At 38.6% G+C, this 144179-nt stretch overlaps 1 protein-coding gene across 1 annotated transcript; it reads left to right on the top strand.

The window, feature by feature from the left end:
- Positions 1-47817: 47817 nt before the first annotated feature.
- MYBPC1 (myosin binding protein C1) lies at positions 47818-127932 on the top strand. The gene is made up of 32 exons (XM_061206635.1): positions 47818-47928; positions 50792-50852; positions 52955-52996; positions 57761-57802; positions 66187-66225; positions 67087-67122; positions 68801-68911; positions 78366-78514; positions 78852-78969; positions 80470-80521; positions 82563-82619; positions 87856-88022; positions 88979-89111; positions 90644-90768; positions 91748-91853; positions 93123-93289; positions 95045-95207; positions 96306-96412; positions 96737-96870; positions 102405-102564; positions 103812-103916; positions 104678-104866; positions 106109-106243; positions 109320-109373; positions 110306-110473; positions 113753-113841; positions 116592-116787; positions 119517-119656; positions 122963-123122; positions 124016-124152; positions 125801-125987; positions 127865-127932. The coding sequence occupies exons 1-32, from the start codon at positions 47818-47820 to the stop codon at positions 127930-127932; spliced, it is 3708 nt and encodes a 1235-aa protein (XP_061062618.1).
- Positions 127933-144179: the final 16247 nt, after the last annotated feature.

The raw sequence follows: 144179 nt of genomic DNA, 5'->3' as shown, positions 1-144179 counted from the left end.
TCTCTTGGGATGATATCAGAAAGAGAATGAAGTGATACTTGAGGGGTCTTGATCTGTCCAGGATGGATGAATGTGTTACAGTGTCTTTCTGTACCCACCTGAGACTCATGTGGACCTTAAACTTTGCCCTTGAAATTTTCTAGGGTACCTAGAGTTGCCAAGCAGGCAGAAGATTCCTTGAGATTCTAACCACTTGTTATTTAAACCTATAGATCCAGAAGATAATACCCTTCACCCTTATGAGGAGCCCAAAGGAGACAGGATTTTTTATCTACCCCAGAACCATAACACAAACTAAAGCAAAGGTGCCGTGACTGTGATATGGTTGGTGTGGCAAAGTACTGTCTCACGAAACAGGCCCTGCTTAGCTTTTTATTTAAAGAGAGTTGGGCAATTCTATTCCTAGGGCTGATCTATTTGCACAGCAACCCCTGCCCCTTGCTGCTCACACAGGGTGTGATTTATGCCTGGCTGAAAGCACACCAGCTAATTCTCTTTGAGCCTGACTCTTTCCCCAGCTTGCCATTTGAAGATGGTTTATGGGCACAGAGCTCTTGTCTGGAATGCTGAAAGAGCTAAAGGTTTGCCCAGTGGGCTCTGCACCAAAGGCGGCCCCAGCTTTATAGCCATGATGGTTGATTCAAGGCAGGATTTTGCAAGTCTATCTTGCAGCCCCCTTAACCAGAGAGATAGACTTCTCGCCTTTAGGAAGGCATGCAAATTCACAATTCCTTTTACCTAAACTGAATCAATTCTCCACTCCTGTCCCAGGTTCCTGATTCCAAGGGCAAATCTTTCATATTATTTCTGTAAATTGACTATGACTAGAGAAGGGTCAAAGAGCTTCAGATAAAATTCAGATTAATTTTGAAGTGCGAGATTATCGCAACTGAATTTGAGGAGGTCCATTCTTTTCAGCAGCTGGTGTTATATTTTCATATGTTGTATAAAAGTATTCTGTACAAATGTCAATCCTACAGATCTGGGGGCAGGACATAAGGTAGATTTAACCAATCGGGAGATATTTTTCATGCCATCTCAAAGTAACTCACAGATGCCTGACAGCTGCAGCTGTCCTGGCCCCTCTCGATGGCATTGCTCTATGACTCAGAGGGATGTTTATGCCAGAGAATGCTGCCACTGCAACACTACCCCAGAGATGCCCCAGGAGAAAATAATTTGGAGCAATGAGTGAGAGAGGAAGGTCCCTAAGCAGATTTAGTCAAACCCAGCGTCATATCTGAGTGCAAACAGTGGTCTATGGAGAGGTGGAAAATGCATGAACTTTGGGGTCAGATAGACCCAGCCACCATTCTTAGCTCTGGGCACTTTATATTCAGTCAGTCAGTCATCCAACTGACAGTTATTGAGGCTCTACTATGTGCCAGAAACTGTGCTATATGCTGGGATATAATGATAAGCAGGACTGACTACATAATTTGTGGGGTCTGTTCAAATTTAAAAAATGCAGGGACCCTTGTTCAAAAATTATTAAGATTCAGCATGGCAACATCAGAGTGTTAAAGCAAGCATGGGGCCCTTCTGTGCATGGGGCCCTGTGCAACTGCTCTACATGAAGCTGGTTCTCATGAAAAGCCTTAGGAAACAAGAGACTTTGTGCTCATGGAGCTGAATTTCTGGGGAGAAATTCTTTAATCACACCAATTAATCTAAAATTATGGCTCTATAAGGACTGTTGAAGAACAAGAGCATGGTTCTATGAATGCCTGTCAGAACAAGTATCTTAGCTCAGACTGCTACAGTAAAACTCTGTAGAAGGAGTGGCTTAAACAACACATTTATTTCCTCACAGTTTGGAGGTTAGAAGGCCAAGATCAGGGTGTCAGCATGGTCAGGTCCTGGCGAGAGCTCTCTTCCTGGTTTGCAGATGACCTCCTTCTTCATGTCCTCACATGGCAGACAGAGAGAGCTCTGGTCTCTCTTCCTCTTCTTATAAGGGCACTAATCCCATCATGCGGGCCCCACCCTCATGACCTCACCTAAACCTAATTGTCTCCCAAAGGTCCCATCTCCAAATACCATCGCATTGGAGGGGAGGGCTTCAAGATATGAATTCTGGGGGGACACAAACATTTGTACCTGTCAAGGGGGTTTGATTAGTCAAGGAGACCAGGAAAGACTTCCCCAAGGAAGTGATGCTTAAGATAAGATTTGAAGGATGACTAAGCATTAACTAGCAAAAATGAGACCTGATCTTTGAGGGACTCCATCATTCCAAAGCCCGGTGGACAGTTATGAGCCTGCAAAGGAGAAAGAGGAGACCATGTAAACGTAGGAGGAAAATGGAAGAGGCTTGAGTCATGGGAGCCAAAGGAGGGAATTGTTTCAGGAAGCACAGAAAATCTACGTGGGTGACCCTGGCAAGTGACGTCTTGTATCAACACAGGGAAACACTCCCCGAGGTTTAATGGGATTCCTGAAATACACATCATTTTTATTCCTTCCTGGTAATTAATTGTCTCTACCCAAAAGTTGGTGCATCTTTACCCAAACAGGTGATTCAGTTCTGAATCTTGGTGCATAGTTCAGAGAGGGAAGTTGAGGCATAGAGAAGCCAAGTTGAAGAGACTCTTCTTCTAGGAGTGAGATAGTAACCTTCTAGGGACAGACCTGTTAATACATGGGGTGTGAAGCCACCAGGCACCACTTCTAGTTCCACCCCCATCACCCCGCTCTCACTGTGCTTTCAGTACTGGGAGGTAGCACAGTCTCTCCCACGCCACGACCTTTGCAGTGCTGTTGGTCTGCCTGGAACACTCCGTTTCCACACTCAGGCATGGCTCAGACTCTTACTCATTCTTCTGACCTCAGTTTACTAATACTTCCTTAAAGAGCCTCCTGCCCCCAAAACAAAGTAGGTGCTCCCTGTTTTCCCCTTTTATGTTATCACAAATATAATATGTAAATAAATAACAAATACAAAATATAATTCTTCTCATAGCCCCTGTTCTTTTCTTGATACCATTTTTCTACTTATGTGTTTACTTTCTAGTGAAGGTACATTGTTTCACCATCAACTCCTGGCAGGCAGATTCTGTGTCTGTGTTCCCCACTGTATGTACACCAATCACCTGGCACATTGAAGCTACTCAATGAATGAGCATAGAAACGTGTTTGCCACAAGCCAAGGGAGCCCAGCAATGCTCTTGTCCAAAACTGACTTCAAGAGGAAAATGTTCTCGCATATTATTTAAGCGTCACTTACAGTCATTTCTGTAAGTGCCTCTCAATTCCATGGCTCTCTCATCACCATAGCAACCCACATATCCAAAGGGAAGTTTTCTGAAGCTTGCACTCTGTCTCTTCATTGAGGTAGTGTGTGTGTGTTTAGAGGAGAGGTCTTACAATCCATCAAACAGGATGTGACATCAAGATCAACATTGTACTCTGAGATCTCCTGTGACTCAGAATTATACATCAGTAGGGTTGGGTTCCTAACTGGGAGAAGGGAATGGGGTAGGGCTGGGGTAGGGAATGTAAACACTTGGGATTGATTATGGAAATGTCAGTTTAGACACATTCATGCCAGACTCCTAACAAAGAAAAGGAAAAGGAGCAGCTTCCAAATTTTTTGTTCCTCTGAGCTCATTCCAACATCGTCTGAATATCAGACCTCCTTATAGATGATGTTGGGCTCTGCAGTATTTGTTTTCTGCAAGCTGCACTTGCTGACACTCGTCAACCAATACAGAAGCAAAGAAATGGAAAACCATATGACTAAGCTCACATGGGGAGGGACTCTAGGTGTCTTGTTCACCAGAGTATATCCAGCAGTTCAGAGCATACCTGGCTTAAAGTAGATATTCCTAAAGGAAGCACTAATAAAGAGGTAAAGGCCAGAACTAAGTATCTGTTGGGCCTGTGTTTGAGTTCTGGCTCTATTGCTTGCTGGTTGTATGACTTCAAGCATGTCACTTAACATCCTTGAGCTTTAGTTCCTTCATCTTGAAATGGGGATAACAATAGTATCTAATTCAGGTTTGCTCTGAAGATTAGATGAGATATGCATAACATATGATTACTAATACTACTTAATGACTTCTTTTTTTTTTTTAAACATCTTTATTGAAGTATAATTGCTTTACAATGGTGTGTTAGTTTCTGCTTTATAACAAAGTGAATCAGTTATACATATACATATGTTCCCATATCTCTTCCCTCTTGCATCTCCCTCCCTCCCACCCTCCCTATCCCACCCCTCTAGGCGGTCACAAAGCACCGAGCTGATCTCCCTGTGCTATGCGGCTGCTTCCCACTAGCTATCTATTTTACATTTGGTAGTGTATATATGTCCATGACACTCTCTCACCCTGTCACATCTCACCCCTCCCCCTCCCCATATCCTCAAGTCCATTCTCTAGTAGGTCTGTGTCTTTATTCCCGTCTTGCCACTAGGTTCTTCATGACCTTTTTTTTTTTTTTTCCTTAGATTCCATATATATGTGTTAGCATACTGTATTTCTTTTTCTCTTTCTGACTTACTTCACTCTCTATGACAGACTCTAACTCCATCCACCTCATTACAAATACCTCCATTTCATTTCTTTTTATGGCTGAGTAATATTCCATTGTATATATGTGCCACATCTTCTTTATCCATTCATCCAATGATGGACACCTAGGTTGCTTCCATGTCCTGGCTATTGTAAACAGAGCTGCAATGAATATTTTGGTACATGACTCTTTCTGAATTATGGTTTTCTCAGGGTATATGCCCAGTAGTGGGATTGCTGGGTCGTATGGTAGTTCTATTTTTAGTTTTTTAAGGAAACTGCATACTGTTCTCCATAGTGGCTGTATCAATTTACATTCCCACCAACAGTGCAAGAGTGTTCCCTTTTCTCCACACCCTCTCCAGCATTTATTGTTTCTAGATTTTTTGATGATGGCCATTCTGACTGGTGTGAGATGATACCTCATTGTAGTTTTGATTTGCATTTCTCTAATGATTAATGATGTTGAGCATTCTTTCATGTGTCTGTTGGCAATCTGTATATCTTCTTTGGAGAAATGCCTATTTAGGTCTTCTGCCCATTTTTGGATTGGGTTGTTTGTTTTTTTGTTATTGAGCTGCATGAGCTGCTTGTAAATCTTGGAGATTAATCCTTTGTCAGTTGCTTCATTTGCAAATGTTTTCTCCCATTCTGAGGGTTGTCTTTTGGTCTTGTTTATAGTTTCCTTTGCTGTGCAAAAGCTTTTAAGTTTCATTAGGTCCCATTTGTTTATTTGTGTTTTTCTTTCCATTTCTCTAGGACCTGGGTCAAAAAGGATCTTGCTGTGATTTATGTCATAGAGTGTTCTGCCTATGTTTTCCTCTAAGAGTTTGATAGTGTCTGGCCTTACACTTAGGTCTTTAATCCATTTTGAGTTTATTTTTGTGTATGGTGTCAGGGAGTGTTCTAATTTCATACTTTTACATGTACCTGTCCAATTTTCCCAGCACCACTTATTGAAGAGGCTGTCTTTTCTCCACTGTATATGCTTGCTTCCTTTATCAAAGTTAAGGTGACCATATGTGCGTGGGCTTATCTCTGGGCTTTCTATCCTGTTCCATTGATCTATATTTCTGTTTTTGCGCCAGTACCAAACTGTCTTGATTACTGTAGCTTTGTAATATAGTCTGAAGTCAGGGAGCCTGATTCCTCCAGCTCCATTTTTCGTTCTCAAGATTGCTTTGGTTATTCGGGGTCTTTTGTGTTTCCATACAAATTGTGAAATTTTTTGTTCTAGTTCTGTGAAAAATGCCAGTGGTAGTTTGATAGGGATTGCATTGAATCTGTAGATTGCTTTGGGAAGCAGAGTCATTTTCACAATGTTGATTCTTCCAATCCAAGAACATGGTATATCTCTCCATCTATTTGTATCATCTTTAATTTCTTTCATCAGTGTCCTATAATTTTCTGCATACAGGTCTTTTGTCTCCTTAGGTAGGTTTATTCCTAGATATTTTATTCTTTTTGTTGCAATGGTAAACGGGAGTGTTTTCTTAATTTCACTTTCAGATTTTTCATCAGTATATAGGAATGCAGGAGATTTCTGTGCATTAATTTTGTATCCTGCTACTTTACCAAATTCATTGATTAGCTCTAGTAGTTTACTGGTAGCATCTTTAGGATTCTCTATGTATAGTATCATGTCATCTGCAAACAGTGACAGCTTTACTTCTTCTTTTCCGATTTGGATTCCTTTTATTTCTTTTTCTTCTCTGATTGCTGTGGCTAACACTTCCAAAACTATGTTGAATAATAGTGGTGAGAGTGGGCAACCTTGTCTTGTTCCTGATCTTAGTGGAAATGGTTTCAGTTTTTCACCATTGAGGACAATGTTGGCTGTGGGTTTGTCATATATGGCCTTTATCATGTTGAGGAAAGTTCCCTCTATGCCTACTTTCTGCAGGGCTTTTATCATAAATGGGTGTTGCTTAATGACTTCTAAAGTGAATGAGTGAATAAATAGATGAATGAAGAACTCTATATGAGACACTGCTAAGTGAAGAAGTAGAACGGGACATGTGTGCTTTATGTTAATTATGTAAAAATTATTTACACAGTGATTAAAATCAAAACATCAAAAAATTTGTAAATGTTAGTAGTTGGTATTTTAATGTGGAATTATTTGCCTCTTTAATTTTATTGACCTCTAACTTTAAAGTTGGTTAATTATGTAGTAGCTTAAATACATATATAATATTGAAAGCAAATCTGAGACACAAAATTACTTAGCAGGCTATTGTTTGACAATAAGAATAATGTGCTTGGGACAAATGTTTATTATGTCTCTCCCCACACTACTTCACACACACACATTCCAGAATATCCCATAGTCCCTGGGCTGCTCATCGAACTTGTGGCTGGCAGTTGCTGTCTTACCAAAATATGGAGTCTTCTAGGATGTCTTACCAGAAAGACCAAGGTCCAGGCTGGCAGAGACATTTGGAGCAGATTCACTCAGATGGAGATTGGAGAGCAAGGAACACACAGATTTTGTGTACTTAGTCAGGAAAACTATATAAGCCTGGTTTAAAATAATAGAAGAAGAGGGATTTTCCTAGCTGTCCAGTGGTGAAGAATCTGCCCTTCTACTGCAGGGGGCGCGGGTTTGATCCCTGGTAGGGGAACTAAGATCCCGCACGCCATGTGGTGCCACCAAAAAAAAATAATAATAATAAAATAAAATAGAAGAAGCAGCCCAAGTTCCTTAGCAGGGCAGATGAGGCCCCTCTGAATCTGGCTTAGCCTCCTTGTTAGTCTCCACTCCTGGCACTGGGCAGGGCCCTTGCTCCAGTACCACCAGCCGTCTGGCCAGTCCCTGAGCATGGCATGATGTGCATGCCTCCATGCCCTTGTCCGAGCTATTTCTTCTGTTGGGAATGTCCTTCACACCCTCCAAGTTCCCTCTGTAAAAATTTCCTGATCATCCTCTTCACCTTTTCTGCAAAAGATGGAATCACTGTCTACTGTCCCCAGCAATGGATACATTTCTCCACCAGAGCACCTACCATCCTGTACTGTTAACTATTTGCTTCTATAATGTGACACCCTCAACTAGAGTGGCATCCCTACCCATTTCTTGTTTCTCTTTCACCCTGCACCGTCACTCGTAAATAACAGGCATCCAAGCCTGTTGGCTGACAAAATACATGGGGAATGAAAACACAGGAAGAAAATTGCTTATTCACTGATATCCAAGGACAATTTAATTCAGCACCTTACTATTACACAACGAACTCTAACACAGCATTAAGTATAAACCTAGGTCATGTTCAGATATCACCCAGAGGGTCCTAGTTACAGGAAGCGTGAAAAGAACTATGAAAATAATTTCACCTAATTTTATCTCTGCCTTCCATGAACTCAAACATAGTAATATACACCACTAGATGTTAATTTCCTTTCTTTCTCTCTTTTCCTTTTTTCCTTCCTATTCATTTCATTCATACAACAAATTTTGACCAAGCACCTAGTATTTGCTTAGCATCATGATATGGGTGTACGAGCATTAATAAGATGTAATTCCTGCAGTATTTAGACTTAGAATCTTGGCACTATCACTTAAGAGTAGAATAAACTTTGGGGAAAACAATCTCTCTGACCCACAGTTTCCTCATCTTTGAATTGACCTAGCTTTTCTTCTACAAAGCAAGAATTCTCTTGCTTTGGGAAGAGGGAGAATTCTCTTTGGCAGGGGAGGGAGGAAGGGAAAATTTTGGATACTCTTACATGTGGTTTTTTTTTTTTTTTGGTCTCATCACAAGGATGTTTGGCAACCTGCAGGAAAGAATGTGTCAGAGTCAAATGTCAGAGGAGAGTGGAAAGGCACATGACAGGAGTAACAACAAGTGGGTTTGCCAGGATGGACAGATGGAGTGACCCAACCATCTGATTGTAACTTAAAATATCTTTTTGACTCTATTGATATTGGATGTTACTAATGTGGTAGAATTTGAACTGTTGATGAATGGATTCTATCCATGGATATAAGGTAATCTGATGTCTTTGGAGAAAATGTTATTCCTTAAATTTTAAGTGCCATGTGTGAAAGAGAATTATTGAAGAGTCAAATCAAGAACAAACACATCATTGGACTGTGCTCAAAACATATGAACAAGCTTATTTTTAAGTGGGGAAGATAAAATGAGAGACTGAGGGTGTCATTTAGCTTGTGTTTTCAGAATATGGGCTGGGAGCCTGAAAATCTAGAGTCAGATCTCATCTCCACCACTTCCTAGCTGTGTAACGTTGGGCAAAATACTGAAACCTTTATTCATGAGTTTCTTCACCTGTAAGATGAGGATAATAATACTACCTACCACATACAATTGTTGCATGTGATGAATAGTAACCAGTAATATGACACTAGCCTGCTTGAGATGGAGAGTTGTGAATGGTTTTCTTCATCTTTTTTTTTTTTTAATTTATTTATTTTTGGCTGTGTTGGGTCTTTGTTTCTGTGAGGGCTTTCTCTAGTTGCGGCAAGCGGGGGCCACTCTTCATCGCGGTGCGCGGGCCTCTCACTATCGCGGCCTCTCTTGTTGCGGAGCACAGGTTCCAGACGCGCAGGCTCAGTAGTTGTGGCTCACGGGCCTAGTTGCTCCATTGCATGTGGGATCTTCCCAGACCAGGGCTCGAACCCGTGTCCCCTGCATTAGCAGGCAGACTCTCAACCACTGCGCCACCAGGGAAGCCCCCTTTTTTTTTTTTATAAATTTATTGATTGATTGATTTTAGTTTTGGCTGCATTGGGTCTTCATTGCTGCGCACAGGCTTTCTCTAGTTGCGGCGAGCGGAGGCTACTCTTTGTTGCGGTGCTCGGGCTTCTCATTGTGGTGGCTTCTCTTGTTGCGGAGCACGGGCTCTAGGTACACGGGCTTCAGTAGTTGTGGCATGCAGGCTCAGTAGTTGTGGCTCGCAGGCTCTAGAGCACAGGCTCAGTAGTTGTGGTGCACAGGCTTAGTTGCTCCGTGGCATGTGGGATCTTCCTGGACCAGGGCACAAACCTGTGTCTCCTGCATTTATAGGTGGATTCTCAACCACTGCGCCACCAGGGAAGTCTGGTTTTCTTCTTATATCAAACCTTTTGATGAACCAGAACTTGAGCATTATAATTAAATCTAAATGGGATGAGGAAAGAAAGCAAATAGGCTAGGAGAAATTTTCTTTTGGCTGAGTAGTTATTAGCTTGGATAATACAGTCGTAATATATCACAAGCAAATAGAGTACTGCAGAGTTTTGGCCAGGTATGCATGGAAACCATTAACACTTAGTATATCAGAAGTTAAAACCTGACCCCATGAGTGAGGCAGTTTGAGCCTATATTTATGACTGTCCTGGAAGCCTGTTGCTGAGATGAAAGATCCTGACTCATTTGGGATCTTTGTCAAGTTCAGGCTAATGGAAGGAAGGGGTGAACGACTTCAGTTAGCTGGTGCTAATCTAACACACGGCTTGGGATCGATGTCTTCACTTGTCACAGAGCTGTTTTCCAGAGCAGATACTGAGTGATGCTGAACTTGGAGGGAAGTTAATATTATGGTTAATAATATGGTTATCCAACTAACCATAGTGTGACTTGTTTATTCTTTTTAAAGTGTTTTTGTCTGTATTATTATTTAAAACTTATTCTCCTGTATCTGTCATAGGAGAGGCTTAAAGGCTTGAATATTCCTGAACTGCTTATCTGCAAGGAAAACTGACTTTGAACATACATTCTTGGTTTTGCTATTTTTCCTTTTCTAATTCAACTTCCACCAGCACCCAGTGCAGTGCTATGAGGACAAAGTTGGCTAAAACCAAGTGTAACTAGAGTTACTAAGATTTTTTTTACTGTACCTGTCACTAGCTATATCAGATGCCCACTCTGTGTTTCATCAGTCCTATCAAATGTTCCTTTAAGCAGACTATTATAAATGCTATGGGGAAAACAGGGCTAAACATAGGTGTGGGAATGCTATGGCTTTTTAGGAGAAAGGCAGACCAAGAGAATGGAAAAGACTCCCATTCACTAGCCTTTTGATTGGGGTTTCACAGTTGCTTCAGATTCTGGGCACTTAAAACACTTTACTCCTGTCTGCAATAGGATAAGGCAAGGAGAAGTTCTTTGTTCAGGATTCAAGTACTCTTGCGACCATCTCAAAATAACTTGAGTGTAATACAGTAGGGCCTCACGTAACTAAACTCTCAAGCCTTTGACCTGTCATGATTGTTACCCCAATCGTTCTTTGCTCCTTTCTTAGGCAAGCCAAGCACTTGAATAAAATTTTCCGTCAACACTCAGAGTTGCATAAACCCCCTCTTTTTGCTTTTCCAAATCCACTAGGAGTCTCCCTGTCAGTTAAAGAGAAGAGTACGTAAGCTGGACTTATCAAGCACTTCTCTTCTAATAAGTTTTCCTAGTGGCTTATACTGTTCTTCGCTCAGATTTGAATCAGGTTAAGTCCATCTTCCCAGTTGCTTTCATTTCACCAAAGGATCTTACTTTCTTAATTTGTCAGATTTTGCAAGGATTGTGACATTTTCAACCAGCCCTTTATTCATGGGGCCGTGTTTGTCACTGTTCAGCATGTATTTATTCCATCAGGCAAGTTGTTGTGCTGAGTTGGACATTAAAGAAATCTGATCATTTCCTTGCTCTCTGTTTTGGAAGATGCTGGAGTTTTAGCCTTGGTGACAGCATGAAAACAATACGTAACTAGATTGACAAAGAGAAGGGGTTGAGATGGGAGGGTAAAGCTACGAATATTTTGTTTTAAATTACCTCAAGTTGCAGCTGGGAAATGAAAAAAAGAGTGTCTTTAAAACTAGGAGTTTCTAGAGTTTTTGTAATGTGACACAGAAAAGCAGTGCATAAAATAAACATGTGAATAGAACAGTGTGAAATTGACACCAGAAGGAAGGAAATATACCAGTAACATCAGATACTTGGAAAATGGAATTGCAGGTGATTTATTTTTTTCTTTTGTATATAGTATGGGATCTTTCCCCTCTTCATTTCTAAAGCTTTTCTTTTTATTTATTTATTTATTTATTTTTGTCTGTGTTGGGTCTTCGTTTCTGTGCGAGGGCTTTCTCCAGTGGCGGCAAGCGGGGGCCACTCTTCATCACGGTGCGCGGGCCTCTCACTATCGCCGCCTCTCTTGTTGTGGAGCACAGGTTCCAGACGCGCAGGCTCAGTAGTTGTGGCTCACGGGCCTAGTTGCTCCGCGGCATGTGGGATCTTCCCAGACCAGGGCTCGAACCCGTGTCCCCTGCATTAGCAGGCAGATTCTCAACCACTGCGCCACCAGGGAAGCCCTCTATAGCTTTTCTATATCTTCTCTATATCTACATGATTTTACACAATCTTTGCTATTTTGTGCAGGTGTTTTTTGTAGAATAAATTCCTAGGAAAGGAAGTGTATATATAAACCAAAATTTTTAAAATAGGGTATAAACCATTTTTATTTTATAAATGTATAAAATCTAAATAATAAAACATTACATAAGCTGAAACCTTACAAATTTTTCATTTTCCTTTAAAAATCATTTGTGTTGGTTTCCTTTTATCCTGGTTGCAAATGGTATGTGTTACTACATTACGATAACAGTAACAGTAACAGTAATTGAAAACTGTTACTATTTTAGTGAACAATCCTCCATATTATTATTATTTACAAAACAGGATCATATTATAATACTGTTCTGCAACTTGCTTATTTCTCCTGACATCTGTAACGTGTCAGTCCATGTCAATATATATATAACTCAACTTCTTTCTTTTTGATGGCTGTAAGCTCCTTTGTATGTACCTTTTCATTGTGTAGCAGATACATATATATATATTCATAATATATTTAATCAGACTCCAATTACTGGGCACTTGGCTCATTTTCTTAGTAATTGCAAACAGTGACACAATAAACATCCTTTTACGTCATCTTTACCATCCTGTACACAAAGTTTTGTAGACTAAATTTATAGAAATGGAAGTTTCTAAATCAGGCGGGGGAATGGGTTAGACAGTCAGCTTATCATGACCACGGGATGATGACTTGTGTATCCTGCACACTGCATTGTCTGAAAAGACACTCAGTTTTGTTGGAAAAATGGAAAAGTTTTCAGTTTCTTCACCAGTAGATGGCACCTAGTCTTCTTTTATCTTGACTAAAATCCCCCCTAAATTTAGCGCATTCCCGGCGTGTCACTACACCTGCACTAACAAAGCGATGATCGCATCACATACAAATGCCCCGGTCTCATTCCACTTATCCCATGTTTGTATTGTTCTGGTTCCAGGACGCTGAGACTTTAAGCCGGAGGCTCTGACTTGAGCAGGAAGTGTTTATTTTGGGATGAAGAATCTTCCCCCATAGGAGGGCCTCTCAACCAGTGTCTATTTCTTCGTCTTTAGAAACTGGGAAATGCTGGAGGAGAAAATGTTTTGTAAATCTGCAGCATTGCGTCTTTCTCTCAGAAAATATCAGATTCATGTGTTGGTCTGATTTTCTCAGTCTATAGAGGGGAACACAGAGTTGCAGAGAGGTGAGGGGTCATGCTGAGAGCGATTTCAGTCCATTATGCTTAGGAAAATGACCCTATAAATCTCCTTAAGTACATAGAGTTGATGGTTCAAATATACACAAAGTATCCATTTCATCAAACCTATAAATATACATGTTTAAAATGGCCAGGGAGGAAGGAAGAGCAAACTGTAATTTTTAAAAATGTGATGACACATCATTTTGTTTTGTGTGTCAGTTTTCTTTAAAATAAATATATCTGAAAAGCTCAGGCTAAAAGTTTAAAATTTTACTTCTTAAACATTTTCAACAGAGTGACTGTAAATTTTCTCCCACCCAGAATACATTAGTATGACCTTGAATAAACGTTTAAGAGAAATACAGGAGAGAACTGGAAATTCATGATTTGCCTTTTCTATAAATATGGAAATGTCTCGACAGAGTTCCTGTCTCTCCTAAAACAATGATTCAAACACCTGGGTTTTTCTCAGAATAGATAAGAAGGATGAGCTTTGGGTTTGGTAGGAGAAGACAAAGAACAATTATGATACATTTGGCTAATTGTGCCATGAGCACTGTGAAAATTCCACTTTGGGCCCTCTGGGGACCATTTTACACTATCATGTACAGAATTTGCTTATCGTCACCATAACTTGCAAAAGTATAGTCCTTAAAAAATACCGAGATCTTCTTCCTCCCTTCCTCCCTTTTCCCTTTCAAATCCAGATAGAGAATGTAAGGCTAGGGTCTTTTCTAACAGAATATTTCATAAATGATTAGGCAACATGGCCCAGTAAAATACGAAAACATGTTTTGTTCTAAGTTAGCTGAACACATTATTAGGTTGATCCCCCTCCCCCCAGAATATCATGATATCGACATTGAGGAAAAAAATAAGTGGGGAATTTTCAACGTAAAAAGTTATAAAATGTAAAATTATTGGCTCCCATATTTATGCAACATTCTTTTTTGGCTATAACATTGTGTTTTTAAATCTTCTTGTGCAGCTTAAGTCTGATACATCAAAATCCCATCTTAGCCTAACTTGAGATTTTATATTTTTTAATTTTTAATTAATTAATTAATTAATTTATGGCTGCATTGGGTCTTCAGTGCTGCGCATGGGCTTTCTCTAGTTGCGGCGAGCAGGAGCCACTCTTCGTTGTGGTGCGCAGGCTTCTCACTGTGGTGGCTTCTCTTGTTGCGGAGCACGGGCTCTAGGCGCAGGGGCTTCAGTAGTTGTGGCCCGTGGGCTTCAGTAGTTGTGGCCTGAGGGCTTCAGTAGTTGTGGTTCGCGGGTTCTAGAGTGCAGGCTCAGTAGTTGTGGCACTTGGGCTTAGTTGCTCCGTGGCATGTGGGATCTTCCCGGACCAGAGCTCGAACCCATGTCCCCTGCATTGGCAGGCAGATTCTTAACCACTGCACTACCAGGGAAGCCCCTAACTTGAGATTTTAAAGGAAAGGTAAGTGATAACTTTGGTAGGAAATGGGGAAGAAAACTGTTTTTTTTTTTTAATGTGACTTATGAACAGAATATAACCTTTTATACTCAGCTCAGTATTAAGCTTTCTAAAAATAATCACAAACCTGTTCACTACAAGATTCCTTTTATATCCTCTTTCTTGGTGGACTTAGTGATAGTTATTAGGTCATTAGCTACTTGACAAAGAAGCTGAAGTGTCAATGAACAACCACAAATGAAAAAATAGGCCTTTTGAAATTATAAAGTTAGTGAGTAAGGGGTGCTCTAATACAGTGACCTTTCGAAAATACTTCCATTGCATAAAGTCAGCTATGCCTGTAGGAATACTTCCTCTGGACCAATCAACTACACCATTTGGTCCTTAAAACTGTTGAGACCTGTGGTTAGAAACCTGGCTGCACATTTTAATCACCTGGGTGGGGGGGGACATTCATAAAAAAAAATCCTGATGCGAGCCCTGTCCCACCCATCCCAATTAAATCTGAATGTGGGTCTGGATAAGGCAGTGAAAGCCCTAGTATGGGTACTTTTTCAAAGTCCCCCAGGAGAATTTGACCTGTATAAGGGTTGCAAACTACCGATCTAAACCTAAAAGAAATTCTCCATTTCAAATTCCCTGAGCAACTTACAAGCATCTGGTTAGAATTTGAAGTTTCTTCCTCTCTTCCTTAGAAGGGGGCAACTGGACTGTGCTAATGATGTAACCAAGACAGTTGGGGAGAGAACAGAATGTGACTTATGGAAAGGTCCAAAGATACCCACAGAAATTGTTTAAAGAAAGTAAGCTTTTCTTGCTCAGGGTGCCTCATGGCTACTATTTATGATATCGTGCTTGCCGAGATCTTTTTCTCCTTTCGGAGACAGTTTCCTAAGAAAGGATGAAGCTGGACAGTTTAGTTGGCTTCCTCCAGTATCTTGTCCTAGCTCCCATTTAGTAAGCCCTAAAGATGACTTGAGCCTGTGAAACTTTCAAGTGGAGAACGTTTCTGGTCAAATGGAGTCCTCCTAGTTTAGGTAATGGGAAAGCGTCTTATCATTTCTTCCTAGCTTTTCGTGTGCATGAGAAGCAGTGCACCATGGGAGTTAAGGTGGGCATTGGAGACAGACCACGCAGGTTCAAATTCTGACTTTTTTTAAAAAATAAATTTATTTATTTTATTTATTTATTATTTTTGGCTGCATTGGGTCTTCGTTGCTGTGTGCGGGCTTTCTCTAGTTGCGGCGAGCGGGGGCTACTCTTTGTTGCGGTGCGCAGGCTTCTCATTGCAGTGGCTTCTCTTGTTGCAGAGCACGGGCTCTAGGTGCGCGGGCTTCAGTAGTTGTGGCTCGCGGGCTTCAGTAGTTGTGGCTTGCGGGCTCTAGAGCGCAGGCTCAGTAGCTGTGGCACACTGGCTTAGTTGCTCCGTGGCATGTGGGATCTTCCCAGACCAGGGCTCAAACCTGTGTCCCCTGCATTGGCAGACGGATTCTTAACCACTGCGCCACCAGGGAAGCCCTCAAATTCTGACTCTTGTACTTGCTAAATATTTATATATTTGAACAAATTACTCAATTTCTCTGAAGTTTGTTTTCCTCATCTGTGAGATGGTGATATTAATTTTCAGGGATATTGTAAGAATTAAATGGAATAATGAATGCAGAATGTAAGGATTAAATGAAAACATGGATGCAAAATATTCAACATAGCGTTTGACTCAGAGTTAGTAGTCAAGAAATAATAGATATTATTATCTTAATTGTCTTTATCCACCTCCACTTAGCTGACTGGCAAAATTAACCACCTCTCTTTACTCCCTCTAAAAAAACATACTGACCGATGCCTCTAGCACCCTGGAGTACTCTTAAGCACGTAGGCTTACTTCTCCTACCAGTTGAATTATAGCCTTATCAAGAGTATTATTTGTTCCCAAACTTGTGAATGCCAGTTATTCTTGTTATTGGAATTTAATTAAATATTAAGTAAACCGATGAAATACATATGTGGAGAGTTGTTTCTATGAAAACTAGGTTGAATGCATAAATAAATGCAAATTACCAAAAAAAAAAAGTAGGTGTGGTAAAATAACTAACTGTAACAGACTTAGAAAAAGGTAAAAATCTAGAAGAGTTTAAGGCATAGTTTGATTTTTAAACGACCTTAACTTTTGTCTCTGTTTTTGAAAAACAAATATTGGCAGTCATATGAATGTTTTATGTAATAATGATAAGAATCTCTAATCAGCGTATCTAATAAGGAGAAAAACTTCGTCTTACATCAAAAGGTTGATGATTGAATGCACACTTATAGAATTTACATTAAAATATTGGTACATATCATTTTTAAAATTATCAGATCTTTTTTGATTAACCCACCATCTTGTCATATCAGATAAAGGGGCTTTTATTGAATAATTTTCCAAAGATTTCACAATAGGAGAAAGGTGGGAAAGGTGATTTTGTTCCTTCAGGGCAGCCTCTTTCCAGTTAAAATTAGCATGAGATAGATGAGAAGCTTTTTTTCTCCTGTTTTTGTGTTTTTACTACCCAAATTTTTAAACATAAGAATATTATAATGTACGCCCATTCTATAGCTATAATGATCCATCATCCAGATTCAATAGCAACTAGATTGTGTAGGCAGCATCTAGACTGAAAAGCAGAATATTACGGCTTTTAACTGCATAGATTATTAGCTTTACCTATTTTGTTCTTCATAAGATGGAAATGTATAGTGTGTTATCTTCTGTGTCCAGTAGCTTTTGTTTAGCATTAGTTTGTAAGATTCATCTATATCATTTATTCTCATTCCTATCTAATATTCCTTTGTGTGAATAGATCACAATTTATCCATTATAGTGTTGATGAACAATTGGATTATTTCCAGTTTTTTGATATTGTGAATATTACTGTTATCTTGTGTGCATAAGAATATATTCCTATTGGTTGGCTAGCAGTGGAATTACCAGGTCATGTTCAGCTTTTGTAAATGGTGCCAAGCAGTTTTTCCAAGTTGGTTGTCCTAGTTTCAGTTTTTAAATATTTGCTTCGTGGTGTTAGCCTGGGGGATTCAGACAGCACATGAGGATCAGAAGAAATTCTGTGGTGAAGTTCTTAATCTAAGAGGCTCTTGGATAGCATAACTGAACCTCCTCCTTCTTTAAGACCTTTCTGGAGAAAATTTTAAATTTCCTAATTGGGATTATAGAATAGATCCAAACTTCATGGGAGATGGCCAAGGTCCTGTGTGGAGGGCCCAGGATGACATGCAAACTGTAGGATTTTAAAAGTGCTACTGGATAGAGTCTGTCATACAGAGTGAAGTAAGTCAGAAAGAGAAAAACAAATACCGTATGCTAACACATATATATGGAATCTAAGGGAAAAAAAAAAAGGTCATGAAGAACCTAGGGGTAAGACGGGAATAAAGACACAGACCTACTAGAGAATGGACTTGAGGATATGGGAAGGGGGAAGGGTAAGCTGTGACAAAGTGAGAGAGTGGCATGGACATATATACACTACCAAACGTAAAATAGATAGCTAGTGGGAAGCAGCCGCATAGCACAGGGAGATCAGCTCGGTGGTTTGTGACCACCTAGAGGGGTGGGATAGGGAAGGCGGGAGGGAGGGAGACGCAAGAGGGAAGAGATATGGGAACATATGTATATGTATAACTGATTCACTTTGTTATAAAGCAGAAACTAACACACCATTGTAAAGCAATTATACTCCAATAAAGATGTAAAAAAAAAAAAAAGTGCTACTGGAGTTTTAGGTCATTTATGTAAAATAAGTTTGGGATGTGACTCTGTTGATCTTCTACTTGGGAGTATGTCCCAGGAGGCAAGTTATACAGAAGCAAAGACACTTGAATGTAACAGGTGACTTGATCTATGTGTGCAATTATGATAATCTCTCTTTGTCCCTGAGAAGGGAAATGACCATGGTGTTACGGTGGAAATAGACTTAGTAGATCTTGGAGAATGGTGGGGTCAATGAGGAGTCAAATTTTCTGGCTCAGATGATTGGGTTAATGGTGGAGTTATTAACCCTGATAAAGAATATGGGAGAAGCAAGTCATGCTGTGTGTCTAATGCAACTCTGACTCCAGGAAGTCTTTATGTTGGGAACGTATTCTTTAACCAGTGAAAGAAGTCATATCTGGCTTCTTAGATAGTTTCTTGGTTTCACCAGCAAACCATACTTAACCAACAGTGGCAAGATGGCACCAGCAACAGTGAGCTCTAGTCTACTGGGTGGTACTGAAAAGATGTTCAACCCATGCACTACTTTGAGGGTGATAATGTGGTGAACTGCAAGGTGTCTGTCTCCCCAGCAAACTATAGGCTCTTTGAGGGCAGACGCTAGGTCTTTTCATTGTTGAATACCCAGTGCTAACACTGTGCTAGGCCCAGAGGACATGCTCCATAAATGGGTGTTGAGCTAAATTGAACTGAGGTCTCTTTTAAGGATTGGGCATAGGAGTCTTGTTTATTTCGAGACTGTAATTGAATTAAATGACAGGTGAAAGATGCTTCCTGTGCATGGAAGGTTTAGGGTGGAGCTGGAAGCTTTTGTATGCAGAAAAGATTATTCAGAGTTTACTTTGGAATAAAAAATCAGCCTGAAATTGATTATAATCACACATTCATAAACCTAGGGGTCTTTTTTTTTTTAAGCTTTTAAATTGAGCTTACAAATCTAGTGATTATGTTTTTACCTCTGGCAAAATTTAGCCATCACGTTTAAGGAGATAGCATAACCAGATTGTTGCACTTACAAATCTGGTTAGCTAAATTATCTCTCTAAACAGCACATTACTCTAATAGGCTAGATTTTATAAAGTTAATATATTTGGTTTTATTTTTAAATATTTTTCTTTTATGAATTTAATAAAACTTTAAATACTTAAGTAACCCTGTGTGTATGTGTAAAATAAAATTCTCTGAGATCTGCTTATGTTGCCCATGAACTCAATGAGATTTCAACTTAAAACCACAAATCTAAATCATTTATTCAATTACATATTTAAATTGGAATTACAAGACTGTCTCCTAAATAGCACAGTACAAATGCCAAATGCTAAATAAAGATATTATTACCATGGTTTAAAAATTTTTTTATTGGATAAATTTGATATGTAATATTGTGTAAATTTAAGGTGTACAGCATGTTACTTTGGTACATTTATTTTTTCAATATGGTTGCCATTGTTATGATATTTATCACACTACATACTTATAGTGCAATATTATTGTCTATGTTCAGTAAACTGTACATTAAATCCCTATCACTGTTTTAGTACTTGTTACAAGTTTGTACCCTTAAACACTATTAATCTTATCCCGCCACCGCCTATCCCCTGGTAACCATCATTTTGCTCTCTGTTGTTGTTGTTTTAATATGTTTTATTTTTTTAGATTCCACATATAAGTGATATCATACAGTACTTGTCTTTGTCTGGCTTATCTCACTTAACATAAAGTGCTCAAGGTCCATCCATGTTGTTGAAAATGGCAGGATATCCTCCTTTCTCATGTCTGAATAGTATTTTATTGTGTATATAGTCTTTTCCACATCTTTTTTATTCATTCATCCACTGATGGGCATTTGGGTTGTTTTCATTTCTTGGCTATTGTGAATAGTGCTGCAATAAGTGTATTTACAATAATGAGTATATATGTCTCATCAAATTCCTGTTTACTTGCCTTGGGGTATATTCCCAGAAGCAGAATTGCTGGATGGTATGGTAGGTCTATTTTTAATTTTTTGAGGAACCTCCATATTTTCCATAGCGGTTGGACTAATTTACATCCCACCAATAGTGTATAAGGATTCCCTTTTCACCAATAAGTGCTGGCACTTGTTGTCTCTTTCCTCCCCCCCCCCCTTCCCACTTGTTGTCTCTTGATAGCCATCCTAACAGAATACCATGGTTTTGATTCTCTCAACCTTTGCTACACTTAGTTCTAAATCTTCCTGGAGTTTTAAAAAAAATTCATTATTCTCACTTAATGAAGAAGCTTACTGTGATAGTTAACTGAGGTTGCCCTTTCACAATAAAGATAGATACCTTCCAGTTAGTGGTGGTCTTTTAGGACTGGAGATTTGGTCCAGACTTGAGACTTGGAACTCCAGAGATAGTTAGCGATTCTTCTCCTGACTCCACTGTCAACCTGAGCTTCTTCTTACAGTCACTGTGTTTTGGGTCTTGAAACTTGAAAGGAGGTTGCCCTCTAACCTGCATTACCCAATTCTCTGTCCATTGTCAAGTATCTGAAACTCTGGACCAACTCAACACCCAGCTGATCACTTCCTTTCATTTTGTGTTTCTTCAGCTTTTAAGATATGCTCCTGGGTTTCTTAGTTATATCTAAAGATTTTGGGACTTAACAGGATTTGAAGATACATAAATGTTTTTTCCCTTTAACTTAAAAGACTTCGAACTTGACTAAATGCTAAGATATGAAAATGTTTCTCTATTTTTCTTGATGGAAACTAAGGCCAATCTAACTTTCAGGAATATTTTATATGATGCTTATGACTTTGTCTGACTTGTGGTCCTAAGTCATGAAATCATTCTATTGATACATCCCTCAAAATTAAGACTGAAACTCTTATTTCTGGAACTTGCCCCTTCATAATCAATAGATAGACATTCTGAAGGTCCTTTGCAGACTTTGCTAGTTGATCACTGCATTTTCCTCATTTTCCCAGAGCCCTTAAAAAGTAGCACTGCAGGTGGCACTACGGAGATCTATGGACTGAGCCTAGACAGGACACATCTTTGCCACCTTCTTTGTCATGCTAAGGGATCAATGAACATCTTAGGATTGGGAGACACGTGTTTTCAAAGGAAAGATATTCACCTAAATTTATTTGAGGAAATATAGTTTAATGGTTAAGACCTTGGATTCTGGTAAACATACCTTCTTTCAAATACTGGCTCCACCTCTTCCTAACTGTGAGCTATGGAAAATTATCTAACCTCCTTGTACCTCAATTTCCTCATCTTAAAATGAAGATAGAAATGCAGCATTTTATCAGTATGAAAGGAGATAATGCATGTAAAATGCTTAGCAGAATGCCTGGGACACTGGAAATGTTTACTAAATGATGATGGTCACTTCCCTGAATTTTCTGGGAGTGAGATGAGGGAAGAAGCACACCTTCAACCAGGGAGGAAAATGAGGGCACTGTGTGACAGCAGCAATAGTCCGGGCAGCTGAGCAGGACCAGAGTCTTTTCAAACAAAGGCACCGGGCAGAAAATAAATCTGAGCTGCAGAATCCCATCTCAGAGGCCCCAGTGCTGCAAATAGCAGCTGCAGCTGCAGACCAAGGGCTGGTCTTTACACGTCCACAGTGTGAAAAGACTCACGGTGACAAACTGATCTTTTCCATCACACCCACACAAAGCCAGCCATCGCACATAGGAGTAAATTCTGAATATTTAGCAGCCATATTTTAGTAGAGTATAGTAGACTAACTGATAATACAGATTACGTATATGGGAAATAGGGCTTGGTGAATTTTGCATACTGATTAGATGTTCTTATATGTTCTATAGATGATTCTGGACCGTTTAGCTGCCAGTAGTAACTCCTTCCATCTGTAGGACATTTACCAGGTCCAGACACTGTGCCAAGGACCTCACACGTGTTAGCTCATTTAACCCTCCTGCATCTCTACGGGGCAGATGTGATTGTTGTCCCAGTCTAAATCTTGAAATGGGACCAGCAACAGATGAGGAAACTAATGCTCGGAAAGTTAAATACTTTACCATACATTGCAGGATTCTAAGTACAGAGGCGAGATATAAACCCAACTCTGTCTGACTCCACTGTCTCATCTGTTAAAACTTTGCTGTGCTGCCTTGAAATGACAATGATATCTTGCTCACATTATTTCATGTGCTTATTTCTTGTTGTCTCAAATAGTACCCCCATGAGGCAGGGCAAGGTGCCACACTTGCTTGTTTTGTATCTACAAGCTTTCAATGCCTAGTAGAAGGTGAATAAATACTTATTGATAGATAAGATGTTATGATGAAATAGGGGAATGGGAGAAATTGGTCGGATTCCATTGACATTACCTCAAAGTTACAAAAAATAAAAATAAAAAAGAAGCAAGACTTACCTGTCAATCCATAGGCATTTATTTTTTTCAACTACAAATTACTACATGCCTGTTGCAAGCTATAAAGACAATTAAGACAAGATGCTGCCTCAAGAATACCAAAGTTTTGACTAAGTATTGCAAATTCAAATGCCCACGTGGGCTCCATACTTAACACAAATGAGTGAAGTGGCCCAAGAAGCAAACTGGGGTGACCCCTCCTCAGCTCTAGCCTATTGTTTCTTCCTGGACCCAGTATTTCCAAGAGAAGCCAAAAATTCATGATTTAAATGATTTTTATATTTTTTACATGAAACAAGTGTGCCAGCCAGGCAAAATTCACTTGCAGACTGGGTGTAGCTCACAGGCTACCAGGTCAAGCTCTCTGGTTTAAACAATAAGACACATAAGTAAGAACGATAGGAGTTAGACTGTAATTACCATACAAGGAATATATGTAAAGTATTCAGTGAAGTCAGAGATAATTTCCAGCTGGGGCATTAGAGAAGACTGTGTGGAGGAAGTCACCTTTGAGTTTATCCTTCCAAAATGCATCAGCTTTGGAACCACTATGGTGGGAAGGAGTGCTGTTTCAGCTGTAGGAAATAGTAGGAGCCAAGACCTGCAGATGGGAAATTATAGGTCAGAGTCAGGGACCCCTAAGTTACACTGTACTTTGGTTTTTTTAATTTGTTTCATTTTGGTTTGTTTTTTCGTTTCCTACTAAAAATAAATTTATTGCACATGTAACCTATAGTCATCAGAATTAGGAAAATGTGTTTTTCCTATAAACACTATAAGCATGGAGAAGACATGGAGGCTGAAAATTGTTAGGGTCCATAAATTAAATGAAATTTTAAGGCAATGGAACTCTCAGTGATTGTAAACTACTGTATGGTGTGTGACAGGACACGAAGCTTAAAAGAATATCTGAATCTTGGAAAGGATCCAGCAAAGGCACCAGGACTAATTTGGGAGATGAAGGGTATGTCTTATGAGGAGAGGCTTAAAGGGCTTAACATGCTTCAGCTTTAAAATAAGGCGGGTGAGCAGAGTTCTATTGATAGCCTGCAAAGCTTCCAGTATGAACTTGTACTTGGTGTGAGATAAAATTCAAAGTCACACTAAGGAATGTCAAGAAGGCGGGTTTCTTTCTTTTTCATTTTAAGAATGGTGAGTCCAGGAACATTTTGTGCAAGAAATTTTTTAAAAATGGAATGGATTTCCATAAGTATTTGGGGGAACAGCTTCAATTTTATCACCACCCATTCACTGAAGTGCTAAATTTAAATGTCAGTTATTCATGATATCAATTTATAATGTTGTGAGTAGAAACATCAGTGTCCTGGTATCTGCAAGTGCACATAGAATAAACTTGAGACACACACAGAGATAGAGGCAGAGATAGAGAAATGAGAGAGAAAGAGAGAGAGGGAATTTACTTAGCAATCACTTAGTAAAACTCTGCTAAAATTTTACAGATTCACAAAACCTGCACCACCCTCGCCACTTGTTCCGTCTTGTTTCACATATAATGAGGCAGTTTATGGCAGGGGGAACTGGTAGACCTAAGAATGTCAGTAACAATTCTGTGGGATCAGGCTTCAAATTTTAAATCACTTGATAACCTGCTTTCTTTTGTATTTTGACTAATTTCATTTTGGATCCTGGACTTCTGCTCTTCATGACTTAGTTAAAGCTCAGAAATCTTCACAAAATATGCATAGGAAAAAACTGGGAGAAAATACTACAATTTTAACAATTTTTTATCTCTGTTTAAATTTTTAATATTTACTATACATTGTAGGTTCAGAAGTAGAGCTCAGGATCAAGGTCAGAGGTGGATTCTGAAAGTTGTTCACACAGTAATAGCTGAGGATGTGAGAGGGGACTAGCTCACCCAGGGAGAGAATGTACACAGAGAGGGAGAGGTCAAGGAGCAGAATCTTGGGCAAAGTTCTCCCACCACCACCTCTGGCCAAGGGCCCAGGCAAAGGAAAAGAGGGAAAGCAGGGGGAGAGGCAGGGTCTATCTACTGCCATTTAGATCCATAAGCCCCTTCCTCCTGATCACTTATTGGTCATCTAAACAGAGCCCGTTAGCTATTCACATATCTTTTGCTATGGCCTGAATTGTGACCCCTTCCCCCCAATACATGTGTGAGCCCTACCCCACAATGTGATGGTATTTGGAGATGAGGCCTTTTGGATGTAATTAGGTTTGATGAGGTCATGAGGGTGGGAAGCTCACAATGAGATTGGTGCCCTTATAAGAAGAGTCACCAGAGAGCTTTCTCTCTGTCTCTGTCTGTCATGTGAGGACATAATGAGAAAGCAGCCATCTACAAACCAGGAAAGGAGCTCTCACCAGAACCTGACCATGCTGGCAGTCTGATCTCAGACTTCCAGCCTCAGAACTGTGAGAAATAAATTACTGTTAAGACACCCAGTCTATGGCATTTTGTTACGGCAGCCTGAGCTGACTAATGCACCTTCAAAATTTTTTTTTGAATAATCTTTACACATTTTCAAATTGAAATTTTAAATTTTCTATCATAAGTTTAAATCATTTCAAAGAATGTAATTTCCAGCCTTCTGTAAAAGATGACATTAAAAATAAAACTGTAACCTCATTATTTTAAATATCTCCCATAGAATAAAAATGTCGTAGTAATAGGATACCCACCATAATATATTAAAGACATATAAATAAGATTATATCAGACAGAATAGATTTTAATTCAAAAATTGTCACAAGAGACAAAGTCCATTATATATTGATAAAAGGGTCAATTCATTAAGAAGAGGCAACAAGTATAAACATATGCACACCAAACAACAGAGGCCCAAAACATATGAAGCAAACATTGACAGATTGAAGGGAGAAATAGACAGTTCTACAACAATAGTTGGGGACTTCAATATCTCATTTTTAATAATGGATAGAACATCTGGACAGATGATCAGTAAAGAAATAGAGGACTTTAACAACACTATAAACCAATGAGACCTAATAAACATCTATAGAACACTCCACTAAACAATAGCAGAATGCACATTCTTTTTAAGTACACATGGAGCACTCTCCAGGGTACACCAAACGTGAGGGCACAAAATAAGTCTTAATAATTTTTAAAAAATTTAGATCATACATATATTTTTCTATGACTACAGTGGAATGAAGCTGTAAATCAATAACAAGGAACACTGGGAAATTCACAAATATGTGGAAATTAAACAACACATTCTTAAATAACCACTGGATCAAAGAAGAAATCACAAGGGAAATCAGAAATCACTAAGAGATGAATGAAAGTGAAAACATATCAAGATTTATCAGATGCAGTGAAATCAATGCTAAGAGCGAAATTTATAGCAATAAACACCTACACTACAAAATAAGAAAGATCTCAAATTAATAACCCACTGTGCACATTAAGGAACTAGTAAAAGAAGACAAACTAGATCCAAAGCTAGCAGAAGGAAAGAAATAATAAAGATTAGGGCAGAGATAAATTGAGAATAGAAAGAATCAATAAAACCAAAAGTTGGTTCTTTGAAAAGATCAACAAAACTGACAAAGCTAGACTGACAGAGGAAAAAAAGAGAGAAATGTAAGTAGCTAAAATTATAAATGAAAGTGGAGACATTACTACCAACATTACTGAAATTAAAAGGACTATAAGAGAATACTATTAACAAGTATATGCCAACAAATTACATACCCTAGATGAAATGGGAAAAGTTCCTAGAAGACACAAATTACCAAAACAGACTCAGGAAGAAATAGAAAATCTGAACAGATTTATAACAAGTAAAGGCATTGAATCAATAATAAATACATCTCAACAAAGAAAAGCCTAGAACCAGAACCTGATGGCTTCTCTGGTAAATTCTACAAAACATCCAGTGAAAAATGAACACTAATCCTTCTCAAACTCTTACAAAAAATAGAAGAGGAAACATTTCTTAACTAGTTTTTTGAGGCCTGTATTATCCTGAAACCAAAGCCAAACAAAGATACCACAAGAAAACTACATAACAGTATCCCTCATGAATATAGGTGCAAAATCCCCACAGAATAGTTGCAAACTGAATCCAACAGCATATTAAAAGGACTGTACACCATGACCAAGTGGGATTTGTCCCAGGAATGCAAGGGTGGCTCAACATAAGAAAATTAATCAATGTTATACCACATTAATAGAATGAAGGGAAAAAACTCACAAGATCATCTTAATTGATGTAGATAAAGCATTTGGCAAAATCCAACACCCTTTCATGATAAAAACTCTCAGAAAACTAAGAATAGAAGGGAACTTCCTCAACATGATAAAGGGCATTCATGAAAAACCCACAGCTACATCATACTCAGTGGAAAAGCTTTTCCCTTAAAATCAGGAATAAGACAAGAACACCCACTCAGTACTGCTATTTAACATTATACTGTGAGTTCTAGCCAGAGCAATTAGGCAAGAAAAGATAATAAAAGGCATCCAAGTTGGAAAGTAGGAAGTAAAAACATCTCTTGGGAATTCCCTGGCAGTCCAGTGGTTAAGACTCTGCACTTTCACTGCTGAGGGCCTGGATTCGACCCCTGGTCGGGGAACTAAGATCCCACAAGCAGTGTGGCAAAACAAAACAAAACAAAACAAAAAAACCCAATAAAACGAGGCTTTCCTTGTGGCGCAGTGGTTGGGAGTCCGCCTGCCAATGCACAGGACATGGGTTTGAGCCCTGGTCCGGGAAGATCCCACATGCCGCGGAGCAGCTAAGCCTGTGTGCCACAACTACTGAGCCTGCTCTCTAGAGCCCACAAGCCACATTTACTGAAGCCCGTGGGCCTAGAGCCTGTGCTCCGCAACAAGAGAAGCCGCTGCAATGACAAGCCCATGCACCGCAACGAAGAGTAACCCCTGCTCACTGCAACTAGAGAAAGCCCGCATGCAGCAACGAAGACCCAACACAGCCAAAAGTCAATAAATAAAATAAATAAATAAATTTAAAAACAAAAACCCATCTCTCTTTGCAGCTGACATAATCATGTATATAGAAAATTCCAAAGAAAACACACACACACACACTATAGCTAATAAATGAATCCAGACAAGTAATGGGGTACAAGATTAACACACAAAAATCAGTTGCATTTCTATATACTAGCAAGGAGCAAATCAAAAAGGAAATTAAGAAAACAATTCTACTTACAGTAGCATCCAGAAAAATAAAATACCTAGGAATATATTTAACCAAGGAGATGAAAGACTTGGACACTGACACTATAAAACATTGTTGAAAGAAATTAATGAAGACCTAGATAAATGGAAAGACATCTCATGTTCATGAATTACAAGGCTTAATATTGTTAAGATGGCAATATTACCCAAAGCCTTCTATAATTTCAATGCAATCCTTATCAAAATTCCAATGACCCTTCTGAAGAAATGGAAAAGCTGATTCTTTTTTTAAATTATTTATTTTTTAATTGAAGTATAGTTGATTTACAACATTGTGTTAATTTCTGCTGTACAGCAAAGTGACTCAGTTATACATATATATATATATACATTCTTTTCTATATTTTTTTAAACCTCTAATTTTTTACATTCTTCTTTTTATACATTCTTTTCTATATTTTTATTTTTATTTTTATTTAAAAAAAATTTTTTTTTGGCTGTGTTGGGTCTTCGTTTCTGTGCGAGGGCTTTCTATAGTTGCGGCAAATGGGGGCCACTCTTCATCACGATGTGCGGGCCTCTCACTATCGCGGCGTCTCTTGTTGCGGAGCACAGGCTCCAGACGTGCAGGCTCAGTAGTTGTGGCTCACGGGCCCAGTTGCTCCGCGGCATGTGGGATCCTCCCAGACCAGGGCCCGAACCCATGTCCCCTGCATTGGCAGGCAGATTCTCAACCACTGTGCCACCAGGGAAGCCCTATATTGGTTTTTTTTTTATATCTCTAATTTTTTTTTTGTTGGCTGTGCTGCACAGCTTGTGGGATCTTAGTTCCCTGACCAGGGATTGAACCCTGGCCTTCAGCAGTGAAAGCACCAAGTCCTAACCACTGGACTGCTGAGGAATTCCCTTTTATATTCTTTTCCATTATGGTTTATCACAGGATATTGAATATAGTTCCTTGTGCTATACAGCAGGACCTTGTTGTTTATCCATTCTATATATAATAGTTTGCATCTGCTAAACCCAAACTCCCACTCCATCCATCCCCCAACCCCCTCCACCTTGGCAACCACAAATCTGTTCTCTATGTCTGTGAGTCTGTTTCTGTTTCATAGATAAGTTCTTTTGTGTCATATTTTAGATTCCACATCTAAGTGATATCATATGGTATTTGTCTTTGACTTACTTCACTTAGTATGATAATCTCTAGTTCTAGCCATGTTGCTGCAAATGGCATTATTTCATTCTTTTTTTATGGCTGAGTAGTATTCCATTGCATATATGTACCACATCTTCTTTATCCATTTATCTGTTGATGGACATTTAAGTTGTTTCCATGTCTTGGCTATTGTGAATAGTGCTGCTATGAACATAGGGGTGCAGGTATCTTTTCTAATTATAGCTTTGTCTGGATATATGCCCAGGAGTGGGATTGCTGGATCATATGGTAATTCTATTTTTAATTTTTTGAGGAAACTCCATACCATTTTCCATAGTGGCTGCACCAACTTACATTCCCACCAATAGTGTAGGAGGATTCCCTTTTCTCCATACCCTCTCCAGCATTTGTTATTTGTAGACTTTTAAATGATGGCCATTATGACTGGTATAAGGTAGTACCTCATTGTAATTTTGATTTGCATTTCTCTAATAATTAGCGATGTTTTCTTTTCATGCACCTCTTGGCCATCTGTATGTCTTCTTTGGAGAAATGTCTGTTTAGGTCTTCTGCCCATTTTTCGATTGGGTTGTTTGGTTTTTTGTTGCTGAGTTGTATAAGCTGTTTGTATATTTTGGAAATTAAGTCCTTGTCAGTCACATCATTTGCAAATATTTTCTCCCAGTCCATAGGTTGTCTTTGCTGTGGTTTCCTTTGCTGTGCAAAAGCGTGTAAGCTTGATTAGGTCCTGAAAAGCTGATTCTTAAATGAAATGTCAAGGGACCCTGAATAGCCAAAACAATACTGAAAGATAAGAACAAAGTTGGAGGACCCAACACTTCCCAATTCCAAAACGTACTATAAAGCTATAGTAATAAAAATAAGGTGGTACTAGCATAAGGATAGACATATAGACCAACAGAATAGAATTGAGAGCCTAGAAATAAACCCTCACATCTATGGCCAATTGATTTTCAACTAGAGTGCCTCCATTCAATGAGAAAAGAATAGTCTGTTCAACAAACAGTGCTGGGACAACAGGATATCCCCATGCAAAAGAATGAATTTAGACCCCTACCTCACACCTATAAAAAGTTAACTCAAAATGCATTAACAAAAGGAAGGAAGGGAAGGGGGGAGAGAGGGAGGGAGGGAGGGTGGGAGGGAAGGAGGGAAGGAGGGAGGAAAGCATTAACAACCTAAATATAAGAGTTAAAGCCATAAAATTTTTAGAAGAAAATAGCGTGAAATCTTCATGACCTTGGAGTCGGCAATAGATTCTAAGATATGACACCAACAGCATAAGCATCAAAAGAAAAATCAGACTTCATCAAAATTAAAAACTTTTGTGCATCAAAGGACATAATAAAGAAAGTGAAAGCGCAACCTACAGAATAGGAGAAAATATTTGCAAATCATCTATTTGATTTGTTTAGTATTCAAAATGCATAGGACTCTTATTACTCAACAACAAAAAGCCCAATTTAAAAACAGGCAAAGGACTTGAATAGACATTCCTCCAGAGAAAATATACAAATAGCCAACAAGTACATAAAAAAATACTGAACACCATTAGTCATCAGAGAAATGCAAATCAGAAAAACAGTGAGATATAACTCCACACCTTCCAGGACAGCTATAATTTTTAAAAAGGAAAATAATAAGTGTTGACAAGGATATGGAGAAATTGTGACCTTCATACATTGCCAGTGAGAATGTACATAGTGCAGCTACTAAGGAAAACAGTTCGGTGGTTCCTCAAAAAGTTAAATACGGAATCACCACATGATCCAACAATTAATCCTAAGTATATATCCAGAAGAATTGAAATCAAGTATCCAAAGAAGTACATGTACACACATGTTCATAGCAGCATTATTCACAAAAGGTGGAAATAACCTAAATATCCATTAAAGATGAATGGATAAGTAAATTGTGGTATATCCATATGATAGTATATTATTCAGCCATAAAAGGAGTGAAGTACTCCTTTTTACATACCACAATGTGAATGAACCTTAAAAACATTATGTTATGTGAAAAAAGCCAGACCCAAAAGGTCATATATTGTATGATTCCATTTATATAAAATACCTAGAATAAATAAATCCATAGAGACAGAAAACATATCATTGGTTGCCAGAGAATAAGCAAAGAGGTGAATGGGAAGTAACTGCTTAATGGATAACAGGTTTCCTTTTAGGATGGTGAATATGTTTTGGAACTAGATAGAGGTGGTGGTTACACAACATTCTGAATGTACTAAATGCAACTGAACTGTTCACTTTACAGTAAATGGTTAATTTATGTGATGTGAATTTCACCTCACTAAAAAATTAGTTTAAAAAATAACCAAAAAAACTTAATTCCTTAGAAATTAAGAAATGCCCTTTTAGGGGCTTCCCTGGTGGCACAGTGGTTAAGAATCTGCCTGCCAGTGCAGGGGACACGGGTTTGAGCCCTGATCTGGGAAGATCCCACATGCCGCGGAGCAACTAAGCCTGTGCACCACAACTGCTGAGCCTGCGCTCTAGAGCCCATGAGCCACAACTACTGAGCCCGAGTGCCACAGCTACTGAAGCCTGCGCGCCTAGAGCCCGTGCTCCACAACAAGAGAAGCCACTGCAATGAGAAGCCTGCTCACTGCAATGAAGAATAGCCCCCACTCATCGCAACTAGAGAAAGGCCACATGCAGCAATGAAGACCCAACACAGCCAAAAATAAAATAAATAAATTTAAAAAAGAAAGAAATGCCCTTTTAAATAACTCCTGGATCAATGAGAAAATAAAAACCTAAATCTAAGATTATTCATAAATTAATGAAAAAGTAAGAACTCTAAATCAAAATGTATGTGATACAACTAAAGACCTAGGCTGTAAATAAAGTCTAAATTAAATTCTCAACATAGAAAACAACAACAACAACAAACTTGACCAAAAGAAGTTAGGAGAAGAAAAGATAATAAAATCATAAACTGGTTCTTTCTTTCTTTTTTTTACATTTCACGGAAAACCTCTTGTTGGTCTTTTGGATAGAAACGGGAATATATTTGCCAGGAAGGATGATCTCATCATACTTCTGCTGGAACCAGCTCATGGCCTCCTTTTTGCTGATTCTGTTTAGCAAAGGAATGCAGAATTGTATTAATAGAATAATATACCATAATGAAATAGGATTATTCCCAGGAAGGCAAGGATTGTCCAACATTTGTCAATTTTTCAAAATATGTAACTCATTATATAAACAAATTAAAGAAGAAAAACGTGATTACAATGATGTATACAAAAATACATTTGATAAAATTCAGTAGTTGTTACTAATAGTTAAGTAGGAAAAAAAGGAAACTACCTAAAAATGATAGACTATTTACTACAAATAGCAAATATCATATTAAAGTTTAAATACTAGGTCCATTTCTAGTAAAATCAAGAACAAGAGAGGAAGACCCACCCTCTGCACTATTATAACATATTTGGGCTTCTAACTAATGTAATAAGAAAATAAAATAAAATTGAAAATTAAAAAACCAAAATTATTATTTGTGCATATTATATTATTATCATAAATTATAGTAAATAAATCCAAGTGACTTTCCTAAAAATCCTATTTGAACTAAAAAATTATTTGATTAGGTGTCTGGGTACAAAATAATTATACAAATACCTTCATAGCTTTTCTTTATACTCTCAGTAACCAGTTACAAATGGAAATGGAAAAATGAGATTCCATTTGAAATAGTAACAAAACTATAAAATGTCTAGGCACAAATTTAACATGAATGGTATAGGATTAAAAACAATTTTTTTTTAATTAAGGTATAGTTGATATACAATATCATATAAGTTTCAGGTGTAAAACAGAGTGATTCACAATTTTTAAAGGTTATACTCCATTGATAGTTGTTATAAAATATTGGCTATATTTCCTCTGCTGTACAGTATACCCTTGTAACTTATTTATACTTCTCTGCCCTCTTTGGTTGTTGCACGGAACATTACTGCTTTTATTTTGAAAGGTGTGGCAGAGATTGATATTTACCTGTTTAACATTCATTCTCATTCTCTTTAGTAAAAGAAGGCCATTGCCACTGACAATGAAAGACTATATTTCCCAGCTTCTTTTGTAGCCAGATATGACCATGTAATCAAAGTATGGCCCATGGGAGGTATCAGATGTTTTATGTGAGACTTCAAAGAAGTCCCAAAGATATTAAGAACGTGAGTCCTTTTTTCTGCTGCCTGGAATGTGGATGTAATGGCTAAAGCACTAGCAACCATTTTAGACCATAAAGTTACCTTGGATGATAGAGCAGGACGAAGGAGTCTAGATTCCTGATGACAGTGTGGAGTCACTACAATGACTCTAAACTAATTACTTTTGAACTTGCTTTATGTGAACGAGAAATACTACTATCTTGGTTTAACTGTCATTATTTTGTGGTTCTGTGTTATATTTAGCCTAATCTCATCCTAAATAACACAAAAGGAAAAACCCAGTATTTAGTAAAGGAAAAAAAAAAAAGAGCCCTATTGACCATTTTCCCCCTTCCTGAGAGTGAGGTTGGAGATAAGGAGTCTGCAACCTTCTAGATGAACGTATGACATCTGAAATAGAGGTCATGTGTTCTTAAAACGATACATTCCTGGGAAAATTACACATGTCTACTTATTATTCTAATTTGAAATCTTACTTTAACCATCTAATACACTCTACAACTATTTATCTTGAAATTTGTCCATACTTCCAATTCCTCTAATAATGTTTTATCTTTTTATAATCAAGTCCTTAATTACCAAAAAGTTCCCTGGGTCATAAAATATTTTCTCCATGGGTTGCAATATTTCCTGGCACATGTTCACTTCAGTAAAATGATCAGTGTGTTAAAAACCCAGTGCAGTGTCTGCAGAAGCCAAAGATGGCATGGCACCTCTTTTGTGGCATGTGTGAAATCTGCCTATCACTATAAACATTCTTTGCAACATGACACTTTGCCCTTATGTCCATTTCATATGTGGTATTCAGTGTGCTGGGAATGCTGAAAAAAATGATTTTTTTTTTTTTAGGATATAGAATCACAATGTTAAACCTAGAAGAGGCTTCAGAGGTCATTTTTTAAAACCCCTCATCTTACACAAAAGGAAACTGAGGCCCAGAAAGGCCACTTGACTTTCTTAAACTCTGCTGGTTAATGGCAGGTCCAGAAATAGAAACCAAGAGTCTGACTTCAAATTCTAGGTTCTTTAATTTGTTTCATCTATTAATTGGTACTCTTATGATAGACTCTGTAAAAAAAAGTTACTGTTTTTTTCTTTCAATGTATCTGACTTCGTATTACAGAATATGCTGTATTCTGGCTGACATTCAGCTGTTTGGCATCTAAGATAAAGGAATATTTTAAAAAGCAAAACAATGTGCTCAGTAGCACGATGTGGTTGAGAAAAGGCTTTCTTTGTAGAAGATGTTCATTGACCTTCTTGACTGGCTTTCCTCCCCCCTCCCCCCTACAAGTAGCTAAAGAATGATGCTATTGAGTTCTAAGTTGAGTTTCCATCCTTATATGAAAAGTTAAGAGTTTGGTAGAGCTAAGTCTGACCAGCTGTGCTCTCAGCCACAAGGGAAATTAAATGAGACAGTGTGGCTGGTTCAGCACAGATCAATCAAAGTCTCTTGAAAATGGTCTTGAAAACGCATAGCAATAAAAACACACAAGTAGTTGTCTTTTCATATAAACTAATTTTAGTCCTGGTCTCTAAGGTGCCATGCAGCCATGCATGTGGACAAAGAAAGTAAGATGTCTTTTTTAGGTTGACCACTTGGTAGCTCATATTTCTCCATCAGTTCCATGAGAGTTTGGGGAGAAAGTGGCCAAATCTGATAGTCTACCAATACCTTAAGTTAGATTTGTGTGTATGTTTGCCACCTTAAAGCAAAACAATAGCTACTGGTCTATCTGAATTTCTTTGCCCATGCCCCATATATTTTTAAATGTATAATTCAGTGGGTTTTTTTTTTAATATATTCACAAAGTTGTACATCCATCATCACTACCTAATTCCAGAACATTTGCATCATTCCCTAAAGGAACTTCATGTCTACTAGCAGTCACTCCCAATCCCACCTCCCCTCAACCCCTGGCAACCACTAATTGAGTTTCTGACACAATGGATTTGCCTATCCTGGATATTTCATATAAATGGAATCATACAATATATGGTCTTTTGTGTCTGGCATCTTTCACTTATAATGTTCTCAAGCTTCATGCATGTTGTAGTGTGTATCAGTACTTCATTCTTTTATATGCACTGTAATTTTTTTAAAGGATGTTTTTTGAAAAAAAGTAAATGCTAAGCATTCCTTAATAGAAAACCTTGCTATTCTTGGAGGAGAAAATGAGACAAGATATTCAACGTAGAAATTTGGCATGACAAATTAATGTTAATATGTTGATAAAAAGAAGAAAAAATTTAAACCCAATAATTAAGAATAGACAAAAACAAAATCTAATGGGAGCATAACATTATCATCAATATAGAGATTCTTCTTTATAATGTTAGTGAAAATTAAAGTATATATTGAATTAACATGTTATGATTTTTAATTTGATTTAATTTTTTATTATCAGGCAAACTTTTTGCATTTCTGAGTTGACACATGTCTCTGTCAGACGGAAAGTGAAGAGCAAGAAGGATCACACGGCTGCAGCTGAATTTAGAAAGTTAGAGGTGTTCTCATAGCCACATGAGATGGACAGAAGATTCCTTCCAGTAGGCGAGAGAGCAGAATACAGACAACAGATGTGAGAAAGGTCCTCATAGCTGTCAAGTTCCAGCATCCTTGTGCTGCAGAAGGGGCGGTGCCAACATGATTGATATTCACAGGGAATATAAAAGCACCAGACTTCTACCCAACTGCTTGTCACACTGACCTGTACCATCTCTCTACTGCTCGTGGGGTTTCTGTCAACTAGTACTGGAAGGGAGCAAACTCGTTGGAGAATAACATTTTATTGTGGCCATGCCAGAACCCACTAAGAAAGAGGGTAAGATTCAACCATAGATCTTTTTCTTGTACTTTTTAATAAAGCATGTTTCTTTTGGTATTTTCAAACAAATATCCAATGTCTTAAATAGACTGTAAAATAATAGAATCACTGTGATTTAAGGAAAAGATCCTTTAGAGTAAACAGACCAGAGGGAAAATAAAGGAAGAGTATAACCAATTGAAAAATATCTGATAATTATTGTTTATGAAGGAATATTAACTAAAATGATCAAATTATAATTTTATCATATTTTTCAAAGAATCTTTAAAGTTTAACGTAAGGGTGTTAATTGGTCATGATGAGCAGATTTCATCTCCAAGTGTATTTTCTTAGGTTCAATCACAGATTTTTCACCATGTATTTGCAGTTTGTGGGGGGGCGAGAGGGGCTTGGAATGCTTTCTTAAATAGTTAATAAATTTGATCAAGGTTTCAAAAAAGAATTTGTAACAATATTTCCAGACTTGCTGTATTTTTCTCCTGGAAAGACATTTAAAATATGCAGATGGATGTATTTTTTGCTTTTATCATTTTGGAGCTTTATTAGTTATGACATTCTTACGTTCTTGCATGGAAAGAAAATCTAACACCAGTGATATCTTTGAATATCACTGATAGATTGTGTTCTTTATGAGCTTTATTGAAGATAATTTCACAAGATGTAGACGTTTAAAAATAATTAAGCTGAAAATAGTCTCCGTTAGAAGAAATGTTTCCTCCAATAAACAGTTTCTCCTATACATAAAAAATCAATATCTAAAAACTACTAATTAATTACATAAATAAGCTGGAATTAGAAATTACTAAAATAACTAATGAAAAGCACAAATTAACAGCACAAGTATATTGAATTTAATTTTAAAGGGAGACATCTTTCAGAAATATTTTTTCATTCATATTAGTCTTCATTAGTGCTTAGTAAATCTTTACTTTTCACTTCTGTAAATAAAAGCAACAAACAAACAAACATTAGCAGGGAGCCAGGGAGCATAAAAATGGTATTTCGTTTTTTTCATTTTTTAATTCTAAAAACTCCTTTTAACCATTATTTCAAAGAACCCTGAAAAAGATGCTAGACTTGAATCTAAAGTTGAAATACTAACCAAATTATCAAAAGTCTTTGAAATATATTTTCTTTATGTAATTAAGTAACCAGTGTTGACAGGCTGTGGTGATCAGTTTACAGGTTGGCTTTACTTTGTGGCGGAGGGCATTGATGGATGAAGTCTTCCACCCGAAATAACCACACCAAATGCATGCATTAATATGGGAACTTAATCCTATCAGGCAGTGAGTCCAACCCCTGCTAAAGTGTCTTATTTGTCATGCAAATGATTTACATGTGTATTAAGTGTCCTTTTCATTTGATCTGTCACTTGACTAGCCTCTTCAAGGCTTATTTGGATGAAATGCATTCTCTGTTTCCTGACTGAGGACGGAATATTGTTTTAATTATCCTGCATTTAGTGGATCAATTTGCATGTGTTATTTTAAAGCCCATTGGAAAATGATAAAAAAGCTGAGAAACTAATAAATAAGATGACAAGCTGTAGAGCCTATAAAGCTAATTCAATTATTTGGATTGCAGATATGATAAAGTTTTACTTTTTGTCTGACAACTCAATCTGATCCATTCTACTTTTAAAGACAATGAAATTTTAGAGTGACAAAGAGGAAAGTATATCTTCAACTTCAGCTCCCCCCGAAAAACCACATATATATTTTGGTTATAAATCAACATACATACCAAAGTGCCCATGATCTTTTGCTATAAAAGCACTGTTGATATTCTGTGTAGGAGTTCCCCTCACCCAGCACAGTAATTTTATACTGATTCTTTGGTTAGTTTAAATTTGGATGGTGGGGAGTGGGGACAAAAAGAAGGTTTTTTTTAAATTTAAAATCCTTGGAGGAAGTACAGGGATTTTTTGGTTTCCTTACCAGCAGAACTGATTTTCAAAAGATCTACACCTTGAAGAGTTTTTTTAGTGAAATCATTGCATTTTTATTGTTTACATCAGAAGAGTAAGGAGTATAGCAATTCAGGAACTATTCTGGTCCTTGTACCTTCTCCTAACTGACTTCACTTTTACTGGGGTTGGTTTTGTCACATATGAGCATCCCTCTGAAAGACAGCCTCAAGAATAAAACATGCCACCAAACCAATTCTTCAGAGTCATTTCAAACTATCTGCAGAAACATTCCCCCAACCAGGTTTCTCCAGCCCCTACGGGTCTTCTTACATCTCTTCCTTAGCTGGGAGAACCATGCTCAGGAATAGCATGAGCACTTGCTGTAAATCTTGATAAGACACATGAGCTGGTTTGGCCCTCCTAGGATCCAGGAGTACCTGACAACTCTTAAAAAGAGATTGAGTTTTCAGCATCTGAAGGTGCAAAAGATGTCTCTCTCAACTGCCTCCCAACCTGCAGTGGTCTAATTCTGGGAGATTCATGTTGGGTCCTGGGAGAGCTGGTCCTTCTAAGGAGACGGGGGAAGGACAGGTGTACCTTTAGACCTCAAGGAGGAACTCTAATGGAAGTAATTGGTCAACGGTCCTTACTTAGACCCTTCAAAATATTCTGGATGGCTCTGTAAGCCCTTTCTGAGAAAGAAAGCATTATTTTTAAGGAGTAACCACTTCCCATTGTCCTCCTCTGCACCTTTATCATTTGTACATCTGTTCACTGGAGAACTATACTCTTGGTACTGTCAGTTCCAAAGTTAAGGTCTGTCTTACACTTTAGATTGATGCAGAACCTGAGACCCAGTAAAATTAAATTGTTCTAATCAAATAGCAAGAGAAGATGTGGTAGGAAGTTTCAGATTTGTGGGAATCTCCCAGGATGTCTCATTTACATACCATCTATTAATTGAGCACTTACTATGAACTAGTCGCTGGGATTTCAGAGATGTACACAACATGGTCTATGTTCTAAAAACCCTTACAGTTAATTGCCCCTGGGTCCTACTGAGTAAAGGAATCAACTTTCACTAGAATTTTCTCTTTTCCTGTCAAAAAGTTATTTTATCAAACTAGAAATTAGATAAGTAATTTTATGAAATTAGAAATTTGCAATAGCCTTTCTTCTTTGTTTGAATCTCTAATAGTTTAAAAATACTATTAATATTATTTTTGCCTATAAATCATTTCTTCAGAATTTTATCTCTGTAGTACGTGATGATTAAAACCATAAAGCCTGGTTCTTTAATCTACTTAGACAATTGTTAACTATCAGATTCTATAGAACCTAGAAAAATTCTTTTCTAAAACACCAAGTTCGGGCCTTAACATGAATTTTACTTTTTGTTATGTGATATATCAGGCCCTATTATATTTTATGTACTTAACTTGTAGGAAAAAGGCAAGAGTTCCTCCTTGGTGCTTGTGTGTCATTCAAAAAACCTTGGGAGAGTCACTGTAACTTTCCTATCTTCCATGTAAGATTTCTTCTTGAAAACTCAATCATATGGCAAAACATAGCTCCATTGATGACCATCATTTTAAGGGGCCATTCTGATAACTCCAGGAATCAAAGTATGGCATTGTTGTTACCGATTCTTTTGCTATATCAACATGAATGGCCTATTTCAGTAGGATTAGGTGGGAACATGGGCATGGAGAATAATGTTTTCAGTCCACAGGAGTTTTTCCTTTGCTATGTCTTTTCCTTGGTCCCTAGAGATTTCATTACATTTTAATGTTTGGCTAAGCCCGAAACCTATCTGAATGCAGAGCAGCATTCATCACCTCTTACTATTTCGCAGCATAACTCAAGGCTTAGTCATCATCAGAAAAGGAGGCCTGGTGATGGGAAACCTTCCTCTGATATTTACTCCTTGACCTTCAGTTTCCACCTGCATCTATTTCAAACACCAAAATAAATTTGTCTTTGGAGAAGTCATCTTACATGTAGACTATTACCTTTCCCTCAAATTGGGGAAAAGTACATTTGTTGGAAGTAAGCAAAAGAAAGGGAGAAGAGGGAGGAGGTATTTGATCGAGGGCAGCTATTTTCCTCCAAACTTCAAATGGTTAATTTAGGCCACATTGAAGATTTGGATGAAGAATAAAGAAGTTGCATGAATGAATGCCAATGTTTTTCCCCCTGAAGAAACTTTGCCAGGCTGTACTGGAGAGGCACAGTGTAGGTTTGAGCTATCTGCTGTAAGGAGGAACACACTAGAGGGGCTTAATACTTGGCAAAATCATTCTTTTTCAGTAGCCTGCTTTTATGACTGTCCGACTGCACCTGTTAGGAAGATAAATAAAGGACTGGCCAATTCTTTCCTCTCAAGCGCCCTAAATATATCGCTTAAAAAAAACTTTGAAAAACAGGTCATATCCTTGCTTCTCATCCAGTAAGTCCGAAGCAGTCTCCCCCAGGCCTTGCAAAGAGCAGGGGTAAGGGAGTTCCTGAAATGAACAAAGGTCAAGGTTAGGCTCTCTGGCTGGTCTGAGAGACCCAAGAGAAAGGAAAAAGAGAAAAACGTATAATCCTTCGTTCTCTCAATGCCTCACTTTATTTTGGCCCAAGATATGGCCTTGAAACATTTTATTTTAGGTTCCTCCTGGACACACAATTCACAGAGTTTCCTTATTTATAGCAATTTCAAAGTATCCCTTAATTTGACATGAATGTTAGAATAAACTGCCCAAGCTGAAGTTGCTTTAAAGAAATGCTTGGACACAAAAATAAATAAATAAACCATCTTTTAAAAAGCTTGAGCGAATACGAAACAATGTTTTTGAATCTTTTTGTAAACCCATATATGCTTTTTTTTTGTTTAGAGAGAGTTGTGAGAAGAGGCTGTCACGAAAGGAAATAGTGCTGTTGTTTTTACAGCCCTAGAAAGCAGTTTTGTTGTTTTTGCTTAAATTTCTTGTGATTGTTTGATTTAAAATTTATTTTTCAACTCTTTATGGTCAAACAGAAGAATTTTTATTGTTGTTAATAATTACTATTTTTATCTGCACTGCTCCTTAATTAGTTTATGAAACCTATATTAAGAGACACAAGATACTCTTGGCAGTCCATGACTGTGGTAATTCTAGACCTCATCTCTAGACATACTTGTGTGTGTTAGATAATAAAGAAGAAGATGAAAGCTCTAGCAATCAAAAATAAGCAGAAAACTATTAATTTCATGTGTGTACCTGCATAGATATGGCCATGTCTTTTCCTTTCTTTTTTCTTTTTTTTCCCATTTCACTTCTTGATGGGAACAGATGTCTTTTCTGGAGTCCTTAGTTTGTTCGGAATATTGCACCCTGGGGAAGCCCAATAAATACACAGAAAGGTAGTTATTGAAATACAGTGTTTTGAGTTAGGTTAATCATGAAGTAGCTATTGCTTATTCAAGAGCAGTTTTCTAAAATTTGAAAGCCTAGTGATTAAGGAAAATGAAACTGTGAAAAAGAAGAAAAGGCTTTATCACTTAATTTCCTACATGCATGCAAATTGTCTTGTAACTGGAGAGAACAGGGCATCTGTCCCCACAGCTTTTTACAAAAACAGCCCCAAAATATCAAAGTGATGATATTGTTGCACCCAGATCTCTTCTTCATGGATAGGCCCAGTTATTATTCACAAAGAGTATATTTGTTTTGGACAGCCACACAGATAGACAACAAGCCAAATTTCAGGATGTTCCCATGCAAGGGGCAGATTATTTATGCACTTTTACATGCACTTCCAGAGTAAAGTTTTAGATTCCATCAGATCGGGTCATGAAGTGGTTGATTTGGCAAAGAAAAAGACAAGGATCATTTAATCCCATGCCTATTTTTCTCTCTAAAATGAGTTCCCAAGAAGCTAACCATAATCTGACTTTCATTATGACTTTCAAGTCTGAAATCCACTTTGATAAGACTAGGAATCTTTTTATGGGCCAGTTTGGCACATCCATACAATACCTAAAATTATGTTTATTAATATGTCAGATGTTAGATCTTATCATTTTGTTTTCGTTTTTTGAATTGCACTTTAGATATTTACAAGAACTTAGGGCTCAAATTTTTCTTTTTCTCCAAAATCATCCAGTTCTTCCTCTAAATCACATCAAATCTCTTTCTAAGTTCCTCAGGAATTCTTTGCTTGTAGCAGGTAATAGCTTCTTCCTTCTATAAAATTTTACGTTTTGGAGCGAATGTTCTGCTTATAACTAAGAATCACCTAAAATTATGCAATTCTACAATTTAATTTCTCATTTTTTTAGTTACATGTCTTTAGACTTGTTCTGCATAGAGTATGTGTTTTTGGTTTTTCCTCACGTATATTGAGTAATAGTCATCATTAAACATAGTGACATAAACAAAGTATACTATTCACAGAATGTTCTAGACTGTTCAAATTCCAGCTGCACATGTATTGAATTAGTTATACTTCATATGCCTCAGATTCTTCATCTGTTAAATGTGAATAGTAATAGTACCTAACTCACTTTTTTTTTTTAATAAGAATTAAATGAGATAAATCTGGTAAAAAGCTCAGAATAAATCCTAGCATGTAATTAGAACTCAAGTCTTTTCCTTCTAAAGCAGCAAACTCAGAAATCTTGTTGGGCTTAAGGCGTTAAATGTCTCACATTTAATATAAAATTTGAGGGCATTTCCGCCCTCTTATCAGTCACTGTAAGGTATGTAACAACCACTGTTCACCTCCTTACCTGCTGTTAATATTTATCAGACAGTCCCAGACAGCTGTGGTTATTATCATAACCATCATTGCCACCACGACGAGTATTTCCTCTTTTTAAACTTGTGGTGAAATATCTTCCCTTTCACCCATGGAGGCTCAGATCAAATTAGAGGCCTACACTTCAGAGCCTCTGTTGTGTTCCCAGTGAAATGTGTTATGTCCAGCTGGGGGTCCCCAGTTGTTAGCCAGATGGTGATAACCATTGTGGGAGCATGGCATTTCCCACTTAGATGAAAGAGTCACCCAGCACAGTTGAACATATAACTATATCCTCCACCAAAGGTTATAAGTCTTGGGTGTTGGGGATATTAAGATTTTTCTTCCCCCCTGGGGTGCTGTTGGCAGGTGGGGTCTTCCTCTGGTCTGAACATTTCTGAGATAACCACATAAAGAACTCTGCATGACCACATATGGATATAGTGGGTGATTGATTGAGTGGCTGTATTTACTGCTGTGGAATTTTATTTTTATGACCCCACCTGGCATCAGGCCTGTCTTTCCTCTATTTTTAAAAAGTCACCCAATGTGAGACCTAGCAATGGCTTGGGGCAAGGCCTGTAAGGGATTTATTCTGATAAGCCTATAACCACAGAAGAGTGATATGATTGTAGGAATGGCCTGCTCAGGAGCAGACCCCCAGGAAAGGCATACAAAGGGACTAAAGGGAGAAATCGTTAACGATTCAAATCACTTTTGCAATAATTTCCTTTTGACCTGTGCTAATTTTTTAAGCTTCAATTTGAGTAAAGCTTCTTCTACACTATTGTTCACATCTATGTCACTCCCAACCCTCATTTGATTCTTACTTTAAGACATGGCAAGAATAATGATAAACAGACTAGTCATCAGATCTTAGCAAAAGATCTCATTTTCATCCAGCTCCATGTTAAGAGTAAGAAGCTATTTGTTGCTGTGTAATAACCAGATTTTAATCTTCCTGTGTGGAATGACATCTTAAGTTAAAAACATGTATAATTAGAACGATGGAAGAACAAATTGACTAGGGAAGGGAAAAAACCCTGTGGATTCAGGGAATTTCCATCAAGCTAAATAATGAGTCATTGAAAATTTACATACTTGATGCACGATTAGACTCCACCTATTCAGAGCCTTAGAATATAGTCTTTGGTGATATTTGGCCACGGTAAATAAATATGGATTAAACTGATTGAATCAAATTCTGAATAGCTGGATTCGATGGATAGCTAATAGTTCATTTTGTTCTTGAACCTTATTATTTCAACCAATTTGGTTATCAACGTGCCTAAAATGTAATATATTACTTCTTATTTTGAAAAACAAAGTACAGTGGATATAATTTAACTTTGTCATCAATTATAGATATCTGTTATCTTACCACATGATATCCCGAGAGCTCAGATTATTTGCCTTTTTGTTAATGGGCCCACATTGATTTGTATTTTGAATTTGTGTCCAACTTTTGACAGCTTTCCTGTTTCATCCCTTGCCAGGAGGCTGCTGTCTTCTTTAATTACTCTTACCAGTCAGTATGTGAAGCTGCCCCCTTCTCTTCCCTCTGCTGTTTGCTTTGGATCCCAGCCAGGTCAATAATCTGGCTGAGTAGGGCTGCCCTGAAGAGCACTGTATTTAAGGAGGCACTCATTCTCAGCGTCGTGCAAATGCAAGGTCCGCACCTGAGTGTCAGTGCCTCCTTAAGTGTTGCTCCCTGGGCACCTGGCTCGCCTCACCCTAGTTCCAGTTCCAGGGCTGGGGACCTGGGGTCGGGGGGGGGGCTTCTCTTGGGAGTAAAGCATTTGAGCTCTTAGTGTACCAAGTAGGAGGAGCTTGAGACAACTCATTTTGCTCTTCAGAAACCCTTATAATTTGCTGGTCAGCAGCTGTTATGTGGATAAGTGAGGTTGCTAGATAGCTGAATTCTAAATAAGGGACGTGGTACTAGACAATATTACCCTTTTGTTCCTATTATTATGCACATCGGAAAATAAGTTACTGCCCTCCAAATCAGCTTATGGCTTTTATTTTGATTGCTTCACTCGTTTTATTAAGCAAGGCTACAGATTTTTCCTAAATGACGCATATGACGTGAGTTTTTTTTTTTTAAGTGTACACACACAAAATAATTTTTTAAGAAGATTTACCATAAATTCTCAATGATTCTCAAATTTTTGGTCTCAGAGCCATTGGCATTCAATAATTACTGAGGAAACTAAAAAGCATTTGTTTCTGTGCATTCTGTCCTTCAATATTTACTGCATTTGAAATTAAAATTGATAAACTTTTAAAACTTAAGAGTACAAAGCACATGTTCTATTCGCTGTCAGAGTGTTGGTGTCATCACACATTATATATCCTCTGGAAAACTCCATGGCCTATTTGTGAGAGAATGTGAGTGAAAAAGGCATATAATGTCTTAGCATTATTATGAAAATAGTTTTGACCTGATCATGGACTCCCCAAAAGGGCCTCAGGGGCTCTTGGGGATCCCAGACCATACTTTGAGAATCTCTGTGTATAATTTCCCCTTAAATCCCAAGGTGTAAAATATCCAGACCTGTAGGCTATAATGAATAGAACAAAATAAGTATATAACGGTGAAAACATTAAATTACACATTAATTTATGTCCAAAAATCTTTACCTCTAATGCATAAACAATGTAAACAATATGGCCAGTATAAATGTGCTGCCATTTGTGTTTGCTAATTTTTTTGGTGAAACTTATGATTCATATAATCAAAACTTCTGTAAATGTTATGAATGTCCCCATGCAGACAATATTTTACATTAAAGCAGCTTCCATTGTGCTGTTATCTAGGCATATGAGAGATAGGCTGTGACATGTACACAGTGCCAGACCTCACTATCAACAGGGGATACACCTGACAGTGTTTATTGCATATTTAATCTAAAAGGGAGGATAACTTGCTATATTACCAAGAGTAACAAAACAAGCGTTGGCCAGATAAAACCTTATTCACCATGATTTCACAATACATAAAGCATTCACATATTTTATTTCAAACCAAGAACTTGAGAATAAGAAATAATAATTAGTAATAACATAAAATTTTCTCCTGTATCCCAGATTACTAAAGGATAGTTATAGTATTTGTTTTATCCCCAAAAAAGTGACAAAAAGAAAGCCACACACACATATACACAAAGACGTATAATCCTACCACTCAATGATAACAACTGTTATTATGTTTTTATCTTTTCTATGCCTATATAACATATTCATATGATGTAATTATGCTCTCCATGCTATTAAATGGCTAAACTGAATTGCACATGAGGGCCCGTAAAATAATTTTAAGTAAGTCAAGCAACGTATTATTTGAGCAAGTGAGCCCATGGGAAGGAGAGAACTGGGTTGATCATATCATTTCGGTGTACAGACACAGAGGGAGAGGCAGGTTCATGCCTCCTAAAATTAAAAATTTTTTTCCCTTTGGGACTTCCCTGGTGGTGCACTGGTTAAGAATCCACCTGCCAATGCAGGGGACACAGCTTCCAGCCCTGGTCCAGGAAGATCCCACATGCCGCGGAGCAACTAAGCCCGTGCGCCACAACTACTGAGCCTGTGCTCTAGAGCCCGTGAGCCACAACTACTGAGCCCGCGTGCCACAACTATTGAAGCCCGCGTGCCTAGAGCCCGTGCTCCACAACAAGAGAAGCCACCGCCATGAGAAGCCCGTGCACCGCAAGGAAGAGTAGCCCCCGCTCGCTGCAACTAGAGAAAGCCCGCATGCAGCAACGAAGACCCAATGCAGCCAAAAATAAATAAATTAATTAATTTTAAAAAAATCGTTAATTATAAAAAACAATAAAATAAAAAAATAAAAAATTTTCCCCTTTAATTTATTGACGATGGAACACTTGATTATGGAAAATAGCAATGGACGGCATTGGAGGGAGCCAACCATTTATGGAGTGACCGGGTTCCTGGTCTTTCAGCAAAGCACGAAGTCCACTTATGGGCTGTCTATTTAATAGCGGCCACCAGTGCCCGTCAATTAGAATGCCCTGGCACTCACTGTGCAGGCCTGCCATTGGTGGCATACCTGCGCTTTTTACAGTAGGTGGTCATAGGAAAAATCCACCATAAATAGATCAAGCCCTTTGAAAGCACGTCAGCGTTGCAGAGGGAAAGAAAGTCTATATCTGCGAATTAGAAAGGATCAAAGCACAGCCGCCCTTGCTGAAGTAGGAAGGAGTTAGCTTTAGTTGCTGGTTCAGACTCTGGTTAATTTTTATGTTGTCCATGAAAATATTTCCTTGGGCTTAATTTTTCAAAGTATCCTGGTTTCTTTTTTTAATTATTATCATTCATAAAAAGTTTAAAAACAACAACCTACATAACCCTGCTTCTTGAGTCCATCCTGTTGGTCTGTTTTCCAATAGTGACGATGGGTGAGGACGGATGAGGGGGACGAGAAGCTAACTTTATTCACCTGGCAGAAAAGTCCCATGGAATTTGCCCTGTGGTTTTTGAATAAGCAGGAGTATAGCAGGACCTCACCTCAATAGATACCTGTTGGCTCAAAATCTCAAGCTTTAGAGAGCTTCCCGAGGCCTTGTGCTTCCTGACAGCTACAACATGGCGAAACTAGGTGACAGTGGAGTTGGCGTGGTTGGCTGAGGGTTTTTGCTAAGACGTCAAGCCCAGATTTTGAAAAAGGAGAATCCTTAGAAAAGCAAGTGGTGTTTTGTTTTGTTTTTTAACTTTTTTTTGGTTTATTTTATTTATTTATTTATTTATGGCTGTGTTGGGTCTTCGTTTCTGTGCGAGGGCTTTCTCTAGTTGTGGCAAGTGGGGGCCACTCTTCATCGCGGTGCGCGGGCCTCTCACTATCGCGGCCTCTCTTGTTGCGGAGCACAGGCTCCAGACGCGCAGGCTCAGTAATCGTGGCTCATGGGCCTAGTTGTTCCGCGGCATGTGGGATCTTCCCAGACCAGGGCTCGAACCCGTGTGCCCTGCATTGGCAGGCAGATTCTCAACCACTGCGCCACCAGGGAAGCCCCCGAAGTGGTGTTTTGAGGGCCAAAACTCTAGTCCTAATTGCTCTCCCAAAATGGAAGGCGTGCTGACAATAAGAAGAAATCTAAATGATGGGGTTGGGTGAGTGCCTGGGAGCGGTCAGCCAGCAGCAGGGTCAGCAATGGGCGACATAGTGTTCCCTGTGGGTAAGGCAGACGAAGAAAGCTGCCCTCGGAGTGCCAGGGAGCGGTTCTTGATTTCTTGGCAGCGAGCAGAATGGGCTTTTGTGCGGGTAGGAACAGCCTGCCAGTCAACTATATTTACGGAGCACCTGCTGTGCAGAATTTGAAAAGGAGGAGGAGACAGGCCTTGTCCTCAAGAAGCTTGTGATCAAAGAGAGACGAGAAGTTCCCATGTACTGTGAACCCATTACCATTCACAGTCATATTTGGAATGGGAGAGGTTTTGATGACATTGAAGGCACAGTCTGAGCATTCTTATTCAAAGTATGGGTTGTGGGCCAGCAGCATCACCAGGGAGCCTGTTAAAAATGCAGAATCTGGAACCCCGTGCAGACCCCCAGAGCCGGAACCTGCACTGGACCAAATCCCTAGGTGATTCGTATGCCCATAGCAGTTTCAGAAGCACAAGAGGGGCTGTGGAGGTGCTGAGTCTCGAATGTTTTGAGAGAGAAAAGCCACCTGGCTTGGTAACTAAACTGGTAGAAAAAGGCAGTTAATTTACCTGAAATTCTTTTTTTTTTTTTAATTATTTATTTATTTATCTGGCCGCACCGGGTCTTAGTTGTGGCATGCAGGATCTTTGGTGTCGCGTGTGGCCTCTTAGTTGCGGCATGTGGGATCCAGCTCCCTGACCAGGGATCAAACCCCAGCCCTCTTCCTTGGGAGCCCGGAACCTTAGCCACTGGACCACCAGGGAAGTCCCTACCTGTGAGATTCTTAAACACAGGCATCTCATCTTAGCCAACTTTATAAACCCCGCCCTTGTTAAATTCATAATGAGGCTCGATGAATTCTGGTTGCATGGGTGCTTCCTCTACAGTCCCTATTCAGTGGGGTACACTGGAAATTGTTGTGAATGAATTATTGTTATAGAGGCAGCTCATGGATTTGGGGAACATGCAAATGATTCTTAGAGGCGTGGGCAAAGCTGGGCATGACAGAGCCTGTCAGAGACAAACATGAGTAAGAGAGATGCATGAACAGTTATTTTAAGGCAAAAGTGGGGAATAGCTCAAGGCCCTGAGACTTACCCACAGTGGTTCATTTTCAGTCTAAGTCATGTGCTGCTTGGCCTTCACCACTCCTGGTCCCCCGTCTCTCCAGATTTAGAGCAGCTGGAATTCTTTGTCTCAACTGCCTTGAAATCTATTGAGAGTTCATCTTCTTATCCTTTCTGTCCCACCAAGACTGATTGATTGATCAGTTTATTTATATTGCACAAACTCTATAATGCATGTAGAACTCATCAAAATAATAATTATTATCATTTTACAGTAGGAGAGTGAGGGGCCTCCCTCCTCTGTTCATTTTCCAGATGCTTCCTCAGCCCCGACCCTAATTCCAAACATGTTCTAACATGATGCAGCCCACAGACCTAGAAATAAGGCAAATCCCAGCAGGTAGCATGTGAGGAAAGACTTGAGTGTCATTCTCCCAGGTTATGTCACAGTAAAATCATGATCATAATGATGAGAACCATGAAAAGAGAGAGAAAGCATATATGATGTTTACCACATTCCCTGCCCCTGCAGGAACTCCTTCATTCCTGCCAACAAACCTTGAGATAGGTTTTGCTATTATTTCTATTACATAGATGAGGAAATTGAGGCATATTCCACTCCCCAGTCCATAGGGCAACATCCAAATGAGGCTCTGTGGCCATGACAATCAGACCGATCGATTCAGCAGGGAAAAATGCAGGAAAATCTCTGAAAAGCCTATCATCCCACTTCTGCCTCCACAGGGGTGAGCAGCTGATGAGAAGGGAAATGCAGCCCCAACCTGCAGAGGCCAGGTGCTGACTCTAGCCGACCTGGGGCAGAGCCTGGTTCCACCCTTCATGGGCGGTGGGACCCCGCAGGGCCTCAGTTCCCATCTGCAAAGTGGGGATAGTGATAGTACTGACTGCATAGTGTTGTAAGGATTGTAAGAACTAATATATACTAGGTCATGCATGCAGTGGGTGCCCATACGTGGTTGTTATTTATTTATTCCTTCACTGGCTGTCAAATAATGGGGATTCTATGATTTTAAGAAGGAAAAGTTGTGGCTCTGCCTATTCACCAGGCAGGCATGCATTTGCCTACTTCTATTTGTCACGGCTATCCTAAAAATGCACCAGCATTAATATCCTATCATGTTTCTGTAGTTCTGACTATCTGATACAGTTGGCTGTTAATGATGGATGTTCTGTGGATTTGTTGGAAGTGGAACTAAGCCCTTTAAATTCTCATTTTGGTCTGATTTGTTACATAGAACACTGGGGCTATAGACACCATGGAAATGAAGAATTCACATTCAGGGCACTTTTACAGTTTCAGTGTCCAGCAAGGTTCTCTTTTATTTATTTGATTAGAATTCACCCTTGGCCTTTTTTCCAAAACAGGATTTTAAGCAACTTCAGCTTCCCTTACAAAATGAGCCTTCGTTTCCAAAGATGCTGAGGAAGAATAGCCAATTTAATAGCTCACACACAGACACCAAAGAAACCCTTCTTAATTCTTTTTTATCAATTCATTTTGCATTTAATATGGTTTCAGCAATTAGAGGCGATACCAGGGAGACAGGAAAGGAACGAAAGATCTGTGTTTTTGTTTAGTTGGGAGGGACAAGAAACACAAATATATGGAGACAACTGGAAAATACTTTTAAAATAATTAGGAAATAAATAGTGTATCATGAGGTGGTCCAGAATGCCTCCAGAATAAAGGAGGGGAACAGAATGGAATAATCAGCTCTGAGAGTCTTAAGAGAAATGTCAAAAAGACAGACCAAGATTGCCAAAGAATAATAATGGCAATAGTTATTGCTGTAAATTATAGAGCTCTATCTACACGCCAGGAACTGTGCTATGCATTTTACATAGGATTAGCACCCTAAGAGGTCATTTATCTTATCATCCTTATTTCACAGATGAGGACACCAAGATTGACAGAGATTAAGGAATTGTTCCCAATTGCACAACTTGTAAGGCGTAGTGTCAGGATTTGAACCTAGATCTGTCTGACACAGCCACATGTAGAGGCAAAACAGAAGGTCTGTTGGGGAGAAGATCACCACTCTTCTCAGTGGCAGGAAGGTCAGAAGGTGAAAAGAGAAACCAACTCTAGAACAGGGGCCACTGGGGTCACTAAGAAGAGGGAGAGGCAGGAGGTGCCTGCCAGCAATGGCTTTGACCCTTAACCTGGAGAGTGTGGACCTAACCTAGTAGGTAATAGGGACCCTCTTGGGTAGAATAACAGGATGAAACACAGTGGTAGCATAAGTAAACCTGCAGCTGTGGGAAAAGAGACTGGAAGGCAGAGAAACTTGTCTTAAAGGGAGCCAGGAAGATGTCCATGGGCATTGGATGACAATGGCCAAGTCCAAAAGATAGAGTGTCAAAGAAATAGGCTCCTTGCTCTCGGTGTTCTGATACCTGTGTGTAGCCCCAGCTCACCCAAAGCCAAGAGGTCAACGTTAGATTTCCATTGCTGCACTCAAATATCTGAAAATAAAATGCTTCGACAGAGGGTTTCGTCTCCTGGTTGACACTGGCAGGAAAGATCCTTTCATGACGTGGCAAAGAAACGAAAGTGTTTCTGGTGTGCCATCTACGGGACACTTGTGCTATCACCATATCTTCAAACCACATCACATTGACCACATTATCTTCTGCCTGTCTGTAAGGTGATATGTCTTTTCTCCTTTGGTTAGATTCCCCCCCCATTAGTAAATCGTAATATACTTGTTTATGATCATCTGAATGAAAATACAGTAATCATGTATTTTTAAACAATAAATTGGAATTTGTACCCAGCACAAAAAATTAGTGATGAAAGAAGACATTGCTGTTTCCTGGCAGCCCTGCATCACTCCTCTCCTGATGGCTATTGCAGGGCAGACTACTCCTTCTTCTGTCTCCTCCCAGCCTGCCTAGACTAAAACGGGGCACTTGGCCTGCCCAGTGATGACTCTCAGGCCAAACTACTTGTTGTGAGGTATTGTCCTCTTTGCTTGGAAGGAGCCACTTGTGGAAAAAATGTGGAAAATCCTAGATCTGGACAAAGATAAAACTCCTGGGATCCCACAGTGTGTCTATACTACAAAAACTTTTCTTTGATATTTATTTATCAAACAGAAAATAATTTTTAAAAAGGTCACCTTCAACAACTGCCTCTTCCTGCCCTGGAGTAGTAGCAGCTGGCTCACATACCCATCACTAATTCCCTGTTCTGGGCATCCATGGGGATTCAGCAGGGGAAATTCTATGCCCGTTGGTCATAGGATATGCCTTTAGCTACTTGGACATAGTATAGTCTTTAAAAGAAGTTTCATTAACAGACTTTACCACCAGACTGCTCTATAATCCTGGATATCCAAAGCCTAGGATAAAAACCTCAAAACCAGAGCTCTGAAACCTTTGGATAAGGTTGCTCCAGGCATACAAACTTCCAGAAATGACTGTGACGGAGGGGGGTTGATTCTGTTTCCCAGAACAGAATAGTGGTTCTGAACAGTGATTTGCCTTGTAATAAAAGGAAACGCTGCAAAGCCAGAGGACTTTGGTCTCATCATCATTCAGAAAGTATGTCTCATGAGGGCAGGATGGTGTCAGAGATGCTGCAGTGTCCTTGCACTCTGGGGAAAGTGGGGTCTCATTTACAGAGCACCTTAGGCTCTAAGGGACGTGCTGGGTACTCACGGTGTCTCATTTCGTCCTCACAGCAACCCTATGCATATGAGATAGGTGTTGTGTCCATTTTTCCGGAGAAGGGAAACAGGCTCAATGCCATTAAATGCCCCGCCTGCTGCCTGAGGGGATAACTAAGTGGAAGGACGTCTGGATGCCCATTTTACCTGCGCTCTGTCCGTCACTAAACGCTGCCCCTCCTGGAAGTCTACATATCTTCAAACCACATTTAGATCCTCACCTCACACCATACACCAAAAGACAGTGTGTCTTGAGTTGATGCTTTTCTTCTCATCAGTCCAGAGAAGATGGCTGCCTGGAGTTGAGCAGAGCCTGGGGCTGTGGAAAATATCTTTTCTCAGGATAAATGAGACTAACACTTCCATTACTCTTTTCATTTCCAGAAAATGAAGTGCTGGCCCCAGCACCAGCTCCACCCCGGGAAGGTGAGTAAAAACATGGCCTTATATGTTTGGGCTGCAAATACAGAACATCCATCCCAGCATGAGTTGGCCTCCACTGAGGCTGTGAACTTTAACCCAACTCCCATGGAAAAGTTGGATGACCACAGTTCTTATAGGTTTGTAATAATAACCATACCTTGTGTTTATATAACTTTCTTATGTTAATCTGACTTGGATGGCACGTCATATACTTATAAAACCTTTGAAGTTATGCCAAAGTTGTTGTTACGCCCATGCTTTAGCATTGTGGAGACTGAGTCTCCAAGGGGCCGAAGGATTCACAGTGATTTTTCACACATAACTAAAGGCAAACAAAGCCCACATCTTTCTTGTGAGAGTGGGGTGATCCTACCTCAGACCTGGAAGATCAGCGATCCTTTCCTTACTTGAACTATGTCACCATCAAGCACCTCCAGAAACTCCTAGGGGAGTTTCCAGGAAGGTTTGGTGGCCTCCAAGGCTCAATATCAGCGACAACTTCTCCAGTCCTTGTACCCTGTTGTCCAGCAGGGGGCAACAAAAAAGCAAGCAATAAAGAGTTCCAGTGAACTCCTTGGCAGGTAGAGGTAGTGCCCAGCAACACAACAGGTAAAGCCTGCTTTTATATCCACCAACACCTAAGGAAGAGAACAGGATTAGAAGAATGGCAAGCCCAGGACTTCCCTGGTGGTGCAGTGGTTAAGAATCTGCCTGCCAATGCAGGGGACACGGGTAGGAGCCCTGGTCCGGGAAGATCCCACATGCCACGGAACAACTAAGCCCCGTGCGCCACAACTACTGAGCCTGCGCTCTAGAGCCTGCGAACCACAACTACTGAGCCCGCGTGCCACAACTACTGAAGCCCGCGTGATGCAACTACTGAAGCCCGCGTGCCTAGAGCCCGTGCTCTGCAACAAGAGAAGCCACCGCAATGAGAAGCCCACACACCGCAACGAAGAGCAGCCCCTGCTCGCCGCAACTAGAGAAAGCCTGCACGCAGCAAAGAAGACCCAATGCAGCCAAAAATTTAAAAAAAGAATGGCAAGCTCAAGTGGAATCTCCAGAACCATTTGTCTGCTCAGCCCCCCGGGTGGGGGCAACCAAAATTACATGCATTTTCCCATGAGGGCACCAAAGTGCCCTCTCTCATCACTCTGCCTCCTAAACAAGATAAGAAACTGGCATCCATTCAAGTATTATTCACAGGATATTTACCATGTGTACACCTCTACCCTAACCCTTCAGAAGGTTACAGAGCTACCTATCAAATACTTATTGATAGCTAGATGCAAACGTACTCTACCAGATGTAGTCGAGGAATTCTAAGTAGGAAATATTCCCCTGTATTCAGTTTGCTTACAGCCAAGTAGGAAATGAAATACAGCCCAGAGAACAATTAAGTAAGATACAAACACAATATTGAAACATCAGACATTACTGTAAGAACCTCACAAGGCAGTATGTGACTTAATGCAGGTTAGTTGAATTGACAATGTGGTGTGAAGCCAAGGGCTAGGAGGTCACCATAGACCAGTCCAGCCTGGGTGAAAGCAGGAATTGAATAAGGCCTCAGTGGCTGGTATTTTTGCATGGAAATTTATAAGAGGATATGACGCTCTTCTGCTTTAGAGATTATTTTCGGGAGGGCAGTTTGAGAAATCTAAGTGCTCAGAGGAATCCCCTCCGTCCAGCTAAGAATACTAGATTCACACACTCAAAATCCTTACATAGTAAAGAAGAGTACTGCTATGTGTTAAAATAAATGAAACAGGGTCAGTGCCATGTTCGTTCAAACAGGGACAAGTTCAAGTTTAGTTTTCTTTCAAACCCATGTAAGATGTGTGACATTCTTCTTAGGAACTTCTTCTTTGGTGTGTTTTCTCCTTGCACATACAGATTTATTTTTTGCCAGCACTGAAGACACTGAGAACCTGCAGGCCATTACTGACATAACCTTTCCCTTCTGCTCTTCAGATCAGCAGCTGTCACTGGGCCACTATAAAGTTTCCCTTGTTACGCCACGTTTCATATTCATTATACAATACTGACCTCCTGTTCCTAAAACAAGTCTTCTTCCAAAGTCTACTAAAATTATCCATATTAGTTAATTAAGATTCAGATGTCAGGGTTTCCCTGGTAGTGCAGTGGTTAAGAATCTGCCTGCCAATGCAGGGGACACGGGTTCAAGCCCCGGTCCAAGAAGATCCCACATGCCGCGGAGCAACTAAGCCCGTGCGCCACAACTGCTGAGCCTGCACTCTAGAGCTGGTGAGCCACAACTACTGAAGCCCGCGTGCCACAACTACTGAAGCCCGTGCGGCTAGAGCCCACGCACCACAACAAGAGAAGCCACCGCAATGAGAAGCCCGTGCACCCAAAGAAAAGTAGCCCTCGCTCACCGCAACTAGAGAAAAGCCCATGTGCAGCAATGAAGACCCAACGCAGCCAAAAATAAAATAAATAAATTTATATATAAAAAAACTTTAAAAAAAAGATTCAGATGTCAATTCATTGATCAAAAAAAAAAAAGGAGGCATTTATGGTTGAAACAATTCTTTTCTTATATATACCACGAGTCAGACACCATTTGCAGGTATCTAAACTATAATATGATTCTAAATAGAGAGAGATGCAAACCAGAGGGTCTCAACTGATATAATCTGATGTTCCTGCTCTTGTGTTGCATTTATTGCCACTTAAATTCATCAAGAAGATTAATATGTGAATCAAATATTTTCTTTCAAACTACTGTACGATTGCAGATTTTATATGCTGGCTCTTTACTATATTATCTAGAAATCCAAACTATTGGAACCATTAGATGGATCAAAGTTCTTTAAAAAGTCTGTCCCTCGTTGGGGTCTAAAATGAAGTGACCCTCATTTTACACTCATTCCATACCAGCATATTACAATATAACATGGTCCCAGCATAGCTCAGCTATTTTAATAAAATCTGTATTGCATGTTTCTATGTATACTTTTTTTCCAACATGATCAGATTTATTAACTGATTTTATTAGAAGTTTAATGTAACTCTGTATTATCATTCCCAAATTCATAATTCATATATAGCATAATAAATGAGTATGTAGCATCATTTATGCTCTGTTCTGTTGTCATTAATTTCTTCTCTCCCCACCTCCACCCTGTTGCTCATCACACAATAAAATGCTTCCTTTAAGATACTTTTAAAAATGTGTTTGGGGCTTCCCTGGTGGCGCAGTGGTTGAGAATCTGCCTGCCAATGCAGGGGACACGGGTTCGAGTCCTGGTCTGGGAAGATCCCACATGCCGCGGAGCAACTAGGCCCGTGAGCCACAACTACTGAGCCTGCGCGTCTGGAGCCTGTGCTCCGCAACAAAAGAGGCCACGATAGTGAGAGGCCCGCGCACCGCGATGAAGAGTGGCCCCCGCTTGCCACAACTAGAGAAAGCCCTCGCACAGAAACGAAGACCCAACACAGCCAAAAATAAAAATAAATAAATAAATTAATTAATTTTTAAAAAAATGTGTTTGTACTTTCTACACAGCACCAAATAAAGAGAGGGAGACCAGAACTTCAATAGCAAAAGGTGAGTTGGAGGGATGGAGAGTGAGGCCGAATTCAACAAAATTAGAAGCAGAAACAGCTCAGTAATGATTACCATGGAGGCCCCATAGAATTTGTCCTTATTAGTTAACTGAGATTCAGATGTCTATTCATCAATTTTAAAAAAAGAGAGAATTCATGGTTGAAATAATTCTTTTCTTACATACATCACAAGTCAGACACTATTTGCAGGTATCTAAATTAATATGATTCTAAACAGAGAGATTCAAACCAGAGGGTCTCAACTGACAAAATGTGATCTTATTACTCTTGTATTGCATTTATTGCCACTCAACTCAACCGAGAAGACTACTATGTACACCCAAATATTTTCTTTGAAACTACTGTACAATTGCAGATTTTATACCCTGGCTCTTTAATATTATCTAGACGTCCAAACTATTGGACCTCAAATTTCCATAAGAAGTTGTCCCTTGGGCTTCCCTGGTGGTGCAGTGGTTGGGGGTCCGCCTGCCAATGCAGGGGACACGGGTTCAAGCCCTGGTCCAGGAAGATCCCACATGCCGCGGAGCAGCTAAGCCTGTGCACCACAACTACTGAGCCTGCACTCTAGGGCCCATGAGCCACAACTACTGAGCCCACGTGCCACAACTACTGAAGCCCGCGTGCCTAGAGCCCGTGCTCCGCAACAAGAGAAGCCACCACAATGAGAAACCTGCGCACCACAATGAAGAGTAGCCCCCGCTCACTGCAACTAGAGAAAAGCCCGCATGCAGCAACGAAGACCGAACACAGCCAAAAATAAAAAACTAAATGAAAAAAAAAAGAATGAGTTTAAAAAAAAAAAAAAAAAGTTGTGCCTTGTTGGGATCTAAAATGAAGTGATCTATATTTTATACTATTTCCACACCAGCATGTTATAATATGTTCCCAGAATAGCTAAGCTATTTTAACAAAATCTGTTACGTGTTTCCATGTATACTTTTCCCCAAAATGATCAGATTTATTAACTACTTTTATTAAGTTTAACGTGACTCTACATTATAATTCCCCAATTTGTAATTCACGTATAGCATAATAAAGGAGCATATAGCATCATTTGTGCTCTGTTCTGTTATTAATTTCTTCTCTCCCCACCTCCACCCTGTTGCTCATCACACAATAAAATGCTTTCTTTAAGATACTTTTAAAAATGTGTTTGTACTTTCCACACAGAACCAAATAAAGAGAAGGAGGCCAGAACTTCACCAGCAAAAGGTGAGTTGGAGGGAGGGAAAGTGAGTCTGAATTCAGCAAAGTTAGAAGCAGAAAGAGCTCAGTAATGATTGCCATGGAAGCCCCATAGAATTCCTCTGCATTATCTTTCATCAGTGTGTTTTAGAGTTCTTCCTTTGCATCTTATCGGCATAACCCAATCAGCATAATGACGAATGGTGCTTTGATCAGTTTTCATTACATTTTTAAAAGAAAAACAACAATGATAAAAATATCACAAGCAGTTGTTGAGATGCCAGCAAATTTATTTGTAGTTTCAAAGTTCCCATGTGCATGTGGAGGAAAAGAGGTGTCTAGTCTTCTTGGGATTACACCAATTTGGAAAATTATCTTAATTACCCAGATTTTTAAAAATTTAATATTTTCATGTTACTGTGTAAACTGTTCCAGGTTTCACTAGTAATTTTGAAAACTAGCATCTCATTTTGTAACATCTGTGTTCATGGAGATTTATATAATGATTTATATAGAGGGACAATATCTTAAGCAAACATCACGTTATTCCTTATTGAATTGGAAACATTTGTTTCTGTCCTGTTATTCTATTTTCACTTTATATGGAAGTAGTCCAGTTTTAGAAAATGAATAACCTTTATCATATACTTTTTCATGGATCCATGAAATACTAATTCCTTTGTCTCCCCATGGAGGAAGTCATTGTCATTACTGACCATTTGTCTTAAGTAAAGGAGCATTAGTCTTCTACAGAAGAAAGTTTTCACAGAGGTAGACCTGACAATTTTGCTTTGTATGTTTGTATCATCATTTAAAAAATTTATTTTTTATTTGTGCACTGAATAACACGGTTTAGATTCTGGAATAACCCATTATTTCTTGACTACAATAAGACCTTTCTCTTTTTTTTCTGGACACCACTCAAAAGCATGTTAAGTATCTCTTTGTTCTTACTATGTCATATTTCATTAACTAATTCATATGATATTTTTGTCTTCTATATATTAGTAAAATACTTTTTTTCTTTCAGTACATTGGACCACTTTTCTTCAGCTAACTTGAATTTACAGCTCTCATAAATGAACACATAGTGTTAGTATACTTACTTTGTCCTTGACCTTCAGTGGCTCCGTGAATAGTAACATGAATGCTAATCCTGGCCACATGGGCCACAGTCTGAAGGTTATTTGCATATGGAATGCAAACAGTGCAAACTCCTAGAACTCCTTCCATGAGATGGGTTCAAGGAGGTTTGGACATCCTGGCTGAAGTTATTATAACATTCTTCTTTACAAGGCTGATGGCATACGCCTCTGTTTCCAAATTTGGAAAGGTGCTTGGACCAGGCTGTAAGGCTCAACCAACAGAGCAGATGATGTAATCCCAGAAGGCAAACTGTCAAAAGTTTAAACAAAGCCTGTGCCTGACCCTTAGTCTGAAAAGTTATATTATATTTGTACGCTTAAATGTGAAAATGCCTTTCTGTAAGTTAAAATCAACCAACCAACCAACCGACCAACCAGTCAACCAACCAACCAGTCTACCAATCAACAAAAACCCTTTTCCTTACACAGAACACAATATGATGAAAGAGCAAGGCCAGATGACCAAGAAAGGCATCCTGAAATTAGTAGCATTTTTTTCCTGACATTTGCAGAAGTTAAACAAGGTCATGGCCACATGCAGTCATGTGCCCAGGTACATAAACTGCCACATATGTATTTGCTCTACATGCCTAGAAAGCAAATCAATTTAGGATAGAAAGTGACATCCCTAAATAAAGAAGGTAGGTGGTGGAAGTTGTTTCTAAATATACAATCCCCTTCAACCATTACTTACTTTCATCAAGGACGGGGAAATTTCAAAGAAAATACCCAAGTGAAAAGTAGACACAGTAATCATTGCTATTATGTATAGCCCTGGTTGAGAAAGAATTCTTGCATGAACATAAACAAGATTGACAGGTGCAACAGACCTGCTCTCCAGCTTACACTAGAATCCCTGTCCTCTACCCTCCCCCAACCCTCAGTCTATCTAATTGTTTTTTTTTTTGAAAGAAAATTAACGTATTAAAAAAAAAGAAGAAGAAGAAAGAAAGAAAAAAGAAATTTACAGAACCATTCAAGTCAAGTGTCACTCCTTTGTGCATCTTTCCCCTGACCATCCTAACTCACTTTCACTTCCCTTTCTTCCTCCTGCTTTTTCTTGGACTGATTGCTTCTGTCATTAAATCACCCTTTCCTTCACTTAATCCCATATTAATGTTTCACTCCTTTTCCTAACATGTTATAAGCTTTGTGAGGGTCAGGCACTGTGTCTTAACACTTTGGGCTCCTTATCTCATTTCTTCCAGCAGCTGGCAGAGAGCTGCATATGGTGATCTCCTAATAAATACCTGTAGAATGAATGATCAATTGAATTTCCATGCTGGCTTAGCTGCTCATCGTACAGACAATGGTAATCTAGATAGATTTTCATTTCCATTTGCTGGGCAGGAGGATGAACGTCCCATGCATACTCTTAGTCAATAAGGTTTGGAATGGGATGCCAGTGCTGTATATTGTAAGATCAGCTCACTTAATGCTATTGAAAATGGTCATGGCTGGATAGAACATTTTCAGCACTTTAGTTAGTGCCCTATCTAATTAGTTGACATATATTCAATTAATAGCTCCAAGACTCTCACTTTTAAGAACATCATTCATAGCCACGCAGCCTTAATATCTTTCCCAGATTGACTGAATCATTCTGTGACAGGCTGGAAATGTTCTGAAAATTTTTTTGTAGCCACAGAATGTTGTTTGGTTCTGATATCAATCTTACAAGTAGTGTTTGTGGTTAGATTTGCCAACTTTTCACATTTACTGAGAGTCTCTGGTAAACAGCTGATTTCTCAGGAAGGGGTTTATTATTTGTTTATTTGCTTGTTTGCCTCTGGACTTGTCCATCCAGGTATCCTGTTCTCTAATACTGCCCACTTTGTCTTGGAGTTGAAATGATAGAGATGACAATAAAGAAATGGGTTTAACCAAACAGCAACATGAGAATTTAGACATGCAAATCCCTTTCAGAGTGATCATACTGAGAGATAATGTCCTTGAAAAAATAATGCTGCTGTGGCTTAGAATTCTTCCAGAATAATCACAGGTAGCAATTCAGTGGAAAGCTAAGTATAGAGAATTTTCTATACCTTCAATGGGGCCAAAGATCTGCCTTCTATTCTAACGTTCATTTATTCATCTCAAGTATTCACTGAGTGTTGGCTACACGCCAGGGGCAGTTCTGGGTGCTGGGTCCTGCCCTCCTAGAGCCAACTTTAGGGGGCTTTAGAGTGGAGAACAACCATCAGCAGAGGACAGTGCATTTCAGCTTTGGAAGCAGACAATTGTCATGGAGGGCCATGGGTGGAGAATAATGTGGGTGCTCAAGTGGGATCATACTTTTTTTTTTGATCAACCAACACTGTATGTGTGAACATAGGATAATGAGACTGAGTCTCTTCTGTGCCTTAACAATTAGCCCTGTGGGATGTTTCAAAACGGGTCCTACTAGTGGTTCCATGTGTACTAGCGGCATTAGAATCAGAGAATACTTTGAAGATCAGTGCTCATTTTAATGCCTAAATTCTGATACATAAATTTTGATTTTTATTTTATTTTTTACTTATTTTTATTTTTTTTAAAGATGACTTTTTTTTTTAATTAATTAATTTTGTAATTTTTGGCCTCATTGTGTCTTTGTTGCTGCGTGTGGGCTTTCTCTAGTTGCGGCAAGCGGGGGCTTCTCTTGTTGTGGAGCACGGGCTCTAGGCACGCAGGCTCAGTAGTTGTGGCTTGGCGGGCTCTAGAGCACAGGCTCTGTAGTTGTGGTGCGCGGGCTTAGTTGCTCCGTGGCATGTGGGATCTTCCGGGACCAGGGCTGGAACCCGTATCCCCTGCATTGGCAGGCGGATTCTTCACCACTGTGCCACCAGAGAAGTCCCAATTTTTGATTTTTAATTTTGTAACTTATCAGTTTATAGTCGGTATATTTTTTGGTAAACCCAATTGAGATAATTACTGCCTCTTTTTATTTTCCTTCCAGAAAAATTACTGCCCTTGGTAATTGTTGCAATGGAAGTAAAAACTTACTTTCTTTTCCCAGGCATCATCACTAACATTACCACAAACTATCATGAATGAACCCTGTGTGTATTAACGACCTCATAATTTGAGATGAAGATTCTTTTGGCATGAATGTGGTTGTCAGATGAGGAAGTGAATCAGCAGAAGTTCCAGCGAATTTCTCCTACATGCTATGATTTTTTAAAATTAAAAGAATGATTAAGTTTTTTCTTCATTTAGGTCCCTTTACATCTGCAACATCTTTATCTTGGTGCTTCTTACTAGCATGCTAAAATATTTTTGTGCCATTTTACCTTTAGGTATCAGACAATCAACCATCTACTAAAATGTCTCTGCTTTACCTGTGTATTCCAACTACATGATTTCTTTGTAATGAACTTTGTTAAAAATTAATATCACTGTACTTCATGATTTTAAAACACAACAATTATAAAATACAACATTGATTTAATAGATTTGGGGGAGAAAAAAACTCATTAAATAAACGTATTTATGATAAGATGAATCCTGATTTCAGAAGCACCAAAGCATGGAGACATGTGTCTTCTCATTCAGAAAATATGATAAATTAATCAAATGCCTCACAACATGATGAATTAATGTTAGCTGTTTTTGTTATTGCCTTCCATATGTGGTTGTTTTTGTTGCTGTTATTATTTTGGTAACATATGCCAATATTTACTACAACTGATTACTCTGCTTGAGGAATTCATAAATTTGTTTACATCAAACAAGGTATTGTATCAGTATTTAACTGAGGTTTGTTTACAGTACATTTTAATTTTATATGCTTTTATTCTAAAATCTCAACAATTGTCCCAAGTACGTATACTTTAAAAATTGATTTAAAAGGCAATTTAAGTCAACCATAGGTAGAAGTTATTTTATGCCCAAGAGAGCTTGGAGAATTATAGGAATATACACGTTCCACTGTCTCTGGCGTTCTCTCCCTCACATTCCAGGTTTCCTTCTGTGGACCCCCCAAAAAATTCCAGGCTTGTAATATGAGACCAAGTTCTTTCCCTACTTTCCAGGTGTTCTTCATTGGGAAATTCTGTGTTGAAAGAATGATTTTTATGGTTTTATAAATGCGATTTTCCCATGACTTAAAGACACATTTTGGTAAATTTCCTTTCTACATAGCTAGGGAAGATAGGTCTGTCGCTTTCGGTCCGTGGTGTCATGTAGGCCGTATTCTAAAGAGCCAAAAATAGATGTTTAAGTTTTCATCATCACTGTAGTCACTTTTAAATAGAAAACAAGAAAATATGACATATATTTTATTTTTTGTTTAAAAATGTTCTTTGTATGATGCCATGCCTTTCATATATGTGATGTTGGATCAGGCATAACCCAGAAGATTTGGATATTCAGTTTCCCTCCTAGCGGTAGAACCTGTTTTTCTATGGTAAATAAGAACAATTAAACCTTTCATTCTTAACCAACTCAACCAAATTCAACCAGGCAACTTTTCAAGTATTTTGGGTCAGAATCCCAACAACTTAGCTATATTTCCCAATCTAAGGGGATGCCAGGACCAAAACTACTTTTATTTATTTATTTATTTAAATATCAACATTTTGTTTTATTTCTATTTATTTTTAAAATTTGCGTTTATTTATTTATTTTGGGCGTACTGTGCGGCTTGCAGGATCTCAGTTCCCAGACCAGGGACTGAACCCAGGCCACTGCAGTGAAAGCCCAGAATCCTAACCACTAGGCCACCAGGAAACTTCCCCAAACTACATTTAAAAGAAGGGAAACAATAAATGTTGCCCCTCGTCAACTGTATTTTTCTAGCACTTCAGTAAATTTGAAAATGCGTGTACAATGACTCAAATATTGCCCACTGAGAAGTAATTACTGTTTGGAAATAATGTTGGATCATCTAGAGCATCTTTTATGATACTTTGAAGCACTGCTTTCATATGTGTTGTCTTAGTAGTCTAAAATAGTTGTGTATGTCCCCCACATAGTCTTAACATTTAGTGGACTTTGAAACTACTCACCCATCAAATTTTTGCTTAAAATATGGCTTCTCTTTTTATTTCAGTTTTATGAACGTGTGTGAACACTCTTTTCCCAATCATTTTGCATTCTAAACAATTAACTCAAGGGTTTATTAGGCACTGTGCACAAAGCAAACAAACAACCACCAAACCTGTATAAAATGAAGTGTTCATCTGACTAAAAATGCTTCTAGTTTCTAGTTTCTATATAACAAAGGAAGCTCCTTCCTAGGATGTGGTTGAGTTTTTTTTTTTTTTTTTTTTTTTTTTTTTGTGGTTGAGTTTTAAAACTTCATTTTCAAGAATTTTTACAGGACTTTAGATCAAGATTCTTTACATATTTTAGTAAATAAAAGCCTTCAAATAGGTGTCAAGAATAAAATACTACATACTGAGTTAAATGTACGGCAAATAAAATAGAAAAATTGCAAGGTATTTTATTTTTGGTTATGTAAAATTTTAATTATTTAGCAGTCTTCTGAAATACAGAATTCCCCTAAGAGCTCAGAAATACCTGTACTTCCCCAAGGGCAAGATTTTGTGGAAAGTTATTGGATATTCCAGGAGAAAAGGATTCAAATGTGAACTAAGTTTGGGAAATGCTAATAGTGTATCATTTCTTATCTCCATCCCCAGTGCCAACACACATGAGCACACTGATGACTTTGAGATATCCTTTGGTAAAAGCACACAAACAATACAATAAAACACAAGCATTTAACTTTATTTAGCCTAGCGTTTTCCAAGCTTCTTTGACCACAGAAAGCTTCCTCTGAAGAATCCCGAATCCCACAGTATCCAGTGAATCACCTCTTGGGTTCTGAAGATATGACATTAAGGTTTTCTATATATTACATTAGTTATTTTGTTAAAAAGTAACAAAACATATCTCTGGTTGACAGTTTAAGAAATTTCAGACTAGTAAATAATATATGTTGTAAATATACTAATAGGTTATACCTGTGCTCTTTTACCTCTTCTTGTCAGAAATTTTTAAAGCATTTTTTTTTTTTTTTTTAATTTTATTTATTTATTTATTTATTTTTGGCTGTGTTGGGTCTTCGTTCCTGTGTGAGGGCTTTCTCTAGTTGTGGCGAGCGGGGGCCACTCTTCATCGCAGTGCACGGGCCTCTCACTGTTGTGGCCTCTCTTGTTGCGGAGCACAGGCTACAGACACGCAGGCTCAGTAGTTGTGGCTCACGGGCCTAGTCGCTCCGTGGCATGTGGGATCTTCCCAGACCAGGGCTCGAACCCGTGTCCCCTGCATTAGCAGGCAGATTCTCAACCACTGCGCCACCAGGGAAGCCCTAAAGCATTTTTTAATTAACAGTCATGTGCATTTGTTTTCTGTATCCTATTTTATATAGTCATTTAAGTTCATATTTTGAAACCCATAATTAGTCTAATATTTTAAATACAAAGATTATTATTATTTACACTAACACTAGTCTTCATGCTTTGGGAGGGAAGGAGCAGAGGTTCAGATAACACCAAATACCTATTTAAGCATCTAAAATGTAAGACACTATGAAATTTAGACATTTTAGAAAAGGGAATATTCAGTGTCTTTGCACAAACGCTACAAGGCATATTTTGAATTTTACAAATGGGTAAATATTTTACACATATATAAAATATTTGTAAATATTTTACAAATTGGTAAATGTTTTTCAAATTATATCGGCCAACACCAATATAATCTTGGGAAGAAACAGATAAAGTCCCTATAATAATTATTGGTGAACTTAGTAAGTATGACAAATTGATTTATACTAGTTAATGTTGACTTTTGTTACCTAAATATAGAAGGGAAATTAATTATAAGGTTTTCTGGGGGTATTGAGTTTTCAAATTACATAAAAACATATGCTTTTATGTCTGTGTCCAAATGAATGTGGTATATGAATTATGCTGTCAGTGACTTTGGCTACAAAATAAGAACTCGAAAACCACCTCCACTGTTCATGTTATCAAGGTTAGATTTTTAGCATTAATTTTTTTCCTAGCTTACAATTATATAAAACGTTCGCATAGAGTACCATTTTTAAAGCTACTTTCATTGGGATTACCCAACTCTCTCACCCTTTTATTTGTTTATTTTTCTCTTTGGCCTTAAACACTGAAGTTTAATCTTTCAGGTGGAAAGTCTTCTAAGGCTTAGTCATCAGTTGAGTGTTTTGTGTAGTTTCTCTTCTTCTTTTGCAGATTTCTCTTTTCTCAGGATACTCGGGATGAAGTTCTTTTCTCCTTAACTTTTTATTCCTCTTTCTTATTTCAGATGAAGAGGAAGCCTCCCCGCCTAGTGCCCTGCCTCCAGGTTAGGATGATTCCAACCCCTTTCCCCACTTTGTAATTTATTACTAATTGACAGTAAAGATAATGAACCGACAGAGCACCTTGATGAGACAACGCTCAGAGCAGGGGACTCAGATCTTGCCAGTGCCAAAGAGGGAAAATGTTGGCTTTAATGGCAATTTTTTAAAAATTTTTATTTATTTATTTATGGCTGTGTTGGGTATTTGTTTCTGTGCGAGGGCTTTCTCTAGTTGCGGCAAGTGGGGGCCACTCTTCATCGCGGTGCACGGGCCTCTCATTATCGCGGCCTCTCTTGTTGCGGAGCACAGGCTCCAGACGCGCAGGCTCAGTAGCTGTGGCTCACGGGCCCAGTTGCTCCGCAGCATGTGGGATCTTCCCAGACCAGGGCTCGAACCCGTGTGCCCTGCATTGGCAGGCAGATTCTCAACCACTGGGCCACCAGGGAAGCGCCAATGGCAATTTTTTTTTTTTAACATGAGAAACTTCTTAAAAAGAGGCTCTCTTTGTGTCTTTATTCCTGTCCTGCCCCTAGGTTCTTTGTGAAATAAATAAAAGTAGTAACTCTTGGGTATAAATTTTAGGGGCAAAAATGTCTTTTATTTCCAGCTATATACTCTTTTCCCCTGTTCTTTAGATATTTGGATTTTTAAAAATTTTATTATTGTTTTTTAAATAAAACACATACTTTTTATAGACGTTTTCAAAATTAAAGCCCTACTGATTTTCCATCCAAGCCAACTTCTAGCTTTTTGTCTCCCCATCATGAAAAGAGACAGGATTTGGGGGATCCGAGAAGGTTGAAGTCAGCACTCCATTTTCTCCCCCTCCCCCTTGTATCATCCAAATCACGCTTTCCTTTCAGGTTCGGGTAGTCGGGCCCTGGAAAGAAAAGATTCAGGTGAGCACATGCCAGAAGCAAGGCGTCCCGACCCCATCCTAATATAGTAATCACTAATGATCTCATTTCTTGAAGCTGTATTTGATTCTAATCTTGGTTTTATTCAGTTTGTAGCTTTTATAGCAATCTCTTATTACATTCCTCTGACTAGAAAGCTAATGCATTGAGAAACAATTAATTTTGCATGATACACACACACACACACATAAATTCAGGAATCTAGCCACGTATACCACAGGTTCATTTGTTTCATTATCACTATCATTTTTAACATTTGGCAAATACACAGAGATGAAGAGACTTTTAAAATCGCCATTCCTGGGATGTATCGACATTAGATAATAATTCATATTTTTATGGAAATTTACATACAGTTGAAAGAACACCTCCAAATTCTGCATGGGGCCACAATTCTGGATTGTTATTTATTTATTCGTCCATTTATTCATTCAACAAAATTTTTTGAGGGCCTACTATGATCCTGCTATGGGAGTCTTATGGGCCGGACATTTTTGCAGACACAGATATAGAAATGAACAAAACAAAAAAAATCCTTGTCCTCTTATTCCAAACATTAATGGCCACTATTTGCTATTACTATGAATATTACAATTACACACAACATAAAATTTTAACATCAATTTGGGTATTTTTTAAAATTGTGTAATCACGTGACTACATTGCCTAACTTCATTGTGGAAATGATGGCCTATGAATAGAAATACTAAGCATGATTGATACATGGGAACTAAAATAACTAAATCTACATTTCCTCCTTTTCAAGGAACATTAACAGGTTGAGAGTTGGCAACCCACACATTTTTTTTCCAGTTATTAGGTGGCTAAAACGGAACTTCTCTTCATTCAGTTCTCAGAGACAGGGGAACTTTCTACCGTTCTCTCTCCTACCCTCTTCATTGGAGTTGACTGCTGATTAATACCTTCTAAGCACCTGGAGTGCAAACTAGAAAATGCAAAATAAACTTCATTTCTAGCTTGTCTGTCTTCATGGGAAAGCCTCAAAGAGTTTATTTTTCTTTCTGTTTTTCTAGTTTTTTCCTTCCCTTTCAAGACGCTCCTAGAATTCTTGAAATCTGTGCCTGCAGGTCATGATCTGTTACTTGTCAAACTATGGCCACATCTATACAACCCTGATAGAATTATCTAGTCATACAACAGCGAGGCATCTAGAAATTCAAGGTCAGGCTTGTTTGTCTGACCTTTCCCACTTGAGCTGCAAACTGATCCATCCCTTTAGTCTTTTCCAACTCAGATGTTGTATAGACATGGCCTTATAGCCGGTCATCTAGAAAAACAATGAGAGTACTGCTTTCATAGCCTGCCCACCATTATTTATCAGGGGAGAGGCAGGATTGGGAAACAAAGGAAACTTGGCTGCCAGGAAAGAGTAACAACCTTCCTGAAAAGTTTTGCTATTTCTAGGAATTAGAAAATGTTCCTTGATCCCATCGTGGAGGAGATATCCCTGTAAGAATGGGAATCTGTCACTCTCTACTGATGGCTGTCGGGGAGGTGGATAGAAAGAAAGATGTTATATTTATCCAGGTTAATTAGACAAAGAGAAGCTTCAGCGTTGACAAGAACAACAAACCCAGGTAAGTCTGCCCAAGAAGAACCTGGCCCTGAAATGATCCTTTTCCTCCTTTCTGCTCATTAGAATGGTCTGTTGGCGAATCACCAGCAGGGGAGGAGCAGGATAAGCAGAATGCCAACAATCAGCTGTCCACCCTGTTCGTGGAAAAGCCTCAAGGTGGAACAGTGAAAGTTGGTGAGTGCCAAGCATTAAATCCTGGGGTTTTTTCCAAATAAAGATGAAATTCACATAACAAAATTAACCGTTTCAAAGTGAATAATCAGTAGCTATTAGTACACTCAATGTTGTGCAACCAAGTTCCCAAATATGTTCATCACCCCAGAAAGAAACCTTGTATCCCACTGAGAGTTATCCCTCATTCTCCCTCCAACCCCTGGCAACCACTAATCTGCTCTGTCTCTAAGAATTTGCCTATTCTGGATATTTATATATAAATGGAATCACACAATAATATATGACCTTTTATGTCTGGCTTCTTTCACTTAGCATAATGTTTTCACAGTCTATCCAAGTTGTGGCATGAATCAGTACTTCATTCCTTTTTATGGCTGAAAAATATTCTATTGTATTATGTACTAAATCCTGCGTTTTATAACCTGAAAAAGTGAGTGACAGCTTTCATTTCAGTAACCCGTACACATAGTAGTTGAGTGACTGGACTCTGGAGCCAGGGTAGGTTCAAATCAGTTTCCTCATCTGTAAAATGGGGATAATACTACCTGTGAAGTACTTTGAACAGTACCTGGTATATCTTAAGGCTCAGAACCAGTGTTTGCTGCCATTTCAACACACCTCATTCCATAAGATGATTATAAATCTGCAGACCTGCTGGATTGTGACATGTAGTATCTCAGAGAAAGCTGGTCAGACAGATGGCTCAACTTTGGATATATTCATTTGAAACATATCGATTACACACCTCCTGTTTTAGACACTGTGCTGAACACTGAGTAAAATATGTGATCACTCAGAATTTACAGTCTTAATGGGAGGAGCAAACAAGAAGAAATTTAAAAAAAACAGATCATCACAAAAGCCATCACAACTGCCATGAAGGAAATAAACAAGGTGGTAAGCCAGAGAATGACCAGGGGGTCCAGGAATTTTAACTAAATGAATTTTTATAAGGAACATATTGTAATCAGAACTAGTCTTTGACACTAACCAAATATTATGCAAATGAACACGCAGCTGACTACAGTCTGAAAATTACGTCTTTCAGGTCTAGAATGTAGAAGCACACTGCATGTGAATCAAACTGTTTGCTCCCCTCATGTTTCTGCAAGACACCAAAATGCTAGGATGGCCACTGGGCTAGAATTTTGATGTCCTTTGAGTCTAATGAGTCAATACAAACAGGAGTGTTGAAAAAATAAACTCAAAAACATGGCAGAGTAGAAGGACGTGCTCTTACTCCCTCTTGCAAGAACACCAGAATCACAACTAGCTGCTGGACAGTCATCGACAGGAAGACACTGGAACTCACCAAAAAAGATACCCCACATCCAAAGACAAAGGACAAGCCACAGTGAGACGGTAGGAGGGGGTGCAATCACAGTAAAATCAAATCCTATAACTGCTGGGTGGGTGACTCACAGACTGGAGAACACTTATACCACAGAAGTCCACCCACTGGAGTGAAGGTTCTGAGCCCCACGTCAGGCTTCCCAACCTGGGGGTCTGGCAACGGGAGGAGGAATTCCTAGAGAATCAGACTTTGAAGGCTAGTGGGAATTGATTGCAGGACTTCAACAGGACTGGGGGAAACAGAGACTCCACTCTTGGAGGGCACACACAAAGTAGTGTGTGCATTGGGACTCAGGGGAAGGAGCAGTGACCCCAGGGGAGACTGAACCAGACCTACCTGCTAGTGTTGGAGGGTCTCCTGCAGAGGCGGGGGGGGGCTGGCTGTGGCTCACCATGGGGACAAGGACACTGACAGCAGAAGTTCTGGGAAGTACTCCTTGGCATGAGCCCTCCCGAAGTCTGTCATTAGCCCCACCAAAGAGCCCAGGTAGACTCCAGTGTTGGGTTGCCTCAGGCCAAACAACCAACAGGGAGGGAACCCAGCCCCACCCATCAGCAGTCAAGTGGATTAAAGTTTTACTGAGCTCTGCCCACCAGAGCAACAGTCAGCTCTACCCACCACCAGTCCCTCCCATCAAGCCTCTTGATAGCCTCATACACCAGAGGGCAGAGAGCAGAAGCAAGAAGAACTATAATCCTGCAGCCTGTGGAACAAAAACCACATTCACAGTAAGACAGACAAGATGAAAAGTCAGAGGGCTATGTACCAGATGAAGGAACAAGATAAAACCCCAGAAAAACAACTAAATGAAGTGGAGATAGGCAACCTTCCAGAAAAAGAATTCAGAATAATGATAGTGAAGATGATCCAGGACCTCGGAAAAACAATGGAGGCAAAGATCGAGAAGATGCAAGAAATGTTTAACAAAGACCTAGAAGAATTAAAGAACAAACAAACAGAGATGAACAATACAATAACTGAAATGAAAACTACACTAGAAGGAATCAGTAGCAGAATAACTGGGGCAGAAGAACGGATAAGTGATCTAGAAGACAGAAGGGTGGAATTCACTGCTGCAGAACAGAATAAAGAAAAAAGAATGAAAAGGAATGAAGACAGCCTAAGAGACCTCTGGGACAAGATTAAATGCAACAACATTCGCATTATAGGGGTCGCAGAAGGAGAAGAGAGAGAGAAAGGACCGGAGAAAATATTTGAAGAGATTATAGTCAAAAACTTCCCTAACATGGAAAAGGAAACAGCCACCCAAGTCCAGGAAGCGCAGCGAGTCCCATACAGGATAAACCCAAGGAGAAACTCGCCGAGACACATAGTAATCAAATTGACAAAAAGTAAAGACAAAGAAAAATTATTGAAAGCAGTGAGGGAAAAACGACAAATAACATACAAGGGAACTCCCATAAGGTTAACAGCTGATTTCTCAGCAGAAACTCTACAAGCCAGAAGGGAGTGGAATGGTATACTTAAAGTGATGAAAGGGAAGAACCTACAACCAAGATTACTCTACCCGGCAAGGCTCTCATTCAGATTCGATGGAGAAATCAAAAGCTTTACAGACAAGCAAAGGCTAAGAGAATTCAGCACCACCCAACCAGCTGTACAACAAATGCTAAAGGAACTTCTCTAAGTGGGAAACACAAGAGAAGAAAAGGATCTACAAAAACAAACCCAAAACAATTAAGAAAATGGTCATAGGAACATACATATCGATAATTACCTTAAACGTGAATGGATTAAATGCTCCAACCAAAAGACACAGGCTTGCTGAATGGATACAAAAACAAGACCCATATATATGCTGTCTACAAGAGACCCACTTCAGACCTAGGGACACATACAGACTGAAAGTGAGGGGATGGAAAAAGATATTCCATGCAAATGGAAATCAAAAGAAAGCTGGAGTAGCTATACTCATATCAGATAAAACAGACTTTAAAATAAAGAATGTTACAAGAAACAAGGAAGGACACTACATAATGATCAAGGGATCAATCCAAGAAGATATAACAATTATAAATATATATGCACCCAACATAGGAGCACCTCAATACATAAGTCAACTGCTAACAGCTATAAAAGAGGAAATCGACAGTAACACAATAATAGTGGGGGACTTTAACACCTCACACCAGTGGACAGATCATCCAAAGTGAAAATAAATAAGGAACAGAAGCTTTAAATGACACAATAGACCAGATAGATTTAATTGATATTTATAGGACATTCCATCCAAAAACAGCAGATTAGACTTTCTTCTCAAGTGCACACGGAACATTCTCCAGGATAGATCACATCTTGTGTCACACATCAAGCCTCAGTAAGTTTAAGAAAATTGACATCATATCAAGTATCTTTTCTGACCACAACGCTATGAGATTAGAAATGAATTACAGGGAAAAAAATGTAAAAAACACAAATACATGGAAGCTAAACAATACGTTACTAAATAACCAAGAGATCGCTGATGAAATCAAAGAGGAAATCAAAAAATACCTAGAGAGAAATGTCAATGAAAACACGACGATCCAAAACCTATGGGATGCAGCAGAAACAGTTCTAAGAGGGAAGTTTATAGCTATACAAGCCTACCTCAAGAAACATGAAAAATCTCAAGTAAACAATCTAACCTTACACCTAAAGGAACTAGAGAAATAAGAACCAACAAAACCCAAAGTTAGCAGAAGGAAAGGAATCATAAAGATCAGAGCAGAAATAAATGAAATAGAAACAAAGAAAAATATAGCAAAGATCAATAACACTAAAAGCTGGCTCTTTGAGAAGATAAACAAAATTGACAAACCATTAGCCAGACTCATCAAGAAAAAGAGGGAGGGGCTTCCCTGGTGGCGCAGTGGTTGAGAATCTGCCTGCCAATGCAGGGGACACGGGTTCGAGCCCTGGTCTGGGAAGATCCCACATGCCGCGGAGCAACTAGGCCCGTGAGCCACAATTACTGAGCCTGCGCGTCTGGAGCCTGTGCTCCGCAACAAGAGAGGCCGCGATAGTGAGAGGCCCGCGCACCGCGATGATGAGTGGCCCCCGCTTGCCGCAACAAGAGAAAGCCCTCGCACAGAAACGAAGACCCAACGCAGCCATAAATAAATAAATAAATAAATAAAAATTAAAAAAAAAAAAAAAAGAGGGAGAGGACGCAAATCAATAAAATTAGAAATGAAAAAGGAGAAGTTACAACAGACACCACAGAAATAGAAAGCATCCTAAGAGACTACTACAAGGAACTCTATGCCAATAAAATGGACAACCTGGGAGAAATGGACAAATTCTTAGAAAGGTATAACCTTCCAAGACTGAACCAGGAAGAAACAGAAAATATGAACAGACCAATCACAAGTAATGAAATTGAGACTGTGATTAAAAATCTTCCAACAAACAAAAGTCCAGGACCAGATGGCTTCATAGGTGAATTCTATCAAACATTTAGAAAAGAGCTAACACCCATCCTTCTCAAACACTTCCAAAAAATTGCAGAGGAAGGAACACTCCCAAACTCATTCTATGAGGCCACCATCACCCTGATACCAAAACCAGACAAAGATACTACAAAAAAAGAAAATTACAGACCAATATCACTGATGAATATAGATGCAAAAATCCTCAACAAAATACTAGCAAACAGAATCCAACAACACATTAAAAGGATCATACACCATGATCAAGTGGGATTTATCCCAGGGATGCAAGGATTCTTAAATATGTGCAAATCATCAATGTGATACACCATATTAACAAATTGAAGAATAAAAACCATATGATCATCTCAATAGATGCAGAAAAAGCTTTTGACAAAATTCAACACCCATTTATGATAAAAACTCTCCAGAAAGTGGGCATAGAGGGAACCTACCTCAACATAATAAAGGCCATATATGACAAACCCACAGCAAACAGCATTCTCAATGGTGAAAAACTGAAAGCATTTCCTCTAAGAGCAGGAACGAGACAAGGATGTCCACTCTCACCACTATTATTCAACATAGTTTTGGAAGTCCTAGCCACAGCAATCAGAGAAGAAAAAGAAATAAAAGGAATACAAATTGGAAAAGAAGAAGTAAAACTGTCACTGTTTGCAGATGACATGATACTATACATAGAGAATCCTAAAAATGCCACCAGAAAACTACTAGAGCTAATCAATGACTTTGGTAAAGTTGCAGGATACAAAATTAATGCACAGAAATCTCTTGCATTCCTATACACTAATGATGAAAAATCTGAAAGAGAAATTGTGGAAACAGTCCCATTTACCATTGCAGCAAAAAGAATAAAATACCTAGGAATAAACCTACCTAGGGAAACAAAAGACCTGTATGCAGAAAACTATAAGACACTGATGACAGAAATGAAAGAGGATACCAACAGATGGAGAGATATACCATGTTCTTGGATTGGAAGAATCAATATTGTGAAAATGACTATACTACCCAAAGCAATTTACAGATTCAATGCAATTCCTATCAAATTACCAATGACATTTTTTACAGAACTAGAACAAATCGTCTCAAAATTTGTATGGAGATGCAAAAGACCCCGAATAGCCAAAGCAGTCTTGAGGGAAAAAAACGGAGTTGGAGGAATCAGACTCCCTGACTTCAGACTATACTACAAAGCTACAGTAATCAAGACAATATGGTACTGGCACAAAAACAGAAACATAGATCAATGGAACAAGATAGAAAGCCCAGAGAAAACCCACGCACCTATGGTCAACTAATCTATGACAAAGGAGGCAAAGATATATAATGGAGAAAAGACAGTCTCTTCAATAAGTGGTGCTGGGAAAACTGGACAGCTACATGTAAAAGAATGAAATTAGAACACTCCCTAACACCATGCACAAAAATAAATTCAAAATGGATTCGCGACCTAAATGTAAGACCGGACACTATAAAACTCTTAGAGGAAAACATAGGAAGAACACTCTTTGACATAAATCACAACAAGATCTTTTTTGATCCACCTCCTAGAGTAATGGAATTAAAAACAAAAATAAACAAATGGTACCTAATGAAACGTCAAAGCTTTTGCACAGCAAAGGAAACCATAAACAAGACGTAAAGACAACCCTCAGAATGGGAGAAAATATTTGCAAATGAATCAACAGACAAAGGATTAATCTCCAAAATATATAAACAGCTCATGCAGCTCAATATTAAAGAAACAAACAACCCAATCCAAAAATGGGCAGAAGACCTAAATAGACATTTCTCCAAAGAAGACATACAGATGGCCAAGAAGCACATGAAAAGCTGCTCGACATCACTAATTATTAAGGAAATGCAAATCAAAACTACAATGAGGTATCACCTCACACCAGTTAGAATGGGCATCATCAGAAAATCTACAAACAACAAATGCTGGAGAGGGTGTGGAGAAAAGGGAACCCTCTTGCACTGTTGGTGGGAATGTAAAGTGATACAGCCACTATGGAGAACAGTATGGAGGTTCCTTAAAAAACTAAAAATAGAATTACCATATGATCCATCAATCCCACTACTGGGCATATACCCAGAGAAAACCATAATTCAAAAAGACACATGCACCCCAATGTTCATTGCAGCACTATTTACAATAGCCAGGTCATGGAAGCAACCTAAATGCCCATCGACAGACGAATGGATAAAGAAGAGGTGGTACATATATACAATGGAATATTACTCAGCCATAAAAATGAACGAAATTGAGTCATTTGTTGAGACGTGGATGGATCTAGAGACTGTCATACAGAGTGAAGTAAGGCAGAAAGAGAAAAACAAATATCGTATATTAACGCATGTATGTGGAACCTAGAAAAATGGTACAGATGAGCCGGTTTGCAGGGCAGAAGTTGAGACACAGATGTAGAGAACAAACGTATGGACACCAAGGGGGGAAAACTGTGGTGGGGTGGGGATGGTGGTGTGCTGAATTGGGCGATTGAGATTGACATGTATACACTGATGTGTATAAAATTGATGACTAATTAGAACCTGCAGTATAAAAAAACAAACAAACAAAAAAAACAACTAATACTAAACTTTCTTTGGGTTATTTGTATGGAAATATGTTAATATAAATGTTTCTGACATTACATGTAAATTCTAAAAATCTTATATGTTCTGGTATAACGTTATAAGTCATAATTCTAGTTATTACTTTAAAATGTGTATCTCAGAAATAACAAAACAAAACAAAAAAACCAGGAGTGTTTCCGTCAAAAAGATCAGTTTCATTTAGTCATATTCTTATGATTCCAGACTTGTCATTATCTTGCCTAATAAGAAGGATGGAAAAAATCTATGTGTGTATATATACATTATGTATATATAATATATATACATACATATATATGTATACATATATATGTATATTGTGTGTGTTTTCCAATTTTTTTATTTCATTTTTTTCATATTTATGCATACCTTGAAGATACTGTGGATTTGGTTCCAGACCATCACAATAAAGCAAATATCATACTAAAACGAGTCCCAAGAATTTTTTGGTCTCCTAGTGCATACAAAAGTTATGCTTACACTATACTATAGTCTATTCAGTATGCAATAGTGTTGTGTCTAAAAAATAATGTACATACCTTAATTAAAGATACTTTATTGCTAAAAAATTCTAACCATTATCTGAGGCCTTCAGTGAGTTGTAATCTTTTTGTAATAGTAACATCAAAGATCACTGATCACAGATCACCATAACAAATACAATAATAATGCAAAAGTTTGAAATATTGTAATAATCACCAAAATGTGACACAGAAACATGAAGTGAACAAATACTGTTGGAAAAAATGACACCAGTAGACTTGCCTGATGCAAGGTTGCCACAGACCTTCAATTTATAGGCAAATGAAGTGACTGACAAGGGATTAATCTCCAAAATATGTAAACAGCTCATGCAGCTCAATATTAAAAAAACAAACAACCCAATAAAAAAAATGGGCAGAAGGCCTAAATAGACATTTCTCCAAAGAAGACATACAGATGGCCAAGAAACACATGAAAAGCTGCTCAACATCACCTCACACCGGTTAGAATGGGCATCATCAGAAAATCTACAAAGAAATGCTGGAGAGGGTGTGGAGAAAAGGGAACCCTCTTGCACTGTTGGTGGGAATGTAAATTGATACAGCCACTATGGAGAACAGTATGGAGGTTCCTTAGAAAACTAAAAATAGAATTAGCATATGACCCAGCAATCCCACTACTGGACATATACCCAGAGAAAACCATGATTCAAAAAGACACATGCACCCCAATGTTCATTGTAGCACTATGTACAGTAGCCAGGTCATGGAAGCAACCTAAATGCCCATCGACAGATGAATGGATAAAGAAGATCTGGTACATATATACAATGGAATATTACTCAGCCATAAAAAGGAATGAAATTGGGTTATTTGTAGAGACGTGGATGGGCATAGAGACTCATACAGAGTGAAGTAAATCAGAAAGAGAAAAACAAATATCGTATATTAATGCATATATGTGGAATCTAGAAAAATGGTACAGATGAACTGGTTTGCAAGGCAGAAATAGAGACACAGATGTAGAGAACAAACGTATGGACACCAAAGGGGGAAAGTGGAGGGGTGGTGGTGAGATGAATTGGGAGATGGGGATTGACATATATACACTAATATGTATAAAATAGATAAGTAATAAGAATCTGCTGTATAAAAAATAAATAAAATAAAATTCAGAAATTAAAAAAAAAAAAGAAAAACTCACTGTCTTCAAAGTGCAATAAAGCAAAGTGCAATAAAATGAGGTATGCCTGTATATGTTATTTTATACATATTAATTTTGCTCGAATTCCAAACAAAAATTATTTCCACTGATTTCCCCATTGCTCTTTTTCTGCTCCATAAACCTCAAAAGCAGAAGCAGTTAGAGTATCCTAAGAACTAGGGTACTCAAAAAAAAAAATCAGGGCCCTTTCATTGTTCAATTCCAGCAGTGCCAGTCACATCATAGGCTATGCAGTGTATTCCTGTCTAACTCCTTCCATCCAAGAGCAAAACAAATGGCAATTTTAAAACCACAGTCTGAATTACTTGTGCTTTTTTCCTAGGTGAAAGTATCACCTTTATAGCCAAAGTCAAGGCCGAAGATCTTCTTAGAAAGCCCACTATCAAATGGTTCAAAGGGAAATGGATGGACCTGGCCAGCAAAGCTGGGAAGCACCTCCAGCTGAAGGAAACCTTCGAAAGGCACAGTCGGGTATGACCCTGACCTCCTGCCGCAGGGGCTCAGCCAGCTCATTCCTCTGTGTGCGTAAAAGGTCATTTTCGGTTCATCTTTGAGAGACTTCAGTCCCAGAACATCTGCTGCAGTTCCCATTTCTAGTGTTTACACTCCAGTGTGGTTGCCCTGCTGTCTCCAGGGGCTTCAGAGCATTGCATTGACCCCTCCCATACTGAGAACATTGTACCGGAATCCCCAGATACAGACACGTCTTTAAGCCAATGCTGAGGAACTGGGGAAATAACTGCAATGTGATGGCCTCTTTCTGTCGGCAAGGTAGGGCTGAAATATGTCCGGATACATTTCATTGCAGGTGTACACATTTGAGATGCAGATCATCCAGGCCAAAGAGAACTATGCAGGAAACTACAGATGCGAGGTCAGCTATAAGGATAAGTTTGACAGCTGTTCCTTCGATCTTGAAGTACATGGTAAGAGAGACTTCTAGTCTGGATAAGTTTAATTGTTTTTTGTTTATGAGGTATGAGAGGATAGAGGAGAATAAGGCCATTTATTAGTATGAGATTTTGGAAATAAAGTTTCCTTTAAAACTGTGTGTGTTTCTGATTGTGGTAGTCTCAGCAAGCTTGCTGAATTAAATTGTTATGAGACAATTTAAAAACAGAATTTGGAGGAATTTATTGTAAATATCTCTTATCCATGCTATCCATGCTATTCAATCTCTCAGATAAGGGCCGATGACTTTTTTAGCTGCTACTGAATGTACCTGTTTCGTTTGGTCCTCTTATTCCCACTCAGGTTTGGGGATAAGTTAATATGGGATGAAGATGCCAGGATACCCAGGTAGAAGGGAGGATTTCTCTTATAAGGACTGATGTCAGATATGGAAGTTCTTCATCTGTATGTTCTGTGTACTGCCAAGAGTGAATTTAATAGGAATAAATTAAAGGTATGTATGTACATAGGGGAAAAGACAATACTTTGATAAGTATACAAAGGGAAAGTTGACTTGGCAGCAAACATCATAAACTTAAAATGAACCCAAAGTGTGATGTAGCTACAAAAGACAAAGCTGAGGTAATTTAAAACCAGAGCATTACAAGTGTTATAGGATCTAGGTTTAGGAAGTGATACCACTCTCTGTAACATGCTACTTGTTCCACATTTGAAGTAATGCCTTTGGCCATGGGTACCATACCTCCACTGGGATCCCTCCTGGAGTAGGGTAACTGGGAAGATGAAGAATCCAGGAACTATGCCCCATTCAGCTTGAATGTGTAGGTGAAGGAGGCCAGGCATTTATGACTCATTGTAAATAGGGGAAGGGCTGTCACACAGAAGGAAAAGGCCATTATCCATGTCCTTGAGAAGTGTTTAGGCAGATTAGGATCAAAAGGTGGAAATTAAGAGAAGGTGAATTTTGTCTTCACATTAGCACAAGCTCTTTCCTTAAAGCTATATAGAGACACAACAGAAGGTTGTGAGGGTCCCAGTCCAAGAGTTGTCAAGCAGAGGCTGGGTGACCATGGGTGGTGGTGCTGTTGAGATTTCTGTATTAAGTGGGAATTTGGTCCTGAGCACTGCTTCTTCACCCTGGCCAGGCATCTCTGAGAATCACCTGAGGGGCGTTTTCAGAATATTGATTTCCAGGAGCCCATCCCTGATCTGGTGAATCAAAATCTCCAGCAGGGAGATCAAGAAGCTGACATTTTTTAAGCTCCTTAGGTGACTCTAATGGGCAGACAGGTGGAATGACAACTGGATACGGTAACTCCTAAAGTCCCTTCATTGATTCTGTGTGAGGAGGGGTGAGGTGTGATGCCTCCGCAGCTCAGCCATTGGGAGGACAGCCATCCCTCCTTCACCTGGCATTCCTTCCATCTGAAGAATCCCCACAGCCTGGAAAGGAACTGAACACAAAACTGCCTTCTTAATGGGTATTTATTTTATTGTTTTCTTTCCTTTCAAAGAATCTACTGGGACTACTCCAAGCCTTGACATCAGATCTGCTTTCAAGAGAAGGTAACTTCAAAAGGGGAATCTAGGTAGCTTTTGTATAACATGAAAGTGGAAGATTTTCAAAACACACTTTCCCTTCCCCCACACTCTATATTCCAAATGAGATCAACTCTTTTCACTGAAGTCAAACATGCTAAATATTCAAAAGTTAGTGTTCAAGAGAAGCTGTGGGTTTAATATGCCAACTCGTGTATATGCTGATCATTTTTTAGAATATTCTTGTTATAGGAAGCTCCCATTTTACGGGTCTATGAGGCTTCTTCCTTAATTGCATTATTTTCTACCAAATGGCCCACAAAGATTATAACAATACACATCTCATATAGCATCAGTTAAGTGATATCAGAAAACTTATGTTGCCTTTTATCTAGAAATCACGTATGGAGCAATTAAACCATGTGTCCAGAAAACTACAATTAAGTAGCTACTTACTGAAGTTAGCACTATTTAAATGAGGAATTATCCTAAATGAAAGACCACTGAGTCTGCTGGAATAAAGAACATTGTAGAAAGGCAAAATATAGATACTTAATTGATTTATTTTGCAACTGCCAAGGCTGAAATATCAGGGGGTCAAAGAAGAAAAATGAAAAGAATTTTCTAGCCTATGAGAAATGTGACTAGCCTTTTCCTGCCATTATTTTACGCTCTGTACTTAATTCTTCCAAAATACAAATTCATTCATGAGAGCAAATGTTTTGTTCTTCTTAAGACAGAATCCACATAAGTGTTGTTGAATAAGGAAAGTCATCTGAAACTAGCATAAAACAACGATTTAGTCTGTTAATAAAAGTCATAGTTCCCTCCTAAATTATGAACAAATGAAAATTGTAATTACTTTTAAAAGATATTTAATACTTCCTGATCAGTCAATTGTATTTTTTTAAGTCATAACTTTCAAAATCTCTTACCTTCCCTTCACCCCACGTTCAGCAAATGCATAGATCTAAAACTACATTCATCCTATGTATAAGTCTATTTTAAGAGAGGAAGATGTAATCTACTAAGTTTTGGGCTTTAAGAGAATAGAAATGTGTTTATGTCAAAAGGTCTTCTCCAAATACGTGCTATTAGAGAAGTTTTGAAAACACATGATTTGAGCTCAATTCTTATAACTTACGTGTTATACACGCTGTTTTTAAACCCACAGACTCTTTTCTTAGAAACCATAACTAACATTTGTAAAAGAGCAGGAAACAAAATCTTCATTAAAAAATTAAACACGTAAGTAAATATGTAGTGCCATTTAAATGTCAGTTCCATAGCTTCTATTATATTTAGAGTTTATATGAAATCATGAAGGTGGCTGCATGCCTAAATTAAGATGCATTTCTCTATAGGAAAGCACTTTTCAAAACTCCTAGTAAAGGACTCAACAATTCCAAGACAAATTTTTGGAAAATACATTTTAAAAGGTATAAATATTAATAAGAAAATGAAAAGCTTATAATCCTTTCTCTTTAAAAGAGAAAGGAATGCATCTTTTAAAAAGCTCTGCACTAGCTCCATTTTTGTTATGTTGGTATCACATTATCTGATTAATCTATTGATGGACACAAAGAGGTTACCTTTGAATATAAGTTTTGTACTTATATATTTGACACTGGTACACTTCGTCCTCCAAGCCAATCTCTGTCTGACATGAAGAACAGAGATCAGCAAAAGTCCTTTGCTTTTTTACACAGGTATGTTTCTAGCGCCCCCAACTTGCAAAAACAAAGTACTTTGTGTTGCTTGGCTTAAGTGCATTTGTGTTACTCTGTTTGAACACAAATCCAAGCAGTTTTATATATGCAATCTACAAAAATGTGCCTTCCGAAATCGTAGAGTAACACAAGCTCCTCATGTTTACTTTTCCACAAGTACATTCTCCAAAACTTAAAATGTCACTTGTGTGAAAAGAAAGTGTTTGTGTTGGTTTAGTCCTATGACTTGTGTGCTAGTACAAAATTGCATATACGTTATATGTAGAGTGTTTGGGGGAAACTGTTGTGTATGTGTCTCAGCATTAAACCCGGATTTGCTTTTCTTTTGTTAATGACAGTGGAGAAGGTCAAGAGGATGCAGGGGAACTTGACTTTAGTGGTCTCCTGAAACGTAGGTGAGAATCCAGTGATGGAGTGAGGCGCTTTGGCCTGGAAATCTTTTAGATACCCACTCAGAGGAGTCAAGTTTAAAGTAGATGTTTTTCAAAGAATTTCTCATTTCTTAAAATGTGTTTTGCTTATGGAATACTGTAACAGCGTTGACTAAGAAAGAGACAGAGAAACAACTGCATACTAATCTGTTAAAGATTTTAGCTGATGCTTTTACTTTCTTTTTAAATGTTTCATGAGTCTTTACATACTTTCTTAGAAGGGGATGAGGAAATCTGAAAACTGAGACAGAGACTTAAATACCTGAATACTTTTTATTTCTCTCATGATTTCTATTATTTCAATCATGATTCCTTGTCATGATTGAATAAATAAAGCCTCCATTCTTCTGCTTTTGATATTTGACTGCAAAATCAATTTCAAAATTTTGGTAGAAGTCTTTTGGTAGAAGTCTCAGCAAGTATATATATACTTTAACATAGTATTGGTGATTTACTATATTTCATCAAATCTAAGACACCATTCATGTTAATATATACCTGTATTTTATAAATCACTAAGCAATGAAAAAAATTGCTCCAAATTGTTTATTATGACATACTATTGACTATAAGGTACATCCTTATTTCAGAGATGTTTAAAATGTCCAAAAATGTGCAGTTTTAGATGAGATAAAATATAGTAGTAAAATAGAGATGTGTTTAGTATTATCACTCACACTCCCTTAACTTTGTACTCTCTGGCAATAAAATTTATAGATTTTCATTATGGATATTTAGTATACAACCATTTTATAGAATTTCTGCCCATAAATATGCATATACATAATCATAAATATATTATATTATATATGTGTTATATATAAAGATATACATATCTAGATATTTACTATAGCACAGAAGCAACAAAAAGAAAATGACTTTTGCTGGGATTGTGTTTATCTACCAAACTTGTGAATAAACAGTAAAACTATAATTCTAAATTAATGATATATAATATTGATATGTTTTCATTTAGCATTTTAGATTCACTTTTTATTATTTTTACTGCTTTCTATGGTTACTAAATAATTGTAAGTATAGATAGAAATGCTTCAAAACAAATTACAAATAGTAATAAATGGGCTTGTGTTCATTCTCAGTTTAGTTGGATGGCTTTATTCAAGTCCCTGTGAATGAAAAATTCACCCCCAGCTCTAAACATTTAGGTTGAGAACAGAAATATTAACAGGTGCCATTTATTAATAACCAAATGGATATTAGCCAATCAATAGATTTCGGCAGTGTCAAAAACATTTTTCCTTCTCTGGATACTTCAAATAATCATTAGTCTCAATAATATTTATTAATTCCCCAGATGTATTTAAAGCAATAGTATATGAAGTGACCTTAAGTGAGCCTCACTCTTCCTGTTCTACAGGTGAGAAACCAAAGACCAGAGATGTTGAGTGACTTACCCCAAGTCACACAGCTAGTTAGAGGAAGGGCAGGGACCTAAATCCAAGTTTCCCTTTTCTGAGTCAGCACATTTCCTGTGACTCCACATAAGAAACGCCACTCTGAATCTGCCTCAGAAGTTGGCGCCTCGGACATTTATAGCACAAATTGAAACTATGGGAAGACAAGAGAGGTTTTTTGTTTTTTGGGGTTTTTTTTCCTGCATTTACTCAACCAGGAAAATACTAAATGCGCTCTTTGTGTAGAATATAATACTAGGTGATGTGAGGAAAAGAAATCCAGTGCCTTCCAGCACTTGGCACGTAGAAAGCGAGAGATACATATTTGTGGAAAGGTAAAGGTAGTGGTTAAAACATGGATTTGAGTCTCAACTCTCCCATTTACTAATTACTGTGCATGACTTTGGTCAAATTATATGTCCTCCCTGAGACTTGTTTTCCACATCTGTAAATGTGGAGAATAAAACTACTTAAGAGAATTATTGTGAGAATTAAGTTAAATGTAAAAGGCCTGGCTCGTACAGGTGTCAAATAAATATCCACTTCCCCCCAAAATGTGACATTTTCCCTTGAAGAATTTATATTAGTAAAGTGACAAAATACACATACACATACACACACACACACAATCAATCAATAAAACTGTAATACAGTAGATTATTAGGTGCCAAGTCTGATTAAAAGGAAAAAGAAAGAAAAAAGAACAGACTAGTTCTACCAGTAGTTTGCAGAGTAAAAGAAATCTAATTAATGGTCAAAATGACTAAGGAAAAAAAAATTACTAGAAAATAATGGGCAGTCAACATGTCTCCAGTTCTCATTTTCTTTATATCCCCTAATTATTATTTTGACTCATAATTAGATTGTTGTTATCATAAGACTATATTCATTTAATATACTATATACTAGTCCACCAGTATAACTTTAGAAATCATTGTGTTTTCCTACTAATTTGTGAATTGCATGTGTTTTCATTGTGGTAAAGACATGTGGTTACCATTTCTACTCCTCCAAGAGTCTGTGGCAAAATCCCTATGAGTATAAATATCATTACAACCAACATCTTTATACAACAAAAGATCTCCCTGACCTGAACACAGTCAGCCTATTTCAAATAGACATTAGATAAATCACAGTCAGTCTTTTGGGCAGTATCTTGTTATGGGACTTGACCTATATAAATACTTAAAAGTTTATTCTACATAAAATTTCTATAACTGCTTTATATTTCACTAAGAGTGTCAAGTTATAGAAATTTCGATGTAGATGGAAGTACTGTAAATGTTATATAGGTCTATCCCCATGCTTGGAAAGGAATCAGTAGTGCCTATAGAAATTTGGCTTTTTCTCCCTACTGAAACTTAATGTAGCCATGCAGATAGGGTCATGTGCAGCCACTGCAGTAAGTATAGATGTGTTCTGAATGAGTAAAGGAGATGCTACAGATGGCAGCCTTGACCTCACGTTCCAGTTCAAAATAATGAATACATCTCCTTGCAATTTGGGATTCAGTGAAGTGATGGAGAGGAAAGGAAGAAGGAAGAGGCAAGAGGTCATTGGTGTTTGTATTAGGATTAAGGTCGTAGTAGAGCGGGGTGTATTTTGGTGTTTTAATGAGAAAAAAAATGGTGAGGATGATTGGTTTTATGAATCTACCAACAAAACTGACTCAAGAAACACACTGAAAATGATGATCTTTATTACTGGCTTCCTCATATAAACATTCACCTCATTCATCTAGGCATACCTCAGTGTTTGATTTGTGCCTCTTGTTATCTATTTTAATCTAGTTTGATATCTTTAAATCTTTTCATCAGTGTCAGGAGGACACTTGAAATGTGTATGTAATTCTTCTTGGTTGAGATACAAATTGAACACAATGTAGTATGGCATGATTTTACAATGTGGGGACTCAGGCTAATGTGACAAAAATAGAGCAATAATAAAGTGGATTGAGGAAAGACCCACAGAGAATATATACATATATACACACATACACATTTTAATTGCAATTCTCCAAGACTTCCTACAAAATATTTAAATGTTATATTTGAAATTTAGACTGCTTTCAGGCAGTAGATATAGTAGATCAGGCAAATTATTACCAATATTTCAACTTCGGGACAATTTTCTTAAGCTTTTCAATTTCCCCATGTTAATAGAGGGTGTAATTACCATTTCAGTGAAATGAAGATACTAGTTGTGTCTTGAGTCTTTAAGAGGCACATTTTCCTAATGGTGTTGCTAGTCCTTCCCACAAAGGTTACTGATGGACCAATGACCTCTCACTTCCTTCCATTTCCCAGATTTGCCTCAGCATCCTCTACTGGGCAAAAGACTTACACAACAACGGAAATTAGATATGCAGAAGTCATCCTTGCCTAATGCCACCCTAAACTCTATGTTCATATTTATAGTCTCCTCCCCTTCCCTATGATTACAACCCAGTCTTTCCTCAAGAAATTCTGAAGCAAGTGTAATTAATTGGACAATGCAAACATATGCAACTCATTATTTGCTAACATGATAGCATGAATCTGTTTTCACACTGATGTTTAAGATGTGTTGACCAGTTTTCCTGGAAAAATCATATCCAAACCAGCATTATTCACAGTAAGCAGTCACTATAACATTTCCAAATTAACCTTAGTTGATAAAAAGAGTCAACTGAGCTTAAACAAAATTAGGACTACTTAGCTAGTGAAGGAAATTAATTTGAATTATATTTTGCATTTATACTAAGTCTCTTTCCCTAAAAGTGTTTATTCCTGAGTTTTGTTTCATTTTTTGGCTTTAAAATACAGACTAGTGTATGTACTTTAAATCATATATATGTGTGTATATATATTAGTTATATATGTTCTTTATATGTTCTTTTGCCAGTGATCAAAATTTAGAGTCATAATTTTGATAATTACACTAAGAAATTACTTTCGCCTTGTTCGTGGAATGCTTAATGACTTGCTTTACAGTTTCACATTTATATTTTCATGATTCATACCCAACCTGCTTCCAAAAAAGTTCAAGACAATACTTTAAGATGAAATACGAGAGATTTGTGGATCTCATTCTCTTTTTTTACTCTGACAATTTAGAAAAAAATAGTTTTCTCTTAAAAAGAATATGTATACACAAAAATCATATGAAAAACAACCAAACCAAAACAAAAACAAAAACAAAAAACAAACGCTTAGTCACAGTTTCAAATGTTTTTTGTATTAACAAACAGCAAAAATGGTTAATGTACACATTTACTAACATGGTAGGAAAAATGCTATTTGCAAAATCTGAAGATTTGAAATACTGTATTTGTACCATCTCCATATAGAGCTAGGGTATGCACGCCAATGAAGGTAGAAAGAGAGCATTGTTCTTTCACAGACCAACACCTAAAATCTTCTGGTTCTTAATCCTTATTTCAATATCGATATCCTAGATGAAAACATTTAAGTTCCTTAAAATCTCACCTCCTATTTAGACTTGCAAGTTGAAAATAAGTAAAAATATCTTAAGGATATTTCCTGGTATCCTCCTCTCCCCCTAATATTGTGTTTTTAACTAGGATAAACGAGAGCGTTAATATAAGTGCACGTATCTGATCTTTGACTATCTGGAAGTTTCCCTGAGACTTCAGGCAAAGTACACTTTCCCCTCGGCTTTAAGGACTCAGGCTTTAAACAGAGCTTGTAGCACTGACCCGAAAAATCGGTGCCATACTCCGACCTTCCTTGTCTTTAAGGGCCAGTGGGCAGCTATTAAACTAGGCAATGGTTCTCCCCGGTTAGGGAGGTGAAGCAGCAGGAGGAAGAACCTGAGGTAGACGTGTGGGAGCTGCTGAAGAATGCGAAACCCAGCGAGTACGAGAAGATCGCCTTCCAGTATGGCATCACTGACTTGCGCGGGATGCTCAGGCGGCTCAAGCGCATGCGCAGAGTGGAGAAGAAGAGCGCAGGTGAGCACCCCTGGGGGAGATCTTAATCCTTCCTATTTCCTACTGGGTTTGGGGACGAACTAGTTGGGGTGGAATTTGCAGGGGTTACTCTTCTCTTGGTTAACTTGACTTGAGGTGAAGTAGTTTACTGCCCCGCACATCACACAGGCTAAGCGGGTAGCAGACAGCTGCTGAAGGTTTAAGGTAACAGAAGGTGCATTACAGTGACACATACAATGTATTATATAATGGAATATTAAACATTCCCGCTGTTACTGGGAATTTCTCAGCGGCCCCTTTCTCCAGCCTCTGCATCTCTCCCTCACTCTCAAATTCCTGATTCTTATTTAGGCAGAGTAGATTCTATGTTTCTTTGTTTTACTGTTATATTCTTCCACCCATTTGATGAGGCACGGGGAATTCACTTCTCACACCCGATATGGTTACCCAAGTGTTTAAACATGCCAATATTTGGGCAAGTTTCCACAGTACAGAAACTTTGATAAGCCTACTATTTCAGTCAGTCAAAAGCATTCCATTTAAGCTCACGAGTCATCGAAAGTATCTCATAAATTATATGATAAAAAACTGTGACATAGATGTACACAGATAATGCCAATGATCCTGATAATAATCATATTAGGAGAATGAGCATGTTCTTCAAGTCCAAATTTCATTTGGATACTTTATATCATACATTCCCTGAAGAATGAAGGTAATCATTTTTGAAGTCTCTTCAATAATTCTTTTCTTATGTTTCTTCCAAAAGCATGTGGATTCTCTTTACATTTTTAAACCATCTTATTGTTTATAAATCGATGCAGACTCCTAAAATATAAGGGATAATTTGGAAGGTTCCTAATTCTTTCTTCTTCAGTCTCAATTTTTTATTTAGCTTTAGGTTCTCATACATATATTGACTATTTAAATTCATAGCCTATGCATGTGAATATAGTTTTGCTTCTTCTCTCTTCCAGCTTTTGCAAAAATTCTCGATCCTGCGTATCAGGTTGATAAAGGAGGCAGGGTAAGATTTGCTGTGGAACTGGCGGATCCAAAGTTGGAGGTGAAATGGTATAAAAATGGTCAAGAAATTCGACCCAGTACAAAGTAAGTGGAATTTGCGAATAATCAGTGGTAACTATACAAATCAAAGAGTAATTTGACTTAATTTTCTATGCCTAAAAGCACTTTTTAGTTATACCCGTATGATACAAAATCATATAGAGGGACAGCAAAAACTTTTCATGTATTTTGGAACCATCAAAATTATAGTACTATATAAATTAAACCCTGTTTTATGTTTTAATTCTATACAAACTATTTCAAGTGATTCCTAACTATGGATTTGTGTCACTGTAGGTTATATGTGATTACTTCAGAGCATTGCCAAACTTCTCCCAGTTTTTTTAAAATCAAATTTTGAAAAAAATTGAAATCTATATTTGATATACCAGCTGGGAATCACACCTTATAATTAGATAACTTTTGTTTTTCCAGAGTAGCATCTAAAGCCTGTGTTTTATTGTTTTTTGGCCCTTTCCCAAATGAAGGAAACAGACTAATCCCTGATATCTGATGGTATCGCTAGTCTATTATGAAACTACTTTACAGAGATCCTTCTCAGTCTGAGAGATTTTCAACTCCAATATATATTTTTTAACTTAACAGGAGCCACGTGCATATTTATAAAAGACTTTAATCCTGAATATCTGTCACTTCTGTGGTACAATTAGGTGGATTCCAATTTCTTAATGTGGTCATGCTCTCAGAGTGACTTTGTGATAATAATGTTTATATCTGGTAAAAATCTCTTGAAGGCAGCCTGAATTTACCAAAAACATAACTTTACTTGGTTATCTTTACCTAGAAAAATGTTGCTTAGTGTTTTGTTCTTGAAGTCTTCAAGTTGAGAATTTCCCAAATGAGAACTTTTTCTTTAGTCTGTTATGATGCCCTAATATACCCATCCATAATCTAGGTCACAGATAATCAAATTTTGCAATCTTCTTAGATTTCAGGTTTTTGTTTCCAAACACTCAACTTCTTTCTTAGTAGATGATAACTATGATATGATAACACTAGTTCTTAAGCTCATTTAAGGGAATATCACATTCTATAGAATTTACCATCTATGTTAATGATTAAGTTCATATTATTGCTTAAATTGTATAATCATTTATTCACCCAATAAAATCTGTCTCACTGGGCTAGCAAGGAGTGAAATCAATGAATCAATGAAAAAGATCATCTCTGTCCCTCTATAAAGTAGATGAATTGCTCATTTTTTAAAATGTACAGAGTTAAAAATCTTAGCCAACCCTATTTTCCAACAATAGGTTCGTTGGCAAATATGTGAGTACTGATTTATATTTGAAATGAAAAACATACATAAAAGAAAATGACATTAAATATTATGTGTAAATATGCATATGTGTTACATTACATGTTATAAAGATAGAAATTGGTTTCATGTTTGATGTTTATTAAACTATGTAAGACATGGCTACATAAATTGCAGATCAAAATTACTATTTCTGACTTTCAAATATTACTGAATTATAAGCCAAATTTGCTGGCAATAAAGAAAAGAATAAAATCAAGTTCACGGATTCTGTTTATCTTCCTTCTGTTTAAACCAGATACATCTTTGAACATAAAGGATGTGAAAGAATCATGTTTATCAATAACTGTGTGCTAACAGATGATTCAGAGTATTATGTGACAGCTGGTGATGACAAATGCTCCACTGAGCTCTTTGTGAGAGGTAAAGTGAAATTTCTTACTGTAGCCATCAAGAGCCAACAGCTCTCCTTCTCTCAGGGGTAATAATCAAAATGGAAATGATGAAGTGAGCTTTTGAGCTCCAGAGCAGAGACGGTAGTACCTCTAGAGATGGTTTATCTTGGGTGTTAGACTGGCTCTGGATTAAAGCCTCTCTGTACTGGCAGTTATTGTATATCCTAATTAATCTTCAGGTTCGTTGAAGACTAGAAAAGCCAAGGGGAGAAAAAAACTGCTGAGTAAAAGTGCCTTGTAGTTTTGGCTCAAGCAAGCAGTATTTTGCCATATAATTGTTCTCGTGATAACTTCTGAAACCCAATAAAGTCTACTGGATAACCATTTCACACACTCAGCTGATCACAAATAGATTTCCCTTGAAACAGCTTCATTAGTAAAGGGCATCAATCGTTGGCACTGAGATCGCTGAAGACCATCATTTACTAAGACATTGTGAAAGAGCTGGAGGGTGTCAATGAAGCCATGAATCACTTATTTTCTTTATGAGGACCTATGATTAAGGCAGCTCTGTAATCTTGAGCATCAACTATACTTCAATTAAAAAATTTTGTAAAAAGACAATTCTGCAATCTCTATCATCCGTCTAGAACCAGAAGTAGAGAATTTTAGTGTTATAGGTTCTCCTTCCCCAGAAATGCCTACCATCTGGTATCTTATTTGCCAAAAGAAAGATATCTGATACAATGTGTCTGCTCTCTAAAACAATAATTTATTTGATTTGAAGAGTTCTTAGAAAATTGGAAAAACTTACCCAGGGTTGCCAGCTATTTATTTTGCCATGAAAAAATCATAAAAAACCTACCTACTACCTACCACCATCTAACCATGGCTCTATGATGGATGATACTTTCTTATTGTTGGTTTTTCATCTGTGAACAAACCCAGGGTCACAAGGCAGGTTTTTGGACATTTAATGATTCTGATTTTCCTTTTTTTCACACTAGAGGCTCCAGTTACAGTGACCAAACAGCTGGAAGATACAAGAGCGTACTGTGGGGACAGAGTGGAATTAGAATGTGAGGTGTCTGAAGATGATGCCCATGTAAAATGGTAAATAGCTTTCCTGAGGTCTGTCCTTTTTTTTTGGCTGTGTTGGGTCTTTGTTGCTGCACGCAGGCTTTCTCTAGTTGCGGCGAGCAGGGGCTACTCTTCGTTGCGGTGCGCGGGCTTCTCATGGCGGTGGCTTCTCTTGCTGAGGAGCACGGGCTCTAGGCGCGCAGGCTTCAGTAGTTGTGGCTCGCAGGCTTCAGTAGTTGTGGCTCGCAGGCTCAGTAGTTGTGGCGCACGGGCTTAGTTGCTCCGCGGCATGTGGGGGTCTTCCTGGACCAGGGCTCGGACCCATGTCCCCTGCATTGGCAGGCGGATTCTTAACCACTGCGCCACCAGGGAAGTCCCTGTCCATTTTTAATAGACGAAAAAAGTACCTTCATAGTTTGGAGAACAGGAAATTGCATTTACAGATATGAAAAGGATCTCAACCTCATTCGTGTTAGAAGAAGTTTTAGCTAAAACTGTACTAAGATACTGGGGTTTTTTTTCACCTGTGAAACAGAAAACTGAAAAAGGATTCAGAAATCTATATTGGTAAGGATATAGGGAAATAGGCACTTACTAATAAATGGATGGCTCAAGGTTCTCCAGGTCTATTTGACTCCAAAGCCCATGGGTGCTCTATACCATGCTTACTCTCACTATGCCATACTGGCAAGTTACATGGAAAATATACTTTTCTTCAAAAAAAAAGAAAAAGAAAATATACTTTTTTTCATGTTATTCCTAGTAACTTTATTGTTACAGTATCTCAGAAAAATACTTTAGACTGAGAATTACCAATTACTTTAACATTTCTTAAAAATAAAAAGCGTAGTTTTGGGGTCAGATGGGAAGTGTTTTCTCAAGTTCTCTGTGAGTAACCTCAAAATTAAAGACTAGACGATTCGGAATCTTAAAATCTTAATTGAGAAACAGAGTAAATTATGCAGCAGGAATCTCTAGTAATTGGTACAGAATAGATTGTTCATTCTAATCTAGAATCACAACTGTCTTTAAAGTGTATTAAAATGATATTCTTACTAGTGTGCGTCAAGAGCCCAAACGTAGGTAATATCCACTGTTAGCATCTTTATCTGATTGATCTTAAATGGAAAGAGTGGGCTTATGTTTTTAGTGTCATTTTTCAGACAATACTTGTTACAATATTAATCTATTGATACATTGATCCATACATTCTTTAATTCAACAAAAAGTTCTTGAGTGTCTGGTATCTGTCTCCTGAAGGGTCTTTTATAGAACTTCTTTTTATAATCTATTTTAACTCAGGTTTAAGAATGGTGAGGAAATCATCCCTGGTCCAAGATCAAGACACTACATTAAAGTTGATGGCAAAAAACACATTTTGGTCATAGAAGAAGCAACAAAGGCTGATACTGCAGAATATTCTGTAATGGCAACAGGAGGACAGTCCTCCGCTAAACTTACCATTGACTGTAAGTAAGACTTCCTTGGATGTCTTCCAAGCTGTTTTACTAGTGTGTTGTGTTTGTTAATTCAGTTTTAGGAGAGTTTCAATCTATTTGACTTCTACTTGTGGCAATTTAAAATATGTAAAATTAGATTCCATTCCAGCTGAGTGTCTATGTCATATCAATCAGGGTCTCTAAGAACTTACTACTCCGTTTAGCAGTAGAATACCCATATTGGGAAGGAAGTATAAAAATCACCTGCCAGAGAAATTACCCAAATGGTTAAGAAATATTTCAGTCCCCAAACCATATAAATAGATGATAAATACTTAGATATGATATCAAATCCTGATATCCTGTTTGCTTAATCCTTTGGTGACCTTTGGTTTGGTGAACTTGCTATCTCTTCAATAAACATTCAACATTCTTCAATTACATTTGGGCTGAGAAGTTGCTCAAACTAATGGGCCTCAACTGAGAAGACTAAGAGCTAATTTGCCGATATGCTTTATTTATTTTTTTAAACAATTTTTTAAAAGATTTTTTTTTTGATGTGGACCATTTTTTTTTAAGTCGTTATTGAATTTGTTACAATATTGCTTCTGTTTTTTATGTTTTGGTTTTTTTGGCTGTGAGACATGTAGGATCTTAGCTCCCCAACCAGGGATCGAACCTGCACCCCTTGCATTGGAAGGCAAAGTCTTAACCACTGGACCACCAGGGAAGTCCCCCCATATGCTTTAGAGGCGTGAAAGAATTCATGTCCTTTCCCAAATACCCCCTAACGGTAGTCAGCTCTTAATGGCAGAGTCTGTCCCTTCCAGTTAGCCATGAAAATTAGAATAGTGAACTGCACAAGAAGATCGGTAATACATGCAGAGCAGAAACCCTGCTTCCTTATTTCTTTCTAAGTCCAGTTGCAATTCATATGATTATTGAATTATTTGGAAGTAATCGCAATACACTGCTTATGTTTTGTGGAATGATGGCCATTGTATGTAATATCAAAAAGTTTTTTCAACCATAGGCAGATCCTTATCTGATATTTGTATCCATTTAAAGCAATTACAGTCAGTCCTGCTATAATGTAACATATGCATTTCTAAAAATTACTGTGCTGTACAAAATCATGCAATAAAAATCATAGGGCTAATGGGGAAAGTGGGGTTAAGGACACAACACTCAACAATTTTGTCAGGGACACATTTTTTAAAAAATAAAATGATAAGAACCTAATAAGAAAAAAACAGTAGTACAGTTTTACAGATGTTAAATGGTTAATAAATACTACAATAAGTATGGCACTTTACCTTGAAAAAGACCTGAAATTTGCTTGTGGAAGTGGTGTCAGAAGTGTTGCAGTTTGTGAGCTATTGTGAAGTAGCGGAAGGAGGTTATTTGAAACTGGATGGAGAGCTGTCATCTCGGGTGTGCATGGATCTCGGATGCGCATGGATGTGGCTCATTTAACGTGGGTGAACTAAAGTAGCTGGTCGATGTCTGAGGTGTATGTGTGTGCTCTGTGCAGTCCTACCTGACTCAGTCCAGCTGGATGCCGTTTTCTGGATTCACCTAGTCTTTCTCATGAATAAAATCATGCATAATCAAACGTGATATGTGTGTTATGCTCTAATTGTCCCCGAATATTTCAACTGCATTGAACAAATTCTCATTTTCAAAACAAGCATTATAGTGAAACTGTACCATTGTGAAATGACACCATCTTGGCCTGTCTGGAATTTAGATTTGGCACTTAATAACCATCTATTATTTCTGCAGTAAAACCTCTGAAGATATTGACACCTCTGACTGATCAGACTGTAAATCTTGGAAAAGAAATCTGCTTGAAGTGTGAAATATCTGAAAACTTATCAGGAAAATGGACTAAAAATGGCCTACCCATTCAGGAGTCTGACCATCTAAAGATTGTTCACAGGGGAAGGTAAGTAAGCTAGGGTGGTCGCTAAGTGAGGGCTGGTCTCCATCTTCACTTCTTCTGCTTCCTAAATTACATGATTGGTAAGGATGTTTGGAGAGTACTCATAGAGAGAGGCTCTATTTCCAGTTCTTTGCTTTCAAATAGCAAGACTATGTGAGTTCTCTGTTGTACATCATGTCCTACCTGTGATCCTGTACCTGTACCTTACAGTGAGGTGCTGTGTTATTTCAAAACCCATTGACTGAGTCTTTCCATATAAACATGAGCTTAAAGGAATGATACTGTATTCTAGTTGAGGAACTGGTTGAATTGGATTCACTGTCCCTAACCAGTAAGTGTCATATGACCTTTCCACAATTTTTTTTGCTGAGGGGGGGACGGTTTGCATAATATCCTAGAATCTAGCAAAGATGTAGGACAAGAGTTCTTAAACTAGGATCCATAGATTTTTAGGAGACTGTGAATGAACTTCAGGGGCCCCCATAAATCCTTTGAAATTGTAAGCAAATTCTGTGTGTACAAAAATACTTGTTTTTCTCCAGATTGAGGAGCCATAGTGTCCATCAGACATTCACTGGCTCATGATGCCAATAAAGTTAAGAACTATTGCTCTTATGCCAATACTTTATAATAACTATAAATGGAGTATAACCTTTAAAAATTGTGAATCACTATGTTGTATACCTGAAATATATAATAATGTACGTCAACTATACCTCAACTTTTTTTAAAAAAAGAACTATTGCTCTTAGGTTTGCATAAAAAGCCAAAGTCAGGTTATTCTTGGTAATTTCTTGAATCTTAAAATATGGCATCAGTGAGGTGTTATCTTCTATCCTTTTTTAAGCTATGAGATTTTAAAAAGGCACAAGAGATTCTTGCATAGTAAGCAGGCTGTATTTGTAGAGATAGTTTCATATAGCCCAAAATAAATACTAAATGTGGATCAATAAATAGGATAATTAAGGCATCACATTATTCTCAGTCTCTCTCCAGGCTGCACTAAACAAGTTAAGATAAAACCAGGTGTCTCCTCAGTTTGGGTCCTACACAGTCTAAATCTTTGCAAAGTCTTAGAAATATATTTTTTCATTTCCTTAGAATCCACAAATTAGTGGTAACCAATGCTCTCGTTGAGGACGAAGGTGATTATGTATTTGCACCAGATGCCTACTCTGTTACTTTGCCTGCCAAAGTTCATGTTATTGGTGAGTAGATAAAAGAAATCATTGCAGAGTTGTGTTCTTGTTTTTCTGGTTTTGCTTACCTTGGAATTATATTCAAAATGTGATATTTAAAGAAAAATACATGAATTGGTAGTAATCACTAATCATAATAGTTGATTCTTAAGAGGTCTTAACAATGAAGTAGTTTTGCAAGGTACCAGGCACCAACTACTTTGACTCCGCTTATATCCTTTTTGACCAGATAAAATATTGGTTACTACCAATGTTTAACACTAGCCGAGTACTAACCCAGATAATCACATGGAAATAACCGTCTGATAACAAAGGCCACGGTTAATATTCCAGATCCTCCGAAGATCAACCTGGATGGTCTTGATGCTGACAATACAGTGACAGTAATTGCAGGAAACAAGCTTCGTCTAGAGATTCCCATCAGTGGAGAACCACCTCCTAAAGCCATTTGGAGCCGAGCAGATAAGGTTTGTTCTACACACACACACACACACACACACACACACACACACACACACAGCCTACCTTACTCCCTGCTTCCCATGAGTCACATGAAAGAAAGCAGCAAATAAATGTACAGCAAAGATGTAATTCCTTTAATAAAGAAAGATCACTGATTTTCAGGCAAATCTAATAACTATTCATTTGCTTTTCATATTTCTGACTACCTACTATGTGACCCTGTGCATATGCATATGAATGTTATTATGTGCAGTGAATGAGGTTCTACCTTTCCTTCTAATGGGTGTCAGGGAATGGGGTGGAAGAGAAATAGACATGAATTATTAAATAAATAAATAAACAAAGTCACTTTGGATAGTAATGAGTGCTACGAAAATTTAAAAAAAAAAAAAAAACAGGGTGGGACTTCCCTGGTGCCGCAGTGGTTTAAAATCTGCCTACCAATGCAGGGGACACGGGCTTGATCCCTGGTCCGGGAAGATCCCACATGCTGCAAAGCAACTAAGCCCGTGTGCCACAACTACTGAGCCTGCTCTCTAGAGCCTGCAAGCCACAACTACTGAGCCTGTGTGCCACAACTACTGAAGCCTGTGTGCCTAGAGCCCGTGCTCAACAGGAGAAGCCACCACAATGAGAAGCCCGTGCACCGCAAGGAAGAGTAGCCCCCGCTCGTCGCAACTAGAGAAAGCCTGTGCACAGCAACGAAGACCCAATGCAACCAAAAATAAAATAATTATTTAACAACAACAACAAAAAAAAAACCAGGGTAATATGATTAGTAAGTGACTGCATGGGGCATGAGAACAGCCTCTATGAATGACAACAAGGAACCATTTTGAGAAAATCAAAGCAAAGAGATTTCCAGTTGATGTCAATGCAAGTGCAAAGAACAAGAGGAGAGAATGCACTTAATGTGTTGGAGGAATACAGAGAAGGCCAGCGTGGCCAAGGCAGCGTGAGTGAGGAGGAGAATAATAAGTAAGATTGGAGTGGTAGAGTAGAGCCGGCTCAAGTGTGACTCTGCGGCTTCCTATATAAACTGTTTTAGGCGCAGTAAAACTGTTCCATATGATACTAAAAGTATGGATATGTGTCATTATAGGTTTGTCAAAACCCATAAAATGTACAACACCAAGAATGAACCCTGATGTAAACTATAGACTTTCAAAGATAACAATGTGTCAATGTAGGTTCATTAATTATAACAAGTGTACCCACTCTAGTGGGGGATGTCAGTAGTGGGGAAAGTTATGTGTGTGTGGAGACAGGGGTTATATGAGAACTCTTTGTACTTTTTCCATTCAATTTTGCAGGGAACGCAAAGCTGCTCTAAAAAATAATTTGTTTTTTTTTAAATGTTGGAGAGTGTTTCCTCCTTTTCCATTTTCTGGAGGAAAAAAAAAAAGCTTTATTGAGCTATGGGACAACTTTAAGCAGTCAAATCTATGTGTAATTGGAGTCCCCAAAGAGGGGGACATAAAAATATGTAGAGAAAAAAATGGCCCCAAATTTGATAAAACTAGAAAATCTCAGATACAAGAAGCTCAATAAAATCCAAGCACAAGGAGCGTTAAGACATATACACCAAGACCCATCATAATCAAATTGATCAAAACGTGTGGTTAAGAAAAAAATCTTAAAAGTAGTCAGAGAAAAAGTCACATTAAACCCGTGGGAACAAAGACAAAGATGACAGCTGATCTCTCTGGAAACAAAGCAAGTGAGAAGACAGTGGAGCAACGTTTAAAGGGGGAAAAACTGTCAACCTAGAATTCTATACTCAGTAGAAATAATTATCAGAAATGAAGGCAAAATAAAATTATTTATATACAAAAGCTGAAAGAAGTCATCTCCAGCAGATTTGCACTACAAGAAATGTTAAAAGAAGTCCTAAAGTCAAAAGGAAATGATACTAAGATGAAAACATTTTCACAAAGGAGCTATCAATAAGTGGGTCAGAAATAATAACTACATGGATAAATATATAAGAATTTTTTTCTTATTATTTAAATCTCCTTAAAAAGATACTTGGTTGTTTAAACAAAAATAATAACAATGCACCATGGCCTTCAAACATAAGTGTAAGTAAAATTTGTAACAATGAAAACATAAGGCCAAGAGAGGAGAAATGGAAGTAAGGATTGAAAGGAGTGAAATGGACGTATGCTAGTGTAAGTTTCTTTTGCTAAATGTAAAGTATCATAATACCACATGAAGGTAGACTATACTATAAACCCTAAAGGAATCACTAAAATAATAAAACAAAGAGTTATAGCTAATAGGCCAACACAGGATGTAAAATGGAGCCACAAAAACATATCTAATGAATCCAAAAGGAGGCAGAAAAAGAGGCACAAAGGACAGATGGGACAAATAGAAAACAATTAGCAAGATGATAGAATTACAAAGAAAAATAAGTAAGTTAGAGATTTTACTACTTTTCTCAATAACTGATAGAACAAAATATACAAGTTTTGAGAAATACTATCAACCATCTTGATGTAGTTGACATTTATAGAACACTCCATTGAACAAAGTAGATTGGGCATTACTTTAAAATGCACATGGAAGATTTACCAAAATAGGCCATAAATAAGTCTCAGTAAATGTGAAAGGATTCAGGTCATGCAAGGTATATTCTCTGACCACAGTGGAATTAATTAGAAAACAATAACAGAAAGATTTGGAAAATTTCCAAATATTTAGAAACTAAGTAGCTTTTTTAAAAAGTAACTCATGGATCAAAGAAGAAATTACAAGGGAAATTAGAAAATATTTGTGAACATAACACATATCAGAATTTGCAAAATACCACTAAATCAGTACTGAATAGCCCTATATCTATGAAAGAAATGGAATTTGTAGTTTAAAATCTTTTCACAAAACAAATTCCACATCTAGATGGCTTTATTGGTTAGTTCCACCAAACATTTAAGAAAGAAATAATACAAATTCAATACAAACTCATCCAGAAAATTGAAGAAGAGAAGATAGGAATACTTCCCAACACATTCTTGAAGGCCAGTATTACCCTTATAGCAAAACCAGAAAAAGACATTACAAGAAGAGAAAACTACAAATCAATATCACTCCTGAACATAGATGAAAAAATTCTAAACATAATTTAGCAAATCAAATCCAAAAATACATAAAAGGAACAGTACATTATATCCACGTGGGACTTATCCCAGGAATGCAAAGGTAGGTGTAACATTTTCAAATAAGTTAATATAATTCACCATATTAACAAACCAGAGAAAAAATGTGGTCATCTCGATAGACACAGAAAAGCATTTGACAGAATCCAACATCCATTCCTGGTAAAAATCTCTCAGCAAACTAGGAAGTGAAAGGAACTTCCTCAGCATAATGAAAGACATCCATAAAAATCCTACAACTATAATCCTACTTAATAGTGAAAGGTTGAATTCTTTCCCTTTAAGATCAGAAAGAAGAGAGAAAAGATGTTCACTCTCACCACTTCTGTTCAACATTGTACTGGAGGTTCTAGCCAGGGCAGTCAAGCAAGAAAGAGAAGCAAAAGACATCCATTTTGGGAAGGAAGAAGTAGAACTGTCTTTATTTGCAGATGACATAATCATCGATGTAGAAAATCCAATGTAATCTACAAAAAAATCTACTAAAACAAATGGTCATAGTAGCCTTATTTGTAATATTCAAAAGCTGAAAACAACGCAAATTCCATCAGTGGGTGAATGGATAAACAAATTGTAAGAAATTCATACAAGGGAGTACTAAGGAATAAAAAGGAATGAATTAGTGATATACTGCAATAACTTGGATGACTCTCAAAATAATTATGCTGTGTGAAAGAAGCTGGAACAAAAAACAAAGAGTATTTTTTAAAAGCCATTAAAAAAAACCTGACAGTACCAAATGCTGGCAAGGATATGGAACAATTAAACTCTCATACATTGCTGGTGGGAATGCAAAATTGTACATCCACTTTGGAAAACAGTTTGGTAGTTTTTTATAAAGTTAAGCATGAGCTTACCATAAAACTTCACAAGGCTATTCCTAGGTATTTACCCAGAAGAAATGAAACACATGCCCACACAAAAACTCATATAGGAATGTTTATAGCAGATTTATTTATAATTGTCAAAACCTGGAAATGACTCAAAAGTCCAATTGTACAAACATATTCCAACTGCACGTGGACTATGCAATGGAAAACTACTCAACAATTAAAAGGAACGTACTAGTAATACAAGCAGCAACATGGATCAGTCTAAAAATATGCACTCGGAAGACTACATACTGTTTGATTCCATTTATATGACATTCTGGAAAAGGGGAAACCAAAGGGGCAAATAACAGACCAGTGGGTGCCAGGGACCAGGATGTGGGGTTAGTGGGTTGCATGCCAAGGAGCATGGAGACACTGTGAGATGTGATGGAAACAGTCTGTAGCTTGATTATGGGGGTGGTTACACACTCACATAAATTTGTCAAAATTCATAGATTATGTATCTAAAACTATGAATTTTACTTTATGTAAATTATGGCATAACAAACAAAATAAAACATAGAAATATGAAGAGGATAATATAACACCACCCTAAGTAAGTTATTTTTCTTTTCAATCAGAACATCTTTTACAATCTTAAGATTAGAATTTGGCTAAAATGAGGAAATTTTGTTCTATTATAAAATGAGAATTATGAAAGCCATTTCAAGTATTCTTACCGTTGTCACAATCTTATGTTATTGAAGACTTACAAGTCCTAATCCAGACACAAAAGAGTAGAGTTGACAATAGTGGCAAATTACCCTGTTTCTAAATTGCCTTGACCTTCTCTGTTTTTCCTCTTTGTATATTGGCTGTCCATTATTGCATGGAAGATATGACCTGGGAATCAGAAAAATGTAATGCTGCTTTAAACTTCTGGTGTAAGGAAGAAGGAAGGCAAGAAATGAAGGAAAATAAGAAGGGGAAAAGGAGAAGGAGAAGAAGGAGAAAAGAAAGAAAATATAATAGAAGTCTCAACCTCACTCTGTCTTTACTTTGGGAATTAGATGTTCATTCTTTCACGTCCTACTGGAAGGGAAAAATCAGTACTCAACTTGTATGGGAAATTGGCACTGTGGCCTTCTTCAACCCTTTTCAGTATTTTTAAATTTCCAAGACATCTAAAGAAATGAACAAATCATTATTTAGTTTCTGATATGAGTTTAAGGATTTCTAATTTCATGTACAAAGAAACTCTTCTCCTAGAATGACACTTCTGCGCTTATATTTTTGGTCCTCCAACTTTCTCTTTAAGGAGTTAATGGGTAGTGAACTTTGGAGTCAAATCCCAGTTCTACCACTTCTTAGCCGTGTAACCTTGGGCCACAGTTTTTCCCATGTGTAAAATGGGATGACAATACTTTTGTCCTTAGAGCTGGTGGAGGATTAAACAAAGAACACATATTTCAGGCATTAGCACCATGTCCAGCTTAAGTGCCCAGGCACTCTGGAGGTGTCCTTGTTGTTTGCACAGGTCATGCCACATTGTATTTCTTTCCTCCGTAGGCTATTATGGAAGGCAGTAGCCGGATAAGAGCTGAACATTACCCTGACAGCACCACTCTGGTTATTGATGTAGCAGAAAAAGATGATTCTGGTGTTTACCACATAAATCTGAAAAATGAAGCTGGGGAAGCACATGCAGCCATCACGATTAAAGTTGTGGGTAAGCCCTCTGAGTCCACAGACTTCTAGAATCAGGCTGACATGTCTAGATCCAAAGTAGACTTTGCAAGTTCTTGGTTCTCTCAGCTTTTCTGGGTAGCCAACAAAGAAGCACACGGTGTAGCTGTATTTTATAAATCACTGCCTTTCTTTTTCTTTATCTTTGCCACTTCTTGATATGTCTTTCTTTCTCTTTTCTTTCCTTTTTCTTCCTTTTCCTCTCCTTTCCTCTCTTGTCTCTTTGTTTGCCTAGAGGACTGGTTGTGGCGAGGAGTAGCTAAGGTTAGCCTTTTGGGGTTGCTGTCATTAGCTCTCCACAGCCACACTCCCTTTCAGTGCCCTCTACAGTCACTGACACACAATTGCTAAATAATTTCCAACATCACACTCACTGTAGAGGAGTGAGATCTGCCTTGGTTCTTAGATGACCATTTACGTACATTTTTCCTGATCCTGAAATCAAGTGAAATGAGTATGGCAGATTACTGGTGCGCCAAGGTCTCATGATCTCTTCATCCCACTTTAGCTTTCCCTTAAGAAACATATTCCTTTTTTTTCTTTTCTCTCTCTCTTTTTTTTTTTTTTTTTTTGGCCACGCCATGTGGCATGCGGGATCTTAGTTCCCCTACCAGGGATTGAACCCGTACCTGCAGCAGAAGTGCAACGTCCTAACCACTGGACCACCAGGGAATTCCCAAGAAACATATTTCAAATTGATCCAAAACTAAGGTCACTTTGTTATGTACTGAACTATATTTATAAGACATGGTAACTTGCCATTTTTGACTTGGATTTCTACCAACCAACATCTTATACAACAACTGATGTAAAATGTGCAGTAATTAGTCCTTGATTCAGTTCTGCTGCAAGTTCACTTCTGTGGTTAAAAAACAAAAAAACAAAATCACGTCCAACATTTAGGCAGTAATTTCTTAGTCGCCATTTTCAATGTAAATAACAAGAGTCTTGGGTTTCATACGGCTCTGTAATGTGACACTAGTTTAAAGGATTTGGAGACATCATGATTTTATTTGTATTGGGCTCATCTTCCCTGATTCCATATGGAGCATGACCTTGTACCCAAATTAGTTACCCGTGCATTTCAGTAAACATGGAAAAATAATAAGAAATAACCTTGCTTCTATGATTATCATCCAAAAACATATTTTCCAATGAATATTCTTCTTTGTGCTCTCACTCCCTCAATTTTATTTTTTTTTATTCTATTCTATTTTTTGTTTGCTACAGATGTCCCTGATCCTCCAGTGGCGCCGAAAGTGGCACATGTGGGAGATGATTGGTGCATCATGAACTGGGAGCCTCCTCTCTATGATGGAGGGTCCCCAATCTTAGGTAACTGCGTGTTGGTCCATCTGTGGAACTGCCAGTGGAGTTGGTGTCCTCTCTATGCACATTAGTACAAAGCACATTTTAAAATACTGCATTTAGAAGAAAACTTTTAAATATCCATTCACATTGAAATATATTGGGGGATGCTTTATAAGTGCTTGAGATTTAAATAGCTCTGATGAATATCATCTGATTGCCTGTCCTCTTTTTTTGTTTGACATTTCTGTTCAATATCTAATTTTGAAACAACTGTAAGTCTAACTTTATTCTGGTCAGTAAATGCCTAGATCCATAGAATTATGTCTATGAGGCAATTTCTTCTAGAGTTAAATACTTAGAAGAATTTGCTTCCCCTGTGGAACAGGAACTTTCTTCTACTTGCTAATAATGAAACTCACAAAACTGGTTATTTCCCCCTTCTTACATTGCTGGGACTCAAAGCCACATCTGTTGCTCAAATAGAGTGACTATGTAAGTTTCTATGGCCTACATATCTGTGGTTTATTTTTTTCTCTTCTCTTCCTAATACAATTTTAATTTTTTCTAGTCTTGTTATTTTTATCTATATCCCATGATGTTAATATTTGTATTCTTTATAACCTCTCTCAAAAAACCAATGGAATAAGATGGGTTAAAAATACATATATGACTATTTCACTTAGAGTGCTGAGAATATGGGAAATTTTTGAACATTATAATATCTGACAAAGTTTAATTTTGGAGACCAAGGAAAAACATCAGTTTCCATTTTGTGTCCCCTTCAGGTTACTTCATTGAGAGGAAAAAGAAGCAAAGCTCCAGGTGGATGAGGCTGAATTTTGATCTCTGCAAAGAAACAACCTTTGAGCCCAAGAAGATGATTGAAGGTGTGGCCTACGAGGTCCGCATCTTTGCCGTCAGTGCCGTTGGCCTCTCCAAGCCCAGTATGCCCTCCAAACCTTTTGTTCCATTGGGTGAGTCAAGAGAGGTGTGTCTTTGTCATGAAAATCGTTGCCCCAGATTGTGACTGCTTCCTTCTGACCTCTAACTGGAGCAGACCTGGAAGCTTCTTAGAGTGATACAGGAGTAGGGGACTAGAGGTGGTTAGGGGCAATTTTCTAAGAAATTACAAACAACACAATAGAGTTGAATGCCTTCATAATGTAGGCCCTGGAATTTATTACCAGAATTCCAAGGACAGCTGTGGGTGGCTCTGTTTGCCCCTCCCCACTGGAAACATGTAGCTGGGCCCATTGACACAAGACTACCCCCATTTGTCCTTCTGAAAGTATAACCCAGCGCCCTGGTGTAAACACTATAACTAAAACAAATTGACATCAAGTCAACCAAGCACACTTGAAAGCTAGTCTCTTTGCTTTATAGTCACACTTTAAATGTTATCTGTTGAACCAAAAAAGTCAGTTCAGTAAAGGCAAAGAAAGAGAAGACAAGACGTCTCCACTATTTTCTGATAGTGAGTAGATTTTTCAGTAGAAATATTTAGTACAAGAGTTTGCACTTTAAAATTAGAAAGTTATGGGAGATTTACTCTAGATCATTAGATCTCAAACTTTGACTTTTTCAACTTCCTGGGCCTCCCAGACTCCCACGTCAACCTCCCAAATGGAGGGAAAGTGTGACAGCGTTGATAAAAAAATTTTCACATCTGGCAAATCTTTGCCGTAAACACAGCATATGCTCGAGGAGTCTCGTTGAATTTTATTAACACGTGGGTGCTTCTGTGTATATTTTTTATTATTTATTTATTTATTTACTTACTTACTTATTTTTAGCTGTGTTGGGTCTTCGTTGCTGTGCGTGGGCTTTCTCTAGTTGCGGCGAGCAGGGGCTACTCTTCGTTGCGGTGCGCGGGCTTCTCATTGCGGTGGCTTCTCTTGTTGCAGAGCACAGGCTCTAGGTGTGCAGGCTTCAGTAGTTGTGGCACAAGGGCTTCAGTAGTTGTGGCTCGCGGGCTCTAGAGCGCAGGCTCAGTAGTTGTGGCTCACAGGCTTAGTTGCTCCGCGGCATGTGGGATCTTCCCGGACCAGGGCTCGAACCCGTGTCCCCTGCATTGGCAGGCAGATCTTAATCACTGTGCCACCAGGGAAGTCCCTGTGTATATTTCTTTTTGTATCCTAGTTCATTTTATCACAGTTCCTGTGCCATAATTCTGTAGTTAATAATTTGTTCTTTTTCTGTCTCTTTTATCTCTGAAGCTGTAACCAGCCCACCTACTCTTCTGGCTGTTGACTCTGTAACTGACACCACTGTCACAATGAAGTGGCGGCCCCCCGACCACATTGGTGCAGCAGGTTTAGATGGCTATGTGCTAGAGTATTGCTTTGAAGGAAGTAAGTACAACTAGTAGTTCAAACGAATACCCTCATCAATAGGTGAGATATGCCCCCCTTTTGTTTCTCTTTCTTGGGAACTCATCTCCTTCCTCCTGAAAATGACAACAAGCCAAAGGTCATCCTTCTATGATGGATGAGAATTTAGCCCTTCTTTGTTACTTGACTAACAAACTGAGATCTCAAAAATATCCCAGGTAGGCTCCCAGATCCGACAACACGAGTGATCTAGGACATAGGAGGAGAGATTCTGACCAAACTTCAGGGACTCCCACTTCTTGAATTGGTGGAATTAAAATGTACCGAAGCAAAATAAAATTCTAGGTAGGATAAAGCAAGTTGGAAATTCTAAACTCTATACTGAGCAGAGGTCAGCTATCAACAGAGCTGCCTATTTCTGGGTAATAAAGAGAGATTATATACTTGACTATCTGGTGATCAATTCTGCCTTCTTAAAGGGAAAAAAAAGAATAATTAAGGACAACTTTCAGTGTTTAAAAGAATCAGCATTAAATCCCAGAGGGTGTAAGAAATAGATTCAACATTATGGCAGTAACTTGTCTCAGGATATGGGTGCATAAAAATTTAATGGCTTAAATTTAGGAGGGAAAGAGAAACAGGCAAAAAAACCCTTGCTGATAGAAATAATAGAAAAAGAGAAAATGACACAAGAAAATAATAGGCCAGAGTGTACCTAAAACCAAAAAAAGATGTGAAATTCACTAAAAGCCTCTTGTGTTTTTGATTTCATACTTGTCATGATTTGGAGATGGGTGAATAAACTTGCCCCAGCTCTGGACTCGGGCTGCATTCTAGGTCATGGTAGGGAAACAATCCACCAGGGAAGTTTGTTCCTATCTCCACAAATGAGAGGCCCAGACTTGGCCTCTAACTCTAAGAAAACTCTTTGGACCCCAAACTTTAACGTGGATCTTACGTGAAGGAAAGAGAGACTCCAGAGCACATTTGGGAAACCAGGAGTGTGAACACCTCCCCAGAAGGAAAACCTCTATGGAGAAGAAATTTCTAACTTTGAAGAGAAAACTGCTGAAAAAGAAGCCCCAGACTTCTGGATGGGGGCACACATGGAAATAACCAGTGTTGGTCGGGAGAGTAGAGAGAAAGGGGGAATAAAGCATCTTGGTAACACTCAGTTCCGTTCACATGCACTCACTCACAGAACACTATTGTTGATTTTTCCAGGGCTTAGAAAGCCACTAACCAAAACCTGTGGAGACATTATAATCTTGAGTGCTTTGGAGTATGGTTTATTCCCATTCCATTCCCCTCCCCCAATTTGAAAAACTCCCAAGCCCTCCTCTCTGTTATTTATACCACCCAGCTAGCAGAACTTCCCAATCTTCTGTGTGGTGGGGCTGCTGAATACAAACCTTTTGTGTATGTATGAAACAGAGCAAATTGTTTACTCTTTTCTTTCTGATAGGTTTAAAAAGTAAGAAGATACTGCAAAATGATAGATGGCTGTCATTTTGATGTTACCCACCTTAGATAAAATACAACGAAGTGTATTTTGCATAATTCTGTGTGTGGTCTATGTAGATATATATGTATACCCGCATATACATATATATATGTACACAGTCATTATTATGTATATATTTTGCCACATAACGTTTTGGAATTAGCTTTCTATGGAAGTTCTTTTATAACGTGTATATCTTTCTTCTTGCAGTCTTTTCTTACTTCCTTTATGTGGCTGCCCTATTCTTCATTCTCTTTTAATGGCTGTTGTCCTCCAGACTAATTTTCTGTAGTGTTTAATGCTTTTAGATATGGCAGGTTTTATTCTGTAAGAGAATTCTTTCTTTTATAAGATCGTGTGTTGGTTTGGACTCTGTCTTTCTCTTGGTGTTTATTTTATTGTTTAACGCCTGCACCATTTTACTCTTCTTCACCCTGGTTCTTTCTTTTCTTCCTTAAAAATTCTCCTCATGTATTAAATAACTTTCACTTTCCTTTCCCGTCCCCTGGACGCCATTTTCTTTCTCTCTTTGCCTCAAGTAGTTCAAATGCGAAGAGATGTTTTCGTTTCCCTCTGATCTTGTTTCGTCCTGTTTTCTCTTGAAATTTTCTTCTTCCCTAGTTCTTCACTCTTTCATGCATGTTTTCTCAGTCTCCTATTTCACGTTCTCATCAATCGTCTCTTGATTATGAAAACATCAACACAGTAGCTCCCAAACAAACCATTGGCTTCAAGATGTAGCTCTTTTTCAAAGTCCTAAGTAATGTTTATCATCCACATGCCTCTCGCTTGCTGCTCCTTCAACCTGATGCTCCTAGAAGGGTTGAAATAAGAGAGAGGAGAAGGTTCCAAGAGGGGCCAGTCTAGTCCCCATCCCCCTGCTCCATTCCTGATAGCCTAGATGGTCATCATCCCAAACTAGTGGGGTACACCTACAGGCACTCTGTGAGTCAGCGGCATTCCCTCCACCCATGTGGAATGCAGCTCAGTTTGCCAGACCAAGAGCTTGTTGTCATGGCAACCAGGGGCTGCCTCCTGGGCTGCTGGGGCAGTTTCCACTTCCATGGAGAGCATTTTCATTTCCTGGTAAGACAGGGCTGGCCGTATCTCAAGTGCCTTCACTCCCAGACTCTGATGTGTGAGCCCCATAGTGGGAGAACTGTGTTCCCTGGGGACCCACAGGACCCTCCCAGGCTGAAGTAGCAGGGACAGGAGCAAGGGTAGACTGTTCCACTGGGCATTGCTCCCCTGTGGAGTCCAGGACCTGCTCCGCCTTTGTCTTCAGGGTCTTGCTTTGTTGTTCTCTACCTCTTGCTCCCACAGTTGGAGGTGCCCCAGCCTCCTTTCTCCTCCTCTTCTCTGTGGCAGGTGCCTCAGGACAAAAAAAGCCCACAGTCTGAACAGAGCAGGCTGTGCCCCTCCTGAGGAATTCCCCCCTCCTCTAATGTGTTTGGTCTCTTCTCACTGTTCTGAAGACAAATATCTTTGCATACTTTGCATACTTTACTAACAGAGAATGCTGACTACTGGTACGATATTCTTCTGTTGTGAAAGTGGGTGTGTTTAATTAATTTTAATGATGGATTCTCAAAGGTACATCAGCAAAACAGTCTGGTGAAAATGGGGAGGCTGCATATGATCTACCAGGTAAAGTATTCTCTGAAAGCTCTCAAACTTTCTTACTGTATGATAAAGTTTCTGGGAATGTTCCATGCCCCAGCCTGAAGTACACCCACACACAAAAAAGCCCTTAGAGATGGAGGGGGAGGGCGGGCGGTGAGTTTACAATGTGGGATCCAAGCTTCTTTTTTTCCCCCCGGGGGCATAATAATGCATACAAACTTTTAGAACCTGAAATATTTGTGAAACCTGGATGCTGGCTTAAAATTTTCTTGCTGTTGTAGACAAAGCCACCGAAAGCATTTAAAAAATCAGAACTTTTGATTGAGGTAAAAGATCGTGCCAATTCCTTATGAGGTCTTGGCTCCTGAGTTGTGGTTCCTTTTGCCGTGGATATAAGCTTCTTTTCTTCATCATTGGGAGCATGATCAGATTTTCCCTGCCCATATTAATGTCTTATAATAATAAACCAGCCAGGATAAAATGGAGAGATCATATGACTGTAAAGGTTGGTGTCTCTCATTCATAAGAATAGCATTTTCCTCTTTTTCTGAACTTTAATGTGTATAGATGGATAAACATCATCGTGGTTACATCAATTGTAAAAATGTACCTTGTAAAACCAAATTGGGATAAACTACTACAAAATTCCTGGGACAATTACCATTGTTCAGGATACCCTAGTATCCTGAATAAGAGGTTTTTCAAAGATGGTAGAATCTGATTATCATTCTTCCTGCTATTTACATTAGCCATTCTAGGCCATTTTTCATTTAAATATGAAAAACACCCAGCCATGTAGTCTGAGTCTAGGCCAAAGTCACATTCCCTCCAAATGATTTAATTTTGAGTAAAATACTAATTTGGAGTTGACTGTTTAACAGGATGATTTCTTTCACTAACCACCATTCTTCCTTCTTGTCTTTTGGTTTTTTTTTTTTTTTCTTAATGGATTTTAGCTGACAGCTGGATAGTTGCAAACACAGAGCTGATCGAGAAGACCAAGTTCACCATCACAGGTCTGCCAAAGGATGCAAGGATCTTTGTGCGCGTGAAAGCTGTGAACGCCGCCGGTGCCAGCGAGCCCAAGTACTACTCTCAGCCCATCCTTGTGAAAGAAATCATAGGTAGGTGGCAAGGCTTTCAAAATTTTGTCTCCATTTCACATTTTTTTTAACCTCTTTCTTTCTCAAACCCTCCTATTTTGTTGTCACTCCTTTGATATTTTATTAATATCTCCTGGGAGTTAGAAATGAACAAAACTGCCCTTTATAGGCAGCGTGGGGGGTCAGCTCCCGGTTTATAACTTGGTATGAGGACCAGATAACTACACCAGGTTCCATGAGCCAATAGGCAGCTGGGCTGCCTAGTCACAAGGGGTGGGGGGGAGCGGCGGGGGAAGCATTTCAAACAAACCATACAGCAGCAAAATGGCTCAAATGAGTCTGCGAGGTCAAAACCATTTTCATAATAATATGAACACATTGTTTTCCCTTTTCAACGCTTGACCTCTGCACTGATGGTACAAAAGTGATGGTGTGTAAAACTGCTGGTGCCTTAGCACAGATCCAATCTGTGCCACCAAATTGTCTGGCTGGTCTTTTCTTCCTCACCCCCATGCACTCGCAATTAAAATTAAAGGGCGTTTTGCCTTGGAGTGTTCTTGATGATACATACAAATCATTAATATTCTTAAACCTTGGTTCTTGAGTACACTTTTTTCCTATACTCTGTATGACAATGAAATGCAAAGTATATGTGAAACTCTTACACTAAATACCGTAGTACGATGGTTGTCTCTAGGAAAAGCATTTGTGCAACTGAATTAGAGCCTAAACTCGTGACCTTTTCCATGAAACTCCATTCTTCCTCGAAAGAATGACAAAGTGACAAACTCTGGCTAGTCAGACTTGGGTATTTGGCAGACATTTTCTAGAAAATGAATGGAGTGAGCCTGTTACTTGAAGGAAAACAACTTATAGTATTTATTGTCAACTTGTCAATGAAAAACTTTAATCTTTGAAGCAAAAATTAAAATTATGGAAAACTGATATCCACCATCATGGACTTGGCAGCTTTCCAATACTTAAAATCTTTTCTGATGAAGTAGGTGGTGATAGTAGCAAATGTAATTTTTTGACATTGAATAATGCAGTATTTCAACATTTGGACAATCTGCATAATTCATTGAAGCAATATTTTCCAAATGACCAGTACAAGTTAAAAAAAATCATGCATGGGTAAGATACATTCAAAATGGAAGGCAGACCAATGGGCTTTAATGTAACAGATATGAAAAGTTCATAGAAGGTTTCAGATTCCATACTGCAGCTAACCCTTAAGAAATTACAACTCGTGTTTTAGTGTAGAATCAAAGAGGAATACCCACAATTGTCTGAAAAGTTTATTAAAATATTCTTCCTGTCTGTGTGAAGCCAAATTTTCTTCATGTACTTCAACCAAAACAGTGTATTACAACAGATTAGAGGCAGAAACAAATAAAGTCCAGCTAGCCTCTATTAAGTCAGACATTAAAGAGATTTGCCAAAATATAAAATAATACCACTCATATCACAAATTTTTGTTAATGTAAATATGGTTGTTTTCATTTAAATGATATTTATGTTGTTATTATTTTTCAAGCAATAAATGTACAAGTATTTCAAAATTTATTGGTTTTAATTTCTAGTATGGTAAATATGATAGATACAGTCCACATAAACAAAAGCTTTGCGGGGCCTTTGATGATTTTTAAGAGTGTAATGGGATTCTGAGACCAAAAAATTTGAGAATCGGTGCTCCAGGGCAAAGAATACTGGGAAGGGGCCTGAACATCTGGGTCTGGACCATGTTGAGCCACAGACTTATGGTGTGACTGCCTGAAACCTTTTGGGAGTAAGTTAGGGGATGGATGGATGGATGGATGGATGGTAGAAAGTATGAAGCATGCACATTTTCTTAGTAGATTCTGGAGACAGACTATGAAAGCTGAGTCCTGTTTCCTTCATTTATTAACCATGTGGTCTCAGGCAAGGGACTTGATCTTCCTGTGCCTTAATTTCTTCATCTGCAAAACGGATACAATAATAGTACTTACCACATCAAGAGGTTGTGAGAGTTGAATAAATTAATCCATGTTATTTGCTTAAAGAATGCTGGCCACATAATAAGCCCTTGGTATATGTTAGCTTTTATTATGATGATGGTGTAATGTGCTACAGAACCTCGCTGAGTCTCCTTTTCCTCCTATGTAAAGTTAGGGAGTTAGAGGATCTCTCAAGTTCTCTTCCAGCTCCAACATTCAGAAATCACCACCACTACCATCATTATCATCTTCTTCCCCTAAAGTTTATTGAGCACTTACTATTCTCAGCCGTTATGCTAAACGCTTTATATGGATGACCATATTTAATCCTCACTACAATGCGGTGAATTAGATGCTGTTATCATCCCAATTTTACGGAATAGGCTGAGACCAGATCTACTGTCTGATCTGGAACTCAAACCCAGATCTCTCTGACCCCGCAGTCCATGTGTCTAAGCAGAGCATAGACACCGGAAGCTGGTTCCAGGTCTAATCCTGGCTATGTCACCTTGGGGCAAGTGACTTAAACCCCTGTAGCTTTAGCTTCTTTATCCTAAAGTAAAAACAGTACCTGTGTCATAAGGTGGCTGTGAGGTTTAAACTGGTCCCCTCGTGAAAAGCATTTATCCCAGTATCTGTTCCATACAGAGCCCTCAAGTGATATGACCCACCTCATCCCTGTGAGCCATGAGCCTTGATTCTCTGCTTCTGATGGGTTTACATCCACATGTTCTAGTATCTTCATGGTGTTTAATGAATGAACATTAATATACAGTGGGCTAGGGCTGCCTATTATATATTTCACCTTAGTCATAAAGGGAGAAAGTTACCATCAAATTCTAACATAATTACATAAATAACAAGTGCGAGGTTCTAAAGCATTTTTTATTATTCTTTTCTGGTGAGAAAAAATGGGCAGTCCTACCAGCTAATGTGGTGACTGCAGATCTTTTATGGAATGTTCGTTGGAGAATATACTCACTGTTAGAAACTAAGAAAACAATATATGAGGTCCTAAGGGAAAATTTAGTGTTTTTCTAGAAAGTTGCTTTAGGCTTATAATAAAAATAAGAAGTTGTAGTAAAATTAAGGAGGTCAGGGAATAATCTTGTTGAGTCAAACTGTTAAAACATCTCTCCCTGAAGGGAACATTTGGAACCAAAGTTACCACATATAATCTGTTAGTAGCCCAACTGAGATTTTACTTCAGAGACATGAGTGTAGGGAAGTCCTGGTGAGTGTCATGACAAGTATGCTTATGTAATGCTGCTTCCAGTGTATGATACTGACTGCAAAACTACGCTCTTCTACTCTCATTCAGAGGCTCCAAAGATTCGCATCCCAAGGCACCTAAAGCAAACCTATATCCGCAGAGTTGGAGAAGCCATCAATCTGGTTATACCTTTCCAGGTAATAATTCAGGGTCGCTCATTTTCCCTTTCCCATGCTGGGGTGTTTAAGGAGTAGAGGGAGGGACTTCAGCATTTAAGTTATTTGTGATTCAGAATTTCCTCAGAGGAAGAGCAGGAAAGGATGGAGGAGATTTGGAGAGTGATTAAACAACCTCCTGCTTTACAAGTACAGAAATCTATAAAACTGTCATAGATTTTCCTTCTGCATGAGATAAATGAGACCTAGTCTTCTCTGAAGCTCAGGGACCACAGGGGGCCAGAGAGGAAACACCAAGGAGACACCGCAACAAGAAATGCTTGAAGATCTTTCTGGTTCTATCCATCTGTAAAACTGATCTTCCTTTTAAGTGAAGTTCTTGGTGTAACATTCAGGAAAACAGCATGTGCTTACTTCCCATGATTACCCCAAACCACACTCAAATCACCCAAATTGCAATGAGGGATAACTGAAATTTGAAATTTTGATGCCCCTAACTGAAATAAATGAACATTGTTAAATCATCGCTCCCTCAAAAGAATCTGTTGTTTATAAGATTAACCAGGCTTTGCATATGATAATCACTTTTGGTCTCTCTCTCTCTCTCTTTCTCACACACACACATACACACACACACACACTGCACCATTACCTCCTTACTCATTTGATTCCTTTTATGCCTCTAAACAGTGCTGTTCAATAGAACTTTCTGTGATGATAGGAATGTTCTGTATATGCAATGTCCAATATGGTAGCCAGCAGCCAAATGTGGCTGTTGAGGACTTGAAAGGTGCAGCTAGGAACTAGGGCAACTGGGGAAATGAATTTTTAATTTTCCTTGATTTTAATTAGTTTTAGTCTAAATGGCCACATTGAGCTTGCGGCTGTTACGTCAGACAGCATGGCCTTAGAACTAGAATTTAGGTCTCTGCAAACATTTGGATACACACACACACACATACACACACACGCAGAGCTGGTTCAAACACAGGCTCCCATGAAAACTAACCTAAAGCGACAGCCAGTTCAGGCCATTCTCATTGCACCTGGGGCCCAGCCTTAGAAGAGGCAGTTAGCTTCTACATACACAGCACATGAAATCAGAACGGAAGTCAAGGAGGACGTGAGTGTGAACACAGCAGAGGAGGAAGGCGATGGCTTGGCAAGGTTCCTCCCACTCCTGTCCTCCCACAGCCTAAAAAAAAACCAGGAGTTGGCACAAGGCGGGCACCCAGGACCCAGCCCCAGCCCTGGACTGGGGCTGAATCAGCCCTCTAGTTTCCACATCATGTCAACAGCTAGGGCTAATCCCAGTTCCAGGATCTTGTTGGGGGTGGGGGAGTGTATTCAGCTCTGTCCCTGGGTCTGGGAGAGGAGAGAGCATGAGAACAGGGACCTCATAGGTATGGCATCCCAGGGGCTGGTCAGCTACCAGGAAGGGGGTGATGAGACTGGTATGTCATGTTTGTATATTTATGTAACCTCTAGAGTTCTCGAACCTTTTCTCATTTGAGCCCCAGAAACACCTTGTGAGGCAGGAATGGCAGATTTCCTTACCCACCTTGAGAAGGGAAGAAACTGACATTCAGAGAAGTTAAGTGACTTGCCCAAAGTCACACAGCAAATAAATGGTAGTGCCATGAACAGAGTCTATATCTCCAGATACTGAATCCAGTGCTTTTTTCACTCCATAAGTTATCAGAGAACTCAATTTTTTTCCCCAGTAGTTAATAGTAAATTGTACACTTAAGGAAATGAGACCTGGAACTATTTTTCCCATCTTTAACAATATTGTTCTCTACTTCCCATATGCACATCTGAGCACCTGCAACCATTCTTCAAGCCCTAGGGGGAGGGGTTTGATGTGTGTCTCTCACATTCCTTAGCAGAACCTATCAACAAGCCACATTAGGAGCCCATGGGAAGGCTGTGCATTACCCAACGGAATTAATGCTTGGTTCCTGTCTGTGGGGTGAGCCTGGGCGCTCCGGAATCCTAGGAAGTTCCTTTGTAACGTAAACTGAAACTCATGTCCTTGAATGAGATTATAATTACTCAAAGTCTGCTCTTAAAGAATAGTTTCAGCTGCTAGAGAGAACAGAGAGAGAATTACAGACAAGTCTGAAATGAGCAACACGGTACAGTGGAACAATAATAATCATTAGCATGTAGATGATATTAATGAAACACTCTGCAGTGCGCAGAAGCTTTCTAAGAACTTCAGTTGTGATAACCACCCTGAAGAAAGGTACTCTCGTTCCATTTTACAGATTGGGAAACTGAGGCAGAGAGTTTAAGTAACTTGCCCAAAGTCACACAGCTATTAAGTAGTGGAGTCAGGATCCAAATACAGATTCTAGGGTCCCAGGGCCCATGTTCTGAACCATTAGGCTGTGATGTGCAGGCTTTGGAGCTGAAGAGACCTGGCTAGAAGACCAGGTTCCAGCACTTAGCTGCAAGGCCTTGTGCAAGTCATTTAATACCTTTATCAAAAAAAAAAAATGAGGATAATGATACTTATCCTGATGTGAGGAGTAAGGGAAGTTATAAATATCATGTACCTAACATAGTACCTTGCATACAGAATGCAATCAATGGGCAATAGTGAATATTACGTTACTGCTGTAACTGCCTACCACCAGACCATTTTCCAACCTTGCCTAGGATGGGGTAAGCCACTGCCCATTTTTTTAATGCTGAAAAAAAATCTGGAGACAATCTGATCCCCTCCCGCCTCTACTTTTTCTGTCTTTTTTTTTTTTTCTTTTAAGGGAAAACCAAGACCAGAATTAACTTGGAAGAAAGATGGTGCACCTATTGATAAGAATCAGATCAACATTCGCAACTCTGAGACCGATACAATCATATTTATCAGAAAAGCAGAGAGGAGCCATTCTGGGAAATATGATCTGCAGGTCAAAGTGGAAAAATTCGTGGAAACTGCATCCATCGATATCCAGGTTGTAGGTAGGTTTGGAGGAGGGAACTAGAACATTCTATATGGAGACAAATTGTCCTTGTCAATAAGGCAAGAGTCAGAATTTCTTCTGTTAGGCTGGCTCTACAGAAAATTCCTCTTTTTAGAATTAAGAAAAATAGATAAATTAGGAAGATTGGTTAGCATTTTAGAATAATTTTTCACTGACTAAAAGGACTAATCATGGGAGACTTAGGGCATATATAGTAAAGAAAATTAATGTATGTACTTTCTAGTGAAAACTATCAGTGCTGTTTTACAATCCAGCTCTCTCTTACTCTGTTTCTCAACTCTTCAATGCTAAAACTCTTTCCCATGTTGAATTCTTGCATTAAGAAAACATTATAGATTCTAGATATAGTTTAACATGTTTCTTACTACATTTAAAATTTGCTAATAGTAACGTTAATGGAGAATGAAGAATTTTTATTAAATGTAAGAAAGGTATACCTAAACAGAGTTAAACAGTTAAAGACTGAATTGTGGTTGGTCGTGCAGGGCTTAGATACTTACCTGTCCAAACAAGGTTAGTTCTTACTTGTTTCCACAGTTAGGGCAATAGAGGGAGGGTCTCTTACAAGTAGACCCTTCTCGCTTGAACTGTTCTATAATTTTTGCAATGTCAAGAAATAAATTTAAGAGCAGAGTTAGGAGAAGCCTTGTCTCCAATCAATTTTATGATTACAGTTTAGCACATATGCTAGAACTAGAGGTTCTCTAACCAAAGGAGCAGCTTCCTGTGGCAAGCCTTCCCTTAGGTGAAAAGTCATGTCCTTTGACCTAAGCAATCTTTTAGTGCTGACTAAACTGTCTTGATTTTTGTTAAGTTGAAAGGAGTGTTGAGGATGTTATATGTGCCCTTGGGTCTGGCCTGGCTCCATTTTATTTAATTTAATTTATTTATTTATTTTAAACATCTTTATTGGAGTATAATTGCTTTACAATGGTGTGTTAGTTTCTGCTGTATAACAAAGTGAATCAGCTATACATAAACATATATCCCCATATCTCCTCCCTCTTGCATCTCCCTCCCACCCTCCCTATCCCACCCCTCTAGGTGGTCACAAAGCACCGAGCTGATCTCCCTGTGCTCTGTGCTGGCTCTATTTTAATGGAAGCCCTTGTGGTTGGGTCTGGAAGAGGCTTGCCCTCTGAAACACGAGGAGGGACTTTTTTATTTTTCCTACTTTGCCATGTAGTTACTTTACCAGGTAGTTACAAGTGCCTAGCACGTCACTCACACGCTCAAAGTGTTCAATAAATAGTAACAATTAGTATCCTACTTATTTTATTAGTCCCAAATTTAAGTTTCTGCCATGACTGTAAAAATCTAGCCATTTACTGTTGGGGAGCAAGTGTTTGAAAAGCCAACGTGAACTTTGAAGACAAAGCAGACCTGGGGTGCAGGTGGGAAGTTGAACTGGGAGAAGACATCTGTCTGTAGGACAAGTTGGTGAAAACAGGAGATAGAAAGCTGTGGTTGTAGATACTTGTTGTTGGTAATTGTAGAAAGGGCTCCACCCCCGGAGCCCATGAAGACTGCATGTTAAATGTTGCTTAAAAGAGAGAAAAACATGACCAGAAAGCACTCTGATATTTATTCTTTTCAATCTGACATTTCAAATAGAAATAATTATAGTTGCCTTTTAATACCTGAAAAATATTTCAGGACAGAAAGGGTACTGCTTGCACTGCAAAGGATAACAGATGTGAAATTTCCCTGAAAAAATTAAGAAGTGCTATGCAGATACGTAGTATGATTATTGTCATTCCTTGCACCTCTATGCGTGATTTTTTTTTGAGGGGGGCCTCCCAATGAAGATTTAGTTTTCTTTTTTATTAATTAATTTTTCTTGAAGTATAGTTGATTTACAATGTTGTGTTAGTTTCTGCTGTACAGCAGAGTGAATACATATACATATATCCACTCCTTTTTAGATTTTCTTCCCATACAGGTCATTCCAGAGTATTGGGTAGAGTTCCCTGTGCTACACAGTAGGTTCTTATTAGTTATCTATTTTATATATAGTAGTGTTATATGTCAGTCCCAACCTTCCAATTTATCCCTCCCCCCAAGTTTTCGTTTACTTGACTTTTGGCCTCTCTGAATGTTACTGCAATTTACTGGAAGGTCAGAGGTCACAGAAATTCATGGTGCAGAAAATAAAGTGAAGAAAGACTTGATTTCTTCATTAATGCATTCTACTTCCATAAAATGGAAACACTGATAAATACAAATGAATCTTGGAGGGAGAGATGGCAGAGGAAATAAGTTTTCCTCACTCCCATTAAAGGTGCTTTTTGAGTGCAGCAGAGGACCTCTCTCACAGACTGTGGGCTTCGGGGCTCTCACCGAAAGCTGGCGCTACACAGCCCAGGTAGGCTCTGATTTCAAGTCTAGCATCAGCTTACCTTTCCCATTAGGCAGGGTAGCCTGTGACTCACTGCCAGTAGTCGGCCCCTGGAGGGATGGTTAATGATGTTTGAAGTTTCATTTACATTTTCTTTTCAAAATCCTTTTTCTTTCCATGAAGATGAAAGTCAAGGGTTTCCAGATAAGATTAGTAGGAGTGCATTGTACTTCTCCAGAGAAGAAGAATGCAAAAGAAACGTGGGTAGAAATACAGGAAGAAAAGGACATTTTTAAATATCCTCCTGTAACAAGGTCTAGGTTGGGGGGAAAGTGACCTCACAGTGATGCCATGAATTCATCCTACAGACCGTCCGGGTCCACCCCAACTTGTGAAGATCAACGATGTTTGGGGAGAGAATGTAGCTCTATCATGGTTACCACCAAAGGATGATGGAAATACTGCCATTACAGGGTACACGATCCAGAAGGCCGACAAGAAGAGCATGGTAAGGTCTGGCTTTCTCTGGTTCAGCAGCAGCAAAATAACATTTCATCAGAAGTAAAGGGGGAAGCATGAGGTCCTCTCTGGTGAGGAACTCATGAGAGTCATGGAGAAGTGATGTGGCACAGTGGGAAGGGTAAAGCCTTGGGAGCCACGAAGAGTTGGACTTGCATTTCCACTTAAAACCACATACACATGGACAGTCACTTAACCTCTTTGATCTCCATTTCCCTCATGTGTAAAATAAGGACACTGATGTTTACCTCGCTTGTTTATCAAGAGGCTAAAACAGGGACTCCCCTGCCGGTCCACTGGTTAAGACTCCATGCTTCCGCTGCGGGGGGTGTGGGTTCGATCCCTGGTCAGGGAACTAAGATCCCACATGTCGCGCAGTGCGGCCAAAACAATATAAAGCAACTGGCAGAATGCTCAGTAGAATTCAATAAAGTTATTCGTTCAACAAATATTTACTCACTTTGGATTCTGACTCAGATCTGCACCCATGCAACTTCTTTCTCCTTGTAAAATGAATGTTGGTAGCATGGACTGATGTCTTTAAAAAAAAAAAATTCCAGTTAGAAAAGAAAGATTCTAAAGGTAACAGCATATGCAAAGGTCCTGAGGAGGAAAAGCATTTAGAGTATTCAAGAAGCAACTCAGTTGGAGTACGAATTATTATTAGCTATGTTTTATAGATGAGGAAACTGAGGCTCAAAAGGCTAAGTAACTTGCTGGAGATCACCAGATTTTAAATGTTAAAGTCTAGGTCTTTCTGAATCAGAATCCATCCACTACAACTACCATTGCTCTACCTGTAAGTCAATGAATGAATAAATGAATGTTTGGACACAGAATGGCTTGGAGCCACTATTCATTCTCATAGGAAGAGTAAAACATCATACCAAATGATATTGATAGGAAGTCTGCAGGCATTTACACTACTAGATCTCAGTAAGAACTTAGGGTATAAGGTTACATTGGATTAATAGAAGGGGAGAGGGTTGGAAAGAGCAGTCTAAGTAACCGGAATGGATTTCAAGCCTTGCCTTTCCATAAACTATTTCTAGCATGTCTTTCCCCCCACCCCTGGGTGGGTGTTACATGACAAAATAAGACTTGGCATTTAAAGAAACATGTTTCAGCCAAACCTGGACAGCTTGAGAGCTAGATCAATGGATGACTTTGCAGGGGAAGTATTGACCACCTTGGATTTCCTTAGCAATGAGGGCTCTTCTTTGGACCTTGGTCCAGATACTGGCAGTGAATCCAGGGGTACCACACTGCCTCCAGGTGCCCCCCATTCTTCCACCCCCACCACATTGCCAACACTTGTCTTCTCAGATATCTAGTCAAGTCCAGCTGAGCCAGGACTTTACTGCTGCTTCGTGTTCCTGAGGTCTGCCTGCTGACAGGAGAGGAACCCCAATCCCATCCCCTTGTGTTTCCGGTGCATTTCAGCAGGGACAGACCTACAGACCAGAAGATGTTCACTCTGCCCAGTGCACGTCCCCGGAGGTCGCCACACCACTATCTCACTGTGGCTACAGATGCTGTTTTTCACTTAAATTCCTATAGTCCTTTATACCTTCCATAAACATTGTCTTCACGATGTATGCCAACACATTCATTTATTCATTCATTTACTATTTGTTGAGCACTGTTCTAGCTGGTGGATCAAAAACAAAAAGACAGCTCCGGCTCTTGGAGCACTCATAGTATAAGCAAGCAGAAAGACATAAAACCAAATGATAAAACAATATAATAAATGTTGGAATAAAGGTTTGCATAACATGCTTTGGAAATAAAGGAGGGCATAACTACAATTGTCTGGTGTCTTTAAAATATCCCAAATATAGAGATGATCATGGCCCCTAAAAGTTGCAAGGAAAATCGTTTTCCTTTCTGAAATTTTTTGTCAGCAAATGTATTTTCTCAGTTAGTGGTACTAAACATATGTAGTACAATGTGGTTTTCTACTGGTGGCAAGATAAACTTTGAAACCACTATATTTCTTGACATGGTGAGGAAAAAGTCAAAAAAAAAAAGAATAATATAGCTTTAGCTCATTCATTCATTCCTGTATTCAATGAACATTTATTTTATGCATGCTACGTACTGTATACCAGGTGCTGTGATAAGGCACTGGAAATACAGGGGTGAGAAGAAAAGTCCATTTTTACCATCACTGTGTATCCATTCCAGTGGGGGAGGTAGCAGATAAGCAAGTGAAATAGTAAGTATGTCATATATTTAAGGTAACAAGTGCTGTGAAGAAAACGTAGCCAGGTTAAGGTGAAAAAGTATGACCAAAGTGGAGTGGTGAGAGGGTAAACAGTAGAGGAAGTAATATCTGAGCAAAGAATTGAAAGAACCTACGGTGATAATGTTAGGCAAGTTGATTGGGTGATATTAATTTTTGTGATTTAGCATCATCTCTCCCTCAGAATAGATAAGTTGGCATGAAAATTCTATAATTATACTTTGTTATACAAAAGATAAATAGACAGGCAGGTAGGTAGGTAGGTAGATAGATGACAGACACTGCACAGTAATGAAGAAAATATAAAGATAGTAGTTGACATTGTCCATGGAAATAATCAATAACCAATTTACTATAAGAATAGAGGAGAGGACTGTAGCCCGGGAGATAGCCTCTCAGACAGCTCTGAGGAACTGCTCCACAGAAGCATAGTTTTCAGCACAGTTTTTAACCGTGTCTGAACAAAGAACCTCAGATATGACAGGGATACATTCCTTCAAGGTTTCCAAAAGAGACAGTTCAGCCCATACACAGCAAGTCATTATGACCTTGGTGCCTGGGAAGGGAGCTTTATCACGGAAGGAGTACTAGCATTGATGTCCCAGGGAAGGAGGCATTTATCTGGATCTTCAAAAGAGACCTTCTTCACTTCTGGACAGTGCATGCTTTTCTTTAAATGGTTAAAGCAGATGCACAATGTATGTTTATTAGGCCCCAAAACAGGCTGTTCTAGTTAGCATAAAGTTTAAGTTAAACCACATATAAGCCAGAATGACTTTTTCATACCTCAATATATGAAAATTTCTTCCATCCACATCTAGGGTAAATGAATCTAATGTGTAAATGAAGATTAAATTATGTAGTCAAGTGTAAATCAATTGTAAAGCGTTAAACAAATTAAATATACATTTCTGTTACCCTCAATATAAAAATTAGTGCTTTTTTTCCCTCTTAGTTAATGCAACATCCCTGTTATTTATTCTAATCAACAGATGAAATAGCTGTGTATTTTTAAGTGATTTTCCTCAAATTATTTTTTTTTTTTTTCAGGAGTGGTTCACTGTCATTGAGCATTATCACCGAACCAGTGCTACCATTACTGAACTGGTTATCGGAAACGAGTATTACTTCCGGGTCTTTGCAGAAAACATGTGCGGCCTCAGTGAGGATGCAACAATGACAAAAGAGAGTGCCGTGATTGCCAAGGATGGTGAGTTGGAAGCGGGCTGGACATCTGGGAACCTTGATTTTCAGTGATGAGACAGAGAAGACAGAAAGAAAAAGATGTGGTGAAAGGGAATAAGAATATCATAAACGCACATTTAAAATTATGGTAAGGAGATGCAGCTACAGGCCAGGGAATGCTGGCAGCCGCCAGAAGCTGGAAGAGGCAAGGAACAGATTCCCTGCTACAATCTCAAGGGGCAGCGTGGCCCTGCCAGCACCTTGATTTTGTATTTCTGGCCTCAAGAACTGTGAAAGAATAAATTTCTGTTGTTGTAAGAAATAAAAAATAATAAATAAATAAATAAAATTATGGTAAGAATGTCCAACCAAAATGTTAATCTTACAAGTAAAATGTTTTCAGGAAAATTATTTTATGATTGTATTTTTTAACGTACAAGCTTTCATTCATGGCAACATCTGGGTAGTGGGTCTCTCAATGGCTAAAATCACAGAGGTAGGAAAAAGTCACCATTTACTTTTAGAGCTTGGGTTACTTTTATTCTTGGACACCTTCAAGGATGCTACACATGAGAGCCACTTTTCAGTGAAAGGAGAAGTTGGATTCCACCCCTGTCATTTCATTTCCTCATAAACCGTGTCCTTCTGGCCCTTCCTCGTTACTTTCACGTTAAAACACATTGTTGAGCAAAACACCCAGACACTGAATTCTTCCCAATATTTATTTCAGTTCCAGATGACCCCTCTGGCTTTCTTTCCTGTGTGTGATGGGCTGTACATTGGTATCCTTCTGAATGAATGCCCTGTGGCCTTCACACATGTTTTTCTAAGCTCAGGGAAGTTTTCAACGTGAGTCAAGTATGCTAAGAATAATATATTCTCAGGCCAATTTGTATATCTCTAATGCTTGTTTTTAAGGTAAAATCTACAAAAATCCAGTGTATGAAGACTTCAATTTCACAGAGGCACCCATGTTTACTCAGCCATTGGTCAACACCTACGCCATAGCTGGTTACAATGCCACCCTGAACTGCAGTGTGAGAGGAAATCCTAAGGTACCATGTTTTTGGGTTTTTTTTAATCATATTAATTAAATTTAAAAATAAATCCCAAACTCCCTCTTTTATATTCACTATGTTATAATTATAAGTACTAATATAAACTGACCTTCCAACTGCTATTTGTGTCTTTTTATGGGATAGGGAGGGGGGATACCGGGTGGTGGTATTGGTGGATAATTAAGGACACTATTTAAATGTAGAAAACATATTTATATTTCTTTACTAAGGGATACTTTCTAAGGAAAAACCAAACCACTTATTTTTAAAAGAACTGAGAGATAAAGAGATGGAAGTAATATTGTGTCACCTGAAAAATTAGATGGTGATATTGATTTATCAAGCTTTCTGTAATAGTGTAAAGCAAATAGTTGTACTATAATGCAAGGCAGAATACGAATATACAGTGATAAGGGTACAGAGTACCAGGAAGGGAGAGATCGCATCTGACTGAAGAGATTTAGAAAGGATTTCAGGTTTCATGTTGCTGGCATTTGAAAAGAACAGCAAATAAATGAATGTTGCCCGTAGAGCTATCTATCCCTGGGTGGCACTGAGAGAAAGTGCCCTAGAATTTGGAAAAATTGCAGACAGTGATATTTTTCCTGCATATACCATGAGCAGAAATAGAGAAGTCAAAGGGAGAAGGCAGCCTGAGGGTAGGAGGAAGATGCTGAATTCATGTTTAATTGGAGGTGATGTTGGTACATTCAAGCGGCAATGACCAGGAGGCGAGGAGAGCATCGCCAGAACTTGGGAGAAAGGCGAGGGCTGTGACTCTTGGTTTGGGTGACCCAAGCATGGGGACACTACATCCCACCCCTTGGAGCCAAGGCTCCAGAAAGGAATATCAAACGAAAGAGAGTAGTGAAGCAAAATGTCAAGGAGCAAGGTGTGAGCCTCAGGAAATACTCCCATTTGAAAGGTGGAAGGAGGAAGAGGACGGTGTGAAGGACACTGAGAAATTCTGTCTTTTGGGTCTGAGCAAGACAAAATCAATAAGAGGTAGAGGAGAGAGTATGGAGGGTGTGCATTTACAGAAGGGAGAAGAAGACAATATGAAAAAGAAATGGCAAGTCAGTGGTATCGACTGTAGTTCAGAAGTCAAGCAGAATGGAGTAGCCTTCCTGGGCGATTGATCTGGGATTATCTGTTTGGAGTAGATCCATCCATTGCCACCAGGTGATGAAAACAGATGTCAGAAAAGAGATTAAATGGTGAGGAGGCATAAGCAGCCCATAAAGAATTAGAAAAGCATATCAGGGAAAGGAAGTAGAGAAAATTGGCTGGTGATGACATCTTACAGGGATTCTTTGAAAAACACTGAGCAATATACACTCTCCAGGATGAGTTAACCTCATGGACCTGTAGATCAAATTTAAATGTAACTGAATCTTTGGGAAGATTGCCCCAGGACTGTCCCCTGAACAAATCTGGCTGGCTTCTTCAGAACTGCTCATTCGCTTTCTTGCCAAGCATTAAGTAGAATTTAATTTGAGAGGAACGGTTCTCAAGTTGACGTGGATTCTTCTTAGATGTAGTATTTTCTTTCTAAGCCACGCTTTAAAATTCTGTCACTGGCTTTGATGGTCTATTATTAGGCTAAGTACAGATATGTTTTGACCTAATTTGCTTCCATCTTCAGCCCAAAATTACCTGGATGAAAAACAAAGTTGCTATTGTGGATGACCCAAGATACAGGATGTTCAGCAACCAGGGGGTCTGTACTCTGGAGATTCGAAAGCCCAGCCCCTATGATGGAGGCACCTACAGCTGCAAAGCAGTCAATGACCTTGGGGCAGTGGAGATTGAATGCAAACTGGAGGTGAAAGGTATGACATCCCAGATCTTGTGTAGGCTGAAATGAAAGAAAATCATTTAATTATTGTCCTTACTGCCAAATCCAAATTACTTGCCAACATTTTCTGGGGGAGGGGAGGAAGGGGGGAGAAGATTTGGGGAGAGAAGACATTTTTACATTCTGAACTCACTCTTATTTGTGATGGGTACTTGATTTTTTCAGTTGACTTACTTTCATCTCTTGCAATTCTTGTTAACTAAAGCACTATTAATTTCAATGAATTGTGGTATATACACAGCATGGTAACAATGAATTAAGTCAAAGGGGTATTACTTTGGTGATGCAGTCCATCTTAGATAAATAGAAGCCTCATGTAAAAACTCATCTAACGAAACTGCAGTTGAGGAATTTAACTATTTTTAATTCGTTTACTATTTTTGGGAGACTTTCTATGTATATATAAATTTGCTAATTTAGTATTTAATATTACACATGTAGAATTCAGCATACACATATTATAACCTGTTCCTTTTAAAATCTCACTAGAGAATTTCCATTTGTAGGTATGCATTTCATTTATACTAGTTTTCAGAAGTGTTGCAACTAACGTAAACCAAGAAAACACATAAAGATTTATGTGGTAGAAAAGTCTCAGTGTAATTGTCCTCTTAATCAATTTTCATATTAATTGAGTATAATTTTTATCCTGAAGTTTTTTTCTTGACAATCAATACCTACTTTGGGATATGATGAAAACTCTTACAGCTGTCAGAGTCACCGTTAGGAGATAAGGAGTGACATGATCCTAATGTCTTTTCTCTCACTCTTATTGCATTATTTTTCCATTTTGTGATAACCAAAGTCTTTACTTTTCCTACCTCTCTATAATGAAGAAATTATAATCTAAAAGTCAGATATAACTTTATAAATATCTATTTTAGAAAAAACGTAGTAAATGCTTAGGGTATTTATGTAAACAATAACAACAACAAAAGAGTTTTTTAGTCCTAAATCTAGTGTAAATATAGTAGAGAAACTTCTCGAAAAAAGTTGTTCCTTCTGTAACTTTAAAAAACCAGTATTCTCTCTGTTATGATTTTTGTCCATCCTCAGATAATACAGGATAGTAGATTCACAATTGAAAGAAAGAAAATTTTTAAATTTTTTTCCTCTTAAATGTAAAGCATATAATATTCTTAGAAAATTTCAAACTTTACTATTGAGATAGTGGATACAAATTTAAATGTTGTTCTTTTAGCTATTTATTAGCTTTTTTTTTTTTCCGGCTGTGCCACGCGGCACGTGGGATCCTAGTTCCCCGACCAGGGAGCGAACCCACACCCCCTGCATTGGAAGCATGGAGTCTTAACCGTTGCACTGCCAGGGAAGTCCTACTTATTAGCTTTAAATGCAGATTAAGGTCATAGTTGCAAACACATCTGGTTTCTAAACTCCTTATTAGTTCCAAGGTATTGTTGGTACTTATGTTCCAACACCCAAAAAACAAGAACCCAAAAATCAAAAACCCAATACCACTTCTGCATGCTTTGAAAATAACTGAATGTTGCTAATGATATAAAATTATGGTTTCAAAATGGTTCAACATTTGGGGTCCTCCATAAGTGAATAATGTTATGCATATAAATGCTATATTCTTTATAGTAATTATATAGTAATTGAATTTAATAACATAAATAATGTATTCTAGTATATAAATTCATAACAAGGTATCAACTGTGATATATTAGTAAAAGCTTTTGGTCCTAAAAGTAAAGCCAAGATTATTTATCATCAGATTGTTATCTGATAATAGGTGACTTGAATCAAGTTAAGCTGTGAAAAAAAAAAAATGGTAAGACTGTCAACCGAGAATAAATAAATACTGGTGCAAATATTCTAATTCTGCAGTGATATATCAAGGAGTAAATTCCCCTGGACAACCAGTCTTCCTGGCGGGGCAGCAACAGGTTTTATAAGTTCATATCCCACTGGATATTTCTTCTTTCCGTTCCATTCCTCTTACATGAAATCGCACTTTGCATGTAAAGCTTGTCTTTCTCATTTGCTTGTAATTGTATTTCTTAGCAGCTCATGGCATACAGTGGTTATGCCATGAACAAGGAAGGCAAAATTATTCAAGGATATTAGGTAATATAGGAATAAGTGTTGTCAGAAAACTAAGGACCGTACCACAGGTTTCCATAAATAAAGCCAGAAAGCCACATTTGAAGATGACCTCATTTTAGATATAATATTACCAAAATTTGGGAATCATTTGGCATTTCTTTAATATTTTCAAGTGTAGAGAGAGATGTTCTTCCTTTAAGATAGCTTCCAGTGTGGGTTCGTTAGATTCATGTTGAAGTTCAGAAAATTGAACATTTTTCCATTGCTAAGTTGTAGAAAAATTGTTCTGGGCATTTTTGATGGGGAGAGGACACAGATAAAAACTATTTGGACTATTTGGATCCAATATTTGGAAACTTTCATATTTAAGATTTTCCAATGAAAAATTCTCTAGTAGAATGGCTGTAACCCATCTATGTGTTGAACATTTTGGATAATTTCTTGGGACCAAGATTATTTCATATATTCATGAACTTAAAAGGAAAGAAAATTCTAGGCCCCATTACTAAATGTATTAAGCGATAAATGAGTCCTACAGTATATGTATGATTGACGCCCTATTTGGAAGAGCGAATTAAGAAGTTCTTTGTGGCTGGGTGAACAACCTGATGTAAACTCTAATGACATAGACCCATGCCTGAGTTTACAATGTTTGCTCTCTGAATTCCTAGAGATAATGTCAACTTTCGAAAGAGGAAAGAATTAGGACTCTTTCTTTTTTTAAAAAAAAAAATTATTTATTTATTTATGGCTGTGTTGGGTCTTCGTTTCTGTGCGAGGGCTTTCTCTAGTTGTGGCAAGCGGGGACCACTCTTCATCGCGGTGCGCGGGCCTCTCACTATCGCGGCCTCTCTTGTTGCGGAGCACAAGCTCCAGACGCGCAGGCTCAGTAGTTGTGGCTCACGGGCCCAGTTGCTCCACGGCATGTGGGATCTTCCCAGACCAGGGCTCGAACCCGTGTCCCCTGCATTAGCAGGCAGATTCTTAACCACTGCGCCACCAGGGAAGCCCCCAGGACTCTTTCTTTAAAAGTTTTGTAGATTGCACGTATAGTCACTTTCCAGCCTGTTTTTTTAAGCCTTGCATTTATTTAGATCAGTCATATATAGTCAGTTCAGAATACAATATTCTAGAATAGTCTAATTTCTATATCCACTTGATAATTTTGCCTTTTAGAATTTCAACATATATATATGTATACTAATGCTTTGTTGATTGTCCATGTTTTTCTGTTGTTGAAAAACACAATATATATATGTTGTAGGGGGGTTTCTTTAGCTAATGGTTTGGAAACTGTTACCATAATTATTCACTTTACAGTCGAATTGGCTTTGCCACCTGTTCAGGCAAAGTGGTTGTGCATATTAATAAATGTTTTACCTATTAATGATCCTTTTGAAGTGACTGGATCCCAGCCCTTCATTCCGTGCGCTTCTATTTTCCTGTACTTTTCACCTGACTAAGGATTAATGAAATCACCTCATCATAATCGTGACCATAATTTCATCCAACAAGTACTCAACTTTGGTTTTAGCACTTTATTAATGCTTACAACATGTCTCTCTCTCTCTCTCTCTCTCTCTCTCTCTTTTCCTTAGTTGTAGCACAGTAAGGATTTTTGAATGTATATTATCATCTAAGGTAAGCTTTCATATGGTTTTGGCATATGAAGCTTATGACTGTCATAAGCCATACAAAGCCTGTGGAGTATGGCATGATTTTCATTATGTAACCCAATGAAAATAGACTATTTAAACTCCCTAACATTGTAGTTTTAATGTGTATTTCAGTATCTTGACATTAACAGCTAGTACTTATTCATCACAACAATCTTCTGTTGACATGAAGCAAGTTGTGGAATGCAGTAGAGCATGAATTAAAGCATTTAATGTAGATGAAAATGAGTGATACCCAAGCATTCTGAACTCTTTGCATCAAGGAATGGACATGTACATAAGTGGCATCATTTCTACCAATATGTGACTTTTCTAAAAAAAAAAAAGGAGAATGACTTTCCCAAATTGCATTGAAGAAGTTTTAAGAATGTTCAAATGGCATGCTGTTTTTGTCTGGACGTGAATTTATTAGCAAGTAGTAAAACACTTCTCTAAAGGACCATTTTTATGGTTTCATTGGTTCTCTCGTGAAGGATACTTTTATTTTTTAAATATAATTCAGAACCATGGAGGGTAAGTATGAAATATTAGTAGGTGTTTCTCTCACCTTCAGAAGGTATTGGACAGGTTTTACTATTTTTAACAAAATATTTCCAATTTTTGCACTTTTGACAGTGTATGAATAGCCAAAGTTGAAGGAGTAGTTCCTTTTTTCTTCTCCCATGTGCTTGAATGGGAACTCTTTGTGCTTAATTGAAAGGAACATTAACAAACTGGAAACAGTTCTTCCCACTGATTTGTAACATGATTTGCATTTATTCTGCCATTCAATCAGAACACTTAAATCATCTCTAGAGGAACCTCAAAACCTCAAAAAGAGCAATAAACACTCTCCAACTAGTGAGGAATTTAAGAACGAATAGTAGTAGGGAACAAAAAACTGCTATGGGTCTGCAGGGAACTTGCTTTTCCTTCTAGATGCCAAGTGTTTTAGATTCTAAATGTGCTAAACCCAGGAGAAGATTTCCAAGTAGGGACTGAATGAATCTTTGTAACGAACTGGAACATAATTAGTCACATTTCCAGGCAGCTAGTCAAGAAGTCTTGTTTCAGGGATTTTTCACGTGTAGACGGTTTTGACTTTGCCTTTTCCTTCTCGTCCTTTCTAGGTGGTCTTTCCTTCTGCAGGCTCCTCTTGCAAGGTGTGCCTCCTAACGTAATTGATTCCTATTTGCGACACTTGCACTCAAGCAATCCTGAGGAATACTAAGGGCCTGGGCACTGCCTCTCTGCTCGCCACTGCTTTGAAATCGGGTTGCAATGAGAAAGCATTTTCTGTTTTGCTACCAGGCTCCCAAGTGTGGTTGTTTTCTTTCCTCCTGATGTTGAAGAAAAAAAAAAAAAGATGTTTGCACAGATTGCTTAATTAAAAATTGCAAACAAAATCTCATTTGAAGTTAGCATTTTGGTCATTGTTGTCTGTGCTTGGTCACTGTACTTTCCAAAAAAAGCAAGCTATAGAATAAGCAAAAGCATTTATTTTAATTTAAAACAGTAAGCTCTAAATGCTTTGTTTTCCCCTAGAGTAAAAAAACAGTACAATACACCGTAATAGAATCTTGAAAACCCATCTTTCTTTTGATCTAAGAGATTTTTCTAAGCAAAGAAGAGTTGTTTATTTCATACAACCCTACTTAACACCAGTGGATCTGTGCCCTTTTTCCCATTTAAAGTCATTACAAGACTTTTTAAAGTCTTTCAGACAAGTTTTCTCAACAGAAGGGAAAATGTATTCAATGAATGGTACAATAAATCTGAAGTGTTTATGATGAAATGACACAGTATTCGTTTATGTGTTTCGCGTTGCATGATCAGACAGAACGGAGGACGAAGGCTGGGAGCCAAGATGCTACCAAACTCAGGCCTGACCCAAATCATGTCTCTGGCATAGCATCCTGGCCAGATCCACCAGAGTTCCTGCCAAAACAGCTAGTCACAGTGATGGAGAGCTGTTGCAGCCTACAGAGCAGTTACAGATTTAGAGTTTGCTGATGGCCTCCATTCAAACTGATGAAAACCTTTCCCAAAATCTAGAAACTGAGAAACCTTCGTACAAGCCTGTAATCTTTTCAGCAGCATCCTTCACTCTTCCTGATGTTACAGAGAAAGTTTCCGTTAGGGAAGTGGAGTAGAAGGGGGAGTAAAGTACCATACCATTATTGTTTTCTCCCTCGCCTCCCTCCCGTTTGTTCTTTTGGCCTTTTGTTCTAGGAGCTAAATATATCCTGACCTACAGGGAGACCCACAGCGTCCTGGGACAGCATCTTAAAGTTTCTGCTCTGCTTTCTTTCCGGATCAGAGCTGGGAAGATGTGATGATAGTCAGGAACCTGGGTGGTAGTTGTGGGGCTCATAAAGGGAAGGAGTGGATGGTCCAGGTAGTTGCAGTACTTTTGGGAAAAGCAAGGGAAAACTTGAGTTCTTGTCCAGACTCTGGTGGCTGCCTCTTTTTCTGTTTTGTTTGGTTGGTGATCTTGCCTTATGTCTGTTAAGAATATTGGCTATCACCCCATGTTCTCAATTACCTTCAAAATAATAATGTGTGCAATTGCTATGTAAATACCCATGTTAATCAGGAAACCTATTTACACATTATTGGCTAAGATATTTTACATAAGAGAAATCTGGCTAATCTATAAAGACGTGAAGACCATACCTCCATGTGCAAACCAAACAAACAAGAGTGTGGCCAAACTTGTCAGCGTGGTCCCCGCAGCCCGCTGCAGGGTCAGGGCCTCAGTGCAGCTTCTGGACTGGTTGCTTAACTCAGATACTCATTGACCAGTTTTGCCAAGTCATGGTCAAGTCTGTTATGCCTTTTATAAACATTGCCTAAATGCAACTATAGAGCATTTTTACAAAATATTGTTTCCCCAGTCATGACTTATCCTCTCTAACTGTATTGTATGCTAGGTAATGTTATTTTTCTACATATGATGTCTCCTCATATTAAGGGTACTTACTGTAAAGTTCCCATGAGGAAGAAAAAGTCTATTTTGAAACTGCAAAGAACAAAAAATATCAGAAGCTGTCATTGCTACTAGCTTTCGTATAATTTTGTTCTAATTTTGTTTAAATTTCATTCTATTAAAGAAAAACATTATATCACAGGATTTACCAAAAATTCTTTTGGGGAGCTAAACATACAACATTAAAAATTTTTAAAGCATTACACTATTTACTCACTTTAAAAGAAAGCTTAATGAATGTTTTCATCTAGATTAATATAGAAGTAGAAAAAAACCCTACTAGTTCCAAGAAACATTGGAATAAGGCAATACATCCTTAACCACTCACTTTTATTTTTATTTTTAAAAATTTTATTGGAGTATAGTTGATTTACAATGCTGTGTTAGTTTCAGGTGTACAGCAAAGAGATTCAGTTATACATATACATATATTCATTCTTTTTCAGATTCTTTTCTCATATAAGTTATCACAGAATATTGAGTAGAATTCCCTGTGCTATTCAGTAGGTCCTTGCTGGTTATCTATCTTACATATAGTAGTGTGTGTGTGTTAATCCTGAACTCCTGATGTTTCCCCTTTGGTAACCATAAGTTTGGTTTTGATATCTGTTAAGTCTGTTTCTGTTTTGTAAATAAGTTCATTTGTATCATTTTTTTAAAATTAGATTCCACATATGAGTGATACCATATGTTACTTGTCTTTCTCTGTCTGACTTACTTCACTTAGTATGATCATCTCTAGGTCCATCCATGTTGCTGCATTATTTCATTCTTTTTTATGGCTGAGTAATATTCCATTGTATATATGTACCACATCTTCTGTATCCATTCATTTGTCAATGGACATTTAGGTTACTTCCATGTCTTGGCTATTGCAGATAGTGCTGCAATGAACATTGGGGTGCATGTATCCTTTCAAACCACGGTTTTCTCCAGATATGTGCTCAGGAGTGGGATTGCTGGATCATATGGTAGTTCTATTTTTAGTTTTTAAAGGAACCTCCATACTGTTCTCCATAGTGGTTGGACCAATTTACATTCCTACCAACAGTGTAGGAGGGTTCCCAGGGTTCCCTTTTCTCCACACCTTCTCCAGCATTTATTGTTTATAGACTTTTTGATGATAGCCATTCTGACTGGTGTAGGGTGATACCTCCTTGTAGTTTGGATTTGCATCTCTCTGATAATTAGTGATGCTGAGCATCGTTTCATGTGCTTTTTGGACATCTGTCTTCTTTGGAGAAATGTCTATTTAGATCTTCTGCCCATTTTTTGATTGGGTTGTTTGTTGATATTGATATGCATAAGCTGTTTGTATATTTTGGAGATTAATCCCTTGTTTGTCACTTCATTTGCAAATATTTTCTCCCATTCTGTGTGTTGTCTTTCATTTTGTTTATGGTTTCCTTTACTGTGCAGAAGCTTTTAAGTTTAATTAGGTCCCATTTGTTTATTTTTGTTTTTAATTTCATAACTCCAGGAGGTGGGTCAAGGATGATATTAACGCCATTTATGTCAAAGAGTGTTCTGCCTATGTTTTCCTCTAAGAATTTTATGGTGTCTGGCCTTACATTTAGGTCTTTGATCCATTTTGAGTTTATTTTTATGTATGGTGTTAGAGAATGTTCTAATTTCATTCTTGTACATGAAGCTGTCCGGTTTTCCCAGCACCACTTATTGAAGAGACTGTCTTTTCTCCATTGTATATTCTTGCCTCCTTTGTCATAGATTAATTGACCATAGGTGCATGGGTTTATTTCTGGGCTTTCTATCCTGTTCCATTGATCTATGTTTCTGTTTTTGTGCCAGTACCATCCTGCTTAACCACTCATTTTTAAATTGATTTCTGAAACATTCTATTCAACTCAACAAATGAGTTCTTGAATGTCTGATGTGTGCATGGCACTGTGATGGATTCAGCTAGGAACTCAGTGAGAAATAAGCCACTTCCTGCCTTCAAGAAATTGATAATATACAAGACTACTACCCAAAGGGAAGCACATAAACAGAGCAGGCTGCAGGCGTAAGAGAACACCGTAAGGATTCAGAAATCGGATCGTGTGGTTTATGTATTTGTTATTATCAATGCGTGTATCACACTAGGTTGGAGTACAGGACATGCCACATGATTTTATTTTTCTAAATCAAATTAACTATGACTCTGAGCTCCCCACTAGCCAGAGAGATTGAGAAGTTCTCTCTGTCCTCCTTCTGGGTCCTATCTCAGGCCCTGGGTCCACTGGAATCTTTCTTGGTGCCTAGAAAATGGAGAGAAGGAAAGGCCTCTGGTCTTCAGGCTATACTGGTGACTGCAGGATGCCTATGGTCCAACCCAGTAGAGTCCAGCCAAAGACAAGTGTCTCTGAAACTTCCTTGACAAGTGTGGACCTGGGGTCTTTCAACCTCCAAGGCCAGAGCTTGGCTATTTACCTGCTACTTTTTTTTTTTTTTTTTTTTTTGGCCGCGCTGCACAGCTTGTGGGACCTTAGTTCCCCAACCAGGGATCAAACCCGGGCCCCATGGCAGTGAAAGCGCCAAGTCCTAACCACTGGACTGCCAGAGAATTCCCTTTATCTGCTACATTTAAACATGTTCTTTGCGGGGAGACTGGACAGTTCTACCACTTAGTATTAACCTTGGACCTGGGCAAGAGGGACCTCTATATTTTCCAGAGCCTCACTCTGGCCCTCCTCTAGCCATATCTCCCTCCACAAAGTAGGGAGGCCATGGAACCAAGGGGATGTGCATACTTAGAACTCTTACGAACGCCCCTTTCTTGCAGACTGCACCCAAGTCCACTTTTAAAGACTTTGTGGGCCTTTTCCTTCAGTTCAAACCCCCAAGGAAGAACCAAGTGGCCAGAATATATACCCCGAGGCCCAATGGGTGGCCTAGAGGCACCTGTTTGTCAGGGAGTTGGGGTGTGGAGGATGTGACTGAGCTTGTGCATGAGGCAGGGCATCTGCCTGTGTGCACCTGCGACCCCTCATGGTGCAGGAGGGAGCAGGGTGGAAAGCGCAGGGAGACCTGAGCCTCGGTGGGCCACAGTATTTTGGCAACTATCTCTGAAGACTTGGATAATTCTACATTCAAATCTAGCCTTCCAGGTCGTGATGAGGGTATCCCCCCAAAAAACTGGAGGATACAACTATTTTATTAACCATTGGTTAGCTTGATTTATAACTTCTAAACATTTATGTACGTGAGCTATAAAAACGAGGGGTCACTATCAAACTCTTAGAGGAAAACATAGGCAGAACACTCTATGACATAAATCACAGCAAGATCCTTTTTGACCCAGGTCCCAGAGAAATGGAAATAAAAACACAAATAAACAAATGGGACCTAATGAAACTTAAAAGCTTTTGCACGGCAAAGGAAACCATAAACAAGACCAAAAGACAACCCTCAGAATGGGAGAAAACATTTGCAAATGAAGCAACTGACAAAGGATTAATCTCCAAGATTTACAAGCAGCTCATGCAGCTCAATAACAAAAAAACAAACAACCCAATCCAAAAATGGGCAGAAGACCTAAATAGACATTTCTCCAAAGAAGATATACAGATTGCCAACAGACACATGAAAGAATGCTCAACATCATTAATCATTAGAGAAATGCAAATCAAAACTACAATGAGGTATCATCTCACACCAGTCAGAATGGCCATCATCAAAAAATCTAGAAACAATAAATGCTGGAGAGGGTGTGGAGAAAAGGGAACACTCTTGCACTGTTGGTGGGAATGTAAATTGATACAGCCACTATGGAGAACAGTATGGAGGTGCCTTAAAAAACTAAAAATAGAACTACCATGCGACCCAGCAATCCCACTACTGGGCATATACCCTGAGAAAACCATAATTCAGAAAGAGTCATGTACCAAAATATTCATTGCAGCTCTGTTTACAATAGCCAGGACATGGAAGCAACCTAGGTGTCCATCATCGGATGAATGGATAAAGAAGATGTGGCACATATATACAATGGAATATTACTCAGCCATAAAAAGAAATGAAATGGAGGTGTTTGTAATGAGGTGGATGGAGTTAGAGTCTGTCATACAGAGTGAAGTAAGTCAGAAAGAGAAAAAAAATACAGTATGCTAACACATATATATGGAATCTAAGGAAAAAAAAAAAAAAAAGGTCATGAAGAACCTAGTGGCAAGATGGGAATAAAGATACAGACCTACTAGAGAATGGACTTGAGGATATGGGGAGGGGGAGGGGTGAGATGTGACAGGGTGAGAGAGTGTCATGGACATATATACACTACCAAATGTAAAATAGATAGCTAGTGGGAAGCAGCCGCATAGCACAGGGAGATCAGCTCGGTGCTTTGTGACCACCTAGAGGGGTGGGATAGGGAGGGTGGGAGGGAGGGAGATGCAAGAGGGAAGAGATATGGGAACATATGTATATGTATAACTGATTCACTTTGTTATAAAGCAGAAGCTAACACACCATTGTAAAGCAATTATACTTCAATAAAGATGTTTAAAAAAAAAAACAAAAAAAAAACGAGGGGTCAGCCAGCCCCCAACCACCTCTGTTCGCTTTCCTGGGTCCCCTCCTCACTCTCCTTTACTAAGATCTCTCTCACCTCTCCACTATCACCACTTCTTCTCCCCTGACTCCAGGCCTGACCCTCCATCTCCTTCCTCACTTCAGTTCCTTTGAATGGAATTCTAGAAATACAAATTTGGCCTTCTTTTCCTAGTAGTAGAATAAGGAATAAGAAAACCAGACAGACTTCTCGCCAGCTCTCCCTGTAACATTACTTGATTCTAAATTGAGCTCTATCTTTATTTCCTTATTTTAGCTGGGTCACTAATTACCATCCTTGCACCAAAGATTTAGCTGACTGCTACGTGTAGGTATTTATATAATCCTTTGTAATTAAATTTTGATAACTTAGAACGGACAAGAGAAACAAACGCACTAATGGAATGACCAATTCTCCTGGTTCTAAGGGCTGTCATCACCCTCTTAAACTCACCTGATGATCTCTCTCTGTCCCCAAATGCATTGGCCGGAGTAGCCTCTGGCCTAGATAAATATTTTTCTTCTATCTGGAGTTGATTGCTAGGGACAAAACACCAGGGAGGTGACAGGGCAGTTAAACACTCCCAGGGGGGTCACTCAGAGTGTGGCTTGGGGCACTGGCAGACTCACATCTTTAAAGGCAAAAACCTTGCACCCAAGTGCGTAACTGACCATAACTTCTTCTTCTCCCAAGCGATAGCTTTAGAGAGAATGTCTCTGTTTTTCATAGATAAGCACTTACACAGCTATCCACAGGCAAGAGATTTCATCCTTCCAGCCTTCTCCTCTCACCTTCATCCTAGTCTTGGAGACCAAGAAAATACATTAAAGATATTATACACTAATTTAAAAACCTTGGCTTAAAATTTTTTTAAGTTAATAAAAAAAGAAGAAGAAGAAAGAAAGAAAAAATAACTAGGCGTTACCAGCAACACTATGGCAAAGAAAGGAGCCACTATTCAGAGTTTGTAATGCATCCCTCTTGGACAACTGGGATGAGGAGTAATTGGAAGGGAGCCACATTTCAAAATAAACCAAAGCTGATTTGAAGTCATGTGGTCATTTGGAAGATTCCAAGCACTAGAGAGCCAAATGATGTATCCCCTGCAAGCTATGGGATAAAGTGCCATTGGGCGGGTCATCCCAGCCTCATTCCTGAGTGTCCAAGGGCGCTCACTGTAAACTCAGTTCTCATTCCTGCCCTGGGCAGTACCACTGAGCTGGAGGCAGGTAGGGTAATAGTGGAGGTTGCCAAGAAGGGACAGAGCCTCTGTATGTGGGGTTATTTTTATGTGCTTCTTAATAGCTCCTAGCTAAGGCTCAAGAAACATTATCTAGCAATAGAAGCGGGAGTTCATCGGTGAGGCAAGTTGTTTCCTGGGTCTTTCCATGACTGTCAAGCCTTCATAGTGGCCAGCATGGACTTTGACCCAAAGTCTGCCTTTAGTAACTCCACTCCCTGAAGAAGTTAAGCAACACTGATGGACAGACAGGGAGGGCGTGGCAAGAAAGGGCTCAGTGAAGGCCAAGACCAAGATCAACGTCAAGTAGGAGGGAGGAAAGGAGGACAGACCAACACATTATTATTTGTACAGAGGGAAGGGCAGTCAAGAGCAGCGAGACAGAAATGAAGCCAGAAACAACCTCACCAGACAAGGAACTAAGGGAAGAGGAAACGGCAGTGAGAAAATCAACACTAGAAAGAAAAGAGCTCCTGCTTCTGTGCTTCGCGGGCATTGTCTCCGTCACAGGTTCTTCACCCTGTCTACCTCGACAGCCCTCCTCTCTGCAGAAGAAAGGAGAACTTGGGACAGGATGTGAGAGCCCAGTGTGAAGCCACTGCCACCACCCCTCACATGCTATTCATTAAAGTTTATCCACATGCTACCTTCTTCTCCATGATATATGAGTTTATTTAATAGAAAAGTAATTTTTTTCTTCCCAGATCTTCAAATGGATGTTGTTCCAAGCATATTGTCAGGGAGCTAAAGGTATCCCAGTCTGGGAAGCACAGCAGAATGTTAGAAAAGACTCATCAACAATGAACAACAAACACCCTCACTGAGGACCAACAAGTAGATCTCAATTCCACTGTAGGTGGTATTATATAATCAGTTTTACATATATATATATATATATATATATAAGATAAAATAGAAAAATAAAATAGAAAAATTTAATATCTATCTATATATCCCTTCTTTGCCCTGGAAAGAACAGGTTTAACCAAAATTAAGTGAGCCAGCCTGGTCTTTCTTATCCTTTAATTGTCCTCAGCCCTGTCTCTCCTCGTTCTGCCCCATCCCCCTTCCACCTGGGGCCTGCTCAGAGCTGTGCCTCCACCCAAGCCTCCTGAGACTCAATATGCTTCAGTCCCTCATCAGTCAAAATGTGGTCGGTTCCCAGCAGCATCAGCATCACCTGGGAGCTTGTTAGGAATGAAAACTCTTCCCTCCGCTCTCTCTCCAGATCCGCTAACTCAGAACCTGAATTATCACAGAATCTCCAGGTGATTCCTGTGCTCGACCATGTTGGGAGTGCAGCTTCAGCCCTCTTTCTCACAAGTTCCTTGCATGGCTATTTATTTGGAGCCATTCTCTCTCAGGTGTCTCAGAGGAAAGACATTCTGATAAAAGCATCACTCCTAAGGTGTTGTTATTTTTTAAATATAAATTTATTTATTTATTTATTTTTGGCTGCATTGGGTCTTCGTTGCTGCACGCGGGTTTCCTCTAGTTGTGGCAAGCGGGGGCTACTCTTCATTGCGGTGCGTGGGCTTCTCATTGCGGTGGCTTCTCTTGTTGCAGAGCACGGGCTCTAGGCGCACGGGCTTCAGTAGTTGTGGCACGCAGGCTCAGTAGTTGTGGCGCACGGGCTTAGTTGCTCCACGGCATGTGGGATCTTCCCGGACCAGGGCTCGGACCCGTGTCCCCTGCGTTGGCAGGCGGATTCTTAACCACTGCGCCACCAGGGAAGCCCTCCTAAGGTGTTTTTGATAATGACCTAACCTAACGTGGAAGTCTGACCTACTCTGCTTATCCTAAAAGCCCCAACCCCAAAATAGGAATAACTCATTGTGGGGCTTTACGCACCTCAGATTGCTGAAGAAGGAATTTTTGAGGAAGGGGATTCCCTCTAGTGCTCCTCAAATCATACCATGGAAAACATTTTAAAGCAGTAGGATGTGAACTCAGAAAAGGACAATAAATAAAAGACAGTTAAAGGATATAAATAGGGCAGCATGCTAAGAACTGTGTCTCTGAGGGAAATCAGTTTCCAACCCTAAATCACTTTTGCAATTTCAGATAAAAAGCACAATTACAACATCTGAGGGATTCTGTTGTGAAATTTGCTTTTCTGACCTTGTTCCAGAAATTAAGCATTTCTCGAGAAGACAGCAAAGGTTTTTGTCAATCTGTTATTGAAAACTGTATTCTGCTCGTGTATTTTGTAAGGTTCCATGGTTCCATAAAATTTAGACTTTAGAGTCACAAAGTACAAAACTATAAAAACAAAATAAACCAAAGCAAGTAAATGAGAAAAGGCAAGTATATACCACAGAACTATACTAATCTTCCTAAATACTCCAGCCGGTGGGTCCAAAGCTCTAAACCCTTACACAGATAGCTTGACTCCCTGAATGATAAAATTCTGCTACACTGCAAATCTAGCCAGGTGATTTCTTGATTGCAATCCATGCCTTTTTCCAAACCAATGAAAGTCAGGGACTTTTTGAAGCAGTTATTTTACACCTAATGTGGCTATATGAGACTATAACATTTTGTGGGAAGTTGGCCTAGAGGTTGAAGATGCTGAGGAAGAAGATTTGAAATGTGAGTGCAAGTTACACAAAAAGAACCAGTAGTAAAACCAAGATAAGCAACCAACTAAAAACTTGTGGATGCCTCTTGCACTGTGGATACGTAAGACATTGGGAAAGGCTGGGGGGATGAGTACACGGGATCTCTCTGTACAATTTTTGCAACTTTTTGTGAGTCTACTATTTCAAAACAAGGAGTTTTTAAAAGTATGGATGTCTGCTGGGTGCCAAGAACTCAGGAACACGCTCGGTGCAGGGACATGGTCCTGATACTCTGACGCTGGACAAGAAACAGATCAGTACATAAATAAGTGCCCCAAGACAGACTGGATCACAAGGTACAAAGTACTCTGTGTGGAAGCAGGAGAGGTCAACTGGAAGAATATGAGAGGCCATCTCAGAGAAGGCGGAATTTAAGCTGAGCCTTGACTGATAAGCAATGTTTTAGGGGTGATGAGGGATGGAAGGTACTCCTCAAGCCCAGGGAGCAAAGTTGGGGGGGGGCATGAGGAAGTGCTTGGTATGTTTAGGAACAGCTAATGGACCCATGAAGCTGGAGCATCAGACTTAGGGAGGGGAGTGAGGGAAGAGACACTTGGGAGATAAGACTGGAAAAGAAGAGTGGACCTTAGAATGCCAAGCTAGGGAGGTTGGATTTTACCAAAGTCCTCTGAGCAAGGGAATGTATCATTAGTTTTAGTAAACTTAGTAAGATGATATATAGAAAAAGGACTGCTTAATATTGACAGAAATACTCATCTAAGTCTGATATTTAATATATGTAACTTATTAGGTGACATTTAGCCACAGGTAGGAGTGCAGGCTCTGGACTCTGACGACACTGGCTGGAATCTTGGCTGTATCTCTATTCTAGCAATCATGGGCAAGTTATTGAACCTCACTGTGTTCCAATTTCCTCATCTGCAAAATGGGGACTAATAATGGTACCTACTTCCTAGGATTTTTGTGAGGATTAAATGAAATAACTCCTGATGCTCAGAACAGTTCCTGGCATAGGATAGGAACTCCTAAATGTAAGCTGCCATGTTTGTTCAGGAAAAGGAAAAATTATATAGATATCAATCACTATGTAATAAACCATGATAATCAAAGGAAGCCATGATGCAAGAGGTAAAATTATAGGAAATCTCTAATCTACTTTTCTTTGACATTAGACAGATACGCCTTGAATTAATTTGAAATTTCCAAAAATTCACCAACCACGCCCCCCCCCCCTCAAAAAATAAAAACCATGGGAAAGGTGAAAAGCAGCTTAGGAGCATGAGTGTTAAAGAAGATGTGCTTTTAAAATTTTTATGACTTTTACTACTTTTTAACTACTCCATATTTGCAAAAGAAAAGGATTACACATACATATAGCATAAATAATAATAAAATGAATACCATGTTCCTATTACCTCATTTAAAAACTGTGGTTGAGACAGCTAGATGACACTCCAATATCCATTCCCCCACTTTTCAATAGAAATTTCTTAGCTGGAATAATGGTTGGCCTGCTAAAGACTTCATTTCCAGCCTCTTTTGCGGCTAAATGTAACCATGTGACCAAGTTCTGGCCAATGGGATGAGAGCAGGGTGATGTGTGCATCTTTAGGCCATGCCCTTAAAAGGAAAGGAACACAGGGTCTCTCCTCTTTTCCCCCTTCCAATTGATTGGAAGTTGTGGCCAGCCATTTCTGACCACAAGGACAAGGGCAACACACTAAGTTGTCAGACTAATAAAATGGAAGAAATCTGTGTCCCTGACACCTTGGAGCTGCCATACCAGCCCTGGATTGTCTACCCAATTAGGTGAGAAAAAAATTAACATCTATCCTGTTTCAGCCTCTGTAGTTTTGTATCCTAACTCATACAATTACCAATACTTTTGAAGCCATCTGTGTGCCCTTCCACAGTCCCATCTTCCTTCCTCTCTACCAGGAGTAACGACTCTCTGGAATTGTATTCATCATTTTTTCCTTTTCTTCATAGCTTTGCCACATATGTACGTATTCCTAAACACAAAATCTTGCCTGTCTTCGAACTGCCTATGAATGAAATCATACTGTGTGCATTTTTTCTGTAAGCTTTTTTGCCACTCAATATTATGCTTATGCAATTTATCTATGTTAATAAGCATAGCTTATTAAACTTGCTAAATAATATTAAATTATGTGAAAATACCACAGTTTATTTTTCCATTCAGAATTGGTAGACATTTAGGTTATTTACAGCTTTTGGTTACTGTACAAAGATGCTATGAATGGTCTTATATGTGTTTCCTAGGACACATGCAAGAATTTCTCTGGGATACACTCCTGGATCAGAATTGTGATGTTACAGAGTATGTGCACATCAACTTTACCAGATAATGCCAGACTGTTTTACCAAATGATTGTACCCATCTATTCTCCCTTGATAACACTTGAACTTAGGTAGGCTGGTGATTAAGTTCTGGCCAGTGGGAGGTATGTACAACTGTTGTTAGGGACTTCTGAAAAAGCATTCTACTTTGCTGGCTGAGTTGAGTGGCATCCAGCTTTTTTCCTACCCTCTTCCACTTTCCTGCTGCTTGAAATACAAATAGGATGGCTGGCACTACAGCAGCCTGTTCAGAACCAAGAGATGACCTTGTAGGTGGAAGCCAGAGTGAGGATGTTGGAGCAGAAAGAAGAGCTTGGGTTCCTGATGACCATGGACCCACCATCCCAGTCCTGGGCTGTCAATTCTAAACTTATGTGAGAGAGAAATAAACTTCTATTTTGCTTATGTCACCACGTTTTGGGGCTTTTGTTATAGATATCTGAACATAAATCTAGTTTATTGTTTTTCTATTTCTTGTGGATTTTTAGGAATTCTTTATATGATCTGGGTACTATTCAATATGGATTTTATTTGAGGGAAATACCTTTTTCCCATTTATGGCTTGCCCTTTCATTCTTTCTGATGTTTTTCATGTATATTAGAAATTATCTGTAATATAGTTAAATTTATTTACCTGGAAAAGGACTTTTTCTTGGCTTACTCATGGCACTAAGTTAAAAGATAGGTATTTCTAAGTTTACTGTACAAAAAACCAACATA

Source organism: Eubalaena glacialis, chromosome 11, assembly GCF_028564815.1.
Source record: "Eubalaena glacialis isolate mEubGla1 chromosome 11, mEubGla1.1.hap2.+ XY, whole genome shotgun sequence".
Taxonomy (NCBI): domain Eukaryota; kingdom Metazoa; phylum Chordata; class Mammalia; order Artiodactyla; family Balaenidae; genus Eubalaena; species Eubalaena glacialis.
This window is presented reverse-complemented; position numbering and strand designations above follow the sequence as displayed.

Excerpts from the sequence above, each read along its gene's own strand:
- MYBPC1 (XM_061206635.1), top strand. The coding sequence starts at position 47,818 with ATGGGCGACATAGTGTTCCCTGTGGGTAAGGCAGACGAAGAAAGCTGC. Across the intron at positions 88,023-88,978 it reads AGTGGAGAAGAAGAGCGCAG|CTTTTGCAAAAATTCTCGAT; the intron begins GTGAGCACCCCT and ends TCTCTCTTCCAG. Across the intron at positions 119,657-122,962 it reads AGGCCGACAAGAAGAGCATG|GAGTGGTTCACTGTCATTGA; the intron begins GTAAGGTCTGGC and ends TTTTTTTTTCAG.